The following is a 143,316-nucleotide window of genomic DNA, read 5'->3' as shown; positions in this document are numbered from 1 at the left end:
TTGTGTCACATGCCAGCAATCTTTAAGCTTCCCTAAAGCCGTTGATGATGGCTTTTATTCTTGCCTCATGCTTTGCATTTGCTCTATGCACTATATGTCTCTCTCCCATAGCCCTCCCAGCAGAATCAAGGCCCTGGACTGGTGTCATTCGGCCTTCAAAATGTGAGTATTTACACGTTGCCAAAATCTCTGTGCTCACAATAATCGCTTCACTAATGCTTACTCTAATTTCTACTCACAAAAGATAAGACAACATTGCTTGGTTGCACTTTATGTTTGTTTGTTCTTTAAAATCTTAAAAACTGTTTGCACTGTTTTTTTTGTGATGAAATTCACAGTGATTTAAAGTGTTAGAACAAAGCCAGATGATGTGAGAGTGGCTGTCATTCCAGAAAGAGAGGTTAAAGAATTGAGCATTTCTCAACTGTAAACTCCGATGCAGCTTTTGCTTCTCTGATCCCAAACCGTTAAACAGGTTTGCATCGGATTAAAAAACACATTTTTGCTGCCTGTCTGAACAAAGTCTGTTTGGCCTTTTGTCTAGTTTCTTTATACGGGCAAATACAAATTGGGTCACGTTGCAAACCGAAATAATACTTGTGCACGAAACAACCCTCAACTCAACAGAATTTTTGAGAATCTTTTTTCCACAGTTAAAAAGTACAGTAAATCTCAGAAGCCTGCTTGTTTGTAAATGTTTACACAGTCTAGTTAATGGAATTTCAATTAAAGAACCTGCGTATGAGTAGAACATTAACTTGAAAATGACAAAAAAATTGAGCCAATGTCAGTGAGTTTGTTTTTATTCTTATTTATGAAAGGATTTACCTTGAACCTGTGCCTCAGAATGTCTAAAAATAGTAGGAAATCAACTTGTTTGTGCCAAAGCTGGATTGGGTTTACACTGTTATAGCAGGGTTTGTGTCACGGACACCAATATTTATAGAAGCTCTTATCTAAGGCTTCCTATGTACCATATCCTTTAAACAGAACGCAGGAAATTATTGGAAGATCTTGGTAAAGCCAAGTTGCATCATGTACTTGCTAATGTTGTAAAAACACAAATACAGGAGACATGCAGAGTACAAACTGCAGAGACAAAGTTTGATTTGTTTTGTTTGTCTTTTTAGGGAAATGTTTTCTCTATTGTAATGGACTGATGGATCACATCTATGTCTGTCAGAATGTTTCGACCTGCGCTAGCTTGTACAAAACCCCCACCCACTTCAGCGGGACTCTGGTAGGAATTCGTATACATGCGTTCACTCCTCTCTGTTGTTCCCAGATTCCAGGTGTTCATAATCACACAAATTCATGATGTATTTATTTTTTGTATCGCAGGATGCATTTGTGAAGATCACACGTCATGAGGGTGTCAGGTCACTGTGGAGTGGACTTCCCCCCACACTGTAAGTTCAGACCCTCAGTGCCAGTGTACAGTTACAGACAAACTGCATTCTGACCTTTATTTCTGTCCAAGATCTGTTTTATAAGACACAACTGTCATTTATAGACAAGTTCTCAATGTTTCTATGAATTCTCATTGAGATGTGTGTTATGTTTATTTGTGAAGTGTGATGGCGGTTCCTGCCACGATCATTTACTTCACCTGTTACGACCAGCTGAGAGACTTCCTGCGTTACGGCTTGGGCTATCAGGGGGACCACATCCCCCTCATAGCAGGGGGGCTGGCCAGATGTGAGTAGACGATCGTCCTTTTTGTTTCCTCCTTTATGTTTGTTCACCTGTAATGCTAAACCTGGAGGTTCAGAGAGTATATAACTCAAAAATCGATCTCTCTGTGGGGCTCAGTGGGAGCTGTGTCTGTGATCTGCCCTCTGGAGTTAGTCCGGACTAAGATGCAGTCTCGCAGGCTTCCCTACAGCGAGCTGGTGGTGTGTATCCGCTCGGCTGTGGCTCAGGACGGCTGGCTGTCTCTCTGGAGAGGTTGGGGACCCACAATTCTACGGGACGTGCCCTTCTCCGGTCAGTTTTATTTACCCTGTGTGATGATGATGACATGGCACATGTTTTTCCCCCTGATGCAATGTTTGACTCTCTGGTGTGTTTTTTTTTGAACTAGCATTATATTGGTTCAACTATGAGCTGGTGAAGGCACAGCTGTGCGAGAAGTACAGGGTGCCACAGGCCTCTTTCACCATCAGTTTTACAGCAGGGGCCATCTCAGGAGCGGTGAGTGTACTCCGAGGGACCATTCACACAAAACACTTGCTTGTGTTAAAAACAGCTAAATGGAGCTCCAAGGGATTGAACATGTTTATAAACTCATTAGCTCCCATTCACTGCTGCTAAAAGGAGCACTTAAAGGTCCAGTGTGTAATTATTTGGGGGATCCATTGACAGAAATGAAATATAATATACATAACTATGTGTTCAGAGGTGTATAAAGACCTTACATAATGAAGCGTTATATTTTTATTACCTTAGAGTGAGGTGATTCTATCTACATACACCACGGGTCCATTGCATGGAATTTGCCATGTTGTGTCAGCCGTCGTAGTGCTTTGGGCTGTTTTAGCATTTATAGACTTAATATGCTTAATATGTATGTGTTATCTACAACAATTCATTGTATTACCCATGATAACAATACTGTGCAAATTTACACAAAAACTGATCAAGGTGGTAAACAATATTATTAGCCCAGTGTATGAAATTTAGCGGTGAGGATGTGAATTGCAACCAACGGCTCACTTCACCCCTCCCTTTCGAAGCACTAAGATGTCGTCACGTTTTCGCTTCTTTGCCAAAGGAGATAACATACGAAACATGCTGTGTAGAGCAGTTTGTCCGTTTAGGGCTACTGTAGAAACAACATGGTGAATTCCATGCAAGGGGACTCGCGGTGTATGTAGATAGAAATAGCTCATTCTAAGGTAATAAAAACATAACGCTTCATTATGTAAGGTCTTTATACACCTCTGAAGACATAGTTATGTGTGTTGCATTTCTGTCAATTCCCCCAAAAATTACACATCGGACCTTTAAAGGAGTCATATTGCACGGCTAAAATGAATATTATTGTTTGTTTTAGATGTAACGCAATGTGTATACACCATTTAAAGTTTAAAAACCGTTGTATTTTCCACATACCGTGCATGTTTGTATCTCCTCTTTGCCCCGCCTCTCTGAAACGCGCTGATTTTTTACAAAGCTCATCGCTCTGAAAAGCGAGGTGTGCTATGATTGGCCAGTTCACCAGTGCGTAGAGATTGGTCAAATACTGCAAGCATTTCATGGAAATGTAACGCCTCTTACCATATTCGGAACATCAGGTTCCAAAGCAATTGTACTGATGGGCGATACAATGAGATTTGCAATTACGCCCACCTTAACTACGTGTAGATTTGGGCGGTCTTAGTCAAATCATGTTACGAAGTTATGTAGCTTCGCCGGGGTGTGGTTACACGAGGCGTTTCAGGCAAGTCTGGTTGAGCATTCGCTTTTAGATAGAATGCATCTTTTGTTCCCACACTTTCACTTGTGCAATTTTACGTGTCTAATACATGCATGGGCAACTTATAACACACCAAAACCACAGAAAAACACGTACTTCCGCCATATGACCCCTTTAAATAATGACAAATGTAAAATCCTATTGCTATATTACTAACATTTAGATTACTAATATAGACATGTTTGGAAATGTCAATATGGAGAGCATGTTGAGAGGAAAGATGAAACCATGAGAGTGCAGCACAAGTGAACAGGGAGATTTTATCTTATCTGGATTACATAAATGACAATAAGGCCATTTTATTTGAGAACAAATGCTGGCCTGCTGGCATTTGTCCCAGATGAATATAGGACATGAGTGAAACTGATATTTTAAAAAGCTCTATTGAAATCTAATTAGGGATAAAGTTGTTCTTGTCATTACATACTAAACAGATGATAACATTGTAGATGTGTCATATAACTACATTTGTTTTGCAGTAGTGATAGAATTGGATTACTATAATATAATCTTGGATTACTATAATTGATCTAATTTCTTCCTGCCAAGATGTTGTTTTTAAGACCTTTGTTCTTTTAGAGCCTGAACTTGTCATAAACACCTGATGAATAAATGAATGCTCTGCGTGATGAACTGGCCTTCCTTATCCTTTTTACACAGATTGCTGCAATTCTGACCCTGCCGTTTGACGTGGTGAAAACACGCAGACAAATCCAGCTAGGAGAAATGGAGGCTCGACAAGGTATCGCATCTCGCATAGTGTTACCTGTGGAGTAGTTAACTCATTAAATAGAGTGATGTAATCTAACCAGGATGTTAAGAAACCTTTGATGTCAATACTGTAATGAACAATGGGAGAGCTGGTTATAAGCTATAATTGATTTTATTTGTCATGCATCAAATTTTATGATTGTTTGGACATTTTAAAGGAGCCTCTGTGAAGAAACCATCATCCACATGGAACATACTGAAAAATATTTGGGCGGACATGGGATACAGGGGATTGTTTGCAGGTAACGTGTAGTAGTTCAGTGACATTGATGTCATATAGTAGTTATATAACTTCACTATCCAAACTCAACACTGATCAGATTAAAAAACACCTGCATGCAATTGAAGTGGAAGAGTGTAGTTTTTCCAAGGTTAAAATACTTGATTTCTTCTTTATTTTTATTTATCAAAACAACGTCTGTTTGCTCAGCCAATGTTGTACGTTTTGGGTGTGACAGTTTTTGTCTGACCAGCAGAAAATGCCTGGAGGGTTTTTTGCTATTCTCTTTAGTAGATTTACACACATCAGCTTTCATTCTTAAAACAACAGTAATGCTTAATATATTTCTAAGTATATTTTCTTAAATATATTTCTTAATATATTCCTTTGCATTTTTAGGTTTCCTTCCAAGAGTGATCAAAGTTGCTCCGGCGTGTGCAGTCATGATCAGCACTTACGAGTTTGGAAAGACTTTCTTTCAGAAGCGCAATCTGGATCAGGCAAGCTGTGCAATCTGAGGACCTGTGGTTTTTCATTTATCCCTCCCAAACTCAGGACCAAACAAGCTGGAGCTTCACATTGAGAAAAAGCTGTGCGCAAAAGAGAGAATCCTCTTTTTTAAACATGGCTGTTTATCTACTGCAAATGCTGATGACTAAATTCCAGCATTGTCTGCTGATGTTCCTAAAGACTGGCACAAGGAATCGAAACGCTTTGAGACTTTAAATGATACCTTGCGCCTGAGACCTAACCTCTTAGTTATGATACAGTCATTAATGCACAATGTTCCCTGTGATGCCTTAAATGGGAAGGATACCAAAGCATGCCGACAGGAGGAAGACTACCTCCTCTAAAATCCCCACTTATTAAAATGGCTGCCGGTTGGATGTGACATCCAGCATGTGTCTGCATGCATGACTTGAAGTTCATTTTATTAAAGACACTGTGATGCCCTCTGCTGTTTATGTTTTAGAAATCTCATATTCAGCGAGACACAGTTTTTGTCTATTGAAAGCAAGTCTGATTCTGCTACAACTTTGGATAGGCACTGGATAAAAAAACAGCTGTGATATTTTCAGGTTTAGGGGCAATGTATTGCACTGTTTTAGGCAAGGACAGTTCTCCCTAAAATCTAATGGTGGAAATTATTTAAAACGACAGTTCTCACACAACATAATAAAATACCTTTTAAACACTTGTTATCCTAAAAGTTCAATTTAGAGATACATTTCTGTCACTTATGCATTCAAGTACTATAATTTAAGCATTCTACATAGTTGAGTCATAGATTTAATTTCCAAGTAAATGTGAGAGAATAAGGGTAAAATAAGGGTATGTAGCGGTGCCAACTCAGCTTGAGAACTTGATTTGTTCCATTTAGTTTGTTTTATATGTCATGGAATGGATTTTGTGTGACCATTTGTTTTATAAATCCTTTGATATTTTGTTAAAACACACTTGAATGTGAAGAATAAACGTTTTATAAACATCAGTATGCATGCTTACCTTCTGTATTTTCTGTACTTTTTGATTAAACATCACATTATAGATTTCCTACACAGTAGACTTTTAATCAGTAGTAATAATAAATCAAATAAATCATTGAAGAAAATTAGTTTGGTAACACTTTACAACAATGTTGTATTTGTTAACATTAACAACAAGGTTGTATTTGTTAATGCATTAGCTAACATAAACTAAACTGAACAATATAGCCTTTTAATAACCTTATATTGCACACTTATTTTTTTTGTTAATTTTAGCATTAACTAATGTTAACAGGTACAACTTTAGATTAAAAAATAGTAAATTCTAAAATTAACATTACTAGGATTAGTTAGTAATTAGTGTAGAATTAGTATATTTTGTCATTGTTAGCTGATGCATTTACCTAATGTTAACAAATACAATTTTATTGTAAAGTGTCCCATTTGTTTTTATTTAATAGGATTAAAAATTATCATGTTTTATTACCTTCAAACTACAAATATTTGAAAAAAGTGTGTTTGACACTGAATTTAACGTAGCAGGGAGAAAAGTTTAGTATTAGGATTTGAACTAAAGGAGAAACTAAAGAATATGCCCATAGAGGGCGACCACGAGGAGCGAATCGTTCAAGAGTGGGACGCGTACGTGATGACGCAAATACGTACACGCGCGTCTTGCCTTAAAAGGAAGCGCCGCCCTCACATCGCTCTCTTTCAATCGGTCCAGGGACAAAATGGTGAGTTCGGGCTTGCTTTTAGAATCTGACTTAAATCAGAGACATCCTTTTAATTTAACATGCATACTTTTCTATACACCACCTCTTATAGGCGCACGGAAGTTTGTTGTAATTATTATGTAGTTATATTTTGAGCATTTAGCACGTGTTTTCGCCATTGGGGAAAATGGCAGCGAGCGGTTTAGCATTACCCTCCTAACTTAAATGGTGTTATTTAAAGACGTTTTCTAAAACATTAAACTGAACGTGATGTTTAAACACTTTTAGATTGCCATTTACTTTAACATTCACTCAATGAAATTAGTGTTTGTGGCGTTGTGATGTATCCATGCATGAGTAGGCCCTGCCGTGAGACGCATACATGCGCCGTCAGCTCGTTCCATACGTCTTTATTTTTTTCTCTAAATGTGACCTCAAAGTGAGAAACTGTATTTGTAGGAGTCTGTGGATTTCCTAACATTCTAACTAATGCATATTTACGTGTATTTTCAGTCTCACCGTAAATTTTCGGCCCCTCGCCACGGATCTCTGGGCTTCCTGCCCCGCAAGAGGTGCCGTCGCCATCGTGGCAAGGTAAAGAGTTTTCCCAAAGATGACTCCAGCAAACCTGTTCACCTGACTGCTTTCCTTGGCTACAAGGCTGGCATGACCCACATCGTCCGTGAGGTCGACAGACCTGGCTCAAGTGAGTTGCTTCATGCTTTTCATATCTCACAAGGTCTTTTTAGTTGTTGTGGGCTTAGTTTCTACACAAGTGTCTGCCAGTGATGATAATCTCGACGGGCGGACATATTTGGGCTTCAAACCCTTGCTGAATGTCGAGTACTGAGAGCAGTCTCGTAAATTGTCAAGATCTCTTGAACATTTGATTAATTGAACATTAGATTGCTCCTGTTTTTTTTTTTTTTCATGAAATGTATTTTTGTGCTTGATCAGAGGTCAACAAAAAGGAGGTGGTTGAGGCTGTAACTGTTGTGGAGACTCCTCCCATGATTGTTGTGGGTGTTGTTGGATACGTCATGACTCCTCGTGGTCTGCGCTCCTTCAAGACCGTCTTTGCCGAGCATATGAGCGATGAGTGCAAACGTCGCTTCTACAAGAACTGGTAAGAATGATGGCACAGTCAATAAATCCTTTACACTTAATGCATGTATTGGAGCTAAAATTAGTTGGCCAGAGTAAACAATGAGGGTGTTTTTCTGAGCCAATCTAACGTGTCTGTGTGGTGCAGCTCCGCTCAGGTGCCTCGTGCCCTGATGAGCTCCAGGCTCCTCTGGCCGGTGGAAAGGGCTCCTTAGAAACTGTGCCATGAGCTGAAAAACCTAGTGCTGACAATGCCCACCTTTTCCCATAAGGATGGGAGTGCAGCCATGCCCAGTTTCCTTCCAATGGCCATTTAGGTTATGAAGGAACTGTGCCGACCTGTTTTTGTCCCTCCCTGCCCCCTCCTGCCATCTATAGGTACAAGTCTAAGAAGAAGGCTTTTACCAAGTACTGCAAGAGGTGGCAAGATGAAGAGGGCAAGAAGCAGCTGGAGAAAGACTTTGCTTCCATGAAGAAATACTGCCAGGTCATTCGTATCATTGCCCACACACAGGTGAGTTTGGGGTCTGTCAAAGCAGAGCTAAGTGTCTTAAAATTCTTGTGCTCTGCTAACCTTCCCTGTTCTCTGCAGATGCGCCTTCTGCCCCACAGACAAAAGAAATCTCATCTGATGGAGGTTCAGTTGAACGGAGGCTCCATTGCTGACAAGGTTGACTGGGCAAGAGAGAAGCTTGAGCAGGCTGTTCCCATCTCCAATGTCTTTTCTCAGGATGAGATGATTGATGTTATTGGAGTGACCAAGGGTCATGGATACAAGGGTATGTGACTCTTTCAGTGTCTAGTGACGTTGTCTCGATAAACATTGTGCTTTTAATGATGAAAGACATGGATTAATCGCGTCAGGCATGGCGCCCGAAATGCATGAGGAAAATCCCATGCTGCCTTCCTTCTGACAACACACTTGCCATAGTTGCCATGAAACTGAAGAACCTGTATGAGTTTTGCTAATCAGTCTTGTTTTTGTAGGTGTGACAAGCCGTTGGCACACCAAGAAGCTGCCCCGCAAGACCCATCGTGGTCTGCGTAAGGTGGCCTGTATCGGTGCCTGGCATCCTGCCCGTGTGGCCTTCTCTGTTGCTCGTGCTGGTCAGAAGGGCTACCATCACCGCACTGAACTCAACAAGAAGGTCAGGCCTCAAGAATGAACTACAGTTAATTTGTGACCAATTTAGCTTGTTTCCTGCAACTTATTTCTCATGGTTTTTCACTTTAGATCTACAAGATTGGTGTGGGCTTCCATACAAAGGATGGCAAAGTGGTGAAGAACAACGCCTCTACTGATTACGATCTGTCCAACAAGAGCATCAACCCCCTGGTAAGTGTGCAATGTTTGCTTAACTAATATTTTGTTTTTGACAGCAGTTGTTACAAACTGACGTTATTTGTTTTATTAGGGTGGCTTTGTGCACTATGGTGAGGTGAACAATGACTTCCTCATGCTGAAAGGCTGTGTGGTTGGAACCAAGAAGAGGGTTTTGACTCTGCGCAAATCTCTCCTGGTCCAGACCAGCCGTCGTGCCCTGGAGAAGATCGACCTCAAATTCATCGACACCACCTCCAAATTTGGTCATGGTCGGTTCCAGACCATTGAGGAGAAGAAAGCTTTCATGGTATGTTTAACTGATTTAGAAGATATTTATAATTTTCACCATTCCCAAGTACTCGTGCCTGTCTGGCTTTTAAAGCTTTAATTGGTAGTGTGTTTGCTTTTATAGAGGTTATCTAGAAATATGAGCATGCATAATTGCCCACATCTGGCCAAAAGCAACAGAACCCGACTTCAGAAAGCCCACTCTTTATTTGGGGCAATGTAAATGTAGTTATCTGCCTCTACTGCACTGTTCGTAACCTGCTTCAGCCTGTCCGTCTGAGATTTGGGTTCCATTCCAGTGCAAAAGTAACACTCAGTGAGGCAGGGGAGTAGTGCCTTTTTGTGCTTGCTCCCTGTTCACTCTCTGATGACATGACACCAGTTACATCACTTAAACTGAAAAGCAGGGTTTTCTTCCCCCTGGGGTGACCACATCTGTTAACTGATTTCTTTCTGTTTACAGGGACCCCTCAAGAAAGATCGCATCGCCAAGGAGGAAATTGCATAAGTGTGCTATGCCCCTTGTCTGTGGTTATGCTGTACTACAGTTGTTTAATAAAAATGATAAACAATCTGTTGTCTTAATTTCTCCACAGATATTTAAGAAATTGACCATCTTAATGGTACCTGCATTTTGGTGATTGTTGGGCCACTTTTACTGTGCGTTACTTGACAAAGTTTGTTTTAGGTAGTTTCTTAAACTACTTGGGCCAAATTTCAGACAATGCTTAAATTCAGTCCCAGACTAAAATGAATGTTTGAGCTGTCTTAACTGTAAACAACTTGCCCTGACTTGTCATAAAATTTGTCAATGTCATTTTGTCATTGACAAATGTTTTGCATGTTTATGACAGTGACTTAAATATTCTAATTAAAGTATAGTCCCTGGCTTTATCTAAAATGTGACTTGATCATGTAGGTTACTTTGCAAAGCTTAAGTTTGTTGCCGCTGTGTCAAACATTTTGTACTTGCACTTTACAGCAAATTTGGCAAACATTTGTAAAAAGTTAGAGATGTTATAGCATATGCTCAATTTTACAAGTTACTTAAATGGCCATGTTGTACTTCCAAGAAATGTGCAACTTCTCTTGACCTCTGGGAAAGGTTGATCCAGGAAGGCAATGCAGCATAGCAGGAAACGAATCAATAGCAGACTTGTAAATCCTGCTGACTCTTGTGAAATTCCCAGCCTTGAGGTGCTTGGTCGATAATGAATGCTGTATATACCTTAATTAGTATTGTACATTCACAAGGTTTCTCTAGAGGGCAAAAGTTTATTCAGAATGAGGTTTAAGCCAATCTTGGTCTGTTAAGCCACTTAAAGCAGACTTTTAAATGGATAAGGTATTGGTCGTAAAGTAATAAAACTAGTCTTACATTTTTTTTTTGGACTCTTGTAAATTTAAGCTCTGACTGCAGTTTCATTCTAATGCCAGGCGAGGTGAGGATAGTGTTGGGAGTTGTCATGTTTCTCTCTGTCCAGCTGATGTCAATACCAGAGGGATTGTAGGTGTGTGTGTGTCAAACAGCTGGCTCTCCCTCTGGCCTCTCACCCCATTACTACATCACTGTTTGGATAAGGGCTGCGCTGGACTGCCATTGCTGTCACTTCCCCCTAGTTCTGATAAGATACCAATACCTTTATATTTTAAGGTTTAAAGGTTTTGTCCTTGAAAAGTGAGCAGAAAACTTGCAGATGGGCAGCACTGCATTCGGGGGCATTGAGTGTGGACTGAGGCTTTTGTTTACGACCAAAGGGAACTCGCCTAATTAAGCCTCTTTGTCCTCATTGACTCCTTGCAAAACTGCTTCCCCATCATTTCACAGTGTAATAAGAACCCTGGAACCTCTTCAGATGCTATTTAGACCTCTTCCTAACAGCGTTAAGCATGCAGTAAATATTCTGTGCTCCTGATGAGAATCTCCTCACCCACCCAACCTTCCAGCAATATTTATAAGGCTGTATCAAAGATCACTCGTTCGATGAGCTTAGACCTTGGAGTGTTGTCATCACATTTTGTTGCTTGTTCAAAGTCAGAGGCTTAACTTCAACAGACTTGTTGTAACCTCACATCAGAGAAAGGGAGTCAGGAGGGAGAAAGTGGAAAGATGCTTTGGAATTATAAGACACAAACCATCAGAGAGACATTGAGCTTAACCAGATTTCTCTTGGAGAATCAATAATAATGGAGTGTAATAAAAAAGACAAGCTTTGAGATGAAAGGGCTAAAGCGGTATGTCATAGTGGCTGAGGGGCAAGTCAGTGAGATCACTGCATTGGTCCCCACTGTGTGCACTTACATAAGAAGCTCTGGCAGGGCGTACAGTTATTCCCCTATCTTCTCTTCAAACCCCTCCTTCTCCCCTTCTTCTCTCATGTCCTGACTACTCTTTACATCAGCCTGTTTATTCTCTCTAAACGTGCCGCTTAAAGTCAGTCACCACCACACTCTGATATAGCATATGACTCATTCAAATAGATGCACCATATGTTACCACAATGTTTGAGTTTATGGTATATATATATATATATATATATATATATATATATATATATTACGTTTTACCCATCATATTTTAGAATTCATTTTCTGCAAAGTGAAGGTAATATATATTATTTTTGTTTTCTGAATAAGAGAGAGGTATAGAGACAACACAGGCACACAGCCCTTGGCTAGTGTGCCTGACTGCAGCCCTAATGCACAAGTGCTGCACTGTGGAATCTGTATTCAGAGTTGGTTCCTATGGACACAGCAACAGCATCACTAGACTCTTGAGTAGAAGAGACGCCCACAGCGCACTTTCACATCTAAACACTAGAGGACGCAAAATATCCCGCTGTCCTGTCTGCGCGTGGAACAAGCCGTGAGCTGGTCGTGTGTGTGAGCACAAAACTACTGCCTTAATCTGTTATAATTATAAAATATATTTCAGTCAGTTTGTTTATTTACATATAGTCTACTTTATTTTATATTTTACTTAATTACTTAGCACCTTATTTTAATTTCACTTTAAGGTTTGTACTTGTATGCCTTTTGTTATATGTTTAATGCAATATTGTAAGAAGACACAATCAATAAAGTACCTTGAAATTGAAAATTGGGTGAGGGAGAGAGAGAGAGAGATGGAGCGAAAATTAACCACGGTTTTACGCGCCGAGTCTATTTTTGCTGCGCAGCTCAAGCTCAGTTAAAGTGACAGCACACTTTAGATGGACAAATATAAATTGTTGCACATTAAAAGTGCTCAGAATGCACAGAATAAGCAAGCCTGTTGTGTGTTTTTTTTGCTAGGTTGTTAAAGACTAAATGTTAAAAAAAAACATTTATATTTGATGTACCCCTTCATTTGTTTTGAATTATTCCGTTTGGGTGGAAGCATGGTTTATAAAATCACGGCAGTTAACTAGCCAGAAAGCGGCTCTAGCAGTACCCAATCAAACCTGAGTTTGTGGCCAGCTTTCCGAGGAGCTCGTTATAAAAGGTGATCGTGTCATACCTCATTCTTGTAACACAATGGACGACACAAGGCTGATCGTTGAGGTTGAGAAGCACAAAATGCATTATGATCCTTGTAGTAAATATTACAAAGACATATATTCAAAAAAGGATAAAGCCTGGGTTGAAATAGCTTCTGCTATTTGTGCAGATGGTAAGAAAATTATATAATGGCGATCTGTTTTGTTTGGCCATATTATTTACCAATATACGTGGGTCTTGTACCCTTGGTAACAGAATTTTAAGAGTATCACGTGTACAAATGTTTAAATTTAGGGAACGAATGTATGCTATGTGGTTGGCTTGCTTACTTTGCACATTCGATGCAGCTGCGGTCACGCTATACAAACGCTTCCTGTGTGAATACCCTCGCGAATCTGCAGGTGCAGTGATGATGTAGGTACGCTGACGGCGCTGCTCTCGCTCTGCTCACGCGTGCAATGTGAACTAGGGGTTATGCTGCGTCCCAGACACCTCGGAGTAGAATTCCCACCTCAACCCAGAAACAAAATGCGCTCTTTTAACGTACTTTTTTCATACTATTCATATTTTTATGTGTCTAGGATGTTTCATTAATGTACTTTTAATGTTTCTAAATCCAAAAGTTATTTCTGGGTTTGAGGTGGGAAATATCCTAAATCCGAGGCGTCTGGAACGCAGCACAGCAGTAGATTTGAGTGAAATAACATTCAGCCAATCACAAGTGAGTGTTATGAGCGAATCATCTCTCGTGCACGCGCGTGTGTTTGGGGTTCTCTTGATTCGTTTCTATTTCACCGCCGTTTATATATGTGTGTGTAAATTAACGTCACATGCACGTTAGAAAAAAGACAGTGTACTACGTCCATCTTTAAATCACCGAGTGTAAGTAATCAATCCAATTACAGTGTTATGATTATGAACTGAGCTGATATCATCACTCCTCATTAAAGCAAACTTGTTTTGCGCTAAATACTTTGTTTATAACACACGTCATTACCACTTTGTCCTGGTGTTTAGGAAAGGCACATCTCTGACAGAGAAAAGGGGAAGATTGCGCGGCCTGTTCAGGTAAATGTACACATGTATGATATGTCTGGTCAAAAACTATACATTATGTATGATAATGAGTGACAATAGATTTAATACAGCAGGAATTGATTGGTTTGTGAAAGATTTACATAGTTTAGCCAGTCCTGAACATAAGTCCAGGTGACATGAGAAACATGTTTGTTTCATAGGAAATCAACTTTTGTTAAAAAATGTTACAAATTTTGTGACTTGTATGGAATTTCCTGCTGTGTCCGAATGCTGAAAAGTGCCACCTTTGTTCCAATTGTGCACCTGCATTCAAGGGTGGAAAGCCATCAAGGCATATCCAAATCCATTGGTTGCTTCACACTCTAAAAAAAAGCCGTAAAAATAGGGCACAATACACTGTATTAATATGAAGGAATTTTCCGTGTTCATTTTTACAGTTGTTTTACCTGTATTTTACATTTTGCACTGCATTCATTTGCATTTTAGCATTAATGGAAATGTCCGTAAAATAAAGGAAAATGTACTGGTAATTTTCTGCCAGTACTTTATCTGTTTTTTTACGGGATTTTTTTTTACAGTGCACTTCCTGTCTCTTTTGATACCTTCATCTGATAGATTTTTAAAGGGAACATAGATGTATCCTTCAGTGCCTTATATCCCACAATCCTGTGTGTGTACCCACACGGAAGGTTTGTGGAGCATTGATGAGCTCCACAAATTTAAATGGTTTTAGAAAGGCAGTTGGAGCAAGTTTTCTATAAAAATGTCTGTAAAAATGGTTTACTTTTCACTTTGAGCACATTTTGATTGCATTTCTATTGAGAAATTCATATTGTAGTTTCTAAACATTTTAAACTGAAAGTGTTTTCAGAGGTGTCTTATTGCAAACTGCAAAGTCAATGCCTGATAGCAAGTCAATAAGTAAGATGCAAGAAGTCAATAAGTCAGTTTTTGGATGCAGCCATTGAATGAGAAAAATAGAGGGTGTGGCTTATTCTTCCCATTGTAAAATGATTGGATTTAGAAAAGTAGGAGGTTCGTTCAGAAATGGAGCTGGCAGCAGACTGTCAAACTGGTGTCATCAGAGAGGGATTGCCACTCCAGAGTTGAAGTACATTTTTAGATTTTGCTAGTAAAGGCAAAGGTGATCAAAGTGGTGAAAAACATAAACAGTAACCATTTTAAATACTTTACCTTACACATTCAATAAAAATGTAACCAAAACTTTTGTTGTTGAGAAACGTGATATGCATCAACTTCCCCCAAAAGGTTAGTTTACGTTTCATGATATATTCTGAAATGTATTCTTATCAGAAGATGTGGTGTGTGAAGCTGTTTGAATGGTTAATGGTTAGACAGTTGGCTTTGGTAATTTGGCCTTACACAAGTGTGGTCAGGGCTGGAGACGCACAAGGTATCTGCAAGAACATGCCTTTAGTATTCCCAGCCAGAAGGGGGCAGCATATTCCATTGGGTCTCTCATATGCAAATCCCACACAGTCTCCCTGTGTCCCGCTATGTCTTAGCTCACTCTCCACACTGATTACACAGCACTGCAGAGAGACACACAAGGCACGTTTTATCACCACAACAAGAGATAATAGAGAGAGAAAAAATAGAAACAGATGCTGGTGGATAGGCATACACTATGTTTGCTATTGCATACTACTAGTACTAGTATGGCTGCAGTGTGTATACCATGGACAGTATGCACTTTTTTGTGTGTGCATAGAATAATCAGATGACCTAGTATACTAATTATTTTGCCAAAGTGGAATTATCTGTTTTATCATACTGTCAAAAGTAAAAAAATATACTGTTTACATATTCATTCAAAAACAGTGTATGCTGCACAATATAGTAAGCTGGTATTTGTGCATAGTTAATAAAGGCATGGGTTTGATTCTCAATGAACACATGGACAAATTAAAAGTATACAGAATTACTTGCGCTTCCCCTTAATTAGGGGCCCAAACATCCGGTGCTGTGCTCGAAGCCATTGGAAACTGTCAAAATGACTGATAGGATGACTTTTTATACTCGCTGCTTACAGGAACTCTCTAAATTAAAATGATGTTTGTTGCATTGTGAGGCCGTCAACTGTCACACCGTCCAGTAAAATGGAGACAGGCTTTTTTACATTACTAGGCGAACGTGGTTTACCATCGGTCATCTTCTGTCTATGACTGAATACAGACCGTATGCTTTTGCGCTGCCTCAGATTTTACCACCACTGTGCATAGATTCTGTTGCATTGAAAGTCATTTTATATTAAAGTGTCTGCCAAATGCATAAATGTATCTATTACTAACATAGCCATGCAGAGTGACAGGAAATAAGAATGGAGGGTGAGAGTGTGAGGTGTCAAATGGAGAGGTAGCAGGAAGAAGAAGGCTGGAGACAGGTAGACAGTCACTGACAGCTACACAGCAAGGGGCTAATACCTAACATCATGTCTCACAGCAAGATGCAGATATTGACACTCTGGATAAGAGCTGGGAATAACAGAGAGAGAGAGAGAGAGAGAGAGAGAGAGAGAACCAATGGAAAGGGAATTGTATAAAGATTTGGGCTGTAGAGCGAAAAAGACACACACAGACAATACTCGATTTCAGAGTTGACAGTTCGTGCCTCACGGCCACAGAAGAGAATCGTTGGAGAAGAAAATGTAGGTCTTTCTGTATGCCCTCTGCCACAGCGCCAGCATCCATACAAAAAATCCTGACACCACACCACACCACACACGCACGCACGCACGCACGCACGCACGCACACACACACACACACACACACACACACACACACTCATATTTCCGCTTTAGTGGGTTGTTACTCTGAGTAGATCAGAATAATATGAACATTTTAACATATTTGAATGAAGTAAAACTCATATTTCATTGGAGCTGAAAAAATAGAAAACCATGGAAAACATTAAGAGACCATTCTAGTTTTGCCTTTAATATGCATTTCTGCATGTATTCTGGCTATTCCAGTCCAGTGTCTGTTGAAGTCAACAGGAATGACATAAAGTCACCCAACAGCAATGTGAAAGACTGAGGGAATGCACTGACGCATGAAAGTTAAAAATGAAAAATAGGCTTATTTCATCATATTGATTTTTATAAGATCCTAAAATACATATAAAAGCAGTTTTGTGTTTAAACATGAATATGAATTTGTTTTCTTTGCAATAGGGGAGAGCTGGTTTCAGCTCAATCACTCAAAAAATATTTGAGCTTGATTAATCATATTTTTATAACACGAATACTTAAAGTTTGTTTAAAGTTTGTTCCCAATTGCAGCAAAAGTGACAGTAATACAAATGTTAAAGCTTACCCCATTCATTGTTACAGACAGAGGGTTAGTAACACTTGCTATAACTCTGTTTGAACACAAATAAATCAATATTATTCTATCTGCAAACAAGAGATGGATAATGTTTGTACATCTGTCTATAATAGATATCCATACATCTATCATCCAGCCATCCCTCATATAACCATCCTTCTATGGATCAATACATATGGATTGATATATGAGAAAATGCTGCACAATTATAACAAAAAATAATCAAATGTGTAAATTGTGTAAAACATTTTCAAAGCCTAGTTAACAGTTGCCATACACACTGCCCGTCCAAAAAAAAGTCACCACCTGGATTTAACTCAGCAAATAGGTAAGAGCCTCCCATTGGATTGGAGGTCTAGGTTCAGCAACATTATGTGCCCAAAGAATGAGGTCAGCTGACTACCTGAACATACTGAATGACCAGGTTATTCCATCAATGGGTTTTTTCTTCCCTGATGGCATAGGCATATTCCAAGATGACAATGCCAGGATTCATTGGGCTCAAATTGTGAAAGAGTGGTTCAGGGAGCATGAGACATCATTTTCACACATGGATTGGCCACCACAGAGTCCAGACCTTAACCCCATTGAGAATCTTTGGGATGTGAGAAGTCTTTGCGCAGCGGTCCGACTCTCCCATCATCAATACAAGATCTTGGCGAAAAATGAATGCAACTCTGGACGGGAATACATTCTTATTGAAACGATGCCACGGTGAATGCGTGCCGTAATCAAAGTTGAAGGTGGTCCAATGAAATATTAGAGTGTGTGAATTTTTTTTGGACGGGCAGTGTATGTCGCACAGGCTACGGAAAAATCGGTCTGTGATATACGAATAAATGTAAAAGCACGTGTGCGATACAGTTTGGCAGGTGCATTAGACAGAGCCGCTTGTTTTTGTGAAGTGCGTGTGTTGTTGTGCTTGTTCATGTGTGAGGTTAACTAATGGCACACCACTATTTGTTTTCGTTTTTTATTTAATTTTTGGAATTAAAACTTGTTTTCCAGCTGCATCGAGTCCATTGATCTAGAGCCCTAGGATCTGCACGATGTGGGAAAACATGGAATGAATCACGAAAGCAGAATCTTCCTATTTAAATATGGCCTGACTCATAGACATGCTTGTTCTGCCTGTCTATGAGTGAATGAGCTGCACACTTTAACATGCTACAAGCATGACACTAGTGGATTTGTTTGTATCTTACTATACGAGGACATGAACAGATGAACTTCATCCACAGAGTTGTTCCAAGTTTATTTTACGAGCATTTCACTGTTTGAGTGAAGCTACTGTCAAACACTGAATCTCAAGCGTATTCGCGACGACCCGCCAAAATAAAAGTCCGCTTAATTTGAACCAGATGATAAAATAATTAACTTGTAGTAAATTTATAAACTGTAGTAAACACTATAGTATACTTTAATATTTACTATAGTAAAGTTTAAATATACTATGGTACACAAGAATTTTACTGCAGTTTACTGTAAATACTATATTTTTATGGACAAATGTATTTACTACTGTATAGTAAAGCATTGAAAATACAGAACTCAGAAAAATTTAAAAGGAAAAAACGAATTTGAACAAAAATGAACAAATATGCTATGTATTTCTATAATCACATATCCCCCAAACACAGAGGATGCCTTCCCGACTAACCGAGTGAAACTTCGGACATCCTTTCCTCTATTCATATTCTTGACTGCTCCCCCTATCATGCAAAAGGCATGGGAAATGTCCTATTGGGTAATTAAACTGTGTTGAAATAGAGGGATTATAACACCTAGTCCTATTAAGCGAATCATAGGGCCCTAATTTATCCATTTGTATAACGTTAAAGGGATACTTCAGGCTGGAATCAAAATTTCCCCATATTGATAACAATATTAACGATAATGTCTAACATCCGCTGCAGGCAAACGAGAGGCTTGTTTTACCGCTAAATGATGGTGACGAAAGCCCAGAGGAGGCGGTGTTTCTATTGGCTGAAAACGAAAAATGCTGTGTTCGGCACAGGAACTTACGCCTGCGTCATTTACCGGAAAAACAAGCCTGTAGCGGATGTTAGACATTATCGTTAAAAGCGTTGTCAATATGGATATTTCTCTTAAACAAATACATCGATTCGCTTCCCTTTAATGTCCTTTTTCAGTTTCCTGCTATTTATGTAACAACCTGTCACGGTCCCACCGTCTTGTTTATGAAATTCTAGTCGTGTGGTGGGATCGGGGCAGAGTCCTTGGGTTTTATGTGGGAAGGCCATGAGATGTTTGTTTTTACCTCTCATGTGTTTTTCCAGTGTCTCGTCTCTGTTCCCCCATCTAGTTTCCTCGTTATCTTTCCCTGAGTGTTTAATGTCACACACCTGCACCATGTCGTTATCCCTCGTTTGTCTTTCCTATTTATACCCTCATGTTTCTTTGTCCTGTGCTCGTGGATTGTGTGTGCTATGTGCTGTATCCAGTTAGTCTTGTTATTCGTCCAGCGTCAACCGTCTTTGCCCATTCTTGTTCCCGTCTGTTGCTTCCTTATCTGCTTTAGTAAGTGTTTAGTTTAGTTGAGTTTTTCAAGTGTTTATTCAGTTTAATGTCAGTTAGTCTCCGTACTATTATTTATCCTGTTTGTGTTTTGCCCCATCGTGGGTTCTTGTTTTGTGTTTTATTATTTAAATAAACTGCTTGTTTGTTTAACCCCTTCATCCCCGCTGCCTGCAATTGGGTTCTTTCCTGCGTTTACGTGACATGGTGAAATCCACGAGCCACTACTGAGCCCAGCAGGCAGCTCTGTGGACATGGGGAGCCGGGCTAGGGAGACCCACCGCCTCCTTTCCCTCCGCCAGGGAGACACTAACATCTGGGTGTTCGCCAATCAGTTCCTGGATGTAGCAGAGCGAGGCTGCTTTGGGGAGGAGGAGCTCAAGGTGATGTTCAATGGCTGTCTTGCGGAACCACTCTCCCGGTCGGAGATGCGGATGCTGAGACCCCTGGGTTTTGGAAATCTCGTATGTTACGCTAACAATCGGGATCCGCCAGGGGCCTCAGCACGTCTTGCCTCTCCGACCCGTCTGGAGGTGATTCCGGAGTAACGTGTCCTTAACATTGACACCATTACCTTGGGTCCCTCCGATCCATCTGCCTCGGGGCACTCTGCTGCACCACCCAGCGACACCCGTGGCCGGCGGAGACGAAGGGAGTCGTGGGACTCCCCGTCCGACTCCTCCGGTGCGGAGTATCTCGGGCCTCCCACCGCTTCCCTGCAACCGGCCACATGTCCTGTGGGCCGGTCCAGGAAAAAGAAGCCGAGGAGGGGGAAGCAGATGCCGGTCCAGCCAGCGTCCAGCCGGGTGATCCAGCCGGCGTCCAGTCCGGTGATCCAGCCGGCATCCAGCCGGCGTCCCAGCCGGTCATTCAGCCGGCGTCCCAGCCGGTCATTCAGCCGGCGTCCCAGCCGGCCATCCAGCCGGCTTCCCAGCCGGTCATCAGCCGGCGTCCAGCCGGTCATCAGCCGGCGTCCCAGCCGGCCTTCCAGCCGGCGTCAAGCCCTGTCCAGCCGGCCTTCCAGCCGGCGTCAAGCCCTGTCCAGCCGGCCTTCAGCCGGCGTCAAGCCCTGTCCAGCGGCCTCAGCGGCGTCAAGCCCTGTCCAGCCGGCCTTCCAGCCGGCGTCAAGCCCTTTCCAGCCGGCTTCCAGCCGGTCCCTGGGAGACTCCCAGGGTCAAGGACTGTCCCCCCAGGACTTATCCTAAGTCCCCCAGGACTCCGCGCCCTCGAGCGCAGCCGGGGACTGGGACTATTCCCCCAATGGACTGCCCCCTATGGGCCCTTGTTTTGCCCCACCCCCCCTCCCATGTTTGTTGTTTTTGTTGTCCCACCCCAGTCCTGTGTCTTGTTGTCATGTCTGCCCCTTGTCTTGTTCACCATGTTTGTCTGGTTTTTGTCTTTGGTCCAGTCTGTCAGGTCTTGTTAGTCACCCCTTGGTGAACACCTGGAGGTGTTCATTAAGGGGGGGGGGCTCTGTCACGGTCCCACCGTCTTGTTTATGAAATTCTAGTCGTGTGGTGGGATCGGGGCAGAGTCCTTGGGTTTTATGTGGGAAGGCCATGAGATGTTTGTTTTTACCTCTCATGTGTTTTTCCAGTGTCTCGTCTCTGTTCCCCCATCTCGTTTCCTCGTTATCTTTCCCTGAGTGTTTAATGTCACACACCTGCTCCATGTCGTTATCCCTCGTTTGTCTTTCCTATTTATACCCTCATGTTTCTTTGTCCTGTGCTCGTGGATTGTGTGTGCTATGTGCTGTATCCAGTTAGTCTTGTTATTCGTCCAGCGTCAACCGTCTTTGCCCATTCTTGTTCCCGTCTGTTGCTTCCTTATCTGCTTTAGTAAGTGTTTAGTTTAGTTGAGTTTTTCAAGTGTTTATTCAGTTTAATGTCAGTTAGTCTCCGTACTATTATTTATCCTGTTTGTGTTTTGCCCCATCGTGGGTTCTTGTTTTGTGTTTTATTATTTAAATAAACTGCTTGTTTGTTTAACCCCTTCATCCCCGCTGCCTGCAATTGGGTTCTTTCCTGCGTTTACGTGACACAACCTGCACTTGTGTTTTTGTAAGATGATAATAGAAGTATACTTGTGCTACAACTGTTTGGCCTGTGCTACAAAACTTTAAACCTCTGTAGCACCGGTGCTATGTGCAAAAAAATTAACGTACAGCCCTGGTTGCTAGAAGTGGCTTACATGTTTTAATATAGTGCTGTGTTTATAGGCAACAAGACTTTGCTAAAAATAATATAACGTTGGATTTGGTGACTTACACACCTAACTGAGAAATCGAAACACATATGATGAAGAAATTTACTTTCATGCTGCCAAAACACTTTTTGTCCAATATCTCTATGAATACATATCAAAACTTATCACAAATTCACAGATGACTGTCATCTGACAATGAGAGAAAAATAGTTTTTTTACTACTATGTAAAACATCCATGTCACACTGCATCTGAAAACGAATGCAAATAAAAAGACAATACTTTCATTTTAATTTGTGAAACAAAACAAACAACTACCTAGTGGTAGTGGTGTCTTAATTTTCCGGCATCTGTATGAATATATATGAACAGATACATCAGTAATTTATAAAGTATTAGACAAAAAAATACTGTCTATCTTAAAGAGGCATCAAATATACTGGTTCACTATGTACAGCCAGTCCACAGACGAAGAGACAGCGACTCATTTAGGAGAAACTGAAGAGTGAGAGTGTTCATTAATCAGTTGCTAATCTTGATCTTGGGAATGAAGAGGCTATTAACCGATGATTGATTTCTCTGTTTAAATCTGTTGATTTTCTTTCTTTTTTTGCCTTTTTTCAAATTATTGTAATGAGGAGAAAGGGGGAATTTGATTTGCCGGGAAGAGAGATGAGACGAATGGAAAAGTTGATGCGCGAGATGTCAGAATGTGATGGAGGAGGAAAAGGACAGAGCGAGTGATGAATGTGTAAGAGAGAGAGAGAAGAAAGGAGCGAGGGCAATAGATGGAGGGATGGGGAGGGGGTGTAGTATGCAAGTAGATAATTCACAGAGGGAGAAAAAATGAGAGATTGTGCAGGGGAGGCAAATTAAGGACAAGCATGTTGGCCCAACAAGATGGAGGGAGATGGATGAGTGAATATAGAGAGTGGGAGAACGAGGGAAGCATTTTAATTCAGAGAAATGGAAAAAAATGCATAAAACACTGCTTGTTTGTGGTTGTAATTTCTTACACTCTTGGCTTTCTCTGTCGAGGGAAGACCCACAAAATGGCTGTCGCCTATAGATGGTTCGGATTTCTGCACAGAATAAGAGGGCATAAATTTAATATGCGTCAGAACTATTTCTCCGGCATTACCACAGAGACTCCAAGATTCATTTCTCACAATAAAGCTTGTGGTCTTGATTGGCATATTCTCAGATTAAGCATGAATATGTGCTTAGTTAAAAGAACTAATTCTCGAAATAAAACTGGAGGCTTTAGCTGCTCTCTGAAGCAATTGTTTCCCACACACAAATCCTGGTACCTGTTTTACACGCATCTTCAAGGAAAACCGGCAGGGGCGTTGAATCATGAAAGTGAAGCTTTTGCGATGCCACTTGTAGCTTGTAGTAGAAAGCTGGAAGCATGGAGTGTTGTGTTTTATTACAAACCTGTGTTCTGTTTCTTGGAAACACTGACTGTATTCCACTACATGTCCTTGCTTTTTCACCCGCTTTTGCTCGACTCTTTTGTGGAACTTGCAGGTGCGCTGTGTTGTGGCGAAGAAAAAGTGAGTGGCTTACCGTGATGTTGTGTTAAACTGGCATGGAACACAAAAGAAAAAATGGAACTGTACAGGTCACTCTTCCTAAAAAATACTTTTCTGAAACCGTACAATAGTCTTATGTGAGGACTAAAATTGAAGGCACTGTTAACAAAAAAATCAGTTCTACATACTGTTCTACATAACCAAGTGTACAAATTGTACTTTAGAGACAGAATTGTGAATCAGTTTCCAATTCATGAAAATCAAAATGCTTTATTTACAAATCTGACTGTTTCAGTTCAAGTTCAGGTCAGGGAATAACAGCTTGGGGGTCACAAAGCTATTATATGATTACAAGAAAAGCGTAAATACCATTATGTTACCTGCTTGACCTAGCTTTTTAAACCGTAAAAGTGTTAGTCCTCATTCATTATAATTACTGGAAAACTGTTTGTATTCCACAGAAGAAATGTCAAATGATATAAGAGTGTGCAAATAATGACATTCACATACAAATCCACATGACTACTGCAATGGATACATTACACACTTAAGAGACTGTTTCCCACATATAGATTAGCCTGGAACAGATGAGTAATTACGTGGCCTGTTACTTTGCTTCCCTACTGTTACTTACTCATGTCTGACTCATCTGGAAAGCCTCATGCTCGCACACAACACTGCCTGCCTTCCCGCTGGTTTAAATGATGCTTGAAACCTCGCCAGGTGCGTGAGGTTTTGAGTGATGTATCAACACAGAGAAGCAGCGAGTTTGTTCCCCCTTGGGTTTGTCTTTTTATTCATCAGGACTTGATGCATCCAAGTTTAGGATCATTCTGTTTTGGCACCTTTAGATTTCATTTCAAATAAAACGACACATTAAAATGAAACCAACGAAATGACTAAGGCGTGTGATTCTGAGAAAAATAAACCAACGAAAGAAATACACGTACTTACAAAGAAATAACTCAGAATTAAAAAAGCATTTCTGTTGTCATTTGTTTGGTTTATCACCAAAGTATATTATTATAATGAGAAAACCAAAAGAGTACACAAAACATTAATATTTAACTTTTTTAACATCGCTTTTCCCTTTATAATTATCATTATCCTTTAAAACTTAAGTTTCAAGAGCAGGATTGCTGTAAATTTATAGCATGCATTTAATCTTTGTATTCGTGAGTCACTTAGCTTCGTTTCTCGTAATATTTCGTACTTTTATTTGTCGCTTGCTTTCTCGCAAGTATTTATTTAGAGTTCTGCATCCTCTTCTTTCCCTCCTCCCCTCCTCCTTCCTTTATTTTCGTCTTGGCAGTCGTTTCTGGAGTCTTTTAGCGAACTCTGACCCCTTTCGTTGCGGTGAAGGGGTTCGACATACGCGCCATTTTTCCTCGCTCCTATGACGACCGAACGTGAGAGGAAAACAAAAGGAAGCAAACAGGGACTGAGAAAAAGATGAGAAGGTTCTTTTAAAAGAATAGAATTTTGTCTAAGGTTGAATGTCTTAGTCTGTTGTTACAGCAGCTTTGCAGTGAAGATTCTCTTGCGATGTCGTCCATCATCCACAGTCGCTCGGGGACCCGTGTCTCTTCCAACACCCAACAACAGCGGTATTTCCTTTTCTTGTTTTTTTTTTGCCTCAGAAAAGTCTTGATTATTATGTTAATTTATTTATAAAATTAATACATACATATATATACTATATGTATATATATTGTACCTTTTGTAAGAGATTGCAGACTGGGCTATTACTTACTGAATACCCTACTGCAAAGGTTCACAGTTTTTATGCAAATAACAAATGAACATAAATATGATGAATACATTGGAAAGGGGAAGAACGCTATGAGGGAGCAGTAGCTTGTTGTTCCATGTAGACCGACAAGAGTAGTGAAATGTTTTTTTTTACAAAAAAAAGATGTCATATCCACACCACAAGCTACAGCTCCCATGTCACAGGCTGAATGAACCCTTCTGCAAACCTCGCATTACCTTTCTCCATTTAAAACCAGACTTATTTTGTCAATGGCAAATGGCAAAATCATGCATACATGTGTAATCTTTGATCGAAAAGTAAAAATCCTCCTTTTCCTCTTAGTCATGAGAACTCATGGTACATGAAGTTTGATCTGTAATACTTTGGGCCTCATCTCCGCCTCAGCCCTGCTCCTTTCTCCCCGCTATCTGTATGGGGGGAGGTTGTGCCTCATACAGGGGTGGTACGTCGGTTGGCTGTGTTAGTATGGGATGAGTCTTTTAGGTCCTTCTGGATGCAGTTGTGGACCTGCAGGAAGTTGTGGTCCCTCTCGGAATTGTAGGTTGTGGTGGGAGTGCCTTGACCGGTCTTTAGGGTGTCTCCCCCGCGGGTGAGCGTGTACATTGAGATCTCGGTGGAAGGCAACGCTCCGAAACCTTTCAAGCCCACCGGCGAGGCTTCGCGGGAGTGTGACGGGTCTGTGGAACGGGACGAGGAGCGGGAACGGCGTCGATAGCGGTACCGGTAGCTGGGGATGCGCGTGATGGCCGAGCCCTGCAGGTAATCTGCGGCTCGCGCGCCTGCACGCAACTCTCGATGCCGGTCGATAAACATGTGCACGGCCAGCACGCCCACCATCTCAGCCATGATAAAGGACAAAGCACCAAAGTAGAAACTCCAGCCGTACGAGTAGCTGTTTTTCTTGGAGTCGCTCTTTGAGGGATCCCCCGCATTGGCTGATATGTACACGATCATGCCAATGATGTTACTGAGGCCTGTGGAGAAGACGGGAGATATTTTAATGCTTTGCAGAGAACCTAAAATAATATTTTTTGTATGCATTTGGAATTGTTGTGTATGTAAGGTGTACATGTAATTGGTCTGTGGAATCGAACCTATGACCTTAGTGTTACTAGAGCAAAAGAAACTACCTATTGACTTAGGAAGGCCAACATCACTGACTAATTTCACAACATGGCCTCATTACTTTTCATGTGAATTAGACCGTATATTACCATAAAAATGTTAATGCAACTTAACATATATGATGAAACGAATCACCTAAACAAAAATTTGTGCATCGTAACATATTTTGACAGATGCACATTTAGAGACTGAAACATCTATGATGCATTTGGGTAGTTGACAGATAAACCATACTTGTGTCCAATGGTGTGACAGTAAAATTTAGAAGAAGAAAAAACTAACAATGAAGATAAATCTCTCCTATAAATATGAATAATATAAAGTAATATATTATTAACAGTTTGTTTTGTACATTTTTGCAGTCACACCATAGGACAGATTTATAGTTTATTCGTCAACTACCCATATATGATGCTTTGTGCGTGACACTATGACCTGATTCGCCACAAATTCGCCAACCTGATCTCACCAATTTTTTTTATTTATTTTACGAGGTGGCTAATTCATATGAATTCCTACGATGTGAATCGTACAAAAACATACGATTAGTAGAAAAAAGCAATACTGAAGCCCCTCCCCTAAATATAACGCCACTGGCGAGAAAGCAAATCGTACTAAAACATACAAATAAGATTGTACGAATTCACACAAATTAACCATCTCATAAAATAGTTTCGAATTTCTGTGAGACTGTTGCTGATACGCATAGAAAAACTTCAAAAGGAAGTTTTATGTCTGCGAAAAAGAATTATATAAAAAAAGAAAAATATAATATTTATGACCAGTAACAAAACTTTTCTCAGTTCACATGCCATTTGCTGGTGCACCTCAAAGTAAAATTTAGACCCTGAATGTAAAAAGCATGACCAACTCTTTATTTAATCTCTGTCTCACAATATAAAATGCAACTCTCATTTAAATAGCAAGGTTAACAACCGAATTCGCAATATCCCACATATGCTTTAACGCCCAAGTCATAAACTAAAAGTTGCTTTAATTTGTCAGGGTGAGGAAGTAAATGAGAAGATTGATCTTAAAATCTGAGATTGGAGTGGGTGACCCACAGGAACATGATCTGTGGCTCGCTGCTGACTTCAGTCACACCCTGCTCGAGTTGTGTGTGACAGACTGAAACCACCATGATGGATCACTGGGAAAGTGTGTCAGGGACACCATATTTTTAGAGTTTAATCCCAAAAGGCTTCTGTAAGCCTAGCAACAGAATCAGGAGCAAAGAGAGACAGGAAAGAAATCGACTTGCTAACTGGCAACTGTATAGAACTTTAAAAAAGTCTTGTGAGAGACAAAATTGGCTGAGGAGTTGTGCCACTTTCATGCGTTTTTAGCACAACACCCGAGTCTTATTCACAACCACCCACAATTCAGTTAAACCATGCAGCCACTTGATGCATTGCAAAATCATATTTAAACTGAGTCATTGTCATTCTTTTCTGTGTTAACACACCTCCATTCTGTGTGCATTACGTAGGCGGTAAATGGAATTTGATTTAGTTGTTTGTGTACGTTTCTAGCGATCATCAGTAATTCACAAGATGGAAAACGACACTATACCCGGGCTATACTCGTAACACAAAGTACGCCTGAAAGTGGATGTCTGCCACATTCATCAAAAGAATTTGAACCCAGGTCTCCGTACCATCAAGTCTTGTGTATATCATAAGGGTCTCACGGCTCTGCAAAATCGTTTAACATGGACTCACCCGCAGACACGAAGAGGATGCCTGCACTAAGGATGATATTGTGGCGGGACTTGTAGAACTCACTGGCAGCTATACACAGGCCACCCATGAAGAGCAGGATGACGCTGAGGATGGGGAAGATACTAGATGCTCGCACGGCCCCTACAGATGGAGAGAGAAGGGGAAATACAGAGAAATTGTTAAATCACTTTTCACAACAGTCACAACAAGTGACGACAACAGTCACAACAAGTGACGCTGTCACTTGTTGAATGGTCTGAGTTCAGAACACGGTGTGAGAAGGAAAACGAGATGGAGAGAGAAAGCGAGCTGTCCTTTTAGCTGATTTTAGCAGCTGTTCTCCTCAGTACCAAGCAACACAACCAATCAACACTTTGCCAGTAGAGTAAACAGCTCGCAGCCTCGCACACCCTCTAAAACGCTTGTGCAAGAGCAATCTGAGGTCAAGAGTCCCACCAAACACTCCCAACATATTACAGATATCTTTTTCTCTCATATTTACAAAACGTTTGTCATGACTTTAGCAAGAGTTGGCTGGAAATGACAAGGTAATCTTCTCAAGGAAAAGTTTTACAGACAACTTTCCCCTTTTCGGTGTAGTTTTCTCACATTTTTTTTCTTAGTCAGTCCTTCTGAATTCTCAATCCTTACTCTCTTACCTCTCTTCTTCCTTCATCCAAAATACTTGACATGCAAAGTTATGCTTTCATTAGGCTAGTTAAATTTTCACCGCTTCATCTAGTTTGCAAACTCAGCAAGTCTCTCTCTCTCTCTCTCTCTCTCTCTCTTGTTTGGACAGCATGACAACACTGTGAACTTGTGCTGGTTTGAGCATTACATCAATACAAGTAAAAAGACATTGCAAGTTGTAATTCAATACTATAATATACTATAATATTTTGCTTGCGCCAGAATGTGCTGTGCTAAAAACGCTATCTCATTTGCGGCATGTGTTATATAAGTTGATATATTCGAATTCGCTGCAGTTCTTTCCCCCTCTGGAGAAACTTAAATGAGACTTCACTCGAAGTGATGAATGGCATTTTAATTTTCTTTCGCCTTGTTCTGTCCTTTCATATCTGTCTCCTTCTCTCTGTTTTTCTCGCTGTCCACACAATCTAAAGGAGATGTCATGACTCTGCCTTATCTTGTCATGGTTTTCTTGGTCTTGTGGCAGAGTCGTGACAAAGCCTTTGGTTTAGTGTGAGAAAGCCATGGGGTGTTTATCTTTTGACACTCCATGTGTTTTCTCATGTCTCGTCATTGGCCCCGCCCCTCTCGTTTCCTTTATTACTTCCCGGCCGTGTTTCATTACCCTCACCTGCCCTGTGTCATTATCCCTCGTTTGTCTTCCCTATATAATGCCCTCGTGTTTCATTGTCCTGTGCTCGTTCGTTGTTCCTGTACCCTGTGCTTTTGTGGTTGTATGCTATGCTGTCTTGTTTCTGTTCCTTGCTCGTGTTCCTGTTACCCTGCCTTGTGGATTACCTTGCCCCTTGTCTGGATGTCATTAAGTATCAAGTCGTGTCTTAGTTTTTGTAGTTAAAGTATCCTGTCTCTTTTGTTTTTTGCCCCCCGTGTGGGAAGTCTTTGTTTGGAGTTCATTTTTAGTTCATTTTCCCCATTGTAGGTGTTTCTGTTTCGTGTATGTTTTGTTATTATTAAAATCTTAATGTTCCCATCACCTTGCTGCCTGCGCTTGGGTTCTTCTCCTGTGAATCCATGACAGAACGAACGAGCCACTTCAGAACCCAGCAGGTAGCATGGAGGAGTCGAGCGAGGCATTCAGGAGTTGCCAGGCTCACGCCCTGTTCGGCTTCCGCCAGAGGGGGACCCCCGTGAAAGACTTCGCCATGGACTTCCTGTCCACCGCGCGCTACTCGGGGTTCACCGAGGCAGAATTGAAGGTAATCTTCAACAGCTGCCTCGATGAACCTTTCGAGCCAGCTGAGATGCGCTTGTTGAGACCCGCGATGATTCATGAGGAGCCCAGGGGAATGTCCATGGCGGAGCCTCTCACGGGGCTGGCGACCATCCAGGAGGATAGCCCCTTACAGGTCGGGGTTTTGGGTGTCACCACACCATCCTCCTCTCCCCCGGCAGCTCCTCCTCCGCCCATCATCATCCGTGGCCGGCGTAGACGAAGGGAGTCATGGGACTCACCGTCCGACTCCTAAGGTACGGAGCTAACCGGGCTCCCCATCGCTTCTCTCCAGCCGGCCACACGTCCTGTAGGCCGGGCCAAGAAAAAGAAGCTGAGGAGGGGGATACTGAACCCTGCCCAGCCGCCAGTGAGCGCTGCCCAGCCGGCATCCCAGCCGGTGCAGCAGCCGGCGTCCCAGCCGGTGATCCAGCTGGCGTCCCAGCCGCGATCCAGTCGGCGTCCCATCCGGCGATCCAGCCTGTGTCCAGTCCGGTGCAGCCGGCGTCTAGCCCGGCACAGCCGGTGTCCAGTCCGGTGCAGCCGGTATCCAGTCCGGTGCAGCCGGAGTCCATTCCGGTGTCCTGTCCTGCCCAGCCGGTGCAGCCGGCCTTCCAGCCGGCGTCAAGCCCTGTCCAGCCGGTGTCTAGCTCGGCCCAGCCGGCATCTCAGCCGGCAGTGCGGCCGGCCCCTAGCCGGGTCCGGCCGACAACCAAGTCGGCCACAACCAAGCCTCTGGGGACTCCACCCACGCGAGCGCCCCCAGGGGCTAAGACTATTCTCCCATGTCCCAACCCCTTTGGACTCCCCCCCTTTGGACTTCCCCTTATGAACCCTTGTCTTGTCCCACCCCCCCTCCCATGTTTATTATTTTGATGTCCCACCTTAATTCTGTTGTTGTCCTGTCATGCTTGCCCTTGATTTTGTTTTCATTGTTTTGCCTTGTCTTGTCTCGTCAGTCTCCCACTTGGTAAAGGGGGGGTTTTGTCACGAAAGGGGGGGCTTCTGTCTGTTTAGTGTGTGAAAGCCATGGGGTGTTTATCTTTTGACACTCCATGTGTTTTCTTGTGTCTCGTCATTGGCCCCACCCCTCTCGTTTCCTGTATTACTTCCCGGCCGTGTTTCATTACCCTCACCTGCCCTGTGTCATTATCCCTCGTTTGTCTTCCCTATATAATGCCCTCGTGTTTCATTGTCCTGTGCTCGTTCGTTGTTCCTGTACCCTGTGCTTTTGTGGTTGTATGCTATGCTGTCTTGTTTCTGTTCCTTGCTCGTGTTCCTGTTACCCTGCCTTGTGGATTACCTTGCCCCTTGTCTGGATGTTATTAAGTATCAAGTCGTGTCTTTGTTTTTGTAGTTAAAGTATCCTGTCTCTTTTGTTTTTTGCCCCCGTGTGGGAAGTCTTTGTTTGGAGTTCATTTTTAGTTCGTTTTCCCCATTGTGGGTGTTTCTGTTTCGTGTATGTTATGTTATTATTAAAATCTTAGTGTTCCCATCACCTTGCTGCCTGCGCTTGGGTTCTTCTCCTGTGAATCCATGACAGGAGACCTTCATAATTCTCTGTCCCTTTCTTAGGCTTTCATTTCCCACTTTTTTCTACTAGTAAGACTCTATGAGGCCAGAAATTGTGCATTAAACAATACGTTGGTTTAAAATGTAACTTTACATAAATAAACACATTATCAACAAATTATTGTGCGGTGTTGACTAGAACAACACATTCTTATTTTTGTGAATTCGATCGGTCCAATGCACTCTAAAAAAAATAGTGCTATATAGCACTAAAAGTGGTTCTTGGCTCGTAATCATAGGGGAACCACTTTTAGTGCTGTATAGAACCATATTTTCTTGCTTCAGTGGTTCTTTGGGATGACTGAGGCGCTATATAGAACCGCTGAAGGACCATACAGGGGCTTAACAGGTTCTTTATACAGAAACGGTGCTATATAGCACATCGGTCACCCCAAAGAACCTCTGAAGAACCACCGAAGCACCAAGATATACACCTTTTATTTTTAGAGTGTGGAGTCGCACTTTCCACAAATCGCTTTAAAATGAATATATTTTGTCATTATCCTTCCATAGTTTTCTGTTTAATTTACTTACATTTTTGGTTTTGTTCTCCTGAGCAAACAATAAATATCATAAATTTTTCCCTGATTTACAGAAGACTACTAAAATGTCATTCAGTGTAACAATATTGCTAATTAGTTGTAATTTTACTTTTTTTTTAATTACTTCATTTTTCAATAAGAATTTTTTACTCATTTAAAGCACAATATTTGTACATAAATATTGTGTTACACTGAATGACAATGTAACATTATTTCAACCAAATTTTGACATTTTATTCTCTAAAAACTTAGTTGAAACCATAAGGTAGACATTTTACTTACATTTAATGTAGTTTCTATGGACATTAAATCACTTTTGTACATTTCTTTAGATGGGGACATATTAACATCTTTGACCCATAGATATATACGTATATAAACACAACATAAATAAAAGTGCATCTTCAGCTGGATGTCCTTGCATGTTCTTTCTCCTGACTTTCTTTTCTCTCTCTGTAGGGTGTAGAGTTGCTGGGAATGGTGTGATTAAATATTAAGGTGTGCTGGGTGCTGGGTGCTGACCCCTGTTCCTGTTGCCCCGTAAGAACCTTCTGCCAAATGTCTCTCTCTCTCTCTCTTTCTCTTACACACTTTCCCCAGACTCACATTAACCAGAGGGGATATTGACATGGCCAGTCAAAGCACAGAGGGGACATAGCACCTCCTTCTCATCCATCAGCCTCATTCACATTGACACTAGAAAGAAAGAACTAAGGAGACGGGAACGGATGTGAGGCAGAAGGTGAAATTGAAGGAAGGAACAGATAATAACCTAAATCTATTGATTGTTGACTTGAGCGTTTAAAGCGACAGTGCTGAAGGTGACAGACGTGTCCTGAGAGACCAGGATTCTGGGTTGGTTTTCATCCCAGGGGGGAAGCTGCAGTGACTATGCATTTCAGTTGATGTTTTCAAACACTTCGTTAATGAATACTGTCCATAGATAGATTACACACCGCAAATACAACGCAAAGAGCTATGACTACACATACTAGAATAATAAATAACAATAAAATGATATTATATAATATGATTAATCTGTACTGTATAATATAACAAGCAGAAGCATTTCCCCAAAACATTGGATCTTTGATAATTATGTTGTATGATTATTATAGTTTTCAATGATCAATTCTTGCAGCATCTATCCTATTTATCCTTTTCTATGTTTGCAGAGGAAAAAGTGTTGAGAATATATATATACAGTGGCGCAAAAATGGGGTATGCAGTATATGCGATGCATAGGGGCGCCGCACAAAGTTTTATGCAGAGGTGTAAAGAGTACCTGAAAACCATACTTAAGTAAAAGTACAGATACCTTGCAGTGAAAATTACTCCATTACAAGTTACAAGTCACCAATTCCAAAACGACTTGAGTAAAAGTCTTTGAGTATCTGATTTTAACAGTACTTGAGTATTTTACTCATACTGAATGTAGGCTCAAAGCAGCACTAGTCCTCAACACTTAAGAGACACATCAGTGAAAAACTAGAAACAGTTGATTTGTGAGGTGAGCAATCGCATTTATTTTCTTAAATCATAATAAGACTGAACACCTCAAAATTGCAACAAATCATGGTCGACACCATAACCTACGTCATTACAAACACCCTAAGTCTCATTTAAGCTCAACTGCTCATAAGTAAACCAAAGTCCTTCAAAAAGGTCTCTTCAATATAACAGATAAATAAAATAATGTTAAGTAGAATTAAAAAGTCAAAGCCTTTTTGCACTGGACATGCTGGTTTGGGCCTCATCGCCAGCTGCAGTCATGTCCTCATTTCACATACACTGTTAGCCCTTACCTGCCATTTCTACAGTAATATATTGGCAACACTGTTGCCAGCTAGTTACTGTAGGTGTTTTACAGTAAACTACTGCAATGGCTGTTTGAAGATACATTATTAAAGAATCTATTAACGCACTTAAGTCACACAGTCTTAGATGAACAAGTGTAAATAACAGATGAACACAATAAATCTGTCAAGATTTCACCAGAGGAGAATTAAACACAAACATCAATAACATCTTCACATATTACAGACACCACTTTCACTTTATTTCTGTCATCTGTGTAAGATGGATCTTATTGAGATTTAACTCTAGTTCATAGTGGTTCAATTGTGTTTTAAGTCACCATTATGGCGATCAGTGTTTGCTTTGGTTGGACTCTTTGACTTTCTTGTAGCTTTAAAATGTACACTTATACAATAACACTGAAAGGGACTTTACAGGAACCGCAACTTTATGTTTGCTTAGTAACTGAAGATACATCTGAAAGAATTCAATCATTAAATAATAATAATATAGCATTTAAGATTTATTAAGATATGTTTGGTAAAGTGATTACATGTTATAATGGAAAGATCTCTGTCAGAAAATCTTTCTTTGCAATTGAGACACAGTTAGACACTTGACATACAAACCTCATCAATGGTGACAAACAATCATGAATGAGTTTTGTACTATGTACCCAGCATGCATTGCAGCATGAAGCTGTTCAGTTGATTGTCACCATTGTTGAGATTCATATGTGGATTGTTCATTTCTCTGTGTCCGACTCATTCTATAGGTTAATATTTTGTCTATATAGTGTGAGAGCACTTTTGAAAATTGAAATACTATACATTCTTTTTACTGGTTTACATCACTTCATGGCAATAGTCCCACCATATGGTCAAATTTTGAGCAAACATGTTTAGAGCACATTTAGGAAGAGTTAGTTTTAAAAACAAGAGCTTTTGTAGATGTGTGACCTACAGTAACTAGCTGGCAAGAGTGTTGCCAATATATTACTGTAGAAATAGCGGGTAAGGGCTAACCATGTATAAACCGCCAGCGATTGACATCTACCTGATACTGCACTCATATTCATATAAAGAAGCCATGTTGACAAGTTTTTGTAATTTATGGCAAAATCCACAAGATTGTAGTACCTTCAATGCCCTGTGAATGGCAATATTAATTATAAGATAGGTGGCATGCAAAATGTAATGTGTAATTGCATTAGTCATTACATATGTAGTGGAGTAAAGAGTACATATACTTGTTCAAAAATGTAGTTAAGTAGAGAGTAAAAGTTGCTAATATCTTTAATACTCAGTACAACTACAAAGTAGCCAAAAAGATACTTAAGTAAAGTAACTAAGTACATTTACTCCAATACTTTACACCACTGGTTTTATGACACGGCTAAAACGAATATTATCGTTTGTTTTAGATGTAATGCAATGTGTATACACGATTTAAGGTTAAAAAATGCTGTATTTTCCACATACCGTGCATGTTTGTATCTCCTCTTTGCCCCGCCTCTCTGAAACGCACAGATTTTTTACAAAGCTCATGGCTCTGAAAAGCGAGGTGTGCTATGATTGGCCAGTTAACCAGTGCGTAGTGATTGGTCGAATACTGCAAGCGTGTGACGGAAATGTAACGCCTCTTACCATATTTGGAACATCAGGTTCCAAAGCAATTGTACTGACAGGTACCGCCCACCTTACTTGCGTATACATTTGGGCGGTCGTAGTCAACTCCAGAGCCATTGAGAGAGAGAGTTGCGTCAACTCCGTTGACTCCAATGGAACAGTTTTTTCACAGCAATGGAGGCTCTCAATAGTTCCCGGAAGTTACTAAGACCTTTTGTTTATTTGTGTTATACAACGCGAGTATATCATGTCACACGTCTTATTCGTTTTGATAATATTGAATAATGTTAATAATACTTTTTGTTGAAGGAAAGGGAATAATCTAAATATCTTACATTGAAGATCAAAATTAGTTTATTATTCACTGGGAACATTTCCTCACCAGCACATCTCTAATGGGCTACAACTACATTGTTACTTATATTTGGGATATTTAAAGAAGTTTTATTGTTTAAAACTGGACAAGCTTTTTTTAATTAAAGGTATTAAATGTCAAAATTATAGGTAATATAGCATAAGTGAAACTTACTTTTCAAATAATACAATAAATACCCTTATTTGGGGTTTTATTTAGTTATTAGAAGCAAAAGATAATACATAAAAGTGTATGTAAAAGGAAACCTTTATACTTCTGTTATAGATGCAAATCTGATTGTCACCATCACATGGTTTAAAATATATATAAATTACAACAGATGGTATAGCCCACACAGAAATCTCAGTCTGAGATAAAGAGACAAAAAATACTGAGACAGCCTAAATCCACAAGAACTGTGGCAACAACTCCAAAGTGCTTGGAACAACCCTTTTTCTTTGTTTTTCTTTCTTTGAAATGAGGGCTTTAGTATGGGTGCTTCTGGGGAACCGAACTGATAATGATGCCCCAGGGCAAGCCCATCTCTCTCGGCAATCTGCCCAGACTCCCTGGGCATGACGCTGGCACAGAGCACAGGGAAATTTTCACACAAGCCCTTTGCAGCGTTTGAGGGTCTGTCAGGGGCATAAACAGTGCCTGGGGTTGTTATTAACATGGTGGAATAGGCAAAGAGGAGAAGGGGCAAGTTCAGCCTGAAGCGAGGAAATGAGCAAAAGAGAGGAGCGAAGAAGCAGCGTTTTTTTTAATGCCAGCTTCTATTAGAGATTGTGTGCTGGTGAACTGGGGCTTTGAACAGCTCAATCTTAAAGCTCTACACAGCCTGGGCTATTCCTAAAGTTAAAGTGTCAGTGATGGCACAGCTTAAAAACTAATATTAAAGATGATTATTTATACAGTATAAAGTATTTTAAATATACAATGGTGGGCTTTACAAATATTATGATGTTGCTAAAACAGCATGGTTATCATAGTCTTTACTTACTAATTCTAACATTTTACAATGATTATACCCGAGTATAGGGCTCTATAAAGTATTTAATAAGGCTATATGTTTTTTATGATGTTACTAAAGATGATGATTACGCCCCTGTATTGGTGTAAAAAGATTTTTGTGTTGTGTCCGAAGAACCCAGGTCTTTAATTCTTTTGTATTCACTATATCAGTTGCCCTTTGGGGTGTACAGGGGCGGACTGGCCGTCTGGCATATAGGAGCTTTTCCCAGTTGGCCGCATCTAAACGTGTGCTGGAATGTGAATGAAAGGAAGCAGAACAAGAAGTCTGTGACGTAGTTTTGTGTTGTATTACAATTATACTTGCAAGCATGTACGGCATGCAATCACACAAAGCCCCTGTGTGCTGTAGGTTGGAGGAGCTGTCAATCCAATATTCTGGACCACAGCTAAAAATGACACGGTCCAAATGATCATCCTCACCCCTCGCCTGCTATGATAGCTAGTGAGGCTAGGAATGGGTGAACAAGTGAACAAGTTTCATAATGAACAAGCCAGGAAAACATAATCAGTGTGGGGGGTTAAGAAGCGTGTGATTCAATGAAGGTCAATGCTTTGGTGGAGGTCAAAAATGCTGCCAGCTCGGGCAGAACCCTGAGGTGAAGTGGGGCTTCTTTTAGACAGGACTACACTGTAAAAAAATCATGTAAAAATGGGAAATTTTCTGGCAGCTGGGGCACCAGAGATAAACCGTAAAATAACATTTTCCCTGTAAAATTACACGTTCCCCTGTTTTTTTGGTAAATTTGCTGTCTTTTTCTGTAATTTTACATTTTACAGTTTTTGTTATTATACGCCGAAAAACTGTAAAAAGCAGTGTAGGTCTATAACATCTCAAAACGGCTTTTCTATCAAACTAAATATTTATTCTCCAACACCACTAATGAAAGATTATTTTTGGCTCCAGATGACGGTTGAGATACAGCATCTAACTGAACCTATGCTAACCAAACCTTGACCTTGAGCTCACCACACCAACTATAACTCACTGATATGCTGCATGTATGAAAAACGAACACCTGCTTAGCATTAGCGGCAGCTACTACACATGCATGTACAAGTAAAACTTATAAGCACATGTGAATGGACGCTCATTCTTGCCGTCTTCACTTTTGCCTTGCTCTATTCGTTGCTTTCCTCGTCTTTCCTTCACTCACGCTCTCTCGCTCATTGACAGCATTGTGAAAGAAATTTAGCATTCACACTTAATCAGCCTCCCACATACTTGAATGTGCTGATGTGCAGGAGAGGGTCATGCTAATCAGGTGGTGTAGCTTGCAGGCACATTGATTGAATTCTACAAACACGTATTAATGTGGCGCTGCCCCAACACCTTGCCCTTTCACCACACACACTTCCCTATCATCAGCCATCTAAATAAACACACCTCTACCTGAGTCATATCCACCCTGTGCTTGCAAAAAAATGAAAAAATGAACTTTTTCACCTCCGAAAAATACCTTCAAGTATTACTCTCATTTGAGCCTTTAAACAGTTTTTGTATTGTCACAGTCATAATCTGTTGTTTTGCAAAAAGTGCTTTAAAAATTTTTCAAACATTTTTGAACATTTTTTTCATGCTCATACAACAAAAGTTAACCATACCCAATAAAATGTAATTTGTAGAAGTATTTGCGTTGAAATAATGTTCCGGGAATTTAAGTTCACCCAAAAATGAAAATTCTGTCATGAATTACTCACTCTCTAGTTGTTTCAAACCTGAATACATTTCTTTGTTTGTTTAAACACAAAGATGTTTGGACGAATGCTTGTAACCAAACTGAGTTCTTGACCCCATTGACTACTAATAGTAGGAAAAATGACAATGGAACTCTTTGCTGTACAGGGTTGGAACAACTCGAAGGTGAATAAATGATGACAGAATTTTTATTATCCCTTTAAGTTGATAGAATGTTATTATTGGTCATTTAATACAGTCAAAGAAGCCTCAGTTAAAGTTATAAAGCTATATTTTATTCAAATCGAGCAGAGAATCAGTCAGAGACTCATTTCTTAAAACAGTTAGGCTGAAGACTTGTCATGTCATGGCTATTTCTGTAAGTGTAAACAGGCACAAACACAAGTGAAGCACTTGTGCATTTATGCAGTCATCACTGTAGTTCATTTCTGACAAGTGGTGAGAAATTCTCTCAAGACAACACATTTATTTAAAAAACACTTAAAAAGTAAGAACCTCAATTCTAAATTTGCAAGACAGCTCTTGAAGACAAATCTCCAGAGACTGATGTTGTATCTGTTTTTATAACAAGATGACATCATTTTTGTTGCCCAACCCTATCACATGCTGCATGTTCACAATTAACTGGTCAACATCAACATTTTTTGCAAAATGTGAAAATTTTTAGGAAATTGTGCCATTTATGTTTCCTTCTAGTAATAGTATTTCATATACTTGACTGTTTAAAGTGTAATGCAGTTTTATAAAATATGCACTTCATGTAAAGTATAGACCTCTTCAATTGAGATAAAAAACGCTGGTTCAATGCTGGTCCAGAAGAAAAGTTTATTACTGATTTAAAATGATTTAAAATGTTAAACAAATATCTTAAAGATTCAACTATATGTGTTAGATTAAAACATACTAACTGAAACCGTAAGTGCTTCTGGGCCAGTTTTTACATCTTGCAAAGTGGTCTATACAGTATGTCTAATTTATGACAAAAAGTATGCAAACATTGAAACATGACTAAACCCTGTACGGTAGCCTATACGGAAATGCCATTTGCATGACGTAAAGTACATGACAACTGCAGTCTAAACCTATCAATAAAGCAGAGCATGACCTTTGCTGTTGTGATCATATGATTTGGGCGTGTGGCCTGTACGCAGTCTCTATAGGGTAAGCGGTGTCGCATCGGGTGACACAGGCAGTGTCCTGAACTATCATGTGTGATCATGCGTGTGTGAGTGCTTCACATCCAGTGCCCACAGCTTAAGTGGCATGTGTCCCATCCCCCCACCAGGTCTGATGGTTTGTTGTATATAAAGTAAACAAATAAAGTGAGCGAGAAAGAATGTTGAAAAAGAATTAGGTAAAGAATAAGGATTCATTAAATTCCTGTTTGCCTCAGTGATCAGGACATGCAGTGTGTGTTGTGCAGTGTTTTCCTCTTTAAATGGATACTTCACCCAAAAATGAAAATTCTGTCATCATTTACTCACTCTAGTTGTTCCAAATCTGTATAAAGTTCTTTGTTCTGATGAACACAGAGAAAGATATTTGGAAGAATGTGTATAACCAGACAGATTTTGCCCCCCCCATTGACTACCATAGCAGGGAATAATACAATGGTAGTAAAAAGTGCCCCAGAACTGTTTGCTGTCCTACATTCTTTAAAATTCCTTCTTCTGTGATCAACAGAACAAAAAAAATGTTTTTTTTTAGTATTTTTTCCTACTACGGTAGTAAATGGGGGGCAAAATCTGTCTGGTTATAAGCATTCTTCCAAATATCTTTCTCTGTGTTCATCAGAATTTGGAACAACTCGAAGGTGAGTAAATGATGACAGAATTTTCTTTTTTGGTTGATGTATCCCTTTAATTGCCATCTGCTATAGGACCTGTTCATCATCTGCCTTGAGCTAACCTAGTGCACCCTACGCACATGCGAACCCGCTGTTCGGCCGGCCTCATTGATTTTATTGGCCAGTGTTTCGGGTATGTGTGTGTCTGCGCGTGTCTGGGTCATCCAGTCACAGCCAGTTTTGGCCAGAGTCAGATTCACAACGTGTGCCCGTGAGGGCAAGAACCACACCATCACTGATACTCCTGAGTGCCTGCTTTTGGGTCTGATGTAGATTTTGTCATGTCAACCAATGTACATGACCACTTGATCTATATGAAACCAAATACAGATGCAATCCAAAGACATGAAATCATCTGTTAAAACTAATAAACTAATAAAAGGGATTGTTCACCCAATACTATCATTCAAAAGGGATATGATTATTACTAGGGGTGTAACGATACTTCATACTACGATATTTCGCGATCAGTGTTGGGTAAGTTACTCTGAAAAAGTAATTAATTACTAGTTACTAATTACATATTCAATAGTGTAATTAGAATACTGTAAAAAGTACTCTCTCCAAAAAGAATTTAGTTACTTATTACTAATTACTTTCTGTATCCTACATCAACCTTGATTAGTTAAGTGATTCTTTTAATTCATTCAAATAAATAATATTAAACTACATAAAGTACTCTTATTTACTGACCAAAGTATTACAAATGTGAGAATTATACATTAAAGCATTCATTTTAAAGTTAGACTGAATTTTGATGTTAATTCCACTATTGCACACACATATATTACACAAAGTATTTAGTTTAATTACATCAAAAGTAACTAATTAAATTACAGAAAAAATAAGAGTAATCCCTTACTTTACTTTTTGAAGTGAAAAGTAATTAAATTACAGTAACTAATTACTTAGTAACTAGTTACACCCAACACTGAATGAATACGCCCTTCACTGAACGAACGAGTCAATTGAGTCAAAATGAGACTGAATGAACTGGTACATGTTGTTCATGGTCTAATATTCTCTATGTTACAAGTAGTTACTGAACTTTTCTGAAAAATAAAGGTAATGACCTGGTTTAATTGAATTCTAAGGTAAATTATGTCAAAACAGTTAAATCTTTGTATGGAACATTTAATTACACCATTTAAATGAGTTAAACCAGATTGATTTTAGTAGACTAAATATAATGTAGATTTTGTCGACTAAAACTGAAATAATGGGGATGACTAAAATGTGACTAAAACTTAATTGCATTTTAGTCAAAAGACTATGACTAAACCTAAATCAAAAATCGCTGTCACTCAGTGACAAACCTGCAGTACAGCAGGTTCAGTTAAGCCTTAAAATGTAAAAATTCTTCATTAAGTTGTATGTGCAACAAAAAAAGTTACTGAAATTGTTAATATTTTGAAAATAAATGTTATTTGAATTTCAGTTTCATTTTTTAATTTTGTTCAAAATATCGAGATGTGTATCGTATCGTGAACCCAGCATCGAGATATGTACCGAATCGTGAGCTGAGTATATCGTTACACCCCTAATTATTACCTATGACAAAACAAAATTGTAGTGATAAAGATTTATCTCTTTTTCTGTTAGCCATTCAAGCATTTCCAACATTCATTTCAGTCCACACATGCTTTAAGATGAACCCATGACCTCAGAATTGTACCGTTTTCTACCAGTTAAGCTACAGGAAGAGCTAACGCTAGTTACCCTGGTTCATCTCATCTCTCTAATAGCCTCTGTCCCTTCTACCAGCTGGCTCCTCTCTCTCTCTCTCTCTCTCTCTCTCTCTCTCTCTCTCTCTTTCATCGTCCCCTCCCTCCCCCACTGCTGTTTGGTCCTCCGTAGCGCTGTGGAAGATTGCAGCTCTGACACGGCATGATCTAAAAACCCACTGGCGCTTCGGAATGCTTCAGCACTCTTATATAACTGTGTGTGGATGTGTGAACTGCCTGATTTCGCTGCCTGGGCTGCGTTCTCGTGATCACTCCAGCAAAGAGAACCCTGCCACTGATAGGGCCTGTGTTAATGTGTGCGCTCCTGGGTATTTGTGCGTGCGTATTTCCATTGTGTGTGCTGTAAATATGTATGCAGATGATATGCTGCTGCTACGTTTTTTTTCTTTTCTTGTATGATAAACGTTGACCAGCTTATGCCTGTGGGTACCTGAGAATCAGTGCACAATTTCCCCATTATCAAATGTGCATGAATCCATACAGTAATTTTGTAAGTATGCAAATGTGGATGTCTAAAAATACAGGCATGAATATACATGCAGCGTGTTTTTGAGATGTGCACACTGACCTGTTTTTATTTCCCCTAGTTTTTTCTTGACGTTCGCAGTGTTTTTTTTTCATGGTCAATTCTTTGGGAGTGTCATTGAACTAAATGACGCCACCCATGACATCATTTGTGTGACCTCACTAATGTGACTCTGCAGATTACTTACATAACAGCTTCGTGCCTGGTAGACTATGGATCATAGCACACATCTCAAACCACAATGTGTAGTTTCAGAAACAAACTCTTTTATTAGGGAGGAATATTTTTGTTTTAGGATTTCATTTTTATCTTCGTGGGTGTATTTTTCTAACCTTCCATTTATGTCAAACACTGTTTGTCCATTCATTGCAGTTAAGTGTAGGACTATACTATTAAAGGTCCAATGTGTAGTTATTTGGAGGATCTATTGACAGAAATGCAATATAATATACATAACTATGTCTTCAGAGGTGTATAAAGACCTTACATAATGAAGTGTTATGTTTTTATTACCTTAGAATGAGCTATTTCTATCTACATACACCACGGGTCCCCTTGCATGGAATTCGCCATGTTGTTTCTACAGTAGCCCTAAACGGACAAACTGCTCTATAGAACGCATTTCGTAAATACGCTATCTCCTTTGGCAAAGAAGCGAAACCGTGATGACATCTTAGAAAGTTTTACATTTCCAGGTTTGGACTGCAGACATAGTCCATTGCAGGATAAACTTCCAAAGCAGGACATTGTTTTTGTTTTTAGAAAATAAAAATATAAAAACATTTGGTTTGTACATTATAAACCGCATCCAAATATCTGCTAGATTTCATTGCAGTCTATAGAAGGAGTCCATATCTGCTTATCCCACATACAGTATCTTCTATCACTTTGCTTTAACCCAGGACACAGTCGGTGACCAAAGGTACTACAGAACAGATATCTGACAAGATAAGACAGAGCGGCAGGGAGATGAGAAGTAGCGAGGAGAGAGAGAGAGACAGAAACTGACCTATATAAGAAAGAGGCTGAAATATTTATGGAAGTGAATGTCCTAATTCACAAGCCACTGGGAGCATTGCGGCCTGTTCATCCAATTGCAGCAAAGGAAAAGGACAAACACACGAATTCACATGCACACGCACATACAGGGTGTGAGGTCCTGTGAGTTGGTTGTTGGGTACAGCTCAGGGTCATTATTTCAGGCCCTATGGCCCCCTGAATTTTGAGACACATACGGGCAAGACTTTAGCTGAGCGTGCAATGTGCAGTTAAGAACTCAGCACCCGTCTGAGCATCACAAAGGGGTAGCGCGCTCGAACGGATCCGAGTCTGATATTCAGTCTGAGACCTGGACGCTCGCAGTGCATCATTATGACAATGTCAATTAACAATAAACTGCAACGGGGTCAATGCTGCTACATAACTGTGCTGTATAACTGCATAAGCTATAATCACAGACGCAGTGAAGAGTCAATTACAGCAGGTCAGCTACCTGTTAGGGGTGATGCATGAAGCTTAAAAGTGCCCTATACTGGGATAATTGTATGGTATTTTATCTAATATCATCTTCTAACCAATAGGTGCTCATTTAAGTAGGTTAAACGGTTCTGAGTGGATGGGCGAAAGCTCTGACAGATAAGGTTAACTTTGATTCCTGAGGTTCTTGGCCGTAGATCATTCCTAGTGTAATATATCCCCACTGAAGAAACAAATCAAACCTTTGCTAGTCTAACTGGTCTCAATCTGAGCTTTAATATTTTGTTGAGTTACATACACAGATTTGGATAAATTAGACCTCCATCCAACGGTGCTTTTCAGTTACAGAACCTTCAATTACTCTCAGTTGTTACCATGTTGTTTCCAGTCAATTCGGGCCCTTGTTTTGATGACAGTAACTGATAGTCCTGCTTGTGAGTTTAGGATTGATGCGTGTGGCTTGTTTGACACTTGCTTCCTGGGCCTGCTTGCGCAGACGAAAAAAGAGTGGAAATCAATGGCCTGTGTTTACGATGAAGCCAGTGTACCGTAATAGGGCCTAGTTTAGCTGTACTGTATGAGCGAGAAGCTGCCGCTGCTGAATATCTAAGCAGAGCGAGCGACATTTACACTCTCACGCAGAAAAAACAAAGCGGCATTACATGGCTAAATAGCACGAGACAAAGAAAGACGCACAAAACCGAAAACAGTGTACTTGAAATTAGGCCCAGATCAGGGGTCTCATTTATAAACGTTGCGTACGCACTAAACAGGGCTGAAAACTTGCTTACGCCACTTTCCGTGGAAAGGGTGTGATCTATTAAAAACAAACTTGACGGGAGAATGTGTGCACCTGTAAGCAAACTCTGACCCATGCGTACACACAAGGGGAATTGGCGACACAAACGGTGAGTTAGTGAACTCAAGTTAGATTGCAGAAAGTAGTCTAAATGTGAGAAGATCGATTATAAGTATTAATGACTCTAATGACTCTAATTAATGACTTTAAATCCATATCATACGTTAGATCCACATTTTCATGGTGATTAAATCTGTAATGTATGTAAATGTAGGGCTGTGCAATATAACAAAATTAGTTAAATATCGCAAATGTGCATATCACAATAGTTCGCAATAACTGAATTATTAAAAAAATTCTAAAAGTTATGTATAGACCACTTTGGATGATGTAAACAACACTGATCTAACACTGGTCCAAAAGTCCTGTTTAAGTTTTTAACACTACTGTACACAATGGTTGAACAAAATACAGAACATTTTTAACCGAATAAAAATGTCAAATGAATATAAATTTCAATTATGTATGTGAGATAAAAAATAAAAACTGAAATCGGAAGTGCGTTTACATCTTGCGAAGTGGTCTATATAGTCAAAGTTTGAGGTTGATGCAGATAGCAGAGAAACTGTGTCTGACGATAGGGGTGTAACGGTTCAAATTACTCACGGTTCGGTTTGTGTCACGGTTTTAGGGTTCGGTTTGGTTTGTGCTATGTTCAGGGAAAAAGGGACTACTGACAAATAAAAATAAGAACAAATAATCAAGCTACAAGTAACAGCACCAATAAACAACATAGCAAAGCAGAAAATAAAACAAGATACTGTGTATACTGTATGCCTTTCAAGGTAGAAATGGATTAAAGTAATCAAATAAAACATAACATTGCATATGTACAAATTAAATAAAGATGAATAATAATTGAAGTTACAGAAGCTATTGAGTCACAAGCAGTGAGTGATTTCCTTGACTTTTAACAGACAGCAGGAATATGCTGCTGTCACTTTAAGAGGAATGAAACCGATCCAGTACACTGATACTGTACACATGTGTTGTTTTTCGTCTGTTTCGTCCGTTCACTTAAGACATAACCTACTATGTTTGTTAAGATACTCGACAAGAGGGGCATGTTGACCTACTTCGTGTGTGAATTTGTCGGTTTAAGAGAACTCAATATTTGCGCCATGTCTCGAGACTTTCGTTATGCGCGCTTCGGATCTTCTCACAGCGCGCAAGCGAGTTTTCTTGTGCATCATCTGGCTCTTAAATGTTTAAATTGGCAAGGCTTGAATGAGTGTTGTTTAAACAGCAACATGTGCTGTTCAGGTCTCACCTGCACTTGCGCGCTCACAACACCCGGGTGATGAAAGCATAAATGACTGGTCATATTACAGCATACGTCAATCCTATTGAAATGTGTCCACGTTATTTGATTTGTTGTAGGTATTAAATGTGTATCCATCGACGACAAACATACATTAGCTGAACTTTGTCAGTCTGTTTTATGCATTATAATTTTTAACGAACCATATTATAAATGCGTCGTCAGAAAAGATAAGCCGAACCGTTGGTGGAGAACTGTGGGGTTCAATTTTTTACCGAGAACCGTTACACCCCTAGTGGACGATGATCAATAATCAGAAATAATGTGAAATATGTATGTTGGTTATATAATTTTCAGTTTTTAAATATACATTTTACAAACTTAAACCATTATTGTATCCCATATCGTTTATCGCATTATTTAGCATGCTATGGCATATTGCATTTTTCGTCAGTATCGCACGCCCTACTAAAATGTATGAATGAGATCATGGAAATTCATATTCTAAATTTCTAAAATTTGTTATCGAAAAAGTGAGGGGCGTACAGTGATGCATAGTCAAGAGGCCAGAAATGATTACGTCTCTGTGTCCTTGCTTGATCTCAAATTAATTTACTGATTGTTTCATTGCCAGCATTGACTAGGTCGAAAAAAGCATCCCCAAAATGTTTTAGAAGAATGCACATGTAGGTCAAACATAGTAAACCTGATACAGCTTAAAATTCCTTAGAAACGTAATAAGGTAGAAGTTGAGGTTTAGAACGTGAATACTGTCACAGAAATATTAAAGGAGCACTCACGCAAGAAGTACTCCGAGGCATCTGCTTCGTAATCTGTGTCTTCTGGAAAGTGATCTATCTGCTTACACAATCCTTTGAAGTTTCCTGTAACAGAGGAAGAGAGAAACAGTTGCTGTTAGGTTTGTACATTTAAGCACCGCAAATCCACAATCTTTTTATTTAGAGAGTGCTATGGGACAGCCTGATGGTGCAGGTGGTGACTTGTAAACAAGAGCAGCACAGCTGATGAAATCCTGGACCTTCTCCAGCCGCTGTGCTATGGGAAGATCATCTCATGATGTGCTAGTGTCCAGGTTCAGACGCTTCCTGCCCTGCTCATCCATTACTCTGGGCCATAGTGTATAACAGGTCAGTCAAGGTGAGCAAGGGATGTGGGCCTGCAAACAGCAGCAATTACTGTTGCCTTTGATGTGTGCGGACATAAACAACGGGCACAGCACCAGGACCGCGGTGCCAAGCTTATGAAGTTGTTCATCCCTCCCCCATTACCTCACCACTCTCCCTGCTTCATCTCCTTCTCTCTCTTCCTATCTTCCATGTGTTTCTCTAATGATTTAATCAGATTTTTCTTCTTCATGGTGCCAGGTGTTGCTGGGGATATTTTGGCTGGGAGGCAGAACATTAGCGGCATGCTTGTGGAGATGAGAGGAGAGTAGAGGCCTATCAAAGACACTTTCATGTAGGAGACAGATTTACACTATTCTCTCTAGTCCATACAGTCTGTTCCACGAGGTTTTGAGGACAAGAAGAAAGACATGCAGTACCGTCTGCTTGTGACAGTATTAGTGTATTTTTTGGCTTTCATTGTTGGTTTTCATTTTGGACAGCATTTGTTGTGAGAAAATAAAAAATGATACATTTTAAAAGGATACTTAAGCCAGGTGTTTGCTATATTATATCTGAAGGATGAGACTCAGTTGATTCTTAAAGAAACAGTCAAATAAAAATACTATTGTTATTTGATAAATATATTTGCGCACACTCTAAAAACAGCTGTGTTAAAAACAACACATGTTGTGTTTAGTTAAGGACAACACACAAGGCTCTGTAACTGAACACATCTCTGTGTTATTTCTGGGACAATACACTATTTAATACAAAATAAACACAAAATGTGTTAAAACGACACATAATTTGTTAAAAAACATAAAACAAGCAGTGTGTTAATAATATATACATACTCTTTGAGAAGGCAGGTCTTTCTACATAAAAATGTCTTTTCAAACCTATAGGTCTCTATGTTGCGCAAAATGCTTTTTTTACCATGCCATGCATTCGGGTTTATTTCGAACATCACGTGACTAAACCGGAAAACTTCTGTATATTGATTTGAATATGTGATGGACATTGATTTTTTTCATCTTTGGTAGTTCCTTGTGTAAGAAAGCACATACAAAAGACCTGAATCGGATACGGTGATATCTGCTTTCCAGTTTCTGCATGTGATGTTCGGCATAAAGCTTAGAGACTTGTATAAGGACAAAACTATGCTGCTTGGTATTGAAGTTTGATGCCTAGGCTGCGTGTCATTTTATCAAAACCAAGAATACACCAGAATACAGACTCATGGCAATATACAGTTATGTCACAACAGTCATCTGCTTTAAAAAATATTGTTATAAGAGTTTGTAATATAACTGAAGCATGTAGTAGTATACACTATAAAATAGCATTTCATTTGTTAGTTTGCTGTTGCATCATTTTATTATGTTTACAGGCATTTGAACGAGACTGTAAGGCATTACATTAACACATCCTTGTATGGTTAACGGCATTACGGTCAAATTAAGGAATTTTGGCAATAGGTCTGTGGGAAGCCCAACATTGGGTTTCCTTGTTTTATGGAACTGTCCATGGATATCATTTTTTTATTCTGTACAAACTGTATATTGCATCCCCTAACCCTCACCCCTAAACTCCCTAAACCAAACCCCCATGTCCCAAAAAATGTCCCCACAATGTTCAAAATGACTGGTATTACTATCTTTGTGTGGACATTTGGTCCCCACACTGTAGGGTTTACCAGGACCACATAGACACACCGAGTGTTGTGTGAGGCACCCCTTAATCATCAGCGGATCAAATATAAAAGTGCTGAGTGTGTATGTTTGTGTATTTGTGTGTGTTCATTGCTCCGCTTCACCTTCCTGTGCTTTGGCGCACAATCAAACATTGCACATTGATTTCTATCAATGAGCTCTGCGGCAATTAGCTGGAGCAGGGGCAGGTAGATGAGCGAGAGAGAGAGAGAGAGAGAGATGAGGAAAACGAAGAGCAGGACAGTGTTGAGTAAGAAACAAGGAGGAACATAAAGAAAGAAAAGGAAAATGTTACTTCGAGGTATAGCAGCGATAAAGATTGCATCATTCAACTTGAAACTGTGATGTCACAAGAGCACAAACTTCCTTATGTGCCATGTTATATATCTAAACTGCAGGTTACTGTGTTTCAAAGATATCTTTTACATAATGAATAATGCACAGGTTAATTTATAACCCAACAATTTGTCCCTTTTTGACCCAAGTGTGTTAAACTTTCTGTAGACTTCTGCATGCACAGATCTGCTGTATGTCTGGTTTAACCCGAAGATAAAATGACAGAACATTACTTCTCTAGACTTCTAGAATCAAAAAAAGAGCAACCATATGTGTGCATATCTCGTAGGACAGTTCTAGGCATACATCCATGTATTAAACATCTATCACTACCAAAGTCAAGTCAGGTGACCCGTGTCCCTACATGGCTGAAGAAGCCCATGATCAGCATCACTGACACAGGGACAGAGTCAGTCTTATTTAATCACCGTAATGGCTGAGAGAGGTCATCGCACCCGTCCTGTCTTGGTGACGTGCAGATGAGCTATGCACGGCCTGCTTCAGTTTCTCATAAAGCATGCAATTATCATTATCGTGGGGGGTCCAGGAGAAGGAGTGAGGAGAGAGCGGGATTGGTGGGAAAGAAGGACATCAAATTTACGAGTGCTTGTGCAGCAGAAACCCCCAGTCTGCCCACACACAGGCCTTCCCAGTCAACATCAGTCGATGAACCCGCATCTCTTGTGTGCTCTCTTCCATTCTCTGTTCAATGAATATTCAGTTTCCATAGACACAGACTAAGAGGCTGCTTAAGTACATTCACACATAGTGTAGGTAGAGACCAGTAGCGAACCGTGACGTTTGAGCTTTGGCCCTCTGCGCACACGCTACCCCAACCCCAACACACACACTTACCACAGTACAGTAATCTTACCTTACTGTGCTTTCCCATAGAAGTGAGAATACGCCATTATACCATCACACTTACCACATGATACATTTACAATGCTACTCCAGACTTGAAACGCAACAAGCCGAACACAGCAAGACAGTTATCACCAAAATAACACGCAATACAAATACAAATCATTATTACACATGGATTATGATCGATGTGTCGCGTGTATGTGCTCTTCAACGGAATAATGGACCACATGACAGACACTGCCTCCCAGTCTGATCATAAAACCAACAGACTAATGTACACAATACCAGTTTAATAAGCGACACCTCATGAGAGCGCTCTCAGCAAAGAAAACGGTGCTACACTAGCAGACAGTAAACAGAGATTCACCAGCGAATAAACTATGATTATAATAAATGTTAATATTAAACTGGTAACGTTACAGTGAACGGAACGTATGGAACTGACCGTAGTAAATTTACCATTGATCTTATAAAATGTCACTGTTATGCAGAATAACAGTAAATATGCATGCACAATATGTAAAATTTAAGACTGACCACAGTCAAAATCACTCGTCTCAAATAAAGCTATAACGTTAAGCAACATAAACAACTGTGCACATCAGCAACCAGAATGAATTGAGGCACGGCGGCCTTATAAATCATAAATAACTTTCAATTTGATGACCAAATTACTTGATAACAAAGTCTTCCTACTGTTGTTTTGAACAACGTTTGTCAACTTTTCTCTTTTGTTTCCGAGACTTGATAACAAAGTTCATCCACATGCTGTTTTGAATGACGTTTTCTGCATTTCTTCTTCTTTTGCAGTTTTCCTAAATACAAGTACAAATATTACTGTTGTATTGCTTAAAAGTGAATATGAACTTGTTTTCTTTGCAGTATTTGAGGTGTGAACAAAACAGAGCATGTTCTCTGTTATTTTGACCTGTTTCTCCAGGTTTCATTTTCCTGCAAATAAATGCAATTTGGTAGAAATATTGTAAGTAGTTCACAAAATGAAACAAAAATGATAATTTTACCTAAACACACACCTATAAATAGTAAATTCAGAAGAACTGAAAATTATTTTGAAATGGTCTCTTAATTTTTGTCCGCGTCTGTATAGGTAGGCTACCTGATGTTACTTAGTTTTACAACAGTTTACTCTGCATTATTATCATATTCTAGCTTTGGATTCAGGATATGTTGATCTAACAGTCACACACACTCATGGATGTGCTCTTAACGGTGGACAAATTGTACAAAAAATATTGATTTGCAGCATGAAAAATCTTTATACAGTATTGTACGGTAAAAAATTGTGATACCATGCTTAGAAATATCGATCTTCCCCACCACCCTGATCTAAAGCAGCTGAAATGTGAAGTTAACTGTAAAGGAATTAAAATACCTACATCCTTTTCTTGGCCTTATGTCAGTCCAAACCTGTATGACTTACTTTCCTCTGCAGAACACAAAAGAAGATATTTTAAGGATTTTTTGCCCCAATAATATTGACTTCCATTGTATGGATACAAAACCGCTTAGACATTTATCAAAATATCTTCATTTGTGTTCCACAGAAGAAAGAGTCATATATACCTGAGATTTTAAATGATATGAGGGTAAATAAATGATGACAACAATTTCATTTTAACTTATCACTTTAACCTCTCTCACACGCTTGATCAAAGTACAGAAAGGGAACACATGAGCATTTACACATGTGCAGGATGGCGTGGCTGCGCTGAATGAGATTTGCTTCTCCCTAAAGTGGGACAATCTTCCTGCTGAAACTCCTCTTTATTCAACAGCATTATTTTTCCTCCTGTCTGCTGTTCTGTTCTCTCTGTTATAATCTCTGAATTCAGTGCAACTGCTGAGTTCAATTCAGTTTAAACATAATTTTTGATTATATATTTTCAGGTACAATGAAGCTGTACTTGCATAAGTGGAATAGATAAGTACATTACAAACATGGCTGCCTTGTGAACTCGATAATCGTTGCTAGCTAGCTTTGCATATTCATGAAGATTGTGCTTTTTATAAAATACACTGGATCACTTATTACTAGTAACAATATCTGGCTAAAGTAGCGGTTTCCATTTTTTTTCTTCTCATCGTTTCATTTTCCATTTAATTCCTTTTGGCCTCTTGGAAATGAATGGCCGCGGGAAACTCATAAAGCTCATTGCCCAATGACGGCAGATTACTACACGAAAAATTGTGATTTTTACTTTAATTGTAATCTTTATCTTCTCGTGCTTTCCCTACTGCACAATTTCCATTCAGTGTGAAAGATTACAGAGGGATTATTAAAGATAATTGGGAGCTTTCTTCTCTGTTCTTCCCCTCTCTTCATCTCTACACTTCATTCGGCTCATTACAGTCCCTGTTAAGACACAATGCCGTCCATCTCATTCACCCTATGTGTGTGTGTTTGATGGTTGAATAACAGTAAACATTCCCTTCTTTTTCTTTCTTTCTGCCTGTGATGATGTCAAGAAGGACAGGGGATAGTCATGTAATCCCACAGATACCGCTGTTAAGACAACCCCTCTGAAGCCATTGTCCTATCACAGAGCACTCCACTGACGACTGGCGCGAAGAAGAGCCCGCCCACATGCTGTTCCCATCTAACAGTGATGTCATCCCTTCAGCTCAAGAGAAAATCAATGCTGTTGCCCACACAGTTAAAGACAGAGCTGAAGAGGGTTGCTGTGTGTATTTGATGTACTTGTGTGTGTGTGTAGGGGGTGTCAATCAGCTCAGTTCAGCTCGGTGGTGGAGGAGGAGGCCAGGTTTTTCCGGAGAGATGGAAAGCTCGGCTTTTCCTCTGGACTCCTCCCCTTCTCGTCTTTTTTCTCTGCCCTGTTGCAGGTGGGTGTAGTAGTTTCAAAAAGTTTAGCAGCAGCCTCCTGAGCCATGCATTATTAGCCTACGAGTTTCCATGGTTACAGTTTAGACCTATTGGATGGCTATATCAAGCAGATATCTGAGCCCAGCATGAGCCAAGTGATAAAACCATGGTGAAAACAAAACGGCTTAAACCAGACTAAAACCAGTTGTTTGCTGGTTTGACTGTAGCTAGTTTAAGGTGGTCTAGCTGGTCTTCCAGCTTGTATTCTAGCCTGACAAATGGCCAAAATTTTTGTCTTGTTTTGCAGTGTATATATCTAAAAAAGTCTCGATTCCAGATACGTTTTTTCAGAAGATATTATCAGAATTAAGTAAGTTTAAAGTTTATTTAACTAGCCCCACTGACAGATAGTTGTGCACACATATGGGAGATGTCTTTTTGATATCTGCAATTACATCTGCAAGACATATTTTTTTGTTTGCTCATCTGCACTACGTCTCTTGAGACGTTTTCTGTCAGATGTCATAAAGACATCTAGAAGATGTCTGTAAGATGTTTATGATTTAGAATGTATGTAAACTGCCTTTTCTAAAACGTTTATCAGATGTTTTATACAGAAGATGTTTTCCAGATCTCCAGCTCTTTAGCAGACATATTACAGACATCCCTGCACTGAAAAAAAACTAATAGGATTTACTTTTTTTGGTGTTAAAGATGAGGTAACACACGTAAATTTATAAAAGAAAGATACAGCTGTATGATTATTTCCGGGAAAAGTCAAGCTCCTGGAGGCGTGCAGGGGTGGCAGAACTACAGCACGAGCACACAATATATCATCACATTATCCCTGCATAACTGTTGATTCACTATGAGTTTGTGTTGTTTACATGATGCCGAATCCCAACAAAACACAAACATATGACTTAGTTTGACTTAACGCGTGCAGTTCATGTCTGGCATCTAGTAGCACTGGGACCGCGCCATCTATCAGTTTCAAACGATCTCCAAAACCAGCATTATAGCTACCGTTTATATAACATCCATCACTGAAATGCAGTGAGCAAACAAACACAGCTATACTTCCATCAGCCGAGTGAAGCGGAATTGATGGGCTTGTTCTTACTCGCGCTGGCTGGTTGACTCGTGGGCGTGTTCTTTCGAACACTGAATGACGCGTGGGCGAGAATTGTCAAATAAGGGACTAAGAACCCTTGTTACGAAACCGGAATCCATGTTCAAAAAAACCCTGTACAAACCCTGGCGGAGTGAATCGAGCACAGAAATACTACGTCATACGTTCAACTCGTTTTTTGACAAGTGGACCATGTTAAGCTTGAGAAGCCAGCATGTTTAACAGTGTAAAGATGTCAGAATGCATGAATTAGCATGTTACCTCCGCTTTAAGTTGCATCATTTTTGCACACAGCCTTTACAATTTAATTTGACTTAATTTTGTTTGTCAAGTTTTCAAATATTTGTGACCCTGGACAACAAAACCAGTCTTATGGGTCAATTTTTCGAAATTGAGATTTTTACATAATCTGAAAGCTGAATAAAGCTGAATAAGCTTTCTATAGATATATGAGTTGTTAGAATAGGACAATATCTGGCTGAGATACAACTGTTTAAAACTCTGGAATCTGAGAGCGCAAAAAAATCTAAATATTGAGAAAATCGCCTTTGAAGTTGTTAATCAGGGGCACTGTGGCAGACCATCCACTCACAAAAATAAAGTTTTTATATATTTAAGGTAGGAAATTGACAAAATATCTTCATGGAACATGATCTTTACTTAATATCCTAATGATTTTTGGCATAAAAAAATTCGATAATTTTGACCCACACAATGTATTTTTGTCTTTTACTAAAAATGTTCCCGTGCTACTTAAGACTGGTTTTGTGATCCAGGGTCACATTTACTTAAAAAACTGTGTGAAAAACTTAACACACACAAAAAAAAACTTAATCCTAGTTGTTTTTTAAGTGTGTGCTTTCTTGTTTTAAGCATAAACTTACCGAATTGTTATATTTTCTTTTATAAAACATATCTTTGGTCACTTTTAACCAGGTTGGGCTATCAGCTAACACGGGCACGCTGCTCTTTCAGAATGCATTAATTTCCAGAGAAAAAATTTTGATAAAAACATTCAGTCATGAGTCCCGACGTATTTGCACTGTTATTGTTTTCGTTATTTTACAGCTGTATTGTAGACAATTGGATTGTTTGATATTAGTATTACTAGCATTTCCTGAACTGAAAAGCTCATGGCGTGGCGTCGTCGTGATACGAATTCGCTGGTTATAGTTTACCAAACGTAACTTTTGGAATGCAGCAAATGCATTTTTTTGCAGAAGCTTGCATATGAATGTAAGTCAATGGAACGTAACGTCTAGTGTGACCACGGCATTAGGCTAGTCTAAGTTGTTTTTTCATCTACTGAAGAATATGAATGATACATCACAATGGTTAAAGTGCCTCTAATTTTGGTACTGAATCTTAATAACGGCAGACTTCATACCAAAACCGCATTTGGGTATAGCGAGCACTCCATGGTTACCGTCACCCACGGTGATGGGGATGGATGGGTATAGGGTTAATATGTGCCGTTGGTGTGCTAACGATGTGGCCTTAATTAACGACAGTGACAGCACAAGGAACAACAGCCACAATCGGTGTATTCATCTAAATAATCACCAGTTATTAATCTCAATATTCCTGCTGGTAAGGTGTGTACTGAAGCACATCACCAGGAGAGCTCGTTCACGCCCAACCCAGCAGGTGCTCAAGTGTGTGTGTATGTGTTCTGGCATAAATAATGATGCTGGAATGGTGTATGGGTGGGGGCGGTTCAGATAGTACCAGGTAACAGCTCCAAAAATGAAATACTTTGCCATTTACCTGGTGCAAGATCCAGCTACAACCAGCTTCTGAAGGTGATACTAGCTGCTAGAAGTTGGTTACTAGTTTCAGGCATTTATTCACCCTCATGTTGTTCAACACCTGTATATGACTCTTTCTTCTCTGGAACAAAAAAGATGATGTTTTGAGAAATGTCTCAGTGGTTTTGTGCACACAGTGGAAGTCAATGGGAGCCAATGTTTGGTTAACAACATTCCTCAGAATATATAGGTTTGAATGATGGGGTGAGTAAATGATGAAAGAAGAAAAGACTCTGTTTCTGTTGTGACTAGTGTGCAGTGGTGGACAGTAACGAAGTAAATTTACCTGAGTACTGTACTTAAGTACACTTTTTGAGTATCTGTACTTTACTTGAGTATTATTTTTTCTGAGTACTTGTACTTTAACTTCACTACATTTGAAAGACAAATATCATACTTTTTACTCCACTACATTTATAAAAAGGTCCAAAAGTAGAAAATGGTTTCTATGCAGCGGGGTTTCCTGTGTGCGCAATTTATCTGGCTTGCGATCTTCCAGGACCTTTTACTGTTGCCAAGTATTTCAGTTTGTCTAAGCTCGCGGTTTTCCGGCATGCTTTGAATGGCCATTTGGCAGATTTTTTTAACGCAAATCTGGCAACTCTGGGATCTTCCCCGCTAAACTAATGTAAACGTATAGGCGCTGCTACACCGTTGATAGCGCTCTAAAAAGGCAAATAGAAGAATAAAAGACGAAAAAGGCACATGTTAAAGTGTGGTGTAATCATCTGTGGGTTACGATCAGTCAAGATCGTAGAAACATTGTCATGAAATTGATCGGCATAACGGCTAAACGGTAAATAAGCATCACATACACCTTGAGCTACGCGTGTGTGTTAACTTCTGATCTGCTGCTATATCATTTAAAGCGATTTGGAAAATGAATGATGTTTTTACTGAAGTAACTATAGTTGTATTCTTGTTGAAATAAAAACAATAGAACCCTGCCCAAAATACAACATAAAATGTAATGGATTTAATGGTTATAATGGGAATTGTACTATGGATACATGTTGTCTACTTGTACGTGATGGATTCTATTGGTGGGATCGTATTGGAATAAAACCCCAAACACACTACAAAGAGGAATTTAATTAAAAAAATCTCATTTGAATTCTTTAGTAAAACCACAGCAACTAAACATACCATAGTTTCATTATACTAGCTATAGTTTATGTTTGTAGTTAAATTATGGTAATAATCCAACAAACACATGGCTTCTACACTTTACTATTTACAAGAACCTTACTACTTACTGGTAAATTGCTGCTAAAACTGGTAAAGGGAATATACAAAATATAAGAACACTGCTCATAAATACATATAGGCCCAGGGGGCTAATGAGGATAATTAGGCTAAATGATCATACAGGATTATATCTAAACTAAACATATGTGTGCTAAACATATAAAGCTCTTAAAGGAGTTGCTCACTGCAAAATTTGCCCCCATTGACTTTCCATAGTAGGAATAAAAATGACTATGGAAAGTCAATGGGAGCAAATTTTGAAGTGAACTACTTTAATACAACTGATACTGTGAGCTACTCTGTGTATTCAGTAGGTTGCTTCAGAGGCATAAGGTATACAACAATAAAACAATGCACAACTGACATAAAGGAAATTTACTTTTAATACTTGAGTACTTTTAAAAGCACGTACTTCTGTACTTTTACTCAAGTAAGAATCTGTCTTTACAACTTTTACTTGTAGTGGAGTAATATTTGACCAGTAGTATCTGTACTTTCACTCAAGTAAGGAAGTTGTGTACTTCGTCCACCTCTGCTAGTGTGATTACACACTTCTCCTGAACAAGTTAGCAGTTCTATTTAGTTAGCTTTAGAAATAAGGCATGATGTGGTTGTGATTTGCAGTGATTTGTGATTTGCAGTGCAAACCACTGTGCAAACATACACATGCTTGCACAGTGTGCACACAAACATACACATGCCCCACACACAACCCTGTCAGTATTTGTGTTGACTATTTAAAGATCAGAGATCCCTGGGCATTAGCTTTGATGCTGAGCCAAAAGGGCCCTGCACACTACAGTCATTCTTCCATCAATATCACTGTGGTGTTCTCTCTCTCTCTGTCTCACAGACACATGTTGGGTTTCCATAGACATAGACATAATGATTTTTATACTTGTTCAAACTGTATCACCTATCCCCTGACCCTCACCCTACCCCTAAACCAAACTCTTTTTGCATTTTTATGTTTACGAATAAACATCAATTAGTTTAATTTATAAGCTGTTTCTCATGGGGTCCAAAAAATAAAAAATGACTGGTTTTACTATCTTTGTGGAGACATTCTACCAAACCTGATCTTATTGTCATTTCTTTTTCATCTGTTCTCTTCTCTTCTTCTGATAGCCTTTCCTTCTCTTCTTCTGTAGTTCTGTCACTTGCATCAGCATCAGAATCCTCTCCATCAGCATCCTCTCCAGCTCGCCCTTTCCTCAGGTCGCCCCCTGTCCCTCACGTCAAGAGACAGCGTGTGAAGTGTGCAAATCGCTGATGTTCTATCTCAACCAAAGCTTATAAATTCCTAAAATGTGTGTCTTTGGTACTGCCGTGCCGCAAATAGAAGAAAGTGTTACACTGGGGCTGTCAGTGTATCTGACCTAGCTGAAATTCACAAGCAATCGAGATGATCCTACCTTCTTTCCCTTCACTGGAAAACTAATCCAAACCAGTTACCAAGAATTAGGTCATGAGAACTGACATGGTGCTCATGAGAGAGAAAGAGAGAAAGCAATGGAGATGGGAACAACCAGCGTTTAGGAGGAGAGTGTGTTAGACGTAATACCACAGAGCAAAAGATAATGTGAGAAAACTTGAAATAGTAGGAGACACAAGCGAGAGGTGAAAGAACAAAAGTTTGTCAAGTTTATGACTTTTAATCGATTACTGTTAACTTTGAGGCCGTCTATGCTAGCGAACTGAATTTGACCAAAGAAAACATGTAACAGACCTGTGCCTTTAAAATGTCCAGCTTTTCTCAGATGAAAAATGATGACTCAACTTTTATGTTGCTAGTTTATGCATGAAACATGATGCTACCTTTTAGCTGTCCTATTTTAACATTTTGATATTTTTTTATATTGATAAGATTTTTGGTCAATTATCCTTGAAGAGGAAGTGCAAAGGTTACTTTTTTTGCAGTCGTGGCCTAATGGTTAGAGTATCGGACTCGTGACCAGAACGTTGCGGGTTCGATTCCCAGGGCCGGTGGGTAACGACTGAGGTGCCCTTGAGCAAGGCACCTTACCCCTACTTGCTCCCCGGGTGCTGCAGTGATAGCTGCCCACTGCTCCGGGTGTACGTGTGTTCACCACTTGCTGTGCGTGTGTTCACTACTCTCTGGATGGGTTAAATGCAGAGGTCACATTTCGGGTATGGGTCACCATATCTGCCTAATAGGTCACTTTCACTTTTTTAGGCATAGATAAAATATGTAGTAAAACCCACACAATTCAGATTTTGATTTCATTGTGATTTTAACTTGTAGGGGTACGATGAGTTGAAATGATATGTTTCCTAAGCCAATTCATTCATATATTTTTCTCTGAAAACTATCGGAAACGTAGAAAAGGGAAGTGGTTAAAATCTCACGTTTCAAATGTCACCCTGTCTATTTACCGCACATGGTGTCGCTAGTAGGACAACAGTTGTTCCTATCCTAGTTTCCAGGGAAACTTTTTGTAGGTCATCCTCAATTCCGTTTTCACCTTCAAGAAAATGGCAAGAACAGAACAGAGCTCCGAATGAAAGACACAGACAGATTCTTTAAACAAAGGACCACAGACACAAACGTGTGAGACTGAATGTAGAGTCAAGATGTGCAAAAGTTTAGGAGAGAAACAGTTTATACCAAGACAGAAAATAAAGCAGTGGACACAGACAATTTGTACATCTCCTCGGCAACCAAAAACACAATACCGAGGTGATGGTTGTACAATTTCCCTTAAAAGAATGAATGGGGACATGGGGAGGTGGGAAGCAGAGGAATTGGTACAGCCAATGGGGACTGGAGGGCGATCTAAAAACAGTCGGTCAAAGATCTGCATGTGCTGTTCCCTTTTTTACCTGTCTTTCCCTTTCTTCCTTCAGTATCTATATCAGGCTGCAGAACACTGTGTTCAAGTCGTCTGAATGGTCTTTAACAAGGCAACAAGGCAGTGCATTACAGTGAGTTTATCACAGGTGAGAGGTGTTATTGTAACCACCTTCACTGTAGTAAAATCACTGTAATGCATGTTTTACTGCCTTCAGAAAATGTCAGGAACCAATGTTAAATAATCAAGTTTATTAATAATAACTGGTCAAAACAATAGTTCTGGCAGATACAGTTATTCAACGTTTATTATTTTTATTAGGTTGTTAGTTAACATGTCTATTGGTGCATCACAGAATGATGTGCATATCAGCATTTTACAATGGCTTCGATATACAATATCAGAATCTGATATTTATACATATATAGCATATCATCAGAATTTACATTCATATCATACATATCAGATTTCCGTAATGCACACTCATACCATAGTGTATTTTGCTGAAGCATGTGTAACATCAGCTTTCCGTTGTGCAGATGTGAAGCATATCCAGTGGTAGAGTAAGCGCATACACGCACACACACACTGTAACTCTGAAAACACATGGTTCACAGGGGGTGTGTTCACACTTCCCTTGCGCCGCATGTGTACGCGCGTGTGCAGGCTCACTGTGGCGCGTGCTTTGTAAAACACACAGAGTGACTGTGGCTAGGCTGCTCTCATTAACACAACCAGCGCTCAGCCAAGAACCCTCACTGACCAGGTGCTAATTTGATTTAGCTCGCAGCGGCCATTCCACCACCACTGAGATACAGACCATCAAACCTGCTCCTCAATTCTAATATCACACACATATGCACGCATGCATCAACAATAACTGTAAATACGGAACCTAAACCTATCACATATCATATGCTAGGTTCAAGTACTACACTCTTAAAATAAGGTGCTTCAAAAGGTTATTCGATGCCATAGAAGAACCTTTTGGTTCCATAAAGAACCTTTAACATCTGAAGAACCTTTCCGTTTCACAAAAGGTTCTTTTTGGCGAAAAAGGTTCTTCAGATTATAAAAAAGTAAGAAAGAGATGGCTTCAAAGAACCATTGACTGAATGGTTCTTTGTGGAAACTCCGGAGATTCAAAAACTGCTAATCCAATTCATTAAAACAGGTTTGCATTTCTTACAAAACCTATATTTGCGAACAATCTAATCCACCATCTCGGAAAATCCATTCACTCAGCATTACTTTGCAAAGGCAATATGATTGAGCACTAAATGCAATTTCCCTACCATTCAATAACATTAACTGTTGAAATGGGTCCCGTTCAGCATCAGCAATGGAAGCATCGGAACCCTCTGCAGACCTCACAAATACTGATATACATCATCCTTGCTCTATCATCACTGAAATGTGCACGGTTAGCGCAGACACCTACGAAGCAGTAAACCGGCATTTAAAGCAGCTGACCATGGATCACATGGACAACTCTACTCTTTTGTAAATCAGCTGGTGTATGTAAATCGGCTTTAATGCAGCAGGTATGCATGAGCATGGATCTGGTGGGCTACTTTTATGAGTGATCATAAAAGATCACAAATCAAAAGCAATCGATGTTGCTGCTTCCATAGGTTATAAAAAGTACTGTAGAGAGAGAGAGAGAGAGAGAGACATATGAGTGTAAATGAAAAGTAAGGAAGGGTGAGAGATGTTTATGGGAGTGACACAGGAGCTGTTGATCTGGTTTAAAATCACAGAAGGAACATCTTGCTAAAAACAATCATACGAGTGAGTAAGTCATAATTACTGGCAAAAGAATATCAATACATAATTGAGGCAAAATATTAAAAAAATTATTGATTTTTTCCCCCTCCCCCTCCGCCTCTAAACCTTGACAGACCCCACCCGTCACAGACCAGGGATGAGGGCCACCCCCACCGATGACGTCCCTGGTTTCACCATATTTAATTAGTCACAAACAGACGCTCACCATCAAGATGTTAGAGTGTTAGTGAGGCCAATGAACTATCAGGGGGCACATTATGAAACAGATTAGCGTTTTACTCTATCACCAAGGGCATGTTCTCCCTCATTCGATCCATCACAGTCACGTCATGCGATGTGCGAGTACCCTGCGTAAATGTGTGTGTGTGTAAACATCCCCGATTCTGTACGTTGGCTCCAGGTATTGCTTTCAGCGCCCTGTGGTTCCGTGTGGGCTGCGGGGAGAGTTCGCTGCTAACCAGGTGCCGGGTTGAGGGGGTGGATCAGTAACATCTGCTTTTATTCCTCTTGTGTAATTTTCTCAGTCTCTCAGGTAGAATAGCTCATTTGTAGTCTAACGTCTAAACTGCGGTGCTCTTTACAGTGGAATGCGTTTAACGTTGTGTGACACGGATTCAGGTAAACATTATGAATGGCATAATTGTTTATGTTATTAGAGAACGTTTGACCGTAATGCACCGTTTGGTCTTTTTAGGTCTGAGTATGCATAAGTGGCAGGGCTCTAGACTGTGACCAAATGGTCCCATTTTGCGACTATTTTTTCTGACGGTGTGACCAGTTTTTCTTATCAAGCTGATCAATATACATTTTTTGCGCATTATAAATTTAATGCCAGAGGTGTAAAGAGTACCTGGAAATACTTAAGTAAAAGTACAGATACCTTGCTCGAAAATTACTCCATTACAAGTTACAAGTCACCAATTCCAAAACGACTTCAGTAAAAGTCTTCGAGTATCTGATTTTAACAGTGCTTGAGTATTTTACTCATACTGAATGTAGGCTCAAAGCAGCACTAGTCTTCAACACTTAAGAGACATGTCAGTGAAAAACAAGAAACAGTCGATTCGTGAGGAGAGCAATCGCATTTATTTTCTTAAATCATAATAAGACTGAACACCTCAAAATTGCAACAAATCATGGCCGACACCATAACCTACTGTACGTCTATTACAAACACCCTAAGTCTCATTTAAGCTCAAGTGCTCATAAGTAAACCAAAGTCCTTCAAAAAGGTCTCTTCAATATAACGGATAAATAAAATAATGTTAAGTAAAATTAAAAAGTCAAAGCCTTTTTGCACTGGACATGCTGGTTTTGGCCTCATCGCCAGCTGCAGTCATGTCCTCATTTCACATATAAACCACCAGTGATTGTCAACTACCTGATACTGCACTCGTATTCACATAAAGAAGCCATGTTGACAAGTTTTAGTAAATTAGAGCAAAATCCACAAGATTATAGTACCTGCAATGCCCTGTAAATGGCAATATTAATTCTTCTGTAGCAAAAATAAACTGCTGCAAAAAGGTTAGGTGCCATGCAAAATGTAATGTGTAATTGCATTAGTCATTACAAATGTAGTGGAGTAAAGAGTACATACTTTACATACAAACATACAAAGTACATACAAAGAGTACAAAAGTTGCTAATATCTTTAATACTCAGTACAACTACAAAGTAGCCAAAAAGATACTTAAGTACAGTAACTAATTACATTTACTCCAATACTTTACACCACTGTTTAATGCGCAGAAATGTTATATTGAGCAAGCGGCGCATCCAGTCACTCCATTTCATCCCCCCAAAGACGTAATGCACTTAAGAGATGCATTAAATGCTATTGATGATGAAGCGGAATGATCGACAGAGCGGAGCTAAAATAAATATGTTATTGTTTTGCCTGCAGATTACAAGAATTTCCCCGGCTAAGGTACAAAATAGCAACTATAACAAATTGTGTTGCATGTAGCGCGAAGCTAATGCAGAAAACATGTGTTTAAACATGCGCGCCCATAGAGTCAGAGTGCAAACTACTAAACTGAGTTCTCTTTAAAGGTCCAGTTAGTAATATCCAGAAGTGGGTAGTAACGCGCTACATTTACTTTGTTACATTTACTTGAGTAACATTTTGGAAAATATGTACTTTTTAAGTAAAATTAAAAGTGTGTACTTTTACTCTTACTTGAGTAAATTTATAATAGAAAATCTGTACTTTTACTTCGTTACATAACTTACATTGCGTGACGATCCTTCGTTCCATCATTTTAAAATAAGCTTTTTAAAAAACGTTGTTTATTTCAAAGTTGTCATCTCTTTTTACGGGCATTCCCGAGTGATCGATTCTTTTGAGTCGATTCTTTTGAAAGCATTAATTGAACAATGGGCAAAACCATTTGAATAGGCTAATGAATCAGTTCAAATGATTTGTTCAGTTCGCAGCACGATCTGAATCATCTGAAGCAGGATTACTCACTCCTCGTAGCGCGAAAATTAAGAACACGCAGAACACAAAGAGCGTTGGATGTATATATATATATATAATCAAAACTGCAAATGTGTCATATTGTTTGCTAGCAATGATAAATGCCCGCCATATGCGCGCACCCACGCGACCTGTTCGTCAGATACAGCAACATGCGCGTTACCTGTCAGACACAGAGACGTGGGCTTGCAGAAATATACATTTGAAGAACAGAAGGAAGAAAACTTGTTGATGGGCGTGTGGTTCACTGTTTACTGTTTGTTTACAAGTAAGAGCGTTTCACAACACACACCTGACACAACACGAGAAAACATGAGCTTTGTTCAAAAATGTGTATTTCATTTAAGAGAGCACTGCAGATGTTCTAGATCATCTTAGGAAATGCTCTGAGTTTAGTTCATGCTTTAGTTTGACATGGTCTATTATTCTAAATAAGTTGTGTAAACTACATTGACATCAGGACTAGATGAAATTGACAGAAATGCTTGTCTCTTCTGTGTATGTTTATTCTTTAGTCTCTGTATGTATATTGCAAAGATATCTGCTTATGATAATTAAAAATATTGATTAAAATGTAATATTAAAATATTGGCGTTAATATTAATTTTATGTAGTAGTCCTATATAATCAGATACAAAGTAACTAAGTAACTAGCTACTTGAGTAGTTTTTTTATTGCATACTTTTTTACTTTTACTCAAGTAAATTTTAAAATAGTGACTTTTACTTTTACTTGAGTAACAATTTCTCTAGTTACTTGTACTTTTACTTGAGTAAAGATTTTGGCTACTCTACCCACCTCTGGTAATATCTAGCGGCAAGGTTGCAAATTGCAACCAACCGTTCATTTCACCCCTCCCCCTCCCTTTCGAAACACTACGATGGCTGATGGAACATGGCGAATTATATGCAGGGGGACCTGCGGTGCATGTAGATAGAAATAGATAATTCTAAGGTAATAAAAACATACCACTTTATGGTGTAGCTCTTTAAGTGAAGTGAAGTGAAGTGAGTGAAAGTATGGTGTTCCATACTCGGAATTTATGCTCTGCATTTAACCCATCCAAGTGCACACACACACAGCAGTGAGTAACACACACACAGAGCAGTGGCCATTGCTGCGGCGCCCAGGGAGCAGTTGGGGGGATCGGTGCCTTGCTCAAGGGTCTCACCGCAGCCATGGTATTGAAGGTGGAGGAGAGTGCTGATCATTCACTCCCCCCACCTACTGAGGCTCGAACCGGCAACGTTTGGGTTACAAGTCCGGCTCTCTAACCATTAGACATAGCTATGTATATTATATTGCATTCCTATCAATAGATCATTCTAAAAATTACACACTGGACCTTTAACGTCTTCTTACTCTGAAATGGACACATAAACACAAAATTGCGTCAAAATTCCCATATTAGCAAGGATCCTTGTAAAAGTTGTTCCGTTAAATGAACGTTAACATTTGGAAAACGAAATGCATGCCTCACAGTGTATTAGATCCATATATCTGTATACTCGCTCTTGAAGGGGCAGCGGCATAATAAAGATCTCTGTTTATAATGTTCATCAAACAACAAAGGACGGGCCCAAAAACACTCACTGATATTAAAGGAACTGTTCTACTTATATGAGTTCTTAAGATATAGAAAAAACACAGCATACAATAATTTAGTTTTTAACCCTCATGGGACTCTTTTTTTTTTAAATGTTAAAAATAGCTTCATCGGAGTGAAATCACACTTGGTGACTTTTGTCACATTGTCTATATGTGAACACATAAAAATTATGGACATGATTCGTATATGTTAAAGGGTCACTAAAAAATTCTTGGCCACCATTGACTACCACCATTCTGTTGAACACAAAAGAAAATATTTTGAAGAATGTAGGAAAGCAAACAGTTGGGGCACTTTTGACTATGGTAGTCAGTGGTGACCAAGAACTGGAAGCATCTTCCAAATATCTTTCTCTGTGTTCATCAGAACAACGAAATTTATACAAATTTGGAACAACTCGAGGGTGAGTAAATGATGACAGAATTTTTATTTTTGGGTGAATGGTCTAAGGATCACTAATGCTGCTCAAGGTATCTTATATAGTTACATACCTTTACGGACGACTAGTCTAGTAGTAAAAATGAACAATTATATGAGCCATACCTGCTACAGATATACAGCCATTTATAAAATACAGAAATAAACCATAAAGATGTACAATAAAGCTAACTGCAAGAATGTTGATCGCTCTCTCTCAAAGTTTTTGCCTTTCTAGGTATTTCTAATGGAAAACAAACTGTTAATAATATTGTCGCTGTCCTTCCGAAACCTATGATGTCCAAATTTACAGTTTTTTAGGAAATGGAAATAACACTGTACTTTTTCAATTATTCAACACTGTGTTGTCAAAGTTGACAAGCACTTTTAAATACATTTTATTTGTTAGATATTTGCAAAACCCAAGGTAGAGGTACATAAAGGTAGGAATAACGATTTATGACAAAAAATAAAAACCACAAAATATGGAGATGCAAGGTTTCAGAAGGACAACAGTGATATATTACTTTATATTTGAATATTAATATTCATAATTTAAAAAAACTAAAAGAATTCTCTTATGCTATTTTTTTTTCTATCACACCATAGGACACATTTACACATTGATTTGTCAACCACCCATATAACAATACCTGACTGACATGATCTGAAAAAAAAACAACGGAAATGAGCTCAATAACAAAACACCCAAACCATCAAAATAACTGTTAGGATAACAAAATCAGTTCCCCCCACCTATGAAATAATGTTGGTTTAGGAATAAGGAGAGCTTAAATCAAATGTCAGAACATGTACTACTGCCAATTCGTCCTCAGCAACACACACACACACACACGCACACACACGCACACACACACACACACACACACACACACACACACACACACACACACACACACACACACACACACGCACGCACACACCCACACACACACACACACACGCACACACACCTCTCCAGCCCTCCCCCTTTCTACTGGATTGCCTTAGGCAGAATGATTAATTTGTTGCTATTGATTTCTCTTCCTGAGCCGAGAGAGCGACCAAGGGGGTACGTACCGTCTGTGTGCATGTACTGTATGTGAGGTGGGCAAAGAGGAACAGAGAGCAACTTGAGGATGACGAAAGAGTTAAAACACTGTGTTTCTTAGAGGGGAACGAGTACTGCGAGAGTTGTGTGAGACATATGCAGGTAGGTGAGGTTCACAAAAAAAAGCATTACCTCAAATTTTTCTGAACTTCTTCTGTATGACTTCTTGTGTGAAATTCAAAAGGGTTTACCAAGCATAGCCCCCATCCACTTACATTGTAATAAAAAGCAGCTTTTACATTCTTTGTGTTTGTGCGTGTTGCACACAAAAACAACTCTAACGCGTTTGAAATTTGAAAATTTGATTATTTTTGGGTGAACTGTCCCTTTAAGGAGTGTTTACATGGAGAGAGAGAGAAAAAAAAGACATAAGTCATGATGGTAGATAGATCTGCATAGATGGATGTGAAGTAAGAACAGGAGGACAGAGGGACGAATGCATCCAGAATTCAATGCACTGCCTCTCTGCAGTTTTTCCCTCTGATCCCTAATGAAGAAAAAAGCCAATGGTTGCAGTCTGGATGCGTCAAACCACCTCCCCTCTCATTCTCTACTCTTACTTTCTCTTACTTCCTTTTATCCCCACACACATTCCCTTCTGCATATTGCTATTTAGTTCCATTCTGTGGCAACTATACATTCAATGAGTGTCCACTTCAGCACTAAAATGATTTTGATCAGTGTTTGATTTATTTTCAGTTAAAATATATTCATCTTAATTTACGTAAATATATTTTCCACACCTTGTATGATATATATATTTTTTAGGAGATATATCTTGTTTATTTTGCTAACCTCCTTTTTGCACATTTTGTTGCAACTCTGACAACTGAAAAGTGTCTTTGAAAAGCACTTTGCTTCTCAATTTAAGGATGCTTGGATATTTCTAACATAAAAACCATATTAAAAACGATTAATACATTTTTTTTGTACTGTATAACAGAACAACAACAATTATTCATCGATTTCTGTGTTGTACCACATTTACAATATAGATTTGCATTGCAAAAAAGCAGCCGGCATCTGCCATACGTATGCTGCATTTCAACACTTTGCATTTTCTTCACTACGTTCAGTATGCATGTTTCTCCTCCATCACTCCATCTTTCAATCTCTCTCTTTCTTCTTGCCTCTGGTTTTCTGCAGCCCTAATAAGCTGCTGCCGTTAAAGGTGTTAATTCATTCTCACAATCTTCCTTGCTCCACCCCCTCTCTCTTTCTTTTCCTCTCGCTGTTGCTATGAGCCTGTGACTCGTGACGCTGTCCTCTCATCCAAATACTTCCTGATAGTGACACACAGCAGCTTGACGTAGTGTGACTGCCATTGGTCCCCTCCAAACACAGAGACAATGCCTGAGACAGACAGACACACGCAACATGAAACGCAGGGAGAGCGCTTGAGCGTGCAGATGACCAGTGAGGGCACATGGGAATGTTTTGTGCCAGCAATGCTGCTGTGAACCTCAGAGCATGTTTTCTGTGAGTGGATATGGATGAGGGGGTGTAAGAGAATGAGACAGAGAGAAAACATGAAGACATTATGAATCCAAGATGGCTGCCTTTGCTGCCTGTCACTTAGACCTGAATGTTGCTGATTCTATACACTTGACACCACCTTGCCTTTCTACTGACACAGATGCTTTATTACATTTGAAGCAATTAATTCACACTAATAAATATAAAATTATGTTGTTTATTCGCACTTGTTCCAAACTAAAAGTGATATAGGAAATTCTTCTGTCGAGCCCCCGTCTTCCATCCAGTACCTCAGAGATGACGTATTTTTGTAGGCTAACCCGGAAGTAAGCTCTGTGATTAACAACGGTTTATGATGTTTACACGTTTTGTCTATCAAGATAATCTTTACAAATTAACATGTGTTACTTTTGAAGCCAAAATACAATCGGCAGAAGTAAAAAGCTAACACGATGCTATAAACAGACTACAGTACACTTAAGGTCGCTCGATATCAACGTCACCACCACCAAGCCTTAGACAACTCTTTCAAACTTTCTTAAAAATGTGTTCCCTGGCAAGTAATTACTCTGTGAATAAAACCGCATCTACGTTTTAAGAGATTTGTGCCCATTTTGCGTTATTTGTGAGTTTTATATGCGCGATCCCCGCCAAAGGAAGTAGTCGCTTTTAGCAACTTGTTAGGAACTGCCGTTTTTAAGACACAATAAGGCTTTAAAAAAATCACAAGCGGGATATAATTGGTGTGTTTTATGTCATAGAATAAAACGTGAAAATATTTAGAGGATTTGTTTACCACAGACCTTATTTCGGGCAATTTGCCAAAAACCCATTCAAAAAACCCATAGACTTTGGAGCGATGGAACCGGAAGTCCTAAAATGCTAACTCGCTTCTGGGTTTTGCATACAAAAATACGTCATCTCTGAGCCTCCCTATTGTTTGACCTGACGGGAAGTCTAGCTCCAAATCCTTTGGTTTCATTGATTGATTCAGAAGTTAAAGAGCAAAATAGTACAAAATGGGGTTCTTGATGTAAAGATCCTGTTTATTCTCTCCAGACAAAATGTGGACTGTTATATCTGATCTCCCACTTAGAGGAAAGAGAAGCAAGTTGACAATATATTAGTATGAAAGCTGATGCTACAGTGCACGTCTTTAAATTTAATTCAGTCTGGACGAAGCACATCATTTAACTAACTGCAGTTAAGGTGGTCATGTGGTTTTGGATTGAGGAGGGACAGTGGAAATGCAAAGGTACTTGTAGCTCAATGCACATATAACCTAAAATCGATTTTAATGATACTGTATAAACTTTCACAGACCTACTATGAGGTCTGATATTAAAGCCACAAGTCAGTGTGTTTTCATGAAAAATTTAATATATTTAATTTCAATAAAAAAATTAAAAATGTGTGTTTTTGCTGAAATCCTGGTGAGGAACTGAACTACACTACTCGTAGTCATAAGGAGAGATCCACCAAATCAGACACATCGGTAATCGCGCTTCCCTACACTTTTTAAATAGAAAAAGAATTCATATTATAATCAATAGAAGAAGAACATGCAAAAGCATAACTCAATGTTTAAAAATAAAAAAATAATGTTTTATTTTTCTAAGTATATCAATCAAACTACAGTTGAGTTGTTTTGATTAAGTAATAATAACTTAACAAAAAATAAAAATAAAACAAAAAATACAGCTGACGAACACAATAAAAACATCATAACACAATAAAAAAACATGATTTTTGAACATTTAAAAAGCTGAGTTCTGTTTTTGCAATTACACTCATAAAGTATTCTTTAACTGTATACTTATATTCAATGATTTACAGGTAATAGGTTTATGTTGCTATTTAATTTACAATCACAGTACTTAATGGGTTGAGTAGGTAAGTGCTTTTCAAACTGTTTGTCTAAATAAATGTTGATTTATCTCATAGCTTAGTGGTTTGGTTCAAGGCATAGTTTTCTTTATTAAAGTTGTGAAATGCCTATGTTCAAAATGAAAGAGAAAAATACAGCTGCACGGAGCCACTAGATTGATACTTTTCGGAAATCAGTCTACGAATGGCTTACTTATAATTGTCTCTGCGTATTAAACAGAGATATGAGAAAGAATTTGAACATGACACTCTTCACATTTAAGCACCATAGATTACTGTCTGTCTATATACACATACAGTCTGAACACTCAAGCACACACACACAGCACCAGGCGCTGTGAAGATGACAGACTCCTTGTCCTGGAAAGCGATATGAGAGAGCAAAGAGAAGCCATGCTGCTGTTCATGAAAAATTCATATTGTTCCTTATTACTCTAAGAAAAAGGACACACACACTTGCTGATTTCAAGTTTGGACCCAGCAGAGATCTGAGATGGGCAGAGCAAAGCCCGAGTCACCAGTAACACAGTTGACAAGAAGTTCATCAACATTAACATCCTCCTTGACCTGAATCACAGACTTATCCCTGGCCTCATACGCACAGGAGATGATAGCAGCGGTCTCGCTCATCACCTATCGTGCAACCTGTTCCAAAGGTTATCTCCAGAAGAGAGACTTGGTCAGCTTTTTTGTAAAGTGAAAATGTTTGTTTCCTAGTTTATATGGAACACTGCAACCTTTTTGCACATGAATTATTTGAGGTCTGCAGAATGAAGACACCAGGTGCACATTATTTCCTGCGATAAACAACACGTCCTCTGCTTTCAGAGTGATCTCAAACTGCTGAGATTTGGATATTAACAAGAGAGCAACCACAGTGGCTGCCTTGCACAAAGAAGCATCACTCACAGTTTCTTCTAAAAAAATGTTTAAATACAAAAAACGAATGATTAATATAAAACCAGCAACTACTCTTATTCAAGTATTTGGTTTCCCTGAGATGACTCGTCTTGTTGAATTCTCCTCAATGAAGTTGACAGTGGCAGTCTCCTGACAGCAGTATGTTTAGCCAACAGCACCATTTGCTGTGACTGGAGGCTTTGCCAGCACTGGTGCCTGATGTAAACACAGCCATCTGAGCATCTCTGCTCAACCACAGCACCGCTTGGCCCCTTTGGGCCCAGGCCACCATACAAAGCAGTCCTCCATGATTCACACTGAAATCGAGTGTGAACTCTCTGCACTTAATTGGGTGTTATTGGAGAAAAAGACAACGAACTGCAGGTCATGTGGGAAAAAAGATCACAGATGGGGCGGGGAGAGATTTCCGTACCATCAATGTGAGAAGCAGGGCACCACGTGCTGCCCATCAATAGTGTTCAAAGTCTTTTGCAGACCTGAAATCAATACAGAGAAAATGTGGACTGTTATATCTGATCTCCCACTTAGAGGAGGAGAGTAAAGAGAAGCAAGTTGGCAATATATTAGTATGAAAGCTGATGCTACAGTGCAAGTCTTGAAATTGAATTCAGTCTGGACGAAGCACATCATTTAACTAACTGCAGTTAACGTGGTTATGTGGTTGTGGATTCAGAAGGGACAAAGGAAATGCAAAGGTACTTGTAGCTCTTTTTTTTTTTTGTAAGCAAACTGATAAAATGTACCTAATGAGCTTTACTGCTCCGTGCCTAATAAAGCAAAATACAGATTGAGCTAATGTTATCTTTTGGACTGTTGTGGAATGGCGCTCGCTTTGTCATCTCACTGATGCTTAGAATTTACTGTGCAACACAGTGTAACTTATTGCTTTCATTATTGCTTTACTTTAACCCGGTCCAACTTTATCAAGCTTTCACTCCTCCCCAGCATTGATTCCAGAACAGAAGTATGCATACTACAGTACATTTAACATTTTGTGAAAGTCGTTTTGGAAAAAAAACATATTTTTGGAGCTTTGGTGTGCTGACATTTTTCAGAGTCAAATTGAGAAATCTAGAAACGGCCTGTTTTTCACTTTTTTTGTTTATTACTAAATCTTCCTCACAACCATTTTAATAATATTTATAATAACTCTTAATGATAAGTAGGATAATATGCCAAACTAAACATATTTTTGGTTTAAATGGATAGTTCAACTAAAAATGCCGTCATCATTATCATTCTGACACAAAACCACATTTTTTAGTGGAACACAAAAGAAGATATTTCAATGTCTATACCGGTGGTTCTTAAACTTATCATTAATTTTATGTAATCAAACATCAGAAAAATAAGACCACCGAACAAAAGAATTGATGTTCCAGCATTATGTAACTGAATATGTTTTTGAGTTAATTAAAATGATAAATAAATAATGTTTAAATAAATAAGTCTTCTTTGGGGGGGGCAGTAAATGACAGTAAAAGACAACATGAGTCTTATAAAGGGGCTTATGAATGGGCTTTCGAGTTTTGGCTTTTGGAGTTCCATAAGCCAAAAATGTTGGGAAACAATGATCTACCGAACTTGCAAAGTTATCCCTGTGTATGATGTTCTCTGTTTCCCTACTCCCCAAAACTTAGATGACGGTGGCGTATGCTTCTGCTTGGACAAAATAGCTTGACTGCCAGCAGCTCTCCAAGGAGTCTGGAGAGGTGGAAACACCTCAGTCCACACTGCACGCTCATCACATGCACAAACTCGACCATAATTAAAGGGCTCCTGAGCTTTGAGCGAGCGGCCTCTGAGCAATAACATTTTCCTCCAGGCAATTCCTATTCTGAATATTTAACACTTTCTTTTAACAGTTCTGGCCTAATTTCAACACGCTTTATAAAAGACAAATTGAAACTCAAACGTGCTCCGCAAGTCAATGCTACGTGGGTGTATGTTGGGGTATCTGATCCCATCCCCTTATTTTAGTGATGCATGGTGTTTGGGTTCCTCTCTGACACAAAGCTAATGCGCTGTAATGGATTGCAAATGAACTGTGCCAAGGACACCACCAATTCATCAGGGCTGCAGATTCCACGGCTGCTATCGGGGAAAAAATAGCGAAAAGCTTTGACTTCAAATGAATGGAGCAGGTATAGAGTTAATCAGCGTTCATGGTTGAATCTCCTTTCGCTGCTTAAAATCTGTAAAATGGCCGCCAAAGGGGAGCGGGAGGAGATTAAATGAATGATCCCCTTTAAACATTATCACAAAATTGCCCTAATGTCGACTGCGTGGTCTACTACGGTGGAAATGAGATCAATTCTCTATAATTGGTCTCGCTCAGGGTAATGCTCACTGAGGTTTTGCCATTCCACACAAGAATACATAGAGTGAAGTTCTAAATATATCACAGTGGCAAGCAGAATTCCACATGCCAGAGCGGAGCCATGAATAGTCAAATGCCTTCTTTTTAGATCCACTTCAAATTGAAACTAAACACAGGACAAAATAGGTCTAACACCGTGTCTACACCGGGCGCGGCACGACACGATAAAAGACAATAAAACACATTAGAACCCATTATAATTTTACATTTTGTCCACACTGTGGACACGATGTGACACGACAAACCTATTAAGAACAAGCCGTTTGTCGTGTTGCATCAGTCACGTCAGGTTTAGACACGGTGTAAAAGTTTTTAAAAAAACTCATGTGTAAACATCTTTTAAGACAGAAAAATAACAGTGTAGGATATATAACTCAAAATGGCTGTATAGGATAGTTCACCCAAAAGTACTTTTATGTCATTCCAAACTTGCAGAACACAAAAAAAAAAGATATTTTGAAGAATGTTGGCAACCGAACAATGATGATACCCTTTGAATTGCATTGGTTTTGGTTTTCCATACAACAGAAGTGAATAGGTGCCAACATTCTTCAGTCTTTTGTTTTCTGCAGAAGAAAGTCATACAGGTTTGAAATGACAAGAGGGTGAGTAAATGACAGAAGTTACATTATTTGGTGAACTATCCCTTTAAGGAGAATCTTCTGAGAATAAGTTGATACATAAAACTACAAATAAACACCATACCACCTATACAAATAAATCACAGCTGTCAACTCAAGTTTCCCATAAAAAAGCAACCTCTAAGCAATAGAATGTTTTTCTGGGGGCCGTCAGATCATTTAACTGTCTCCTGTTCTTGTCAGCAAGAAAGAAAACCCAAGCATACAGTACATATACGCAAACATCCATATACTGTATGTGTTCTCCCAGAAGGGAAAAAGTTCTAGAAGTGCAGGGCTGCTAAGCAGTTTTTTTATTTGCTTATGCAGATGTGCTTCTCCAGTAGAGGGTCAACTGAGTGGGGGGGATTGAAGTTCTAGAATAGCATGAGAACTCCTACACACGCACCTGCCAGCTATCAGGTATAGAGAAAAGCAAAACCAGAGAGAGAAAGCTTGTGATAGAGACACTGGTGGAGGAGAGAGAAGAGAGGAGGTAAGAAATAAGGAATGTGGAACAGACTGTTCTGTTGTACTCTGATCATTGCCACCACATTCAACCTGCTTTCAGAGCTGAATGGGAACGAGGATGATTCAAGCTGCGTTTCACAAGGGCCGTCTCCCAATCCAATATTAATAATGCCCCTGAGACCCTCATTATGTTCCCTCGTCTCTGAGCTGGAGAGGAGAAGTTTGTCCTCTGATTCTGACAGAGGTTGTCTGGATGTCACAAAAAGCATCGGCTGTTTCTTACCGGGCATCCTGCATTTGACAAGTTCAAAATAAGACCTAGCTTGCCAATGCAAGTAACAATAAGATATTCTTCCCAACAAATGAATTGTTTAATCTGATAATACAGTAGATTACATTGAACGTTGGATGTAGTGATTTTTGTTGCATGTAATGTTATACTAAGTCAAAATGTTATATGCTCTCCTACTACTTGTAAGTCACTTTGGATAAAAGCGTCTGCCAAATGAATGAAAGTAAATGTAAATGTAAAGCATGCTAGTGATGTGTAATATAATTTTCATTTCAATTTCATTTGATTTATAGTTGACTAATCATTCCAAACAAAATCCCATCTGATCACTTTCGGGTTAACTTTACCCTGATTACACAAGTTTTTACGAGACGTTTACAAAAGATGCGTCCTTGCATTCAAAAACAGCTAGACGGCGTGTAATGGAATGGAACAGAATGCTGGGCTCTCGAGGCGTGTTTTTAAAATGCCTGACTACTTTTAACTTGACACGTCTTAAAAGCACAACAACTGTGGCGGGATGCTCAAAACACAGCGTGAGATGCAAAACAATGGACAAAACTGTTCGTATTAATGTGCATGGCCATAGCAGCTGAGCTGATGCATTTAAAGACTCAACTGAGAGGCTGGTCACCATTATCGCATGTGTAGACTTCCATAGCTCTGAATAGACACCTAACTACTTTTCCAAGTAATTCTAATTGTGCAATCCATGATAAATTCTCTTTTGGCAAAATATCTTTCGACTTTGTTGATAATGTGTCTTAAAGCACTTCTAGCTCATCTTTTGGAGGACTTGCAATAATCCCATGTGTTTGTACTCTTGAGATATAATGTACATGTGTGTACTTGTACATACAATTTTTTTTAAAGAAAAATGAAGAGACCATTTCAAATTATGTAAAATTATCATTTTTGTTTCATTATGTAAACTACTAACAATATTTCTGCCAAATTTTGAATAAAAACATTGTTTCTATTCGCATTTATTTAGCAGAAAATGAAAACTAGAGAATCAGGTCAAAATAACAGAAAAAATGCTCTATACCTTTTCAGACCTCAAATACCGCAAAGAAAACAAGTTCATATTCACTTCTAAGCAATACAACAGTAATTTTTATACATGTATTTATGAAAAGTTACAAATAATTTTTTATGTGATAACCTGGATTTTTTCACAGTTTTCACGTGTCTTGTAATGCTGTCAGTCTTTCACATTGCTGTTGGATAACTTTGTCACTCCTGAGGTTTTGATTTTGTTGAAATTCAACAGATACTGGACTGGAATGACCACAATACATCTACAAATGCTGATTTGAAATGAAAATTTGGAATGGTCGCTTCATTTTTTTCCGCAGCTGTACGTATATGTGTAGATACTGTATGTATGTGCATGTATATGTGTATTTATTTAATTTTCTCTATGTTATATTCCTTTTACTCTTGACTTGACATGTTTTGGATGCTGGTTGAACTACCAGACTTTGTAATTTAGCATAAATCCTTGGTAAACCAGACCAACATAAGCTTAAATGTAAAACAAATATATAAAAATATAAAAACCAAGTTAAATCCTTGACAACTATGACCAAATGAACAACCTTGTGCATGGTGATGAGAGTCACAAACATGAGAATCATGGATAGCGAATTAAACATTATGGTGAAATGCTCTGTGGGCTTTTCCATTAACCCACAGAATGTTTTGGCAGGGTATGGACAGCAATCGGCCAGTGGCTCAAGAGTGTTTTTCTCACTCTTCATCACATCAGTGGTGTTTATAGGATAAGTGGATCATGGTATTGAAGTGTTACTAAAGGAGAGAAAAGCCACGTCTGCCCAACTTTGTAGTATATGATGCCATCGTAGGGCAGATGGTGGTTGGGGATGACTGGATTTTTTTACTTACTTTATACAGAAACTAGAAGGAGATGAGCAAGGTTTTGTGAGCCAATGTTTTGGGACAACTTTGCTGTAGTGCTATAATACAATGTGTAATGCCACTCTGGATGTGGGTCATTAGCTGGGCAGATACATGCCAGGCTGGTAATCTTTATCTGATCAGTTGATGAGAGCAATCCCTCTTTACAGCAGCGCCAGGCAAAGCTAAGGCCCATTGCCTCTTAATTGATCTCTGCCTATGTCACACACACTCTTTATCAAATCGTACAAAAACAGCTTAATGTAGTTGGATGTGCATACATCTATCACCGTTACACATAACCAAACATTTTGATCAGCCTGCAGGCTGTGACTCCCAAGATGCAATTCACCAAAACCAGCACGCAGCCTACACTGCGGCCACACTGTAGTTCAGTCGACCTGAATGAACGCTGAGTACGAGACCTCACACACTTGCTTAAAATGAGCAGATTTGCGAGCATGAACAAACGAAAGGTGAGAAAAATGCACAAGTATTTTTTGCCCCTCCTGCTGAGACGGAGCGGGTTATCTCTTCAGATGCACGGTTTGGCCGCATGCAAAAGAAAACAAAGCGCAGGAAGTCCATTCATTAGTAACACCTCCCGCGGCCCAGAAAATATTCATGGCAACTCAGAGCGTTCAGGAGAACGATCCGTCTTCTTGGGTAAAGTTTCTGTCACAGAGATTCGAAATGATAAGTGTTGGACAGTGTTGAAAATGCAAGGAACATAACTGCACCTCCTTTGTCACTGTGCTTTGCGATGCTGTTTGTGTGCTCTCGCTGCGCCCTACCCTTACATTCGTTGTTAATGTAATGAAGATTAATAATGCAGATTACCTGTAGTTCTGTGGCGACCACATTTAAGAACAGTACACCTGAGTCTGACTCACTACCCGACTCGCTTGGCTGTGCCAAGATCGGAGGACCCACCACATACAGTACCAGCTTTTGTTTTATCACAGCAACATATCATTGTCTTTGCACAAATGGATCTGTAAAGTGCACTTGAATATATATAGTGTATATACACTCTGAGGACATATTCTAATCCTCAAGTGTCACTATAATGATGCTGCAGGTGTCCGAAATAAGACTTTACCAAACTGTCAACTTTCACTGAGAGGTGTCATAACAGCAAAGCTTTTGTATAGTAGAAACCAATACTTTGTCCTAATTATCTAATTTGACTTGATGAGATTGAAAAATTACATATGTGACCCAGTCTGTGAAAACCCAGCTAATGTCATTTTTGTGATTTATTGTTTTCTACATAAAATCATTCTACATAATGTAACTAAAACATAATCTTCATATTGACTTAATAATGCCATGTCAAAGATTAAAATCATAGTGAAATAAATGCTTGATGAATGCTTAATCAAACTTTGCATGTTTTCTCATAATCCGATTTTTAGACTTTTAGCCTGCGTTTCTCAGATATTTTATTTTACAGGGTGAGATATTTTAATCAGTTAACTTAGGATAAAATACAGTATATATGCAGTGCTACTTATATACAGTGTGGACATTTAAACCTAACTTTAAATTGTATGAGTTTCATTACATCAGACAGCTAGACCTTTCTCGGAACTCAAATTGCTTTGCTATTTATGCAATTCCTTTGAATTAAGGTAATTTCACTGGATGTATGAAGTCAGTTCCGCACAAGTTTCTTTCAACAGAGTAACCACAGAAGTATAGAACTTCAACACATTAATTATGGACATACAGTACATTTGACTAGAAACTGTTAAAATACTCTAAGTACATTATATTTATTGTTTCATTATTTAAAACTTATTACAAACTTGTGACATATTTTACTTATTTAATGTATTTTCTCTCTTTAACCCACTCATGCATGAAATATGCTTTATATGTGTTTTTATTGCTTTTAGGGAATGTAAAACTTGAGTGGATGATATCCATTTTTGTTAGCTATCCACTGACCTCTATTCATGAACTGGGTAAAATGCCACTTGGTTTGATGTGCAATCCAATGAGATGCAAAAAAATTTACAGTTTCTAAAGTATACTTTTTTGGGCAACTGTATGTTCATCAGGAACAAAATAAATGTACTTACAGTACACTACTAATAAATGCATATATTAAAAGCAATTCTAAAACAGAGAAGGGTAAAGAGTGAACAAATTTACAGAACAAATACTAGTATAGCTGTAGAACATCACAAATTAAACCTCCAACAACTGCTGACCTCTTAAAATGTTTGTGCAATATCGCTCAAAGCAGGCTGGTAGAGTGTAAACTTCCATAATCAATACAGACTATATTTTATACAGCACTAAAAGAATGTCATTCTTAATTTAGCTTCTTAGGAACATATTCTAGATCCAAATATAAAACTCTCCAAAAACTCTTTTCAACCCATGTGTTTATTTCCTTTGCAATAACACCTTTTTAACCCACTGTCACCAACACACACACGCTGTTGTAAATCAACATCACCTGACAAACATACACAGCAGTCTATTAAAGCCATTAACCACTTTCACAAGGAAGAATATTTAATACTCAAAATATACTAACGCCAAAAAGAAAGTAATCTGATATTCCTTTCTGCTTAAGGGAAGTCTAGCAGCACAAGATATACGTATGTCATTTGTTGGTGCAATACTCTTGATTGGTCTATAGTGCACTTCACATGTGGGTGGATATAAGAGTTGATGTTAAATATCTGAAGTGCTTGTAATATTGCTGAGGGCAGCCCACTGAAGGTGTTTCCCCTCTCTCATCAGTTTGGAACACTCCAGGGACAAATTACACTAACACCCTTGCCCACCTGCATGCTGTAAATCTATGCTCCCCAACAAATCATTTTCTGTACTGACCACTGAGATTAACATCCTGGCCATCTTACGCACGGTCTATGAGATGCCGGTGCGAAACTGGTTCAGAGAGGGGGTACCTGCTTGATGGATAGAAGCGAGGAGGTTGAGCGGTTACTGTTATTTGCTGTTTCAGCTAATTGCTTGTGTCATAGTTGGGGATCTGTAAAAAGCTAAACCGAGAACAGAAGAAATGCATGTGCTTTATATTTAGGTAAAGTCATCTTTTAATCAACACTTATCATGGACCTGCCTACTTTCATTTGCAAATGAGCCGAGTGTAATGAGCATTTAAACAGTAGGGTGTACTAAAGCTGTTTCATATACATTAGACTCTAGAGTTTATGAGTTTATCCAGCTTAGATCTGTGTTACAGTCTGTTATATTTATTTTGTGAGACACACAAGACTGACCACGTTTTCAGGACTTTTGATCAGTTCTGGTAGTTTAATGCAATCGCAATATCTACTGTCTTACTAACAACCATGTACTAAGATCACCAATTTCCCACTTGATCCCACTTGGTGGTTCACAGGATCACCTTCATCCAAGTATTTTCAAATGTTAAACGGCGACAGTATGCTTTAAGCCATAAGGGTCATCTGACAGACAAACCCTTAAGGATAAATTGGCAGACTAACAGATGTTAAGGGCACACTCGCAGATGTGGCCAAAGTCACTCATTTTGCTTTGGTCAACATGTGGTCACCGTCTAAAGCACATGGGAACTCATGCTCAATAAGGTGTACAGTAAATTAAGTACTCAAGTTAATTCATTTGTAAACCCTTTCCATATTAAAATCACAGTTTTTAAGCTATAGAGTGCTCTAGAGGCACTAGAAGATGCGTAATCTTAGTGCAGTAAACACATTGCATATGGACATGTGCCACAAAGCCCCAGGTCATCTTCTGTAACTACTTTGAGCCCTAGTGAGAATGAAGTGCATTTGTTGTACTCGAGGACCTCACAAGGTGACATTGCTAGGCCAAAGTCAGCAGTCAGTGCCTACGCTGTAGCATGACAGGAAATATGTGCCTGTGTATATTGGCCATGGGTGAGTTTTTCCCCCAGGTGTGCCCCGTGGCAGTTCCAGATGTATGTCCATTTATCTGCTTTCATTGCTGTTACATTCATTCTAATGGACAGGATTGGGCTTTTACTATATTGCCAGGTAAACGCCGTTTCTTATTAGGCTACACATATGTCTGTATTGCTGCGCGTCACTGTCGCTGTCCGTGGTGCTGAATAGAGCCGCTAAACAATCGTTACAGCACACTAGAGCGCAGGCCTGAGAGAAAGGGGGTGGGTGGTGCGTTTCCGTAACAACTGACAGGAACACACGTGCACATGGTAAGATAGACCCTCTAATGAAAAATGACACTAGACGTAATCAGCAGTCGAACAAAGAGAATGACACGACAAAAGCGCACACTGGTCTTACCTTCCAAGCAACATGTCCTCCACAGTCCCGAATGGGTCATCACCTCTTCGTTCTTCTTGCTGGTCTCGTTCTCATTGTTGGTCTTGATCTTACAGACGCCGCGCGAGTACAGCCAGTAGTCCGTGCCCACCGCGATGGTCATGAGGCTGAAGGCAGCGAACGCGCCCACCGTGGTCAATAACATCTGAACTCCGCGGTCAAACACACCCATGTTTCCGCATTCCATGAAAGGGGGACCCCCCTTCCTCTTGATGTATAGGAAATAAATATTTGAAAATTTACGGGACCAAACCAAATTTAAAAAATGGGATATATTTGAGCGAAAGGAGGGGGAAGGGGGTGGATGCGGTAGGAACCTTATGGTTGCGTTTGGGTGAGAACCGATTAAGTAAGAAATAGGTGAGCCTTTCTGGCTATTTTTAAGGGTAAAGGTAATTTTTCGCACGCTTTACCTGCTTATGTAATGTTCTTTTTCCAACAACGAATAATTTGAACCTCTTTTTCGTTCTTTATCGAGCGAGGTAAGATATGCAGCAGCTATAGCGCTACAGTTAAACTTACACGAACATACAGGCTGCAAAGCCACTAATCAAAGATAATACAGAAATATACACTTTACTGCTAATAGCCTAGGCCTTTAATAATACCCCAAGCATGTCATTCAAACGAAAAAGCAACACTGCTGTTTATCTATCTGATCTTGAGCAAATGTTACCAGCACGCTGGCAGAGATTTTGAGCAATACGAGAATTTAATTATGACAATTGAGGCGCATAAATAGCCGGTAGTTTATGACGTGTGAGGGTTTGAGGATAAATACAGCTTTAGAAACAATTCATACAAAAATAAAAGACGTTAAAGGGGTGGGGAGTTGATAGAGTAATGGAAGGCTTTGCCTCCAATCTGAATGTATCTAAACCATTCGATGTGTTACAACAACTGTTGACCTACGTAGCTGCAAATTGCTCAACAAACACGCCGTCCTCACTTAATGTGGCTAAGCAAACCCTAGTCTATTCTAATAAAGAGGGAAAAGAGACAAAGGGACCAGAGAAAAATTAAGGACGGGGAAAGCTCTATTTAGTTACAGGCGCAGAAAAATATAGGAGAGGTGGATGGGCAGGATAGTCCAGTTCAAAACCAACGAAAGGAATGTCCAGAATTAAGACGGTAAATCTAATATACTGCTGCCACCGTTAACATCAATTTGACAAATCAAGTCAACGATGGAATAAAAAAAATCACAGTGAGCAAAATAAATTAATCAACATAAATGAAAATGGAAGAAAACAACTAGATATCCTTTTTCCTAAAATTCTGATCCCCAGTTTCCATATGTATCTCCTAGCTCTTTGAAGGTTTCTTCCGAAAATGGCAATCTGCGGTTGAATAAGCCGTCGACGATCCGGTTAGAGCAGGGAGCATCCAGCAGAACGAGCCGACCATTACTCGTCATAGAGCCGGCTAGAGGAGAACGAGAAGGCGGAGGCGCCGGAACTGCTGTATTCTACACCCGTCAGTGATGCTCGGTTATCCAAATCCGTGCTGGCTTTCTCGCACCCAGAACCACAAGCAGTATCGTCCCGTTTGCAGAGCCCTTGCGCCATGTAAAAGAAAAAAAGACCTGAGATGAAGGAACGTGATGTGCTGGGAAAGGAGGATAAGGGTCTGGCTCTCTCCCCTTCGCTTGTGTGCTAGTGAAAATTTTGGAGAGAGATGTAGGCAGGCGTGCTGTGGCTCAGAAAGAGGGAGAGCTAGAAAGTGAAGCACAGAGAGAGAGAGAGAGAGAGAGAGAGAGAGAGAGAGAGAGAGAGAGAGAGAGAGAGAGAGAGAGAGAGAGATTATACAACCAGAGAAGGGATGTGCCGCGACAGAAAAAAGCCGCTGTGAGAGGGGTGCAGATTGGATATTTTATCCAAAGCGTAACGGTGTTTGCATTTAAAACTCTCTTATTTAGATGGGGCACAACACACGGATACAGATTCCCGTTTTAACGCGCATTTAGTGCTTTTAACGACGCCGAACGCTGATTTATGCGAAACGGTTCGCCCTCCAAAAAACTCGTTTGAACGTTATATATATATATTTTTAATGCTGCATACACCGCTTGTATTGTAAAACTCAAGCCACTGCGCTTTAAGCCTTTCATTTATCGTTTGCATATTCGATGTTTCGTTATGCACGATCCTAATGTCTTTGCAGACACGTCCTTATGCGTCCTCTCGTTGCCCGATTTATAAAGCGCATTGAAGCACCTCCTTCAATTAGTTCAATAGTTAGCAATAAATTAACGTTATTTTAAGAAACAGCACATAGGGTTTTCAATGTCGACCTCCGGGATTCGTGCGGGTTTTTTGACGCGCGTCCGCGTTGGCATTACGCGTGCAGACCATTGCAGTTCAGACAAGCAAAAGCATTAATTAAAGAATTAATTGTATAATGTGCACATGCACAGTGTTTTAGAGCAAAAACTCATGTGGTTGCAAATCAGCACGATATAGCGATTTTCGTCATTCAAGCGCTAAAACAGGACGCGTTTAAACGTGCCTTGAGATCTCATGCGTGCCACGCTACAGCCCTCTTTTAGAGCTCTTTTAAGTTGCATGCATACAGCAACCAACTCTACCGCCCCCTTCTCCTGACCAAAGGACATGCTTAAAATTCTAGTCTGGTACAGTGCTGGACCACTCCGGATTCAAAGTGCAGACGACAGAGATGAGGAGAGCACACTAACAACAGACACACAGAGGAAGGGGACAAAATATATAGGGTAGTAGATCTAGTGAAGCAGGGAAATGTGGAGTGTGATTTCAAACCTGCAGAGAAAGAGTTAGATAAAGAAGCGTATAAGGCATATGCTCATGAATGCACATAAATAAAATGCCACATTACAATACATTACAAGTTATGATTATCAATAGGGACGGGCAGAACAGTGAAAGTGGGTAAATAGATAATGCAGCAGACACCAACATGGAGACATGGCACGCACGGGCCATCAATCTATTCCAGCGCAACCTTCAAATCTACACCCAGGTTAAACTGAGAAATATGGTATGCAAGGCATGTAAAATTGGGGACAAAGATAATGGGCTTGGCTGCATGAGTGGTGCAGGCTGGTCTCCATCATTAGTCTCTGTGTGTTTGCCCACTCCGTTCCTGCACACTAATCCGGCCTCTATTAGCTGTGTCATGATCACTGGAATGAACAATGAGCAAACAGGAGTTCTGGCTTTGACCACTGAGCCTGAGTGTGTGATCTACTGAACCATAGGGAATTATTAAATGGACATGAATGGATGAGTTTTTTAGGGATGAGGTTGTAATCAGTGTAAGGGTGGCTTGTGTGCCCCATTAGTAATGTATGGGTGGGTAGTGACCATGTTTTCACCAACACTAATAAAAAACACAAATAAAATTGTGCAATAATTTGCTTGAAGTACACATAACATTGACAACAAAAATGTGTATTACCTGTGAGATACTACCCGGGCTACCGCTGTGCTTATTATCAGTTTACAGCGAACATTTTAAGGCGCATGGAGTTTATTATCATGGGGTTTAAAGTGATACTGAAATTCAGCGTGGCTCCATTATCCCTGAGCAGATTTTGCATATTGTGGCTCCTGCTGGCTTGGGCTGCACTGACACATGGAGAACACTGACGTTGGAAATCGTTTCATTGAGCAGGGAGTGTGCATCCGAGGCCCGGTACACACTGGTACATCCTTCCCACGTGGACCTTTAATGTCTGCTCAACATTAGCTTGCAAAAGACCAGCGCTAATCAACTGCTTGTTAAAACACCCCCTGAGCATTGGTTTAAGGAATGCTTAAAGTAAATTGTGCTCTGGAGTAGAGAGAGAGAGAGAGAGAGAGAGAGAGAGAGAGAGAGAGAGAATCTGAACCTGAAAGAGAGGAAGAGAGAGTCATGGATAAGGTAGTTCTTTCAACTGCAGTCTTTTTTTGTGGTTTCTTTAATTGGATGTGATTATGTGGACTCTCTTGGTAAAACTCGCCTCGGGGCACACTCTGTCTTTGGGGTTAGACAGTACTCTCTGGGCTGAAGGTCCCATGGATTATTGATACACTGGGTTGAATATACCTCACCTTTGTTTTGCTAAATAAATGTGGGCAGGGATATGGAAGATTGGATGGAATGTTGCTTTAATTAATGTTGCTTTTTTGATGTTTTTATCTAAATTAAAAAGTATTTTTTTACACCACAGATAGGGCATCTATTATAAAAACAGGCCAAACCAGGCTATTTGTAACATGTCATTGGTGTAACAATGTTCTGTATATAGGCCTACATCATGTGCGTCTGAGACAGAGGGAAGAGCTTTCTGTCATCTACAGTAGCGGCCAAAAGGGATGTCCAACTTGAAATATTTTATTAAAGATGCATTCAAAAATTGTATGCATGTGTCATTAGTGATGGAGTATAAACTGAAGCTCGAGAGGAATGTCTCCAAAATATTACCACAAGGAAGGATAAGAAAAATTAATAACAGATATGACTCTTAGTCAATGTTTGCTTTATTTCCTGTGAGCTATTTGTTTTTCAGTGGATCTTTTCCTGATACGCTGCGGTTTGCCTTTTTGTCAAATGTCAGCCTTACCATGAAAAAATAGAGTTTTAACTAAAGGATTTAATAACAGCACAGATGTCAACATTTGGTGGATCAAATACCCATGTCAGGTCTCTCTTTAAGTTTTTAAAGCACTTGTTTTATTTTTAGTGCATGATTTTCCATAGTCATAAGTGCCATTTTCAGGAGTGTCACATCCATAATGATACATTTTCCTCGTGAATGGGCACATGGAAAATAAAATAAAATAAATATTATGTTTTATGAAGAGGCATCTCTTCTCCATTTGTTGGGTATGCTTCTGGTTTGTGAATTTTAATTCAAAGAGTCAAAAGTTTGTTGTCCTCCCGAAACCGTGTCCTTTTTTGTCCTCACTTTTGATCACTACTGTTCGTCACATAAACCCATACATTAAAACACAGAGCAGTCATCTGTGTGAAATAAAGTTAAGAAAAATTAGGGCTGTCAAACGAATACTCGTGATTAATCACATCCAGAATAAACGTTTTGTATTTATAGACACATACACGCACACATACTTGCATATATATTTAGGGAATGTTTACATGCATTTATTTATATTTTTGTATAATTTAAATTGTATATAAACATTTATTGATATTTTATATTTTTCTTAAATATATACATGTACTTATGTGTATATAAATACAAAATAATTATGCACAGTATAGACAGCCCTAAAAAATACTCACTTTTATCTGACCAGTGTTCGTCTAAGGCCCGATTCACATTTTGCGTCTTTTCCGCGCGCATATTCGTTATTTTAAATGTAGACGTGCGGCAGGCGCGTGGAAATCGTGGGCGACGCGGTCGCGATGCGCATGCAGTGCGACGCGCTCTTTTTTTTCAGGCGCGTCGGCGCCGCATCGAGATGAAAAAATCTCAATATTTCAGAAAGCCGCAAGCGCACCGCAGGTCATGTGACAAGAACCAATCAGCCAATATAGACAAGCTCAATGAAGATGGAGACACAGATGATCACAGCATAATTAAATCTAGTAGCAGAGTTATTACAAGGTATTTTCAGTGCATATAATCCATATATCCTTTGTTTATACCTCCTCGTCTCACCAACTATCGTGGCCCATGGTTGCTTAGCGACGACAGATGCCAGGAGAGCGCAAAGTCGCTTTGGAAAAAAAGGAGAACACAGTGCAGCTCGCCTGTTCTGCGCGGTTTTAGATGCGAAATGTGAATCGGGCCTAAATCTTTTATTATTGTATGGCTCCATTGTTCTTTGAAGTTCTCTTTAATTAAAAGTTCATGAAATTGTAATTGGTAATGTGACAGAACTACCAATGTGGAAACCAAACCTGGAACAAAAAACTTTGAGCATCTTCACAGTTAAGGAAAATGAAACAACTTGGAACATTTGTCATCCCATCAGATTCAACCATTTAGCGCCTTGCTATATGTAAGGGATAATCCACGGCTAGCCGTGCATTTTTTCAAACAGACTGCTTGGTGTTTATAGCCTGATGCCTGACACCAGCTAGAAACTGCATGTATATTTAGCAGTTCTAACAGTATTTACTTCAGTTCTAAAATAAACAACCATCAACCATATGCTAAAAGAGACATTGTGTTAAAATCCACATCCCCAAAGTTTTCTTTGGAATGCCGGTATATTGTAGAGTTCTGATACACACCGTGAGGAATCTATTGTATTGCCTAAGGGGAGACACCGACATACAGCACACAGTACATGGCTGCATTTTACAGCCTCACACTTCTGACTTACCATCTGCCTTCTATTCAGCTCCTATTTTTGTGCTTGTACCCAGACACACACAAACACAGCATCTTACGAATCTTCCTTCAAGCAAATTATTTTGCTTTAACTATTTCTGCCTCTTCTCTGACAACAGTACACAGTGCACCAGAGTGCCCTCTTTTCATTTTATATGGGGAAAAATTAGCTTTGTTAACAGGCGAGGGCTGTGTATCCACACAGAATCAGCCCAGAATCACCTAACATTTAGTTCAGCCCAACTATTACAGTAAACAACAAAATATTTGCCATTGTTTTCCATACAATTCAAAGTGTGATGTAATCTCCTTTCTTCTCTCTCTCTCTTTGAATTCCATTTTCTATCGACCCCCCCCCCATCCCAAACCACTCTTTCTCGTTTTCTCTCCTGCCTTGTGTGAACCTCGCTCCTGTTTTCAGGCTAGGGAGAACAGAGCTGAGGGAGAATCAATATGTTTTCAATTTGCAGCAGCGGCTTGCTCCCTCGCATTCTAATTACACCTTCTGCTCTTTCTAAGTCTCCCGGCTAGAGAGAGAGAGAGAGCCACACTGCCACCACCATTCATAGCATCTCTAAAACATTAACGGTAGTAATATGTTTGAACTGTCAGAACCTCATGCTGAATATGATCATGATGTCATAACTGCATTATGCAATTATTGCCAAAGACAATCAGCAGGACACTGAAGCAACATTTTTGTAAAGTTTAACCAAAGTCTACTCACTCAATACTCACTCTCTTTTACAGTATTTCTGTGTTTTGATGTCATATCTTAAATCAAGAAGTGTCACGAATTGGCAGAAGAACCCAAGCGCAGGCAGCAGTGAAGGGGTTAACAGATAATATTTATTTTACAAAAAAACATGCAAAACAAAAACCCACGAGGGGGTGTAAACAAGACAAGAAAATAATAGGGGTAAACAGGGATGAAAAACTAACTAAACTAGAAACAATACTTGACATGAACTACACTCAAACGCTTACTTAGACAGGACTGGGTTCTTGAAACAGAAAAACAGGTTCACAGGAACACTGACAAGCATGATACACCTACACGTATGCAATACACGGGCACAGGACAAAGAAACAAGAGGGTATATATATAGGTAAGACAAACGAGGGATAACGACATGGGGCAGGTGTGGTTAATCAAACACTCAGGGAAGGATAACAAGGAAACGAGAGGAGCGGGGCCAATGACGAGACACTGGAGAGAACGCATATTGTCAAAAGAACAATAATATGTTTCTCTCCACACCAAACCAAAGACTTTGTCATGGCTCTGCTACAAAACATGACTAAATGAAGCAGAGCCATGACAGAAGCCCCCCCTTTAATGAGCACCTCCAGGTGCTCACCAAGGGGTAGACGGACGAGACAGGGCAGACTGAGACAGTGACATGACAAGACAGAACAAGGAAAACAAAATCAAAGGCAAACAAGACAAAATTATCATGGGGTTGGGGTGACAACAAGAATAACATACATGGGAGGGGGGGTGGGGCAAAACAAGAGTTCATGGGGGAACAAAAGAGTCCAAGGGGGGAACAGTTCTAGTCCCCGGCTGCGCTCGAGGGCGCGTAGTCCTAGGGGACTTAGGGGAAGTCCTGGGAGGGACAGTCTTTGACCCTGGGAGATTCCCAGGGACCGGCTGGAAGGCCGGCTGGACAGGGCTGGACGCCGGCTGGAAGGCCGGCTGGATCGCCGGACTGGACGCCGGCTGGATCGCCGGCCTGGACGCCGGCTGGAAGGCCGGCTGGATCACCGGACTGGACGCCGGCTGGATCGCCGGACTGGACGCAGGGCTGGATCGCCGGACTGGACGCAGGGCTGGATCGCCGGACTGGAAGGAGCCCGTGCTGCCCGCCGCTGCCTCTTCTTCAGCCGAGCCACCCGCCTGGAGGTCGGCTGAAGGAAGGATGTAGAAGGCATGGCTGGTTCCGGCTGGGACTCCTCGGAGGTGGACTCCCAGGATGCTCGCCTCCACCGCTTGCCAACGAGGCTGTTGGATGGTGGAGAGGCTGCCGAGAGTGGGAAGGATGGAGTGGCGGTGCCCACAACCCCGATCTGCAGGGAACCACGCTCAGGAATCGTGACCAGCGGAGATGGGTAGCTGGTAATTGCTGAGGCTGTGGACTCCGATCGTTCCGCGGCAGACAGCCACACGGCATCGAAGTCCAACGGCCTCAACGCCCTCATCTCCACCCGCGAAAGTGGGTCCCTGAGACCGGAGTTAAATAGCACCGCGAGCTCCTCCTTCCCAAAGACCCCATTCTCGGCGACATCCAGGAACCTATCCACGTACTCATCCACGCTCTCGTTCCCCTGGCGAAGTCCGCAGAGGAGGCGAGCTAGGTGGGACCGCCCGGTGCTCATGCTGCCTGCTGGGTTCAGTAATGGCCCGTGTATTCTGTCACGAATTGGCAGAAGAACCCAAGCGCAGGCAGCAGTGAAGGGGTTAACAGATAATATTTATTTTACAAAAAAACACGCAAAACAAAAACCCACGAGGGGGTGTAAACAAGACAAGAAAATAATAGGGGTAAACAGGGATGAAAAACTAACTAAACACTAAACTAGAAACAATACTTGACATGAACTACACTCAAACACTTACTTAGACAGGACTGGGTTCTTGAAACAGAAAACCAGGATCACAGGAACACTGACAAGCACGATACACCTACATGTATGTAATACACGGGCACAGGACAAAGAAACAAGAGGGTATATATAGGTAAGACAAACGAGGGATAACGACATGGGGCAGGTGTGGTTAATCAAACACTCAGGGAAGGATAACAAGGAAATGAGAGGAGCGGGGCCAATGACGAGACACTGGAGAGAACGCATATTATTGTCAAAAGAACAATAATATGTTTCTCTCCACACCAAACCAAAGACTTTGTCATGGCTCTGCTACAAAACATGACTAAATGAAGCAGAGCCATGACAAGAAGACTGTTGAACAGAGGTGTGCTTTTACTTTACAAAGTATCATGGTATACGTTGTAAAGCATTATGGTGATCATGACAAAAAATGTCTTACAATGACGGAGGGACCCAAGGGGAGCCATATTTATAGGGACCTTTAAAAAAACATTTTATAACCTTTCCTGTCTGCACAGGTACAGTAAACACAAATAAACCCACTGATAAATATCCAGTATTACATGTGTGTCATAAAGTTTACCTTGGTACAAGGCTCCCCTTGTTCCTGTGCTTTAAACTTATTGATCCTCAGAGAGAGAATATGGTATTCTGGTAGGTCAGTGCAAGAAGGGCAGACCTGCAAAGATAAGCTACTTATTAGCTGAGTGTTTAGTGACCTAAATAATGCCTCTTATTTTTTATAATTAAACGAGAGTGGATTTTTAAAATAAATAACACTTTTATCTAAACACAAAGCCCAGTTTAATGTAATCCTAAATAAAGCAAATTACATCCACACAGCTAAACAAACCTAACAGCTGACAAGGGAAAGCAAGCGATGTAAAAAACTACAGGAAGACCTCTCAATCCAGTTCATTTAGCTTTAATATTGTGTCACCACTAAACACACAGCAGAAAGCCCTCTTATACTCTCACACACCAATCATTTTTACATGTAATTTATTCAATGTGGTGCAATACACTAAAAGTAAACACTGTAAGGCCATCTTAACCAGGACTCTGTATAACTGATATCGTTATTTACATTAAATGTATTGATTTATTAAATATATTAAGACTTTTACAAGACTACACTGATGTTGGAATTCAAATTAAAACAGGAAGGGCAATGTAGTTGTTGAACAGCTCCCTCATGTGGACTATAATGTAATATGGGCCATTGTATGTTTGAGTACATTTTATTAGTAACCTTAAACCATAAACAAATCACAACACGTGTAAAAGATTAGTACAAAGTTTGCCATAAGATGTTTCCAACTGTGAATGTAATTAAACTACATGGATACATGCTTCATGCCCAGTATAGTACAAAGTATTTTTGTTTTTTATGTAAATAAAATAAATATTTTAATTTCAAACAACCCTTGGAAGTAGTCAGTTTTAAGCACTTCGGTTTGGAACAATCCTTGAATATGGCTGACGTCATTTAAATTATGATTTATTCCATTTGGAATGCAGCAGTAGTGTAAATTTTAATGGCCAAGAAATATTTAAAGAGATAGTGTTAAGTGTTAAAAATACAACTAAAGTCTAAACAAACTATATTACAGCTATTTAGTAAAAGTGTTTTCATACAAATATGTATTTTAAGAAGGAAATTACAAATTTGTTTACTAATATTCTCTTCAGTAATCTTGTAATTGAGTTGTAATCTTATTGAAACTAATGTCTATGATTAACCTCTATTGCTCTCCCTATATCCAGGGTGGACCAGCACACTAGGTTGATGTTCATTTTCAGGAAAATGCTTTAATGAGCTTCATTGGTTTGTTCAGTCAGCTTCGCTCGAGAATAGGGGTGGGGAGCTCATTTGGGGTAATGGGTCCATTGTCAGTAGCAAGAATGTTACATTACATAATACAAATAACTGAATTAATACCTGGAAGACCCGAATAGCAAGAGGTGAAGTCACTGAAAGTGTTCAAGTTGCCATGTTGGTATGCCCAACCGACAGAGGGCGTTATTGACTTACAGTCAAAATAATGATGCAAAAATCAGGTGCACATTTAGTTCACATGTTAATCATAAACTTGTATGCGCACTTAAAGGTAAAATCTGTATTTAGATTCAGAATGAGCAGAAAATTGTCACATGTTAAGGGTGTCTTGTCTGTCTGCTGATCAGTACTGTAATGAAGATGAATGTAACTAAGCTACTTTTATAAAGCAGGGGAAAATCCTGTATGCATAATGTTTAGAACTGCCTGCTTTAACCAGCTTATTAATATATGGAGTGAGTTTTTGAGTATTTGAAATGTCTTCAATAAAGTGTTAAAAACTGAAACCGAAAGTGCTTCTGGACTAACATTTTTCACATCTTGCAAAATGGTCTATGGGTCATTTTAAACATGCACAAATAGTGTTTTTAATTAGTTCTCAGTAGAAATATTCCCTTGTCCGTTCGTTGTGGAATATAAGGCATTCCGAATCCACCTTGCATTTGTTTAAAAAATGTACGTTAAAAATATTCACATTATGCATGCTTTCATGGTACGTTAAAAATATCTAAAGATATCCAGGTGTGTTTGACTTTGCACTATGCAATCCAGTCTGCAGACTGTGGTATACAATCAAAGTACCGCAAGAATGATTTGAAACCAACTTTGATATCATATGCCGATCCCTGCTCTAGGATAGTTTCTGTCAAATCTGGAGGAAAGGGCAGTTCAGCTCGACCGGATGAAGTTCAGGGTCAATATCTCCACTAGCTGGTAGTTCAATGGGGGGTAGCAGTGGGTGTCTTCAAACAAAGCCAAGGGATTTAGAGAGTACCTGTGGAGTGGTGCATCACTGCTGACTCCATATATCAGAAACTAGAAAAAAAGCTGAAGGATTTAATTGAGGAGAAACTTGACCACTTTCTGGAAGCTGTGGAAAAACTAGCAGGTACCTTGCTGTTTGTCAAGCACCACAGACCTCAGGAGTGGTGTAATTTTCACCCAGACAGCATTTGCCAAATCATTAATCATTAATTCACAAGTACACTATGTGGACAAATTTGACATCCCAAAAGGGGAGTGAGAGTTTTGTCAGACAGAACAGTCATAACTTTTGCCTTACATGTGGACTTGAATAAAACAAAGCTCTATCACATGTACGAAAACCAATGTTTCTTCAAAAATAAAAATGACTAAGTTAAAAATTCTCAGATAAACTACAGTGCATATGGCCTACCTTATCAAAAAGGCACAAGTTCTTCAGGAAGTCTTTAACAACTGGGGTAATAGGCGGGGCAATCTTGGACAACTGAGAAAAGGAAGTGAAACTTACACACAACCAAACTCCCGGAGCACGAACAAAGAAACTTTGCTCTAACTGTGTTCATCACAGTGAATGTCATCATTAGATTGATTTGTCTTAAATACAATGGAGAGCAGGTGGGTAGATTTATCATAACATACCTAAGAATTTTACATTGAGAAGAAAACTACAACAAAATGTATAGGTGCATTAATAAAAAGTGCTCAGTGTTTAACTCTAAAATAATATTTAATACATGCACAGGGCCTGTGGTAAGGGCTTTTTTTAGTGTGGCTGCATTTTTATTATCTTTGTTTTACATTAATATTCAATCAACTATCAAAAACTATGCATCATTTGAAAGCTAAAACACTCGTTCGGGTTCTGTTCTTGTTTTTGTAATCAATACAATGCTCAAAAATAGGGCCACTTGTTAAGAGGTTAAAGAATTGAACTTAGATTTGAAGACACTTCAACATGTAGAAACATGACTAATGCTCCAGAAGGTACAATCTGTAATCCTGAAGGAACTACACCCATGGTACAATAGCTGTTTTGTGTAATGCACTGTAAAGTTTTTTGCAACCATACATTTTTAAGTACAGCAATTTCAACCTACTTTTTAAATCTGTCATTTTTTTACATTACATTGACTTAAGTTAAGCCATTTCATATCTTTTAAGTTAAAGCAACTCCACTGGTTTAAACTTAAAATAGTATGTTGGAAAAATGTTGAAAAAATCTGATTTGAAAAATAAAACATTAAGGCAAATTTAAAAAATTGCCTCAACTTCATTGTAAAAATATGACATGTTTATGATATATACATTTATATAATTATAAATATGGTGACACCAATTTCACAATCTCCGCTACTAACAAACTTCCTCTAATGCTGTCATTTAGGGTAAACCTACAGGAGTTACTGTCAGAGTATGTTGTGGACACCTTCGGCTACATTCAGACAGTAAGAGACTTCTGCGACAAAGCAGAAAAATGGACCCTTCAGAGAAAGACAGAGCTATAGATGATGAGAGACATCAAGGATCAAGCAGACAAAATCATTCTTAAGTTTGATCATGTTAAGAAGTCAAAGAACAAAGGCAAGGCTTTTGGGCAGTACCTGAAGAGTGGTTTAACTCAAATCACAGCTGACTCCAGACGATAGAAACTGGAGAAGAGTCTGAGTGCTGTCCTGAAAGACACGTTTGATGGGCTGGAGAAACTTGAGCACTTCCTGGATGCAGTGGAGAAACTTGCAGTTACCTCGCTGTTTGTCTTCACTCACTTCACTGCAAGTTTCCTACCGAAGGGGGAGAGTCCTGAAAGTGTGCGATTGGTCATCACAGCTGCCAGAATGGCCTCTCCTCTCCTCATCCACTTTAAACGAAATGATGAAACATTCTTTCTTCCAATTCTCAATAATGTGGATGTCCTGGCCTTTCAGCTAGACAAATACATACAGATTACACAACTGCTTTGTGAGAGAATGGATAAAAGGTTAATTTTTCTGTTAATCATAAACATTACTCATTTTGAAGAAAAACAATTTGACTGGAATAATTTAGAAATATATAATAAATATATCCACTGAAAAAATAAGAGACCAATTTATCCATCAATCAACATTTCTGCATGTACTGTGATAATTCAAGTCTGTTGAATTTCAACAAAAACATACATCAGGAATGACAAAGTCGCCTAACAGCAATGTGAAAGACTGAGAGAATGCAAACACGCAAGAAAGTTCAGAAAGAAATCAGGCTTTTTCAAGTGAATTCAATTCAATTCAATTTTTTAAGTGATCATAAAATGCATGTAAAAAACATTAATACTGTGTTGAATATGAAAAAAATATTTTCTTAATTTTTTCAGAGGCTGTGTTAATTATACTGAGTCTCTTTACAGATGGATAAAGGATGATCCTTTACAGTATAGTCTGAATGTAAAGAGTTCCAAGAAAAAAATGCTTAATCGTTTGAACCAGTTGAAAAAAATCAGGTGAGACACTATACAGTATATACAGTATATATATATATATATATATATATACTGATAAAATAAAATGTTTTATTGATTTCATTTAAATATTTAAATTACCTTTCTTAATCTACCCTCGGCCAGAATGGACCAGAACACCAGGTTGATGTTCCTTTTTCAGGAGAATGCTTTAAACTTCATTGGTTTCTTCGGGCAGCGTCGCTCTAGGATGGAACAGTTCCTATCAGATCTGGAGAAAAGTGCAGTTCAGCTGGACAGGATGAAGTTCGGGGCCAATATCTCCACTGTAGCTGGTAGTTCAGTGGGTGTAGCAGGGGGTGTCTTGTCTATTGTTGGCCTCGCTCTTGCTCCTGTCACTGCAGGGGTGTCTCTGGCTCTCACTTTGACAGGGGTTGGTCTGGGAGTGACCAGTGGTGTCAATAGTTTGGTCACAGGTATCACTGAAACAGCGGTCAACATTCACCACGGTAAAAATTCACAAAGCATTTTCCAGAGATACATGAAAGATGTGAAAAAGATTCAAGGCCGTTTGGAGAAGGCCAGTTTGGAACGTGTACAGATCCCTGATATGATCAGAGCTGGGAGGTTAATTCTCCATGCTAGAATAGTGATCAAAGGTAATGATGCCCTGGCGGAAAAGCGAAACCACCTGGTGGTTAAAGTGCAAAAGCGAAAAGGAACACGGAGTGCCAAGTGGCCTAAAGTGGTCGAAATGGTCACAGCTGGGAAGACGGTGGCACCTCTTGTAGGAGTGGGCAAAGGTATTGATGTCCTGGTAGATGCAGCTTCAGCTGTTAAAGTCCTTCAAAGTGAGGAAGTGATTGCCACTGCAACCAAGATAGGGCTACAGGAGGCACAAAGTGCTCGTAGTATTCCCAAACTGGCTGCAGACTTGCCTGACATTGGGCAGCTGGCAAAAGGGACACCCCTTGCACTCTCAAACTCAGCAAGAGCTGGATTTATCACTGCAAACGCCCTGTTTATTGGCTTTGATATCTTTTTTATTTGCAAAGACAGCATAAGTCTGGCAAAAGGCAGCAAGAGTGAGAAAGCACAGCTCATCCGGTCGAGAGCAGCTCTGTGGAAGTCTGAGCTGGAGGCCTGGAAACAGATTTATGATTCCTTATGCATAGGAAAACTGAGATTTAGGAGGAGCCAAAAATTGTTGGAGCAACCCCTTTTCCCTTAGATATAGTAATGAGTCTACAGGAAAAGGATTTATGTAAACGTTAACCGATAGAATATGTGTACCTTACATCGTTTATTTGTGTACCCATGACAAAGAACTGTCAGACCAATGTACTTTAAGTCTGAGGAATGGCTAAGTACAGCTATACAGTGTTTTGATTTACCTGTTGCCAATTTAGTTGTAAACATAATCATATAAACATTTAAATGCCAAGGCACAGCTTGCTCTGTTCATTTTTTTACTTTTGGGGGTAGACTACTATGACTTTTTAATGTATAATCAGATATAGTCTAGTATCAGAGATTCTGAATTTTATATGTAATAACAATTTACTCTTTGTGGTGTATGTGGTGTATATTGGGGGTCATGAATGCCATGTGTCATTACTGAGTTTCTCCAGATGGCTTGTTATTGATGTCAATTCATTAAATAAACTGCTTTAAAACTTATTGAAATCATTCAATGCATTCAATCACTTTTAATAAATGCACAGCAATAAATATCCAAATGATATAATTCACTATCGGAGTCAATAGTCTATGGGTGATGGTGACATAACAGACAGGATTCAAATCTATATCAAGCATTGGAAATATATTTGTTTAGGGATTTTGAACACTATTGTAATATTGAAGCCTTTGATTATGAACAGACGAAGAACATTCATGATGATGTAAGGTAAACTTGTCTGTGCAGCACCATAGGTGTACACAACTTTTAACATCCGTGAATAACGGATGGGGCGGACTATAAAATGTAACAAAGTGAAAGTTAAACATGGCCTGACTCCCAGAGAACAAAAAGGAAATGTTTTTCATTACATTTTCAGTTCAGCTCAGATTCTTTCTGCTGATTTGACTATATGGAAACTTGACCACTTCCTGGATACAGTACCTTGCTTTTTGTTTTCACTAAACAAAGTTTTTCCTCACCTTTATTTTTGTGTATTGCATTTGCACAAATATCGTACACATTAAGTCCCTGACAAAAACACTTAAGCCCTCAAGTTTAAAGGGATACTCCACCCAAAAATGAAAATTCTGTCATCATTTACGCACCCTCAAGTAGTTCCAAACATGTATAGATTTCTTTGTTCTGTTGAACATAAAGAAAGACATTTAGAAGAATGTCAGCAACTGATTTCTGGGGTAGTCAAAAAAATGGTAGTCAAAGGTGCCGCAGAACTGTTTGTTTTCCTAAATTCTTCAAAATATCGTTTGTTTAACAAAACAAAAATAAATAAGTCTATGGTGCCCCATTGCTAACATACTGTACATCCAAGCATACTTCTTTGTGTTCAACAGAACAAAGAAATTTATACAGGTTTAGTGTTCGAATTGTGTCAAGGCTCTTGGGGTCCCCTAACCAGTCCTCAAAAACAACAACAACAAAACGACGGAGCTGCCGTACAAGCATCAATCACATGATAGTTTGGATCATAGTAATTTGACCACATTACACGCACAAATGTCCTTAAAATGTTGATAATCCATTAAAAGAGATCCACGTGAGGGAGAGATAGAAAGATATATTTCTTCATTTTTTTGCAGTGACCATGCTATCGATCTTGCTGTTAATTTTTTTACTTTGCATTGTAGCCTACATTTTTTTATTCACAAAAACACATTTCTTAAGATTTTACCTATAGGTTTGATGTCTTTCTTGCTAAGATTTTGCTCATTGTAAAATCTCTTAAACTTATTGATAGAAATAAGAATAAAATCTCTGGGGAATGCGAAAGTTTTCTGAGGGAAAGAAAAATATTCTTCGGGAAACGCAAAAGTTTTGCAAAGGAACGCACTGTTGGGGAGAGCAAAATATTTTCAATATTTTCGCTCCCTTTCGTATTTTCCACCACCTGTATGTCCCTTTAGTGGCTCAGTCCCGCGCCGCATCTGTTTTGACAATGTGAGATAACATCATACATAAAGAAAGACTTGCATATCAAAATGATACTAGCCTAACAGTTAAGTTTTAAGATAAACGCTTTCCATATGAGAGCATCCGCACGCAGCCAGTGTCTCGCTGCGACATCTCCGTCTTCATTGGACACTATGTGGCGCACTTGAGCATGCATGGATTTTTCAGATAAAAACGACATTTTCATTTGCGTCTTATGAAATTTGTACAAATAACGAACAAAGGTGTTTTGTTTTAGCGTGGTAATTTGACAAAAAAAAACAATTTGGGGATTTAAGTAGTCTAGTTTTAATGAAAAACCAGGGCACACCCCAAGTTCACTATTTTAGACCTTATGAGAGGTCCCTTAAGGCTAATGAGGGGTCCGGGACCGCCTCAGCTCCCCTCAATTCGAACCCTGGGTTTAGAACAAATAGAGGATGAGTAGGCTAATTCGTGGCAGAATTTGTGGGTGGACTATCCCTTTAACTAGAGAAACTGTCTTTTGTTACAGCGTCCACGTCACATTCTGCTGGGTGAGTTTGTGGTACGATGCGTCTTTCATCCTACGCACGGTTCGATGTTTTTCACGACAGCAGATATACATCGGCATGATTTGACAGCTGAAAACACAAGATATCTGACAAAACTGAGTAGCCTACAAAGCACTGCTTTCGAATCGCTCTCTCGGTACTTTGATGATAGTTGCCGACCAGGCGGTCCGCGACCGCGCAGTGCGTCATAAAATCGAAAACAACATCTGGGGCAATGGGTGGGGCAAACTCTAAACGCAACTTTACCATTTGAAACAAAGCGAAACTTTTAAACGGCCAGACTCCCGGAACAAAACGGCAAACATTGCTGTAGTCAGTTCAACTCAATGAATGTCATTGTTGGATTCCGGCTGTAGATTTAAATCATCTTAAATATAATGGACACCAGGTGGGTACATTTAGGCTACATAAGAATTTTACCTCGAGGAGGAACCAACTAACAAAAGGGCATTTATAAAGAGCGTATAAAGAGCACAACAGCGTTAAACTCAAAATGTGCGTTTTACGATAATTATATTAAAGTTAAAAATGTATAATTCTGTTTTAGACAAAGATTAAAGTGTAAATCCAGTTCAGTATAGATTGAGGATTTAAACATTGGTTTGTTCAGATAAGACATCGTCACATATGGCACAACCCAAGATCTAGAAAAACAAGTTATAGCAAACTGCGTGATAAGATTCAAAACAGTAATCTAATCCTGACGTTTTAAACCACAACCATGTGGCAGAATATTTGTTAGGCTACTAACTTTCTCTTATCTTGTCGTTGACTCCAATTGCACAGGGAAAAACTACAGGAGTTACTGTCGGTGTATGTTGTGGACACCCTCAGCCACATTCAAACAGTCAGAGACTTTTGTGACAAAGCAGAAAAATGGACCCTTCAGAGAGAGACAGAGCTGGAGACGATGAGAGACATCAAGGATCAAGCAGACAAAATCAGTCTTGCGTTTGACCATGTTCAGCGCTCAGAGGATAAAGCCAAGGCTTTTGGAGAGTACCTATGGAGTGGTTTAACTCAGGTCACAGCTGACTCCAGACGTCAGGAACTAGAGAAGAATCTGAGTGCTGTCCTGAAAGACACGTTTGAGGGGTTTGAGAAACTTGAGCACTTCCTGGATGCAGTGGAGAAACTTGCAGTTACCTCGCTGTTTGTCTTCACTTCACGAAGTTTCCTACCGAAAGGGGAGAGCCCTGCGAGTGTGCGATCGGTCATCACAGCTGCCAGAATGGCCTCTCCTCTCCTCATCCACTTTAAACGAAATAACGAAACATTCTTTCTTCCAATTCTCAATAATGTGGATGTCCTGGCCTTTCAGCTAGACAAATACATACGCACTACACAACAGCTGTGTGAGAAAATGGAGAAAAAGTTAGTTTTGATGATGATTTTTAAAACACTCAAATTTTGTATAACTTGATATGTTGTGCAAAAATTCATATACAAATAGAATTGATCAATATTACATCAATGTCTCTGAAATATTTGTAAACCTAATTTTCCGTTTTTTATTTACCTTTTTTTACAGATCTAAGAGTGTATTGTGGTCTGGAGACATGTATGAGTAAGTTTTCTAATAAGGATTACATGTTCATGTCTGAAATTATGAAACCGTGATGAGCCTGTTAAATGCCAACGTGAAATGTACATAATCTTTGGTAGCCTATATAAACTGAATCTCTTTACAGATGGATGAAGGGGGAGCCTTTAATAAAATTCAGTTTGAACATGAGTGACACCTCCATGCAAAAATTGCTTGATCATTTGAAGCAGTTAAGCATAATAAGGTAAAACAATGTTAGACCTGCATTCTAAGCTCTGTTATATATGACTGTACGGTAAACTAATCTTATATTTTTCTTTCCTTGTCCAGAATGGACCATCACACCAAACTGGCGTTCCTTTTTCAGGAGAATGCTTTAAACTTCATTGGTTTCTTCGGACAGCGTCGCTCTAGGATGGAACAGTTCCTATCAGATCTGGAGGAAAGTGCAGTTCAGCTGGACAGGATGAAGTTCGGGGCCAATATCTCCACTGTAGCTGGTAGTTCAGTGGGTGTAGCAGGGGGTGTCTTGTCTATTGTTGGCCTCGCTCTTGCTCCTGTCACTGCAGGGGTGTCTCTGGCTCTCACTTTGACAGGGGTTGGTCTGGGAGTGACCAGTGGTGTCAATAGTTTGGTCACAGGTATCACTGAAACAGCGGTCAACATTCACCACGGTAAAAATGCACAAAGCATTTTCCAGAGATACATGAAAGATGTGGAAAAGATTCAAGGCTGTTTGGAGAAGGCCAGTGCGGTAGATCGTGTAGAGGGGCCTGTTGCGATAGATATGGTTAGAGCTGGGAAGGTGATAGCTGGTGCTGGAGGAGTGGCCAAAGGTATTGATGCCCTGGTAGATGCAGCTTCAGCTGTTAAAGTCCTTCAAAGTGAGGAAGTGATTGCCACTGCAACCAAGATAGGGCTACAGGAGGCACAAAGTGCTCGTAGTATTCCCAAACTGGCTGCAGACTTGCCTGACATTGGGCAGCTGGCAAAAGGGACACCCCTTGCACTCTCAAATTCAGCGAGAGCTGGATTTATCACTGTAAACGCCCTGTTTATTGGCTTGGATGTCCTTTTTATTTGTAAAGACAGCATAAGTCTGGCAAAAGGCAGCAAGAGTGAAGCCTCTGAGCTCATTCGCTCCAGAGCAAGTGTGTGGAAATCTGAGCTGGAGACCTGGGAAAATATTTATGATTCCTTATGCATAGGAATATGGAAATTTAGGAAAAGCCAGAACGTGTTGGAGGAACCGTTTCTTCCTTAGATATAATCATTTTTTTAAAGATTTCAGATTGAATTATTTTAATCTTAATCAAATAAAATATTTACATCTCAGACTGATTACAGCACGTTTTTATCAAGCCACATTAAAGCACTTTCATTGTACAATAATTGTATATGTTTAATTAAAAAAAAGGAATTACATACTGATGGAGATTTAATCTTTGTACATACTGTAAATATGATTTAGAATATTAAAAATATGGAATACAGTTGTGATTGTCATTTCAGAAAGCACTTTATTTGTACTATAATGATCAATGGCACAGAACATTGTAAATACTTCATTACTCTTAACAACAAAAAACATGCATTAGAGCAAAGCGGTAAACCAAAAGTTTTGATTTTCGTAATGTTTTGTTAATAATCAGTTGCGCAAAACATGCAACATATTACAATAATTGATTTTGACTGAGCTGTAACCAAGTAAACACCCCAAACTAATTTTTCTTGTAAAATTCATCACATAAATAAAGTGCCTAAACAAAATTGGTTTGGTTGTTTTCTTGTGGATGTGTGATCCTGTGCTTGTGCTATTTAATTACGTAAAGCACGCCAGCATAGATGACCTGCACAAACAATTTAATTGTGTGACAGAATATAATGCACTCTGCATCATGATCTAATAGTACAGGAGAGAAATGATGCCCTCTTGAGGCTTTTTTGGGGTGTAACGTGTGGATCTGATTTAATCATGTTGTCCTTGCTTTTCCCTCCTATTATTCAAACCTGTTTGTTTGTTTCCCTCTTCTTCGTCTCTTCTCTCCTCATCTCTCTGTCTCTCTTTCCTGGGCCCATTTTAGTATCTTTTCACTGGAGAGCACCACATCTCCATTACTAGCCACGATCTTTTTGATTTTAGTCAGAAGGTTAGCAACCTGGTTTTCTCCTCCTTGAGGTGTGCTGTACAGAGCATGGAAACAGCCTCCGCATTTCTCAACCAGCCTGTGGAGCTCCTCATTCTCCTCCACTTCCTGTTTCAAGCTGGAACCCTGCAACTGCTTTCTGTCTAGGAGGGTGAAGAGCACCAAACTATAATTCTTCTGGGCCAAATAGTTGTACATGCTCTTCGATGGTACAACGTTCACTCTTGGAGAATGAGAATGACAGTGGCACAACCAACAGCAGGGCATGGGCACCAGGATGGCACAGACTCATACTTCTAATAATCTCCTTCTTAAGAGTCCATGTTGATGCAGAGGTGCCACGGACGTCGAACCATTCCCAGCCTGGTGTGTCAACCACCAGTAACTGCATCCCTTGTCCCAGACCCTGACAAGAGACACTCGCTTTGGTTTTAACACCAACCTCATCAAATGCTTTTTTGCCCAGAATGGCATTACCAGCGGCACTTTTTCCAGCTTCTCTCACCCCAATCATGACCAGCTTCAGTGTAGGCCAGTCAGCGAAATTAAGGCCCTGTTCTGTTGGTAATATACACAGAAATATAACTCACTAACTTCAGTAACATCACACAAAACAGTTCATGTGAAAGTTTCAATCCTATTCCACCTCTCAAGTCAACAGTTCAATTTACCATATGTTACAAAAGTTACATTAGTGTTGTTTGGTCTAAACTGGTTGCAATAAAGACAGCCATAAAATGTTATGTTCCTGGCTATTAAATTCATAGCACGCTTGATAATAATGTTACATTGGACTAGCTCTGTTGAGACTAATTTCTTCATTCAATTTTAAATTCGTGAACACCTTATCATTTTGAAGTTTTAGATTTTTTAATAGTAGAAAAGTAGGATATGTTACAAACAGGCCCACCAGTGTTCCAAGTGCCAAACAGATAAGATAATCATTGCAATGTTGCCTTATTTCCTTAGCAACTGACACAGCTGATTAAATCTAAAAGTAAAATTTCCATTAATTAAACAATGGTAATTATGAGTCATTCATGTTTTTTTTCTGAGAGAACAACAATTTTACAAAAGCCACAGTTAAATTATGATTACAGTGGAAAGATTCGTAAGGGATGTGTACTAACCTTGAGCGTGTGATCCTCCTGTTCCATCCATGTTCTGGAAGTCTGAACCCTGTTTTGCTGCTCTACTCACAAATCTACTCACATTATTAGGTTATATGTGAAGATCTACTCCTGTTTGGTTCTGTGTCTGTTATAACAGAAAAGTTGTATATTGTCCTGTTGTCAGAAATACTGTATCAATTCTGATTGTTTTTTTACAGCCTCTTTTATTGCTCTACAGTACATATCCAAAGTGCAAACTATACGAAGATCAAGCTTGTTGCTCATTGCTATTTCATAAAGCTGTTAATTTGATTAAAGATCAAGAAACTATTTCAAATGTAACTTTATTGTTATTTTTTATTATAACTCATTTATTTATAATACACCATACTACTCAAAAATGACAGAATTAAATACATTTACCAGTAGATACAGGCCAAATGCTTCCTTATAATTATAGCAGGCTACCATTCAATATGTAAAATCGTAAACCTAATAAGGTGTTGCTGTAATGATTTATACAAATTTATTAAAGGTCCCATTCCCCGCGATCACATTTTCAACCTTCAGTTAGTGTGTAATGTTGCTGTTAGAGCATAAATAATAGGCTACCTGCAAAATGATAAAGCTCAAAGTTCAGTGCCAAGCGAGATATTGTCTTTAACAGAATTTGCTTTTCAAGGACTACAGCCAACGGCTGGAATCGGACTACAGCATTCTACTTCCCGGGTACATGATGTCACTATTCCGAGTGCTTTTATTAACCTCCGCCCAAAGGAATACGCCAAAAAAGGGGCGAGGTCTTCCTTAGAGAAGAGGAAGAGCCGCTGCAGTAGTGTTTGGTTATCAGAGATTGTAAACATTTGACTGAGCTAGGCGCTAAACTACTTTCACTTTCATCACAGTCCTACAGCTGGTAATAAGAATTCAGCTACACACATTATATGATAAACAACGGTCAAATAACAGCTTCCATGACTTTAACATCGGCTGTGAAAGCTGTTCTGTGCAATAGCCTACACTGATTTGTGTGGGCATACCTCTAAAACACTTCTACGAAACGTCCTTTGAAGTCCTGCTTGCAAATGTCTCCTAGTCAGTCTGCTTGTTTTATTATCCAACTTAGGTCCAATATAAAAAGGCAAAACTAACGCTTCTGTTATTAATGTTAATTATTGTAACCGGTCTGACGCCATTCGGTCCGGTGTCATTTCCCTCGCCATAGTAGGAAAAAATCGCGATCTCTTAACAAAGATTGACGTTTGCACATGCACTAGCAAACCTCCGTTACACTTCGATCGATCCGCATGTGTTTAACTGATGAAGTGAAGTTGACGCCATTGTTACTGTTTATTGCTAAAAGCCAAAGATGTGAATATGTATTATGAATACACATGCACTGAGAGAGGGACCAACCAATCACAACAGCCTGAGAAGCGGAAGCTCGCTGATATGGTATGGGTGGGACATCTTCACACACACGCTCTTATGCGGGTAACCAATCACGACAGACCTGGTCAGCTTTACCAATCAGAGCGTTTCGGAAGGAGGGACTTTATATAGACCGGAAGAAATCCAGTCGTTTTGTGAGGAGAGGGACAGCGGTGAACAATAGACTTGAAATATGTGAAATATAAAGCGTTTTCTGAAATTAGAAACATGAACATCCACTGTTAAACACCTAAAAAACACAATCAAAGCTCAAAAACAGCAAAAGAATGGCTCCTTTAAATTATAAGTGTATTCAAGAAAAATCCCTTTCTTTTAACACCCGATGGCGCTATTTCCAAATGAATAAAAGTCCAAAGGTGATCTTTATTCGGGTGTCTCCGCAGTACACGTGGACAAAAGCTCCGTAATGGAAAACCTCAGCGAGTTTCTATGCAAGTATAAAGGTTATATTTTTGCAAGAGGTGAAACCACTGAGGAATATATCGACTCTCTTCAACATTTTGAGATTCGTGACAGTGACATTTTTTTGGTGACATACCCCAAGTCAGGTAGGACATAAATGTACCGTAAAAAAAATCTAAAATGAAGGCCTATGTAAAAAATATAAAATTGATTGCTACATCAATCAAACAAATAGGTAATTGAGTAAAATTACAACATGCGAAATGTGATTACGGTCTGACCTGACCTTGAAAATAAGCAATCTTTGTGTTAAAATCTTTTTGTGTAGGGTGTATAGGCTATGCTGATTTCTGAATACAGTTTATTTATTTTTGCAGGTACAATATGGGCACAGAATATCATAACTTTGATCTGCGAGGAGGACTTTACAGAAACTAAATATCCCAACAATCTTGAGAAGATGCCTTGGTTGGAGTACCGTGAAGGCAGACCCGATTACGCCCTACGCCCGTCTCCACGGTTTTTCGCCACCCATTTTACACCCACACTAATGCCACCAGGACTCAAAAACAAAAGGGCGAAGTTAAGTATTTAAGCATAGCAAGCTTAAACACAATTCCTTTTTAATAGTGTATTATTTTTTATTAAGCCAAATCAGTAAAGCCACTTGTGTAGACTATAATTGTATAATTATATTATCTGTCTTATAAAAATAACAGATTGTGTATGTGATCAGAAATCCAAAAGACAATGTTGCATCATATTTCCACTTTTGCCATGTCTGGGCCAAACTTGAGAGACCCAAGTGTTTTGAGGATTTTCTGAAGCAATACCTGTCGGGAAACGGTAAGGCACATTTTCAGTAGGTTGATTTTTGTGATGCACCTAAATTAAAAGCATCTGCCTTATCTGTGTAAAGCTTAATGTGATACAATAAAGTCTGAATGATATATGATTACAATAAAACAAGCCAAATTGGGTCAACTGAATTTATAGCATGCCATATACAGGTGTGTTTGAAAGTAAATGATAAAAAAGACCTACCTTGTTTCAGTTGGTGGTGGTTCTTGGTTTGATCATGTCAGAGAGTGGTACAATAATAGACACCAGTATAACATCCTATTTTTGACATATGAGGACATGGTCATGGTAAGTGTGCATTAATCAATATATCTTAATAAGGCCATCTGCCTATGGAGTTTTGGTGTATCAAATGGGAGTGCATGTGGGCACATTTCTAGACAAAAACATGTTAATACATATTCTTTACAAACGTTTTCATTTAGAATATTTTAACACACCTGCACTGATAAATGCAAATTTCTCAGGACTTAAGAACAGCAGTGGAGAAAATCTGCCGGTTCTTCGGGAAAAGTCTGGATGATGCTGCGATATCTCGTGTAGTGGAAAAGGCCACTTTTAAAAACATGAAGCAGGACCGCAAAGCAAACTATGAATTTATCCCTCAAGACCTGCTACTTCAGCCACAGTTCATGCGCAAAGGTTGTGGTTCAAAGATAACAACCCGGCAATGTTTTGACACAGATATTTCATCATTTTATTTTTAAGGAAAATGTATTTAAAAAACGTCACCAGATTGCTTTTATGACAGTAACATTTTGTTCTTATAATCTTATGGTTAATTCTGTTGCAGGCACCATAGGTGATTGGAAGAACATCTTTACTGTGGCACAAAGTGAGATGTTTGATCAGATCTTTAATGAAAAAATGAAGAACATACCACTGGATTTTATCTGGGACACCAAAATAAGTTAAATGGATGGATGTTAGTAATACAATACAACTATAGCAATGCCAGTAACTTTGAATAAATTGCAATCATGTTTTGCTTTCCTCAAATTATACTTTTGGTAAGAACAAGAACTCTGATAAATGCATCTGACATCCAATCATAGGTTTTAATAAATGGAATCTATGTTAATTAAATACTTCTCTACATTTGATTCAGACTAAACATATGGTTATCAACTGGTATTAATGACCAATTTAGTTTATCATGGGTGGAAACAGAGAATGCCTTTATCTGCTTTAAATGATCATTAAAACATGTTTCTTATCTTTGCCACTCTTCTTAATGTCCTAGTGTTCAAAAAGTATCTATAAGAACATTTTTTGTTATTTTATTGATTTCTAATGATTACATGCTTCAGAACTGAAACATAACATAACTTAAAGGGCAGCCAATCGTGAACACAACAGAAAGACATGATCACTGTATACGAATACTCAATTATCTTTATTCAGCTCTGACAAAGTTACACGTAATGCCGGCAGCTGTGATAATTAAGTTCACCTTAGTTATCATCATCTGTTGAAGAAACAAAACATCAAACAGATTAACCAGATGAAAACATCAACAGACTTTTGATTCTTGAAAATGAATCCCTTATCCTCCTTACCCTCTTCATCTTCTTCCTCGTCCTCCTCCTCCTCCTCTTCATCCTCATCTGAGCTGAAGGTTCCATCAGGCAGACTGTACACCCTAATTACTTGCTGTTAGGGAACAAAAATTTGACTTTACTGTAGCAGCTGGAGAGCCATACATTTATAACTGTACATTAAGGCAGAGAAGTCCTCGTGGGTTGCCAAGGTAGGCAAATATGAATTTCTGCAGTGTGTTGCTGTGCTAAAATTTACATCATAAGATACTTATGATTAAACAAAATTCATCTATACTCTACAGTTTAAACAAAATCATGTGGTTTTGGTCATGTTACACTGTACGAAATGTATTCCTCAAAAGTCGACATCATAGCATGAGTTTCTCCTTACCTTGTTTGGGTCTTTAAGGATGAGGTATTTGCCTTCCTCCAGTTTACGACAGATGTCAATGACACAGCGCAGGATGCCCCAGGCGTTCTCCATGCTCAGGTTAATCTGGCTGGCAAACTCATTGGGTTTAAACTGCTGTGTGCCAAGGACGACATGCCTTGATGAGTCCTTTACATGATAACGGGACACGTACCTAAAAGGAAATTGCTTAATTAACCCTGTAGTTTGTATTATACATTTATTACACATACATAAGGAAAGGGTAATGATGTACGTCAGGTTTACTCACCCCAACTTGAGGTACTCGGATCCTGCAAGAATGGCACAGCAGGTCCAGCGGGCCAATTTGTAGCTGTTGTTCTTCAGCTCTGTGGCTAAAACCGCTCCTCTCTGGGAATCCAGTTTCTGTCGCCAGTCAACTCCATTGCAGTACTGCACAGAGCACGTATTACTATCATCAAATGCAGTACTACAACGCAAAATGTTGAAGTTCAACAATCTGACTGTCTCTTACCCGGGAGTCCCACTCGTTCAAGGTCTTCACATTGATAAAAGACACTTCTCCGTTTGCTCCAGTCATCACTCCGTCATGCTCACAGCGGACAATGAGATCAATATCCTCCCCCAGCTGCCACCTCCGATACCTACGAATCAGTCAAGTGGGTCACTACTTTCACATTTGACCAAACACAAACTTTGTAAGGAAGTTACAGTATATGTAGTCATCACTCTCAGGCTGTTCACAGAGCACACAAATCCAATTCGTTTTTTGTTAGTCACTGACTATTTGCAAACACTGAAATATGATTTGTTTGTTCAGTTTAGTTGGTATTCAGCAGATCTAGATTGATTGCTACAGTTACAGCTGTCAGCACAGACAACTGGAAATATTAGCTTATGTCTATCGATACCTCATTGGAGAATATAAGTACCAGAGACATATAAATTCACATTTTCAAGAAAAAATAAGACACCATTCCAGACGATATTGCACAATCGAACATCTGAACAAAAACCTGAGGGTTATTTCTGACATTCCAAGCAAACTGAAATCGTCTAGGAATGAACAGCAGGGGGCAGCACACACCTGTAGGCTACAGAGGCGACCTCACTTTTCTCTATGTCCTCCTCAACAAATGGGTTCGAATTGGGGAACTTGTACCTCTCTCCTCCCTGACACAAGAAAACAGATTTCACATAATAAAGGCCTTTTGCCTAATAACAAACATAGTAGTACGTTTAAATGAACAGTTCAAAATGAAAATTCTGTCTATATTTACACACCCTCTTGTCATTTCAACCCTGTATGACTTTCTTCTGCAGAACACAAAAGAAGATATTTTGAAAAACGTCAGTAAAAGAATACCATTGGTCCCCATTGACTTCCACTGGTTTTGTGTCCGTATAATAGAAGACAATGGGGACCAAGGGTTTTTGATTACCAATATTTTTCAAAATATCATCTTTTGTGTTTTGCAGAGGAAAGAAAATCACACAAGTTTAAAATGACAACAAGGTGAGTAAATGAAGACAGAATTTTCATTTTGTTAATTAATAACCACTTCTCAAACTGACAAAACAGCAAGAATTCTGTTTAAACAAACCATTTTGAGACACTGCTGGCTGAAGTTGTGATTGATGTAAGTGGCCTCCATAGCCAGGTTACGGGGGGAATTGAGTGAGCTGCCCTCGTCCTGTGGTGGCTCGTTCGCAGTCTCACTCACAGTAAGCAGGTCTGGAAGAGAGAGAAGATTTAGTAAAAAATGCTAATACTTCATTAAATTGACATTGTAAACACAACCAAAGCACATGCTTACCAAAATCCGAGTTGTCCCTCTTGTCAAAAAAGAGCTTGTTGCCCACACGCTGAACTATAATGTCCCATGAATTAACAGAGCGAGTACAACACATCAGAGTGGCCAGGATGGCGTCGGTGGCAAACACATTGCCCTGGGTCTTTGCAAGCTGTGAGTCGAGTTCAGAAGAGGGTAATTAGTATTTTCGTTTACACCCAAGAAGGACAGACACAAGCTGCGGCTGAATTCGCTCACTTGTTCACTCATTCACTATTCCCTATGTAGCGAATGCTAATCGTAATAGTCCACTATATGGGGTAGAAGTGAATGAAAATGAGTGAACAATTTCAGACACTGACGTAATAAATCCTGCGTCTGACAGTACTGTTGCGGACATTCGTCATAACGCTTATATTACACCTGTGTGGCTTTATGGATTGTTTTGTAAAATGGTAAAGTTCATTTTCACATAATTTGTCACGTTTATTGTATTCGTTTTTAATAAAGAGAACAAAACCGTTTATTTACTATCGCATTTATTACGTAAAAAAAATTACTTAATATTTTTTAAATACAACACTGCTATATATAACATTAATTTAATCTGTTTATTCTCAAAAGTAGAAAATAACTGTCAGCAAGAACAAAGGCAAGTGTATAAACGTACATTCGTGGCATTAACGGTCACTCTCCTCCAGCTGATTCGAATCAGACAGTTGATTCGCGTTGTATCATGGGAAATATGAGTGAGCGAGCGTACATCGAATGTACACTCAAAATCAGAATGCATTGTGGGTAAAACGTATTGAACAAATTGTATGGAATGAGTTTTTTACTCAAAATTCAGACAACACTACAAAATGGCGGACACCCGATATAGTGCAACATTATAGGAGATAGAGGGCGAATTCAGACACAGCTACAGGAGGGTGCTTCAGCATACCTTGCGGATTACGGGGTCATCGGTGGTGGTGACAGTGTGGAAGATCCTCTTGATGCTCTTGAGTGGCTTTTCATTGCGAGTGGTGACGCGATCAAAAGCCTTGTCGTAGTGCTCAAGAGCTCCACAGCACTCGCTGAGAAAAAGAGAAGCAATGAAGGACTCTATTGAGAGCACTGCGCTTACACGATATTATGAAATGACTGAAGTAAGAATGCTCACATGTCACTTGGGTCGTCCACATCCATGTATCTCATCTTCATGAGCCTAGGAAAGTCCATCTCCTCTTTCACCTCCCAGTCACTGCGCACCTCCACAGAAGAGTCTCTGGGTTTAAGCTGGGTCTGTGGCGAAAGGAGGAGAGTTAGAGAATTAATCACAAAACTGTTCTTAAGACAAAATATAAAACTGTTCTTTAGATAAATTATAGGAAGTTCGTGAGAATGTTCGTAAGTGCGATTCTCAAACATTTCTTAAAACGTTATTTTTAAGATAAGAAATTTTCTTAACAATATCTTAATTTTTGTCGTAAGAATAAAACTATATGATTACACTCGCTTGCTTGTGTGGTAACTCTATATGTTTCTCTATACAATAAACTTTGTGTTTAACAAGCACATCGCATTCATTTAGTAATGAAAGCTAAAGTAAGGGAGCTAGACCTAATCATTATTATATCAAAATAAATATTCCTCAATGGAAAGTAAAAGTCAAAATTATGATTCTGGCTCAATACAATACACATCACATGTGAAACAACCAAATACATGTATTAAACATCTTTTGACAACCTTTTTGAAACAACCTTTTGAGATTTAGGACAACCGTGAGGCTGTCTTAATTTTAAGATGATATTTACGACAGCTTTTGTTTCAAGAATTTGGATTCTTCTTAATTTTTTTCCTGAGATCAATCTTGAGAAAAATTTTAAGAACTATCTTTTTTTCAGGAATACATACCATTCCTAACTTTTTTCTTAAATTAGAAGTTAAGAAAAACAGCTCTCGTATTTAACCGTCACATGCATTTAAAACCAGAGAAGCGTTCGTAATACAGCAACACATTGTTGAGAAAGGGCAAACAGCATACAGCCGCTCTTTAATGTAGATGTACTGTATTGTGATTTTGTCTGATGTTGCGTTTATAAATCAGGATTTTAGCAGCAGTTAAAGTGACTGCTGGTGGCATCCAGTTGTAAAATACAGTATAATGTGACAGATCAGAGAGTAGAAGAAAAACAGATATCAAGTGTTAACACGATGCAAACACTGCGTGATGACGTCACAAATATGCTAATTAGTTTATGACGTCACCAGCACCACAAGTCTGTCAAAATCCTATGGGAAACACTGACAAAAAATTTTCTGAAGAATAGTTTGTGAATCCGGCCCCTGTTTTTCACAGCACCAGAATGGTTTAATTTCTGTGTCTTACTATTGCTATAAGCTTTTTGACCTATGAACTGTCTATCGGTAATAGGGTTGCGCGGTAAACCAGTTCTGGAAATTTACCGGTACATGTTAGATTTCAAAAGGTTCAATACCAGAATTTTGCTCGTTTCGGTACTTGAAACACTGCTGTTCCAAAGATCACCACTATGAGGCAGTATGCCACAGAACTGACGCAGAACCGGCAACATAGAAGAACAAGATGAATCGCTCTACGTGCACGTTTGCGACCATTTAAACTGAGACACAGTGATTTATTACAAATTCGGCTCTTTCTACTTTTGCAGAGAGAACTATAGATTGTTTTACAGTGTAACGTATATTCTACATGCTGCGATGCGTCTGTACGTCCCCATTCAACGGCATATATAACGTTATCTCTGTTCCAGACATCTCAGTTAACCTACTATTCATCATTAAGTTCTCTTTCGCATCTTGTATATGTTCTTATACTGTCAAATACACACGCTGTTATGTCAAAAACACAAAAAGTTTACATAAACACAGTTTGTTGTGTTTTAAATGTATATCCGCATCAAAAAAGAAGTGACAGTAAGCTAATACATCTGTGTCACATTAAAGAGAAAATGAAACTTTTGTAGCTTTATTTAGAGTCATTGCATAATTATTTTATACAGTGAAGACTGTGCAGTGTTTTATTTTTATTGATCATTCAGTTTTCATATTGAATGCTACTGTTAAATAGACCTACTTGAAACATTTAATTGTTGTTCAAAATTGTATTGTTCATATTTGTGGGATTATGATGATATGTCTATATGACCAAAACATTTTTTAATAATACAGTGTAAAAGTGTAAAAATAAAATTGTGCTATATAAAATATAAAAATGATATATAAAATATGCATTAAAGCAGTTACAGCAGTTTCATGCAGTCTTCTTAATATTTTTTCAAATCATTTATTTTGGGGCTGGTTATTGATCACCTATGGCACCGATATTACCGGTATTAGATTCTGGTACCGTACCGAAGGCAAAATTTTGGTATCGAGCCAACCCCAATTGGTAACAATAACTCAAGAGAGAAGCAGAACGAATGCAAAAAAATAATTTGAGACATGAAAGACTAAAAGGGTAGAAAATCACGATGGCTGTAACAGCGCAATAAAAACACAAAGAAATGAATAGGGACCAGGGACCTGATATCAAAGTAAAAGATGAAAAGAGTAGAATAACTGAGATGTATTTCATACCTGCGACTTTTGATCCCACTTCTGCCGTACACCAAATTGCTTCTGGAACTTCTTCTGCAGGCGCATACGGTCCCTATTTGGAGTAAAAAAAAGAGGGTTAGAGTGCATTCGCTGGGTTTTCAATCTTCTAACATAAGCTTTCCACTGGTTAAGCAGAACGCACCTTTCCTTTTGCTTGGCACTCTTAGGCAAGGTCTGCATGTTGAACTGAGTAAGAGTCCTGCGATCTTTATCTCTCCGGAGATTTCTCTGTAGAACAGAATCAGGGGAGAGCATACAATGATGGCTTAGCAATGTATGAAAGAGGTTAAGAGAAAAGTTTGAGTGAGAGGACAAACGTGAGAAAGAGAAAATATACCTGAGCAAATCGCATACGGTTCCTCTGATATGCAGTCTTCTGAGTCTTGGCAGTGTCTACCAGCTGGAAGCTGGTCTCATCCTCCTCATGGAAGTATGCATACTGACTGCCTCCGCCAAACTGAGAAGAGTATTTATCTGCAAAAAAACAGAAGCACAATCATGACTGATAAGCAAAGACAGCACATATAGCAGAGTATAACACAATGGGGGGAAAAAATAAATGTAATCACTTGTGTATCTCTTATCCTGGTATGTTGCTCCAGTCCAGTCAGCCACCTGTGTGTACAATAATGAATGTTATTATGTAAAACAAGAAAATTACCCACAATAATTGATCATGACATGAAAAATACAATTTTGACGGTCTGTTTCAGGCAAAAAGAACCATCTCAGAAGACTAGAATTTACCTTTCCCAGTCTGTCTCCCTTACTGAAAGGCTGGTAGGGCATGTCTTTAAACTTCTCAGGTACAGCACAAGGACCCCATCCTGATGGGTTTTCCTGGATCACAGGGGCATGGAACTTTGCCATTTCCTAACAAAACATCGGACACATAGTATTTAATTGTTGGTAAAAGATACAATCAACACTATTAACATTAAAGTCTTAGTGAAATTAAAAAAAAATTCATGAAATGTTGCAGCGTTTATTGTAAATAGTTTATCAATGTGGGTCATCCTCTTTTAAAAATGTGTGCACCCTCATAATCTTTAGTTAAAATCAGAAAATGCACTTCTTTCCTGTAATGACTATCCATCTTAAATGAGGCATGTTAGACGGCTTGGGCGGAGCATTCGTTAACTTCTCCCCTTCAGCTGTCAGTCTGCTGCCAGTTCCATTTCAAAATGCAACGGCTGTTTTTATACATCCAATCAAATTGCAGAGAAAGACGAAAGCCACGCCCGCTATGTTTCTCATTAGAAATTCCATTTCAATCGGAAATGCGTCAAAAACTCCCGCATTTCAGTTATTTTACCTTTGAAACCTGGACTGACGGGAACCAGATCGCGTTTGCGTGAACAGTGGGGTGGCTCCATGGCTTGAGCCACTGCCCATTTGCCCTCACAGGCTGAGGCACACTTTGGTAGGTGAAACTTAACGGTAGCCGAAGTGGAGTAGAGAGGATTCACATCCCCTCTAAAAACTTTCTCTTTACACCGCTAAAGGTCCGCATATTCCACTCCGCGTTTTCCATTTAACGCTCGCTCCTCACTGTCTGTGTCCGCTCACTGGAGACGACAGATCGTGCCATCCAGAGCTTTGACAGGTAGATGCAGTAGAGTCACATTACAGCTAGTGCTTGATCTGCAGAAGTAATATTTTCGTAGTTTTTAAAGTTTGTCTGTTGGTAATAGGGCTGTGCGATTTGGGGAAAATATCTAATTGCGATTTTTTTGACAGACATTGCGATTGCGATTTGATTTGCGATTTTAACTTTTCTAATTCAAGCTTCAGCTCAATATTGTTGTGTGGAGCACAGTATGGGTATAATTACCCTGCTGAAAGAAAACAACAAAAAAAACATTACAGAAATTCTAATTGTTTCCATTAAAACCATTACAAAATTATTTTTTGTAGTGTGTTTTGGGCATTATTCAAATAGGGCTTACTGTTGTTCAATTGGTTCCCAGCTTCAAGATTACATCACACCAATAGAATCCAAATACCAGTGTACACTATTATAGTTTCCATTAAAACAAATACAACTCCCATTGTAACCCTTAAATCCATAACATTTTCTATTGTGTTAGTGAATTATTAAAATAGTTCATAGGTTACATAGGCTGATTTATTATTTTTTAAGTATGTGGGATTTTTTAAAACAAGTAGAAAATGTGCTGAATGTTTAATTTCATCCAAGTGAAATTAGCAAAACAGTTAGATAGAATTTACATTTGTTTGAAACGCGGAGCTAGGCGTGAGTTGACACAGGGTGCGCGCGTGCGTCAAGGCAACAGGCTGTGTGTGCGCATCAAGTTTAAACGGCTCGTCCACGAGACGCGCAACGCGGGGCAGAGACGTGCGAGTATGAAACAGGCTATGTGTGCGCATCAAGTTTAAACGGCTCGTCCGCGAGACACGCAACACGGGGAAGAGTCGCGCGAGTATGAAACAGGATATGTGTGCGCATCAAGTTTAAACGGCTCGTCCGCGAGACGGGGAAGAGTCGCGCGAGTATGAAACAGGCTATGTGTGCGCATCAAGTTTAAACGGCTCGTCCACGAGACGCGCAACGCGGGAAGAGTCGCGCGAGTATGAAACAGGCTGTGTGCGCATCAAGTTTAAACGGCTCGTCCGCGAGACGCGCAACGCGGGGAAGAGTCGCGCGAGTATGAAACAGGCTATGTGTGCGCATCAAGTTTAAACGGCTCGTCCGCGAGACGAGCGAGTATGAAACGGGCTATGTGTGCGCGTCAAGTTTAAACGGCTCGTCCGCAAGACGCGCGAGGGGGAGAAGAGAGCGAGTATGACACAGGCTGTGTGTGCGGTCTTCTGAATTGACGCGGGGAAGAGAGCGAGTATGACACAGGCTGTGTGTGCGGTCTTCTGAATTGGATGGTTCTTTAGTATTTATTTGCCTAATATGATCGATCTGACTCTGCAGATGCCATAATAACACACTCTCTCTCTCTCTCCCGCTTTCTGTTTTTTTTTTTTTATTAGGCATAACGGAGGTGCGCTCACTCTGTTGGTTAGCAAGAATGCCACTCAAAGCGGGCTTGGAACAGACGCGTTTCCTATATTTCACATCGTTTCCACATCGCAGCCTCTTGCGATTAGCAAATCGCAACGTCTCACATCGCGATTGCGATTCGATTTCGATTAATCGTTCAGCCCTAGTTGGTAATGTATTGTTTTTGCTCTTGGTCTACTGTAACAGTATTTTTGGAAGTTTGCCTAATTAAACTAGTGAAACCGATATCATATTTTAACATCACATTAGCTGTTGTTGTTACACTTTCTAAACGCGATATGAAAAGAGTGTTTTGTTCTGCAAACAACTCTGAATAAAAACAAGTAATATAGAGTTTATTTCTAATATTTCCCATACTGTGACCATAAGCAGTTCTTGTAAATAATAACTGCAATATGCAAACACTGGTAAATCCATCCATCCATGTAAATAAATAATAAAATCATTCTGCTAACTTATAAACCAAGTTAGAACAACTGAACTACGGACGCATGAAGGGACAAACTGCTCATACTTTTTAAACAGCGTGTAGATGCAATTCATGTCTGATGTTGCGATCTCTGGCAAAATGTAAATTAAAATGACACCTTGCAGAGGTGCATTAAACAGTCTGTATTATTGTTCTGAATACATATATTGATTTACATTTAAGAATTTGACAAGAAAATAATGTTATGTTAGATATAAAGTAATTAAAAGATTTATAAAGGGGTGCCCTATTTGCCCTGCACAACACCCCCCTTCCACCCATCACGGGTCTCCCGGATTTTGGTACTCAAATGTTGACAGGTACGGTAACTTGTAATATAAAAAGCAGTATATTAATGATAACAGCGGTCTGGCAACTACAAAATGTGCACAACCGACTTAAAAGATGTGTGGTTAGGTAGGTAACGTTAGTGTATAAGAGTTTATTTCCAAAATGAGATAACTCCGTTTAAAAATAATTGTTTTTTTATTGTTCATTCCAATTAATCAAACTGCAGTTGGTTTGTTTTGATTTAAGCCGTAATAACTCAAAATATACATCTAACTAACACAATAAAAACATGATAACATAATAAAAAAAACATGATTTTTGAAAAATGTTAAAAACTGAGTTCTAATTTTGAAAACAAACTCTTCATATAAATACTACAGTTGTATGACTTTTATAATGCAGTTCATTGTAAACCAGCACGAAGTCGGGCCCGCCGGTTCCGGACACGTGAACTTGTAGCAACCTTCTCATTGGTCAAGGAGATATCTTGCGGAGCGCGAACAAGAAGGAAAATGCTTTGCGAAAAGGTTTTTGTTTCTCGCTGTCGGCTTCAGTTGGTTCATGGTAAGAAGCATTTTGGTTGAAAAACGTGTTCTAGAAGTCACTATTACAGTGAATAGACACACAGCTTTGTTCTCAATGTGGCCACTGCGCGCAATTGCACGTCTAGGTTACCACATCAAGATTTTACGAGCGGCCATGATGAACAGTAATGTCGCTTACAAGCTCGGATTCATTACAACCCTGCCCTTTCCCGTTGACAAGTAGCTTACATTTATATTATATTTCACTAACATCGCCGACACTGTATGAACTGTACAGTCTAAAGAAAAGATACAGATCACTTAGGGATTTAAACGCGTCAACGCAGCTGGCTGATTCAGGACCGCACATGCTTGCTGACGTTAGCTTCCGTTCCTTAGAAAGAACAACAATCTATTCGCAGTCACTTGTCGTAAGCTTAAATGTTTCTGATTGTAATAAGGTATTTAGCACGAAACCTACCTTTACCGATGTACGAATTCGTATTGATTGATGGATGGATGCACGACTACTCCCAGACCGTGCGGTGAAAAGCCTTTGCCGTAAAACGCAAAGTAACACGTTGCTGTAATTTACGACAGTTAACACACGGTTGCTGATAGATAACATAAAAGTCCGCAGTAACCACAGAGTTTGCGCACAGTCTCGCATCCAAAACCATGTTAGAATATTAAAATACAACAGGAAAATCGAATTCAATTCGCACGGTTAGTTTTAATTAAACTATTTTACATTTGAGATCGGACACATGACCTTAAACATGCTTGTCTGAAATTCAAATGCAACATATTGACATATTTCATTGCCCTATATGTAAATAAAAATATAGGTTTAGAAATAATATTTGATGGTATCCATACCAAATAATCAACTACAAAGAACATGTATTGATTTTTCTAAAATTACACTATAATAGTAGTAGTTACAGAGTAGTTTATGTATTTCTGAAGTTGAGGAGTGTATCTCTGAAATCCAATATCAGACTGAGCTGAGTGCATGCTAAAGTGGTGTGAAGATCTTCATGCATTTATTCATGTGGAAGATTCTCTGATCCAGGATGAAGACAGGTCAAAGTTCTGCAGAGAGCTCAGCTGAGTACAATGCTCAACATACATCGAGTCTGTCTTCTAAACGCTGACTTCCAAAAACAGTACAATCCCATGGGGCTCATTGACATTTCTACATAGATTGCGTATCTTTATTTATGCAATGTAAAACTAATCAAGGTATTCATATATTTACTGTGTCAAAGATAGTGATTAGAGGTTTAACCTCATTTGACTGGTTTAATTGAGTGCTTGCTGAGACCGTCCAGATGAATCCCATTCAGTAAACCTCCAGTTATGAGACTAAAACAGATGAGTTCCACTGCATGGAACAAAGACTACATAACGGAAATATACCGCCTTCATTAGATTTGGACTGATTTGATAATCATCTTGAGTAAACCGCAGGGACCTGTAGGCTTTTTGATCAGAAGCAGAGAAACAGTTTTTTTTCTGTAAATCTCCTAGGTTTAGTTGGTTTGGGGCTTCACAAACTCAATTGCTTTCCTCATTAACCCAGATTGACCATTGACGTGATTCTGGAGCTCCCTGATGCCAGCCCCCCCATGGCTTCTGTTCACATCTTGAAGAGCTCCTGCTGAGTGAGTGCTCTCACATCATACACATCAAACTATTTTAGCTCTTTTCTCTACTGCCATTTTGCATCTGCTCTATTTTATCTTTGCTTTGACGGAAATGAGCCATATTTACAGTCTAGTTGGCCTTCTTGGGAACTGTTGTTGAGTAGTGCGAATGAAAGAAATTGTTCTCTGGACCAAATGTCTGTGCACCACTCTATTTTGGTTATATGATCTTTGAAATTGATATGTAAATTGATATGCCTGGGTCTGCTGCAGTCACACAAGGAAAGACTTTCATTATACCCTGCAGCAAATAACAACACATTTGTGAGTGTTATTTTCATGCTGTTGAGTGAGTGGGCAAGAACATTCTTACACGTTAAGTAGTTTTCAAGATTCTGGTAATATATTTGCTCATTGCACCTGTTTTGCATTGAAGCTCCGTGAGAATGCATAAGTAACCAATTGATTTGCTATTTGAGCCATTATTGATTTTTCATTTTTGATTAGATAACTAATCCTTCTTAATTGGCTCACTGTGATTAAAATATTACATGACCTTCCATTTTAAAAGTAGAACTATATATCAAATGTAATTATTTTACGTGAATAATTAAATGTTTGACATTTGTGTTTCATGTTTGAAACCTAAAAAAGTATTTATACCTCAGGTCTGTTTTGACTTGCTTTTACAGTAACATGTCATGCGCTAATGAAACTAGATCTACTGTAATGGCCTTTAAATGAGAAGGGGTGACATAATAGATAAGAATACGTCTGACACAACAGTGACTTTTTAAAGTATTAGGTTATACTAACCTGAATATCAGTTGCCTAAACAGTTCGCAGTGTCTGGGTATGTAAATTGGGTCCATATCTGTTCATGATATACATGCCATATGCTCTACTAAGACCATAAGGTATACTAAAACATTTTGGCATGTGGGATCTTCACCTTTAATAGATATAAATTACAGCTGACAGTTTGTGAAGTGTCAGACCAGGGCTCTGACCAGTGACGGTACAGTTGGTTGTAGGAGGATAATAGGTGTGGAGAGCCAATCAGCACACAGGCATCAAATAATTGAGATTAATGGAAGTACCTTCTGAGAAAGGTCAACTGATAACAGCCGCACAAACAATTACAAAGCCTAAAATAAATGCAATATCCTGCTCTGTGTGTGAGAGATAAATAGAGTATAATAGCAGTTTGCTAGAATGATGCTTTTTATGTGACAATTGCATTTTTATGGTCAATCCTTTATTTAACCTTGTCTTTAAAATGTTGCATCTAGTGGGAGAAATTATATATGGTTTACTGTACTGTACTGTATTAATTTTGTAGCCTATATGAAGCAATTGCAGTGGTAATTCACTTAGAATTGGCCTCATCTAGTTCATTTTTTCGTTCACATTTTGTTTAATTTCTATTTTATGTTTCTGTAGTTTTTATTTATTTACACTAATCCAAACAGTTTTCGTTTCTCCATCCACCCACTTACCTGCCTTTCTATCTAATATCGCCACATAAAACTTTCTTTCTGTCTCCTTGTCTTTAGCTGCCAGGGTTTTGGTGTCTTAGCAACATGACTCATTTCCTCGGAGACCAGGCCAGAATGAAATTGTCAAGTTGCAAAGTGTATGTGATTCAGATTTGGTTTTCTCCCTCTCAGCTTTTGTAGTTCTGAGCATGTGCATAACATGTATTTTGTTAGAAGCAAATCTGTAATATTTTTAATATTTAATGCTTTTGTTGTGAATTTTCCAAGTGTATAATCTCTGCATCAGACAGAACCTAATAGGCTGGACTGAACAGATTAACATTGACATAACAAATGGCATGAGTTTGGATGTGGGGCTATTGGTTTGTGTGACCAATGGTAGACGAAGGGAGTGTTTGAAATCTATTTGGAATCAATTACAAATTTTGCAGTTCGGTTCAGTATCTCTCGAGTGGTCCAGAAATGACACGTTTAGCCTCTGTTACATTTCTGTTACATCCTGTCCATTCTGCTTGTCATAGAGTTTCAAAAATACATGAAACATCAAAACAACTTTTAGACATAGAATTACATTTGAATTGAAAATATTTGGTCACACAACAGGGATAGTTCTGAGAATATGCAGAATGTAGCATGCATTGACCTTCACTTTTGTGATGCATTTCTTAGCTCTCCATTGCTCTGAGATACAATAGCCGTTTCTTAATAAAAGCCTCTGCAGATCTACAGAAAGACAAATCAATCTTTTCTCGCTACTCTGGCAAAAGGTAATAGCTGTGCTCTGTAAATACTCAAGCTGCTATGAGACATGATACCTTGAGTGTTCTCTCAGTATGCGATACCGAGAGGTGGCAAATTAGAGGTGGTGACATTTAATTTGGCTCTTTTGGTGAAGCGTCTCACAGCACTCATGAAGGATTGCAATTAGGGTAGATGAGCTGTTTTACATCTGGGCCTGTCATTCATTTCCAGGTCATCCACAGGTTGCCCAGCAGCGCTCACAGCGGTATGCTGTACGTTGGTAAAAGCCAAAGCCTGTTATTAGTATCCCTGACACATTAAGGATTAAAAATCACATTAAAAATGTATCACTATGTAATGAGAATGATATTTGAAATTAGAGGTAAACATATTTCTTCATTTAACTGCAAGTATGCTTTTTACACTGCACCTGTTTCCACAAAACCTGTCAAATAATCCTTTATAAACAAATGATTTCAGGTGGACATGTAATATAATATCATAATTGTGGTGTAATTTGATTTCACTCTCAAAGAATACTATTTCCACAACGTCGGTAGAATGAATGAATATGAATGCAGAAAATACAAGTGTTTTCCACAAATTGCCTTTCATAGAAATCCAAACAGTTATCTATTTGTGGGAAAGACTAACAAGAGAACTACTGACACTTTGACCATCTTCAACCAATAACATCCTGCCAGTAACACACACCTGCTTTAGCGTACAGTGTGTTAGAATTACACCATACTAAAAGACTAACTGAGGTGCTGGCAGCATTCCATTATTTGGGGAATGAAATTAGCAACAGCTGCTGTTTATTAAAGTCTTAAGCGGTACCATTTCTTCTGGTAGTATAGCAACTTCTTCCTAGAGTGTTTTGCTCCACTGGCACATCAGAACAAAAAACAGCACTATCTGTGCTATTAAGGGCTGTAAATTTCTCTTGTCTTTGGAAGTGAGGAAGTCTGACACACTCTGGCTGAGATAAAGCACTATTAAACTGCAGAAATGATCCGGTGGGACATGAACAGGCCCATTGTCACCATAAACATCTGCCCTGGTTTTTTGATAAACAAGAAACATAACACCCACACCTGAGCCACCACTTAACACCTTTGTGGAGCAATTTGTTTAATCATGAATAATTCCATTGATTTTGGCCAATGAGTGTTTCTAACCATGAATTCGCTAGTTGCACAAGATGGCGCAGATGAGCTTTTGGGACGCCAGAGTCGGCAGAGTAATTTGCGGTCGTATAATAACACTGTATGGGAACACTCTTTAAAGAATGGTGCTATATAGCACTAAAAGTGGTTCTTGGCTCGTAATCATAGGGGAACCACTTTAAGTGCTATATAGAACCATATCTTGGTGCTTCAGTGGTTCTTCAGAGGTTCTTTGGGATGACTGAGGTGCTATATAGAACCGCTGAAGAACCATACAGCACCGCTTCCGTATAAAGAACATGTTAAGCCCTTTTTCAGCGGTTCTATATAGCACCCTAGTCATCTCAAAGAACCACTGAAGCACCTCTGAAGAACCACTGAAGCGCCAAGATATGGTTCTATAGCACTTAAAGTTGTTTCCTATGATTACAAGCGAAGAACCACTTTTAGTGCTATATAGCACCTTTTTTTAGAGTGAAAAGGAGGATTTTTGGCTGGCAAATATGGGTGTTTTTTAGATAAAAAATTAGATGAAAGTAATATATAAGCGATAGGACAGATCCTCTTTAAATTGCTGAGCACTTCGTTAAGCCAAAACAACTCGATAGTGTTATTCGACTGGAAATTAGTCTGCGGACTCTGGTGTCGCAAAAGCTCACCAGCGCCATCTTGTGCAACTAGCCCATTTTATATCATAAATCTCTGGGACCTGTACCATTATGGTAGTTAAACATACTACAACTAAGGGTTACAAGAATTGTTTTGAGTTGACATAACCAAACCAATGCAAGCAGCCTGTACTGATACCACGATGCTTGCTGCAACTTTCTCTGCTAACTCTTTGACTTGACTTTGATCTTAAAACTATGATTAGCCCACGAGTGTGTGCACATAAGAGTGATGTCGGTACCAACTGGTTGAGACTTTTTTTGTAGTTTCAGTGCACTTTAATTACATCAGATATTGTATGGTGATAACACCTCTAGCTGCTGGGTGGTCAATCTCATTGAGGGGAACTAGTTGTGGCTCTTACTGTACTTCTTTCTGGTCATGCAGCTGAAGGCACACACAGCCACTGTTTGTGAAGCTAGCTCTGATTTAACTTTTAAAGTGGCCATAATTTAGACAGTTTTTGCATATCTCATGTTAATCTTGAGTACTTACAGAATAGTATTGTACCCTTCAAATATTCGTAGAGTCTTTAGTTTGATCACGTTTATAAAAGACAGATACAGCTGTACGATTATTTCCGAAAACATACGACGCGGGGGGGGGGGGGGGGAAGGGGAGGCGGAACTAAAGCACGTGCACACCCATTGCCAACAAAACAGACATATGACTCAGTTTCACTTACCGCGTGCTTTTCATGTACGGCATCTTTTAGCGCTGGGACCGCTTCATCTAGCAGTTTCAAATGATCTCCAAATCCATTGTTATATCCACCATTTATTTAACATCCATCACAGAAATGCCATTAACAAACAAACACACCTCAGCTTCTCTCACTATCGCAAGAGTAACGATCTGCAGCTGCAGGCCCACAGCACAGCCAATCTTGATGCAACGCAGCCAATCTTGAGGGTAAGCGGGTCTTCCTATCGCTCATCGGTTGACGCGTGGGCGGGCTATTTCTTTCGCCTTGCCGTGGGTGTGCTTTTCCAGGAGAATTGCCCAATAAGGGACTAAGAAAAGTTGTTACGTAATGGTTTTTCATGTTTGAAAAAAACTTTACAAAACCTATACGAACCTTGGGGGAGTGTCAAGCACAGAAATACTACGCAATACGTCCAACTCGTTTTTTGACAAGTTGACCATGTCAAGCATGAGAAGACAGCAAGTTTAACATTGTAAAGAAGTCAGAATGCATCAAACACTGTTGCACATCCCCTTTAAACAATGAAAACCGTTGAAGCATGCCTTTAAAATTTCAAAGGTCTCTTGATCCTGATAATGGATTGACTGAGGGCCACATTTAAGCAGTTTTTTGGTTTTGTCAAAGGGGTTAGCAAAAACGTAGACACGCATTACATTTGCCATTAAAGTAAGGCATTGTATTTTGTATGGTTTCAAACTTAACATACCTTCTTCAAAGACACAACACAGACTCAGAAAAGGTTTGTCAAGCACTGTGCCTGTGGATCCAAGCCTGTGATCATCATATATTTATAATTACAACTAGAAGTCTGATGAAATTTGCAGTGGATCAGTGTCATGTGTGTTAACATTAGCATTCATTGAAAACTCAAGGTAATCCTTTAAAACGATCACAGCATTTGAATAAAATCTACCGTTTTGTTCAAAACATTGAATGTGAAAGGCTAAATTTATAATAAAATAGATATTGTGAAGTCACCATATTAATATATTGTGCAGCTATTTAATAGAAGTCCTGTTTTTTGTATAAGATGCAGTAGATAAATGTCTAGGGAACACAGTGAAACTTTATGAAACCACAAAAAAACTCCAATAGGTTCTTGCTGTAAGTTTTCGGAAATTTTATAGTGCTTTGCATAAGACATGTCCTCTTCAGTCTAAATAGACGTTTTTAAAGCCCCTATTGCAGCGTTTAATTAAAAGAAAAACACACCACCAAGCCACAATTAAACCCAATTAAAACTTGGTCTCATAGAACATCACCACACAAAGAGAGGGAGAACAAGAGAGCTAAATACACTGACACTAATTACAAAACAAGATGCAGGTGGGTGCAATTAGGAAAGAAACAGAAAGCACAGTAAAAAAAAAAAAAGAGCGACATCAAAACAAAAGACAACCAAGAGCCCTTACAGCAGTGGTCACCAACCCTGTTCCTGGAGATCGACCGTCCTGCAGACTGCAGCTCCAACCCTGCTTCAGCACACCTGTCTGTCATTATCAAGCAAACCTGAACACCTTGATTAGATAGTTCAGGTGTGTTTGATTGGGGTTAGAGCTGAAATCTTCAGGACAACCGATCTCCAGGAGCAGGGTTGGTGACCACTGCCTTACAGGAATAATCCCTGCGTTCCAATCAGCACATATCCGTCCTAATAGTATTCGAAAGTAGAATTAGTATGTTCCAAATCGTAGTATGTTGAAAAGAGTATTTTAAAGATTCCCGGATGGTCTACTACTTCCGGTAGAAATTCGAAGTGCAGAATGATGCACACTCTAACGGCAGATATTACCCACAACTCACCGCGAGTAGGCGGAGTTTGGTGCATTAATAAATTATTTAACTGATGCGTCACTAAATTAACAGATGTAAGTATACAGTGAACATTACATACGAAATAATGAATGAATAAATACCTTCATGGGAAGAAGAGCTGTATTTTGATGTGTGTGCAGTTATTGGCCACAATGTTGTCTAGGCAACAACGGCCACTTCTGCTTCCTGTTAGTATGTCCCAGTGTGTGCAATCGCATTTGCCATGCACTCAAAAGTACCTACTATTCCAACGTAAAAACAGTACCTACTATTAGGGCTAGTATAAGTAGACGAAGTCTCTGACTTACAGTGTGAGCATTTGACCTAGAGCAGTGGTTCCCAAACTGGGGTACGCGTACCCCCGGGGGTACGCCAGGTGACGGAGGGGGTACGTGAACAAAATCCTGAAATCTACTGTTTACTTAATTATAAGGCACCTGACAATCAACCAGTCATGTTTTTCTCACAAGCTAAATATAAAGACGTGCTCCCTCTAGTGTACACACAGCAAAATAGTAGTCACGTAGTGCCATAAAAGGTCAAATTCATGACATCCAATCAAAAAATATATGCGTCCACTCATGCGTAAGCACACGTCTTTACGTACCGCATGCAATTCGACTGCACGCGGCTTGGAACAAAGCAACAACTGCTTGTTAAATTAAAATGGATAAGTGGTTGCAAAGATTTAGGCCTGCAGCCACAGAAAGAAAATCGACTCCCAGCAGCTCGGATGATCCACAGTCCTCTGACCACACCCCGGGTCCCTCCAACAGCACTTCGGCTGCAGGTGTAAATCAACCACCCGCTCCGGTTGACACCGACACAGATAGCGATGAATCGGAGACTACAGCGTCAACTCAGGTTCAGCAGTTCACAGAAAGACGATCAAAAAGGCGTAAATATGATGAGAAATACATTTCATATGGATTTACTTAAATTGGCAGTGACGAAAATCCCAAACCACAGTGCGTTATATGTGCAAAAGTACTCATAACTGCATGAAGCCAGCGTTTTTGCACAGGCATTTAGAAACAAAGCATGCAACTTTGAAAAATAAACCGCGAGAGTTTTTCGAAAGACAGTTAAGACAACTCGGGAGTAGTAAGGACCTTATAACAGCGTCAGAAAACCTTAATAAGAAAGGACTGGAAGCATCCTACATGGTGAGTTACAGAGTGGCTAAAACGGGCAAATCCCATACTATTGTGGAGAAATTAATTCTTCCTGCTGCAGCTGATATTGCGGGTATTATGCTTAGGGAAAAAGCAAAAAAAAACAATACAGAAGATGCCGTCATCAGACAACACAGTTTCACGTCGCATCGCTGATATGGCTGAAGACCTTTTTAAACTACGCTTTACAAATCGATGAATCAACGGATGTAGCTGTTTTGGCTCAGCTGCTGGCATATGCCCGGTATATTTATGATGGTTCAGTTATGGAAGAGATACTTTTTTGCAAACCGTTGGAAGGCAGAGCAACTGGAGAGGAGATTTTCAAAGTTTTAGATGGCTTTGTAACATCACATGGACTTCAGTGGACAAATTGTGTGGGCATTTGTACTGATGGAGCGAAAGCCATGACAGGCAGGCTGAGTGGACTGGTAACAATAGGTTACTTTCGTAACCCCGGTTCTCTGAAACATCGAGTGGAGAGATCCACCTATGGGAAGGGCATCCGTACCTGACCTCTGCAGAAGCATCTAATTGCACCAAGTCTGGCTAGACAGACAGAAGCGCGCAGCCAATGCCAGGTAAGGCCCCACCCCCTTACCTGAGCGAATATAAGGTCTGCTTGCGCTGCTGTTCCTCAGTAAGTATATTCGCTTCTCGTGCAGCAAGCGGGGCAAAGCTGGTGGATCTCTCCACTCGATGTTTCAGAGAACCGGGGTTACGACAGTAACCTATTGTTCTCTTTCATCATCTCGTTTCGAGATCCACCTATGGGAGAGACATGGACAGCTCCCCGATTGCCCAATACACTCACAGTGAGGTTCTGAAAGCCAGAAAAGACGGTCACCCCCAAAGGGGCGGTGCATGACACGTCCCATAATTATGTCCCTGGCAGCCCTGATGCGCACGCATAGCTGCTGCGCACATACAGGACAGGAACATGTATGAGGCACACACATGTAATTAACCCAGCAACACATATATACCACCCAGGCCGGAATGTGAATGCATGCTTGGTGACATGAATGCGCACGGCCCACCGGCCCGTTCAACCCTCGTTACCATAACAATGTGTAAACAGGAGGTGAAGGAATATAACAAGGAGGGGCTATGAAGACCCCACTCCTAAAACAGAATGTGCTACCGAGGTTTTGGTGACATCCAATCGGTAGTAACGCACAAACGTATGGGGAGAAGCCCAGCTGGCTGCAGAGCAGATGTCCTGCAGTGATACTCCCCTGAACAAAGCCCAAGAGGCAGCTAAGCCCCTCGTGGAATGAGCTCTGATGGTACCTGGGGGCTGCACTCCCCTTGATACATATGCAACTGCTATAGCGTTCACAAGCCAATGTGAGAGGCGCTGTTTAGATATGGGACTCCCCTTATGAGGGGGTGCCCACGAAATAAAGAGCTGGTCGCTCTTCCGGAAAGCACTGGTCTTGGACATATATGCCTGTAATGCACGAACAGGACACAGAGCATTCAGCCTCTGATCCTCCGCAGAGGAAAAAGGCGGAGGGTGAAAAGCGGACAGCTCCAACACCTCCGAAGTGAACGCAGGGAAACATTTAGGCATAAAAGCCGGGTTAGGCTTAAGAAAAACCTTATCTCCACTCAAAGAGAATTTCGTGCACGAGGGATGTATTGAGAGTGCATGTAGCTCACTGACACGTTTGGCTGATACCAAGGCCAAGAGCAAAGCCGTCTTGAAAGACAACAGCTTCAAGGAAATACCTCCCAGGGGCTCAAAGGGATACTGAGACAGGGCCTCCAGCACCAAGGAGAGGTCCCATTCAGGGACGGTTCTCCTGATGACTGGCAAGGAGCGACGGGCACCCTTCATAAATCTGCGGATTAAAGGATTCTGCCCGACTGTTGAGCCCTCAAAGCCCACATGACAGGCAGAAATAGCTGCCAGGTAGACCTTAATTGTGGAAAAAGACCTGCCTTTATCCATAAGGTCCTGTAAGAAACACAAAATATCAGGAACTGAGCACTGATATGATGTGAGACTGCGCCCATCACACCACTCTTCAAACACTTGCCACTTACAACCATACAAGGACCGTGTAGAAACGGCCCTGGCATTTTGTATAGTGGCAACCACACGCGGGTGAAGCCCCAGCGCGTTTAAGTTTGACTTCTCACGGGCCAGACCCAGAGAGCCACCCTGTCCGGGTGTGGGTGATAAATTTCCCCGTTCGCCTGAGACAATAGGTCTGTGCGGAGGGGGAGGCGCCACGGCTGGGCGTATAACAGAGGGATTATCTCTGCCAGCCACGGTGCTTTGGGCCACCTGGGAGCTATTAGAAGGAGAGACAGGCCCTTCTCTCTCACTCTGGCCAGTGTGGGAATTATCAGGCACAGAGGAGGAAAAGCATACAGCAGCAGCTTGGGCCATGGGTGGGCCAGTGCGTCCACCCCGAGGGGCGCGTCCGAGTCCTTTAGCGAGAAGAACATAGGACAATGGTTGTTTTCGCGCGAGGCGAATAGATCTACGGTTGCCTGTCCGAATCTTCTCCATATCATGCCCACTATCTGAGGGTGGAGGCGCCAATCTCCGTAGAGTGGGTTCCCCCTCGACAGAAGGTCCGCACCTCTGTTCAGAATACCTGGAACATGAGTCGCGCGTAACGACAGGAAAAACCGTCCGCTCCACACCAAAAGCTTGTGAGCTAGAGCGTGAAGTTTCGGTGAGCGTAAGCCGCCCTGCCGATTGATATACGCGACTGCTGTGGTATTGTCGCAGCGTACGAGCACATGATGTCCTAGCAGGCGAGGCAGAAAATAATTCAGAGCTTTCCATATGGTCAGGAGCTCTAAATAATTTATGTGTGCTGAACGTAGTATGCTTGGCCACACACCGTTCACCACTCTGCCCTCCTGGGTGGCACCCCAGCCTATTAGGGACACATCTGTCGTCACAACTTTCCGCATCACTACCGTTCCCAAACGGGTCCCCTGTGTGTAAAAGTCCGCGTCTCTCCAGTGGCGAAGAGCTGCCGTGCAGGCGCGCGTCACTGTCACAGAGCGGCAGAGATCGCGTACCAGGCTGAAATGTAGTGACAAAACCCATTTCATGAATGCTCTCATTCGCAGAAGTCCCAGCGGCAAAACTTGGATAGCTGAAGCCATAAGACCCTGCAATCTGAGGCATGTGCGATACTGCACTCTCGCCCCCTCTCTGAACTGCGACACGCAGCTCATTAGAGAGAGGACGCGCTCCTGGGAGAGACGCGCTCGCATGGAGACCGAGCTCAGCTCCAAGCCCAGGAAAATCACACTCTGGCTGGGTGTAAAATTGCTTTTGGTCACATTCACCCTGAACCCGAGAGATGTGATGTGTGTAAGCACGCTGCAGGTGTCCCGCAGCACTTTCTCTTCCGATTCGGCCACGATGAGCCAATCGTCTATGTATGTCAAAATCCGCAGACCTGACATTCTCAGGGGAGCCAAGCTCGCCTACGTACACAGACAAAAAGTCTGAGGGCTGAGTGAGAGCCCGAAAGGAAGAACAGTGAATTCGTAACATATGCCTAGATAGGCGAAACGAAGAAACTTCCTGTGTGGCGGATAAATGCTTATGTGGAAAAAAGCATCCTTGAGATCGACCGACGTGAACCAGTCGTTCTGTTTTATGGCGCGGGCCAGAGTGCCGTGGTTTAACATTCTGAAATTGTATTTCCTCAAATGTTTGTTCAACATTCGGAGGTCCAAGATGGGGCGGAGAGAGCCGTCCTTCTTTGGGACCAGGAAATAACGGGAATAAAACCCTTGACTTATCAGGCTGGGAGGTACCACCTGAATCGCTCCCTTCATTAAGAGAGAAGAGATTTCGTCTTTCAGAATATGAGCGGAGCTCTCCTCCACGTGAGAAGAGAGAACGCCGTTGAAAGCGGGGGTTTCATTACAAACTGCAGTCTGTAACCCTGCATAATTGTTCGCATCACCCACTCTGGAGGCGCAACAGTCTGCCAGGCGGACTCGTAATTCGCGAGCGTCCCCACCGGGGCCAGTGAAGCGCCGAAATCCTCGCATACGCTCTGTTGGCTCCTTTGCGATGCAATGGCGCCATCTAGCGGACACACTAGGGGCGGCATGCGTGGATGTAGAAAGATGTTCTCTCTCTGCAGAGAGACGTACTCTCCCTGAAACAAATTCAATAGATTCGTTTGTTTCATTGTGTTTTTTGTGTGTGTGGTGTTGGGGAACACCGGGGCCGAAGCCTTTATTAGTTGGGTGAGGGGAACAATGTGTGTGCTGTGTGGTGACACTGTTTGACCACATTCCCTCGCAACCGACCCCCTGAACGTGGGGGGAGGAAACACAGCGGCCACTGAACGCACGGGCTGGAAACCCTGGCCAGCCCCTCCGCGAGAAAACCTCCGTCTTTTGGACAGGGGATCTGGGACAGAAGGAGAGTCCGATGGGCTTGTGGCTCGTGAACGAGGACTCTCTGCCCCCAATGGTCGGACATCAGGCCGGCCGCTTGCGTTTAGAGTCGGTCGGGGTTGGGTTGGGGGTTTTCCCAGCCGCGGCGGGAGACGTTCTTCCCCAGGGTTTAGCAGAGGGTGGGTTACTCTGGCGTGGAGGGGGTTTGTTGCGCGGTTTCTCCCTGCTATGATGCGGGTTTCGCACCATGACGGGGGGGGTTAGGCAAACGCGCAGTGGGCAACTGACGCGGAGCAGCTTTCTTAGGGAGGCACAACTTGAAAGCCTCATCCTCTTTCTTTTTGTCGTCGCACCGTTGCTGCATCAAAGCCACGGCGGGACCGAAGAGAGCCTGGCCAGGCTCGACCGGAGCGCCCGCAACGCGCCTCTTCTCACTGTCAGGGAGTCCCGACAGGTTCAGCCAGAGAGCACGCTCCCCCACTACAGAAAGCGCCATGGAGCGCCCGCAAGCTTGGACAGCCTGCCGAGCATTGCGGAGGACGAGGTCGTTGACCGTAAGGATCTCCTTCCACAAGGTTGGCGAGGGGGATCCTTTGTCCAGCTGCTGCCCCAAATCCTCCAAAATTTCCGCCTGGTAAGCGGAAAGCAGGGACGAAACATTGAGAGCCCTGACAGCCAAGGCCGAGGATTTATAAGCGGCCTGATGAACAGAGGCAGAAAAACGGTCCATTTTGCCAGGCAAGACCGGCTTCGGAGGGGCGAGCAGCCCGCCCTGGACGGGGTTGAGATGCCTGGCGATCGACGGCTCGACAGCGGGGGGATCACCCAAGCCGAGAGCCACCATGTCTTTCACCTCCAGACCCGCGAGACCGTGTTTGAGGTTCAACGGGTCGCTCCAGTAGTGCCTCACGTGCTTCGCGCACGCTGGCAGGACGGGGAAGAGTTGTTTCCTCGGGCCGGGCGGGGGACCCAGCACTTTCCCATCATACACATCCCTCTCCTGGTCGGTGGCGCTCTGCGGAGCCGGCCACGGAATGTTAAGACGAGCGGCCGCTCGTTCGCACACGTCCAGGAGGATGGACTGGGGTAAGGCCGCGGGGGTTAGCCTGGTAAAAACCAGAGAGTGGGATGGCCTCCTCGTCCTCTGAGACCCCAAGAAGGCCCGCGTCGTCTTCATCGCCGGAACCAGCCGGTTCATCGGCGAACGGGAGGTTGCCCGCGAAGATATCCTCTTCGGGGAACGCAGGATTAGGCAGGTCAGCCCAATGAAGCGACGTCGCGCCCCGGGAGGCCCCCGGAGGCGCGTCGCCGTCACCGTGTCCCCCATCCGAGTCAGAAAGGCCGAGCTCGATACACTGGGTAGCGGCAACTTTGAGTCGACGCCGCAGGAGCTTTTTCGGCAGCACAAGGCAATGGCTGCAATGCTCCAGGTTCTCCAAAGCCTCTTCCGCATGCTTGAGGCCCAAGCAGACCACGCAAAACTCGTGAGAGTCCTTAGCTGCGATGAGAGCCCCGCACGCGGCCGGGCAGGCCCGCGATGAGCTGGTCCCGGGAGCAGTGGCAGATTTAGAGAGCGACATGTCGGCGAAAAACTCGTTAATATCCGTGGCGGGCAGCCGTGGAAAGTAAAGGGGGAGCAGGTGAAAAAAGCACGAACGTGGGAGGCTCAGGATGCCTAGAAAAAAACACAGCTAACCTGGCTGAATAGACGACTGTCACGTCTAGCGGAGGCTGATCAGACGATATGTCCTCCTGAAGACACACAGTGAGCAGCGAAAATCCAACCGAACTGTGTTAAAGCAGAGATCGCGAGAAGAGAATGACAACTGAGGAACAGCAGCGCAAGCAGACCTTATATTCGCTCAGGTAAGGGGGTGGGGCCTTACCTGGCATTGGCTGCGCGCTTCTGTCTGTCTAGCCAGACTTGGTGCAATTAGATGCTTCTGCAGAGGTCAGGTACGGATGCCCTTCCCATAGGTGGATCTCGAAACGAGATGATGAAAGAGAACACGTGTGCAAGCAGTTGCACCCTGCGCGGTTTGGGTACATTGCAGCATCCACAGAGAAGCGCTGGCCACCAAAGGAATGCCTGAACGTCTTAAGGAAGTTTTGCAAGATGCTGTAAAAATTGTGAACTTTATTAAAGCAAGGCCTTTGAATTCTAGTTTGTTTTCTGCATTGTGCAATGAAATGGGCAGCGACCACGTCACATTGTTACTACATACTGATGTACGATGGCTGTCCAGGGGAAAGGTTCTCACACGATTGTTTGAATTGAGGGATGAACTTAAAGCTTTTTTTTATCGACCATCCCTTTGAATTGAGTAACCGCTTACATGACGAAGAGTGGCTTACAATATTGGCCTATCTGGGTGATGTTTTTTTCCCGTCTGAATGAGCTGAACATCGGATTGCAGGGAGTTGCCACAACCATATTTAATGTACAGGACAAAACTGAGGCCATGATCAGAAAGTTTGCTCTCTGTCTGGACTAATTGCATTAACGAGAACAACACCGAAGCCTTTTCATCATTGCATGATTTTTTGCTAGCAAACGAACTCAGCCTTACTAACAGCGTTAAGCGTGACATAATGAAACACCTTTCTGAGCTGTCTTCGCAGTTGCGCAAGTACTTTCCCGAGACAGACAATTCAAACACCTGGATTCGCAATCCATTCTCTGCAAAAAGCACAGCGCACCTTCCTGTTTCTGAGCGAGAGAGTCTCATTGAAATCTCTACGAGTGGCGCTTTGAGAATTGACTTCGCACAACAATCACTGACAGACTTCTGGATAGCTTTGCATGCAGAGTATCCTGCCTTAGCCGATCGCGCTTTGAAAACATTACTGCCCTTCTCCACAACGTATCTTTGCGAGAGTGGGTTTTCAGCACTTTCCCACGTAAAGAACAAATATCGACACAGACTCTGCATAGAGAATGATTTGAGACTCAGACTTTCACCGATACAACCAAACATCACAGAGTTATGCAAGTCATTTCAAGCACATCCATCTCATTAAACAGTGAGTCATTTATTTATATATGAGTCATATATCATTTATTGTTTGATAAAAGAAAATTACATGTATTTAGAATGCAAATAAAAAAATGTTTGAGACCACAATTGTGACTGTAAGAAAGGGGGTACGCAGAATGATGTTAAATCCCTGGGGGGGTACGCCATTGTAAAAAGTTTGGGAACCACTGACCTAGAGCTTTGCCGTTTTCCTCTGCACGCCTCCACTTTCTGTGTTTAGATCCAACGTTCATGTTATGACTCAGTTTCAGGAAGTATGCACACCCTCAGTCTCCAGAAATCCTGCAGTCCTTCCACATGAACACTAGAAACCTTTTAGGCTATATACCTTGTTTTTCATTTTCTTTTCATCTACGTCCCAAACACGTGTAATGAACACCATTACGTGAAGGTGGAAATTAAAGAGAAGGCATTCAGAGAGTTTGTGCGTTTTTAATTGAAAGAGAAACGACTGGACCTTTTCCGCCGGCTGATGAGGCTGCCCACATTCTCCATTTTAGCGCCATCCTCACTCTAATTGGCCAATGAGTCATTCGAGCAAAAAATGCCTGTACGGATTTATCAGGAAACACGTTATTAGATACAATGCGATGTCTAAACAACAAGCCTAATTGAGTAAATTGATCTGAAATACTGGCATGTCTCCTCAGGACGGAGACAGATTTGACAGTTAAGAGAAATCTGATGTTTTTAAAAGGTGTAGCTGATCATAGCATTGCACCAGAACAAAACAAAACAGAAAAACCTATGTGAACTTTTGGTATAGACTTTGGTACATTTATTATTGATTTTAAAAAAGAAACAGGAAGGCATTGACTGCTCTTGTAGCCTCAAGCTTAAGAGAAGTGGAAGAGTATTGATCTCATTTTCTTCTTCCATCACCACTTCTGCCTTAGAGGACAGAAATTTCTTTGAGTACTTTGCTTTGAGTGCTCACTCCCAAACACACACGCAAAACACACACAAACCAGCAAAACAAATAAAAACACACACACTCAGAAGTGCATGACTACATGATGTTCCACTGTTTGTACTCAGAACTTGTGTTCTATCAATTCAAGCTAAATTGATTTTCATGTCAATGGTGTTTCATGTAATTGCCTGTTATGGCATTATTTTTAGTAGGCATGCTAATTGTCTGCTCCCCTGGTAAGCAACAATGTCCTGTTTGCTAAGGTCTTTCCTCATTATTGTCATAATTATGGCTTATTTTGACAATACGACCAAGTTCAACAAAAACACAAAAATCCAACAGACTCGGAACTCCCTGAGGTTACCAGCTGTGCACACGTCTGCCTCCGGGCAGAACAAAATTCTACTCTGAAAAATGTTGACAAACACATAAAAGAAGCATAAAAAGCACATTCACAGAGACAGAACATTTATTTCAGAATTTGGAAAATATATAATGTAGAGTTTGGTAACTTTCTCACTATATACACAGAATGATTTAGAGATATGAAAGGATTTATCTAACGCAAGATGCACCCAGCACACCAACACTTAAAAGCTATTTAATTCCCTAGTAATTCTTCCCGAAACATTTGACATGAATTACAGTCTCTCAGCATAGTGCGGAATTTAAAATGTACATTAAGCAGCTAAAAAGAAAATTATACAAAAATAATCATATATTTCCCAAAGACACACGGGCACCGTTGTATTTTTTATAATGGAGTAAATGGCTTTGTTTGCACAAGAGGCCTATATAAATCTGTGCCAAGAAATGAATAACATCATGGTGCTCACAAGAAGCCTTCAGCATTATTTGCCTATTTGTGCATCCATATCGTGTGTGGGAGGGCCTCGGTGGGTGTCAAGCGTCCAGTGAATCACAGACATTCATTTAGAGAGCTGTCCAATCATAAGGTCACAGGATGGGTGCTGCTCTGCCCACAGACAGAAATGGCAGCTTCTCTGAGGGCGCCGATGGTAAAAACAATGCTCGATAAATGCCACGTAACAGCACAACAATTAAAAATAATCATAATAAACATCTTGTGTTTTGACCAGCACACACACAGCTTTTGACACGTTCTTTTGAAATATTTAAACAATCAGTTGTAAATGAAAGCTGTGAAATACACCAGGAACAGCACGGTCATTAAAGATGTTTTAACTCTTTCTCTTTCTTATAATGTGCCTGCAATGGCTTCGTTTACTCCGAGCCCAAAGTGGTAGCTTGGGCGTAGGAGGAGATGGGGAGTGAGGATGATACGCTAGGGCTTGCTACGATCTCAATGGTTAACGTTTATTTATAACATTAAGAAAAGGGTCTCTGAATGTCACACATACAGTACATACTGTGGTGCTGGATGGGGATACTTTGGAATTTCAATGTATGCGTATGCATGTGTTTTTTGTTTGAGGGAACATAAATGAAATTATACTTGGAGGAACTTAAACCTCTTTGGCTGTTGTTGGATAATCTGAGCGGGTCAAAGGTCAGGCTTAAAGTCCTGATGTTTTTAGCTTTACATTGATCTCAATGTCTGAATGTGTGTTTGTGAGTCTTTTGTGTGGAATGGGTCTCCTTGCACAACATGAGCCATTAAGTAACCCTAACTGTGTGTGACATTGTGAAGCATTAACAGTATAAGCCATAGAGGTTGAGTCCCTTAAGAATTGTTATTGAATTTTAATGCCACGCTGAATAGGTTTGTGATATTTTGAAGAATATCAAAACTGATTAGCTGCACAAAATCTGCCTTGATGTTATATTGATGGGTTCCCCTGAAAACCAGCCTAAAGTCTCATAATCTATATGAAAAAATCAAGCATCACAGTTTGATTTTAACCATTAATTACATTATGATTTCAATATTTGTGATGCGCATAAGTCAGTATTAAAGATATCAAGATTATATTTTCACAGAATGTGCTTTACATTACGTAGGACAGTTTTATAGAGAACAAATCACTTAAAATGACTTTAGCTGGATTTTCACAGGCAGGGTCACAAATTTGTCTTTCTTTCTTAGGAGGAGCTCGCTCCTGACACTACCCCCGGACAACAGAACTGGATAAAACGGAGTCGATCATGAGAGGAAAATGGCAGACAAATTGGGGTAAGGGAAAGGCAAGCTGTTGTTAGGTGACTGCTTACACACTTGGAAAAAAGATTTACAGGACCCAGATCATTAGGTTCTGCCCAAACCTGCATTTAGAACTTAAATTGTACATTCAACTGAGTTGCAGATGCTACAACACATTTCTATTATCGTACAATACTTTACAAGTAAGGCAAAAGTACATAAAAAGACATTTACAGAAAACTACAAACCACCATAGGAATATATCAATTACAAATTGCCTGTAGGCAATTATTAACCTTTGTTTACATGTGTACAAAATGATTATCTTCTCAATTAGTTTATCGCATATTACAGTAATGTGCTACAGATCTCATTTATCCGGTGCCCAGTCGTAGCCTGAAATTCATTGAATTGATTAAAGCTCCCTAAATAAATTTAGAAGGCACATGAAGACTTCACATATCGTTTGTACTTTCACTGTGGAATGCTGCTGCTGACAAATGTTTTGTCTGGCAAATTCGACTAATAACGTGAAAACCACTGTGACGGTTTGCAAAACTATAATAGTGTCCATAGTATTAAATCTGTTTATGGAATATAGATTTCTTGATACATTCAAAAAGTGAAACAGGATTTCAAAGAAGCCAGGAGAGAAAATACCTACAAATTTTAACAGGGCTCTTTTGAAGAAGCCTCAGGGGATGCATTTACAATAATACTGTTCTTCCAGCTGACATAAATCCAGTTATTCTACAAGTAGCTGATCTCCAGTGAGGTGTTTTTTTCCACTGGTTCCTCTGGCAGTGTTTTCACGTTACCGTTTTTAGCCCCGTTCTGCAGGGTTGCTGCAGGCCCAAAGCCTGCCACTTTTCCAGTGGTTTCCCCGTCCATGTCCCTCCTGCCTGGCGAAGCCGTCTCGGCAAACCCCGGAGCTGAGGGTCTCTCTGTGAAAAGCGCACGGGTGCTTTCGGGTTGTCCACTTCCGTTTCCGTTCTGAGTAATCTTGCAGATCTCCGTCATCTCTGTCACTTCCTCCCTGTCCTCATCTTCTTCCTCATCTTCTTCTTCTCTCACTGCTCTCCTCAGGCTTTCCCTGGGCATCAGCACCCTTCTTCTTTCTTCCTGACGCTGCTGCTCTGTGGGCTCGTGGTTTTCCACCCTCCGCGAGGAGCGGCACAGAGCCTTGCGGAAACCGCGCTTGAAGTTGTCAGAGAGAAAGCCGTACACGATAGGGTTGGCGCAGCTGTTGGCGTAAGACAGCACCACCACGAAAAGATGCAGGCCTTGCGGCTCGTCGCGCAGCGACACCACCAGGTTTATGATGTTGAGGGCATAAAACGGCATCCAGCAAAAAACAAACACAGCCACCACTATCACCACCATCCGTGTGACCTTTCGCTCCGACTTGCGACGTTTGGTTGAAGTGGCGTGAACTTTCTTTCCTGAACTACGAATTTTGAATACAATAAGAAGGTAGCACATGCAGATGACCAGCAAGGGAAAGAAAAACCCAACGGTGGATGTGTAGATGATAAACGCCGCCCCCCAGATTTTGGTCGGCTCAGGCCATATAATGTTACAGATTCCTCCCTCTCGTTGCACGTTGGCGAAAATCACCACAGGCAGGACTACCAAAAATGAGACCGCCCAGATCGTTCCGTTCACTGCTTTGGCCACTTGCGGTCGCCTCCACTTCGAAGACCGGATAGGGTGAACCACAGCCAGGTAGCGATCGATGCTCATCACGGTGAGGCAGAAAATGCTGGTGAACTGGTTGATGCCATCTACGGTCATTACCAGCCTGCACGTGAAGGATCCGAAGGGCCACGAGTGCATGGCATTCTGCACAGCAAGGAACGGAAGGCCCAACATGAAAAGCTCATCAGCTATAGCGAGATTCAAGATGTAGATGTTAGTCACAGACTCCGTCTTTGAGTAATGCAGGACAATGTGGATGACCAGAGAGTTTCCTCCCAAGCCCACGATGCAGACGATTATGTATATAAGAGGGATGAGGATTCCAGCCATGCTTGTTCCTGATCGGTTGCCTTTTTCTGTAGCATTGGTGCAGTTTGATGTGTTGAAGAGGCAGGTGTCATTAAGAATAGTCTCATTGAGGAGGAAACTGGGAATGGAGCTGTTGCCCCATATACCCAGTGCAGCAGAGGCGTCTATTGAGGATAACTCCATCTCAGTCTTTTGACGTCACTGCCTTCAGCTAGGGGCCATTGTCCTGTACAAAGAACAACCACATATTATTATTTGTCTGTCAATGCACTCTCACATACAAGGCTATACTCTGGTATGCAATAAATTAATAGTTTATAGACAAAAGTGCCATTGTGCAGAGGTTTTGCACAAATCTGGATCAAACTGAATACATACCACATAATCGTTAAAGGGATAGTTTACCCAAAAATGAAAATTCATAATTTACTCAACCTCAGATTGTTCCAAATCTGTATAAATTATATTTATTATTGAATCCCATAGTATTTATTTCCCATATATGGGAGTAAATGGGGGATGAGATCTGTTTGGTTACTGACATTCTTCCAAATATTACCCTTTTGAGTTTAGTAGAACAAAGACATTTATACACGTTTGGAACAATCTGAGGGTAAGTAAATGATGACAGAATTTTTATTTTTGGGTCAACTGTTTCTTTAAATAACATTTCTCAGGATGATCTATAGGTGATAGTTAAAGTTATAGTTCATCCACAAATTAAAAAATCTATTATAATTTAGTTATCCTCATGTTACTTATTGAACTTTAGTCATTTTTACTCCAGATCTTTTTTCAGTGGAACTCAAAAGGTGGTGTTAAGCAAAATGTTAGCCTTAGTATTAGTGAGTCATCGTTCACATTTTTATATAAAACAGAGCAGACATACTGACAAATCTCACTTATGAGTCACTATATATGTTTGGCTGTATATTTTATTATCATAAAACATTGGATTTTTGTCATTTGGGAAATCCGACATGCCAATTAGCCTTCACAGTACCTTGCTGGATCAATGGCATCAAAAGATTAGCATTATATACTGTGTGCATACGTTTGAAATGTGGAAAAACAAACACGAACAACTACAATGAAACCCTAAAGCAAAGAGTAATGAAAAAGGGGCATGGTTTGTTGTACCGGTAATAGTGATTTAAAAGCATAATTAAAGTGGAGAAAACAAATAAAGGGTAAGAGCTGTAAATGTGTCCATGTAGTGTCAGGTGGAAAACAATTGCCGATGATGGGAATGCCATTAAGACAACTGCATTGAGATGTTTGGCAAGGGATGTACTACATGCATTCAACAGACAGAATAAACACTGTACGTTCCCAAATGTGGTTTGTAGTCCAGGGATAATAATTGACATTTCATTAACAAGTAGACACGAGCTGACAACACAGATATTTAAAAGCCCATTCATGGTGTGAGTGCTTATTCTTAGGATATTCAATAGTGCCCTAGGTTTTCTTGATGCGCTATATATGATGTATCTTATAGTGTGTATCGGCGGAGGATATAGGCGTTAGAGTCTAAGAAGAAACAGGTGATGTAGACTTATGAATTCCATCTCTATTTGTTGAAAAGGCTTGATGTCTCTGTAAAATATTCACACCTGTCTCTCTCCATTTCGATTCCATTTCTCTTTCTCTTGCTCTCAATTATGGCCAGAAGGAAAGAACGGGGAGGATAAATTGACTCGAGATCAATGTGGTGCAGAAACTCATATAAAGAGAAAGAGGGGAAAACATGCAGATACGCGCTATAGTAGAATTAATCCAATCTAGGATGAGATATGATGTTAAATGGAGATTGTATTTAGAAAAGGAGACCTTCGATCAGTAGGTTTGTAGAAAACTTATACATGAAAATTTTACTTACTGTATATATATATATTATTCTATATACATTAATAATTTTCTATATATATTAATATATTTTATATTAACTGTTAAAATATTGAATCATTTAGTATATTTTTTAAAATATCTTCTGAAACCTTGTATCTTGTATTTTTTTGCCATGAATCACTATTATTAGTCACTCTTTATGTTTGTCACTGGGTTTTGCAAATATCTAAGCAACAAAAAGTATTAAAAAGTGCTTGCCAAATTTGACATCACAGTATTTAATCATTTAAATAGTACAGTGTTTTTTCATTTCCTGAAAAACAGCAAATTTGGACATCCAAGCCCTTACAGAAAAGACACATGAATTTCACATGTTTTTTACATGTTTTTCGCATGTGATCACATGTATACAACATGTGTTTAACATGTGCAAAAAAACACGTGTGATCACATGTGAAATGTGTGTTTAACATGTGCAAAAAAAACACGTGTGATCACAC

The 143,316-nt window shown here is 40.0% G+C and overlaps 11 protein-coding genes and 2 non-coding genes across 15 annotated transcripts in view; 7 read left to right on the top strand and 6 right to left on the bottom strand.

Moving 5' to 3' along the window:
* slc25a39 (solute carrier family 25 member 39) overlaps nt 1-5,961 on the top strand; it is a 7,956-nt gene extending 1,995 nt beyond the window's left edge. For 2 of the 3 annotated variants that reach the window (XM_057346093.1, XM_057346094.1), the window contains exons 4-12: nt 112-162; nt 1,131-1,240; nt 1,342-1,409; nt 1,574-1,698; nt 1,813-1,986; nt 2,084-2,193; nt 4,139-4,220; nt 4,408-4,491; nt 4,869-5,961. In XM_057346093.1, the coding sequence (XP_057202076.1) occupies nt 112-162; nt 1,131-1,240; nt 1,342-1,409; nt 1,574-1,698; nt 1,813-1,986; nt 2,084-2,193; nt 4,139-4,220; nt 4,408-4,491; nt 4,869-4,987 (923 nt within the window). In that variant the 3' untranslated portion in view covers nt 4,988-5,961. The remainder of the gene's footprint in view (nt 1-111; nt 163-1,130; nt 1,241-1,341; nt 1,410-1,573; nt 1,699-1,812; nt 1,987-2,083; nt 2,194-4,138; nt 4,221-4,407; nt 4,492-4,868) is intronic. The other variant, XM_057346095.1, reaches the window with a different exon arrangement.
* Nucleotides 5,962-6,592: 631 nt separating this feature from the next.
* rpl3 (ribosomal protein L3) lies at nt 6,593-10,289 on the top strand. The gene is made up of 9 exons (XM_057346089.1): nt 6,593-6,693; nt 7,186-7,378; nt 7,630-7,798; nt 8,155-8,290; nt 8,369-8,555; nt 8,764-8,924; nt 9,011-9,112; nt 9,192-9,407; nt 9,852-10,289. The coding sequence occupies exons 1-9, from the start codon at nt 6,691-6,693 to the stop codon at nt 9,894-9,896; spliced, it is 1,212 nt and encodes a 403-aa protein (XP_057202072.1). The 5' UTR covers nt 6,593-6,690; the 3' UTR covers nt 9,897-10,289.
* Nucleotides 8,603-8,697, top strand: LOC130562332 (small nucleolar RNA U83B). The gene has a single exon (XR_008963942.1). It is a non-coding gene; the product is annotated as a small nucleolar RNA U83B (small nucleolar RNA).
* Nucleotides 9,631-9,764, top strand: LOC130562331 (small nucleolar RNA SNORA54). Its single transcript, XR_008963941.1, has one exon. It is a non-coding gene; the product is annotated as a small nucleolar RNA SNORA54 (small nucleolar RNA).
* A 13,498-nt stretch (nt 10,290-23,787) lies between the features above and the next one.
* cacng2a (calcium channel, voltage-dependent, gamma subunit 2a) lies at nt 23,788-83,715 on the bottom strand. The gene is made up of 4 exons (XM_057346096.1): nt 81,962-83,715; nt 47,211-47,294; nt 28,152-28,292; nt 23,788-26,279 (listed from the first exon to the last, which is right to left on the bottom strand). Exons 1-4 carry the CDS (start codon nt 82,185-82,187, stop codon nt 25,735-25,737), a joined length of 996 nt encoding a protein of 331 aa, XP_057202079.1. The 5' UTR covers nt 82,188-83,715; the 3' UTR covers nt 23,788-25,734.
* A 10,526-nt stretch (nt 83,716-94,241) lies between these two features.
* Nucleotides 94,242-97,876, top strand: LOC130561634 (apolipoprotein L1-like). Its single transcript, XM_057346088.1, has 4 exons — nt 94,242-94,374; nt 95,144-95,737; nt 96,146-96,238; nt 96,362-97,876. Exons 2-4 carry the CDS (start codon nt 95,595-95,597, stop codon nt 97,425-97,427), a joined length of 1,302 nt encoding a protein of 433 aa, XP_057202071.1. The 5' UTR covers nt 94,242-94,374; nt 95,144-95,594; the 3' UTR covers nt 97,428-97,876.
* A 2,001-nt stretch (nt 97,877-99,877) lies between these two features.
* Nucleotides 99,878-103,215, top strand: apol (apolipoprotein L). The gene is made up of 5 exons (XM_057346079.1): nt 99,878-100,268; nt 100,667-101,254; nt 101,412-101,447; nt 101,572-101,670; nt 101,757-103,215. The coding sequence occupies exons 1-5, from the start codon at nt 100,258-100,260 to the stop codon at nt 102,688-102,690; spliced, it is 1,668 nt and encodes a 555-aa protein (XP_057202062.1). The 5' UTR covers nt 99,878-100,257; the 3' UTR covers nt 102,691-103,215.
* A 171-nt stretch (nt 103,216-103,386) lies between these two features.
* On the bottom strand, nt 103,387-106,055 carry LOC130561646 (GTPase IMAP family member 4). The gene is given in 4 exon segments (XM_057346102.1): nt 103,387-103,748; nt 103,750-104,131; nt 104,704-104,830; nt 105,726-106,055. Coding segments are annotated over 3 exon segments (687 nt in total). The 5' UTR covers nt 104,735-104,830; nt 105,726-106,055; the 3' UTR covers nt 103,387-103,474.
* Nucleotides 106,056-106,400: 345 nt separating this feature from the next.
* Nucleotides 106,401-108,621, top strand: sult3st1 (sulfotransferase family 3, cytosolic sulfotransferase 1). Its single transcript, XM_057346099.1, has 6 exons — nt 106,401-106,685; nt 106,917-107,122; nt 107,259-107,385; nt 107,594-107,688; nt 107,868-108,042; nt 108,194-108,621. Exons 1-6 carry the CDS (start codon nt 106,544-106,546, stop codon nt 108,313-108,315), a joined length of 867 nt encoding a protein of 288 aa, XP_057202082.1. The 5' UTR covers nt 106,401-106,543; the 3' UTR covers nt 108,316-108,621.
* Nucleotides 108,622-108,736: 115 nt separating this feature from the next.
* On the bottom strand, nt 108,737-119,655 carry eif3d (eukaryotic translation initiation factor 3, subunit D). Its single transcript, XM_057346080.1, has 16 exons — nt 119,552-119,655; nt 115,500-115,625; nt 115,322-115,367; nt 115,090-115,226; nt 114,895-114,980; nt 114,732-114,804; nt 112,291-112,412; nt 112,072-112,204; nt 111,150-111,297; nt 110,937-111,067; nt 110,420-110,505; nt 109,847-109,976; nt 109,622-109,764; nt 109,333-109,525; nt 108,960-109,053; nt 108,737-108,868 (listed from the first exon to the last, which is right to left on the bottom strand). The coding sequence occupies exons 2-16, from the start codon at nt 115,620-115,622 to the stop codon at nt 108,855-108,857; spliced, it is 1,659 nt and encodes a 552-aa protein (XP_057202063.1). The 5' UTR covers nt 115,623-115,625; nt 119,552-119,655; the 3' UTR covers nt 108,737-108,854.
* An 8,964-nt stretch (nt 119,656-128,619) lies between these two features.
* Nucleotides 128,620-132,970, bottom strand: LOC130561271 (uncharacterized). Its single transcript, XM_057345476.1, has 5 exons — nt 132,776-132,970; nt 132,444-132,641; nt 131,665-131,955; nt 131,358-131,545; nt 128,620-131,261 (listed from the first exon to the last, which is right to left on the bottom strand). Exons 1-5 carry the CDS (start codon nt 132,968-132,970, stop codon nt 129,602-129,604), a joined length of 2,532 nt encoding a protein of 843 aa, XP_057201459.1. The 3' UTR covers nt 128,620-129,601.
* Nucleotides 132,971-133,111: 141 nt separating this feature from the next.
* On the bottom strand, nt 133,112-134,465 carry LOC130561270 (uncharacterized). Its single transcript, XM_057345475.1, has 2 exons — nt 133,727-134,465; nt 133,112-133,690 (listed from the first exon to the last, which is right to left on the bottom strand). The coding sequence occupies exons 1-2, from the start codon at nt 134,336-134,338 to the stop codon at nt 133,112-133,114; spliced, it is 1,191 nt and encodes a 396-aa protein (XP_057201458.1). The 5' UTR covers nt 134,339-134,465.
* Nucleotides 134,466-138,986: 4,521 nt separating this feature from the next.
* Nucleotides 138,987-143,316, bottom strand: part of sstr3 (somatostatin receptor 3) — a 15,457-nt gene continuing 11,127 nt past the window's right edge. Inside the window, exon 2 of the mRNA XM_057346086.1 lies at nt 138,987-141,191. Coding sequence (XP_057202069.1) covers nt 139,709-141,148 — 1,440 coding nt within the window. The 5' untranslated portion in view covers nt 141,149-141,191 and the 3' untranslated portion in view covers nt 138,987-139,708. The remainder of the gene's footprint in view (nt 141,192-143,316) is intronic.

Source organism: Triplophysa rosa, linkage group LG11, assembly GCF_024868665.1.
Source record: "Triplophysa rosa linkage group LG11, Trosa_1v2, whole genome shotgun sequence".
NCBI lineage: Eukaryota > Metazoa > Chordata > Actinopteri > Cypriniformes > Nemacheilidae > Triplophysa > Triplophysa rosa.
This window is presented reverse-complemented; position numbering and strand designations above follow the sequence as displayed.

Bases quoted from the DNA above. Each gene is read 5' to 3' on its own strand.
- cacng2a (XM_057346096.1), bottom strand. From the start codon at position 82,187: ATGGAATGCGGAAACATGGGTGTGTTTGACCGCGGAGTTCAGATGTTA. The intron at 47,295-81,961 runs GTAAGACCAGTG...CCTCTGTTACAG, and splicing joins GAGGACATGTTGCTTGGAAG to GAAACTTCAAAGGATTGTGT. The intron at 26,280-28,151 runs GTGAGTCCATGT...TCTTCTCCACAG, and splicing joins CATCCTCTTCGTGTCTGCGG to GCCTCAGTAACATCATTGGC.
- LOC130561634 (XM_057346088.1), top strand. From the start codon at position 95,595: ATGGCCTCTCCTCTCCTCATCCACTTTAAACGAAATGATGAAACATTC. The intron at 95,738-96,145 runs GTTAATTTTTCT...GTCTCTTTACAG, and splicing joins TGTGAGAGAATGGATAAAAG to ATGGATAAAGGATGATCCTT. The intron at 96,239-96,361 runs GTGAGACACTAT...ACCCTCGGCCAG, and splicing joins AACCAGTTGAAAAAAATCAG to AATGGACCAGAACACCAGGT.
- LOC130561270 (XM_057345475.1), bottom strand. From the start codon at position 134,338: ATGCGGAAGAGGCTTTGGAGAACCTGGAGCATTGCAGCCATTGCCTTG. The intron at 133,691-133,726 runs GTGGCTCTCGGC...CCCGCTGTCGAG, and splicing joins GTCTGGAGGTGAAAGACATG to CCGTCGATCGCCAGGCATCT.
- apol (XM_057346079.1), top strand. The intron at 101,255-101,411 runs GTTAGTTTTGAT...CTTTTTTTACAG, and splicing joins TGTGAGAAAATGGAGAAAAA to ATCTAAGAGTGTATTGTGGT. The intron at 101,671-101,756 runs GTAAAACAATGT...TTCCTTGTCCAG, and splicing joins AAGCAGTTAAGCATAATAAG to AATGGACCATCACACCAAAC.
- sult3st1 (XM_057346099.1), top strand. From the start codon at position 106,544: ATGGAAAACCTCAGCGAGTTTCTATGCAAGTATAAAGGTTATATTTTT. The intron at 106,686-106,916 runs GTAGGACATAAA...TTATTTTTGCAG, and splicing joins GGTGACATACCCCAAGTCAG to GTACAATATGGGCACAGAAT. The intron at 107,689-107,867 runs GTAAGTGTGCAT...CAAATTTCTCAG, and splicing joins CATATGAGGACATGGTCATG to GACTTAAGAACAGCAGTGGA.
- eif3d (XM_057346080.1), bottom strand. From the start codon at position 115,622: ATGGCAAAGTTCCATGCCCCTGTGATCCAGGAAAACCCATCAGGATGG. The intron at 114,805-114,894 runs GTGCGTTCTGCT...TACTCCAAATAG, and splicing joins AGTGCCAAGCAAAAGGAAAG to GGACCGTATGCGCCTGCAGA. The intron at 112,413-114,731 runs GTATGAAATACA...CTTTCGCCACAG, and splicing joins AGTGGGATCAAAAGTCGCAG to ACCCAGCTTAAACCCAGAGA.
- rpl3 (XM_057346089.1), top strand. The intron at 8,925-9,010 runs GTCAGGCCTCAA...TTTTCACTTTAG, and splicing joins GCACTGAACTCAACAAGAAG to ATCTACAAGATTGGTGTGGG. The intron at 9,408-9,851 runs GTATGTTTAACT...TTCTGTTTACAG, and splicing joins AGGAGAAGAAAGCTTTCATG to GGACCCCTCAAGAAAGATCG.
- LOC130561271 (XM_057345476.1), bottom strand. From the start codon at position 132,970: ATGTCCGACCATTGGGGGCAGAGAGTCCTCGTTCACGAGCCACAAGCC. The intron at 131,956-132,443 runs GTGATGCGAACA...CTGTGTACGTAG, and splicing joins CTGTTGCGCCTCCAGAGTGG to GCGAGCTTGGCTCCCCTGAG. The intron at 131,262-131,357 runs GTGTGTGGCCAA...CTCGCCTGCTAG, and splicing joins GGAGGGCAGAGTGGTGAACG to GACATCATGTGCTCGTACGC.